This window comes from Phyllostomus hastatus, unplaced genomic scaffold (genome assembly GCF_019186645.2).
Source record: "Phyllostomus hastatus isolate PE091 unplaced genomic scaffold, TTU_PhHast_1.1 phas_contig_150, whole genome shotgun sequence".
Lineage (NCBI taxonomy): Eukaryota > Metazoa > Chordata > Mammalia > Chiroptera > Phyllostomidae > Phyllostomus > Phyllostomus hastatus.
The window spans coordinates 32,553,743-32,697,921 of NW_025333611.1; the positions used below are offsets into that span (position 1 = coordinate 32,553,743).

Sequence of the window (144,179 nt, forward strand, 5' to 3'; positions counted from 1 at the left end):
ACAATTAAGAGAAATGGTAGAGCAAAAGATGCTTTCAGACATGGGAGATCATAAATAACTTGCCCCTCATGCCCCCTTTCTCAGAAAACTCTCCACCCAAACAAGAGAACAATGCAACAGCAAAGAAGACACGCCCAGGAGAAGGCAGAAGGGTGCCTGGATGACAACAGGGAGGGAGACATGGGGTGGAGAGTCCCCTCTGAGCCAGAGAACAGAGAACTTTAGGACAGAGATGGGCCAGGTGGGTTAACTGATGGGGCAGCTAGGTGGGAAATTATGTAAGGTGGCTATTAGAGAGTTGTGGGAATTAAAAAGTTTATCAAGAACTGGGAGGCAATTATTACCTAGAGCAAACCTATGGCATGTGAACTATAGAATACAATAAACACAATAACCAAAAGTTTTCATAACAATAATATGTAAAAACAGGTCATTGATTTAACCAAAGACTAAGAAATAGGTTGGGGAGCTGGCAAAAAGGGAAGGAGAATGCAGGTGGTGGTGCTACAGAAGCAAACCCTCATCTCCCGTAACTGCAAGAAAATGAGTAACACCTAAAACTGACAAATCAACAAATTAGCAGTATAAGCATATTATTTAAAAATATGGGGGGAATAGCTGGAGGAGTTTAACTGGGTACCTCTGGGGATCAGACGGGGTGGGGTGGTATTGGGTGGGATAGGGGCTGCTGTTTTTCACCGTATGCCTTTTAGTACAATTTGACTTTTAAATTTTTGTATGTGTATACATTATTTTCATTAAAATAAAAAATATTTTTTTTAAAATATTTTATTTATTTATTTTTAGAGAGGGAAGGGAGGGAGATAGAGAGAGAGAGACATCAATGTGCAGTTGCTGGGGGTTATGGCCTGCAACCCAGGCATGTGCCCTGACTGGGAATCAAACCTGCGACACTTTGGTTCGCAGCCCGAGCTCAATCCACTGAGCTACGCCAGCCAGGGCAATAAAAAATATTTTTAAAAAATTAATAGAAAATAAATTGACAAAAATAAAAATTTTTTAAGTGTTAGACATTCATTAATTATAGCTCTGAATTGTTTCTGTCCTGTTGATTTTCCTTTCCATTTATTCATTCACTTATTCATTCATTCATTTATTTTCTAAGTCTTTTTTTTTTAATTGAATTTATTGGGGTGACATTGGTTAACAAAATTATATAGGTTTCACATGTATAACTCTACACCACATCATCAGTACATTGCATTGTGCATTCACCACCCCAGGTGAACCCTCCTTCCATCACCATTTGTCCCTCCAATACTCTCTTCTACCTACACCTACCCTTCTTTCCCTTTGGTAATCCCTTTGCTGTTGACTGTGTGGATGAGTTTTTGTTTGTTTGCTTAATCCCTCCACCTTTTTGACCCAGCCCCACAATGCCCCTCCCCTCTAACAGTTGTCAGTCTGTTCTCTGTCTCTATTTTGCTTATTAGCTTATTTTGTTCACTAGACTCCACATATGAGTAAAATCATATGGTACTTGTCTTTCTCTGGCTGGCTTATTTCACTTAGAATAATTTCTCCAGTTCCATCCATGCTGTCTCAGAGGATAAGATTTCCTTCTTTGTTTATAACCAATACTATTCCATTGTGTAAGTGTACCACGGCTTTTTTATCCACTCATCTGCTGATGGACACTTGGACTGTGTACAAATCTTGGTTATTGTAAATAATGCTGCGATGAACATAGGGGTGCATATATTCTTTTGAATTAGCATTTCAGGTTTCTTTGGATATATTCCCAGATCAAAGTATTAATGTAGATTGGGAAACATGGTAGGGTTGCCAGAGAAAATACGTGTATTTGGGATATACATAAACCAAACAATTATTTGTTGTTTATCTAAAATTCAAATTTAACCTATTTCATTTGCTAAATCTGGCACCTTAAAATATGGACTTTCCTTTCACTAGCCCCACAGGCTCAGCCTGTGGTTAAAGAGATAATGGAACCAGAAAGGTCTTCTGCAATTAATTTTCACAGTGTGGGAGAGGCTGACAAAACTTCTCGGTCAAAGCTGAGAGCATAGATTTGGTATCCAGTCGACACGTACGGTGCAGTACCAACCAGGTCCTTGCCAGTCTCTGTGAGCCCAAAAGGCTGTTCTTGCCCTGTGACTGGAAGCAGGGTCTACCCAAAGGCCCAAGGCCCAGGGCCTCTTCCCTCCATCTGCCCCTCTGGGCTCAGGAGCTGTGCCCAAGGCTCCTGCAGGATGTCATGGTTCCTGGGCTTCTATTTCTCTACTGAGAGAGGTCCAGGCAGGATGACAGGGAGCCTCAGTTTAGGTAAATTCAGGAGTGGGACCACACCCATGTCACTGCCCCTTGCTTTTTATTGAAAAACTATCTCTTTAAGCACATTTACATAGGATCCTAATCTTGCCTACAATGTGCATTCTCAGAGTTTCACTCTCCAAGGAGGATTTCATTTTGAACTGTGTGCGGAGGTCCTCAGCCACCACTGACTGATAGTAGGGATGTTGTCCATGTTTCCCTTTTGTGCTGGGAAAACTCTTCTTCGGGGTTAACAGAATTAAAACTAAGGATGTGTGAGTCCTCCTGAAAGCTAAATTCACCTCTGGAATATATAAGTATATAATTTGGCAATACACATACATAAATGTATAAAGAGAAACAACTAAAATCTGGATATTTAAAAATGAGGATGAATATAAAGCATTTTTGTTGCTTTGCTATTAGTTATTCCTTATGTAAACAGATGTCAGCAGTAGCCAGGCAGGCAACAGGTTTCAGAAATCCAGCTGGGACTAGGTCATCTTATTCTACAAAACTGGTGGTCAGAATACAAGGGCTTGCTTTGCTTAAACATTTTCAAGGCTTTCTAAAAAACAAAGAGATGTGCCCATAGGTATATTTTAATTGTAAAATATTTAGTTATGTATCTAGTTCAATCATGAATTTATTATAGGTACGAGATGACTGGGGGCTGAGTTGAACCCAAGGGACGGTTTGTGTTTTTCAGAGAGCTCTAATTGTTTCAAGTTCTACTTAAAGATAAAATCTGACTTTCAGTAGCTCTTACTTTTCGGCCTTAGGCCTGTCTTGAAAAATAAAAAACGAGCCACCTTCTACCAAACAGCCCCTAAAAGATCTGAAGACAGTCACAGGGCCTCTCCAGCTGTGTCTTGGGCTTCCACATCACCTGGTCTCCGCTTCCCTTCACCCTGTGAGCACTTTAGTTCCTGATTGTGCTGAAAGTAAGGCGCTTTGACTGAACTTCTCAGATATGGCCCAAGGCGAAGAAAGCAGCAAAGAACTACAACTCTCTATGATCTTGCACGCCAAGCATCCATTCAGTTAGGTAAATGCAGCCCCTTGACTGCTGTGAGAAGAACGTCAGTTTTAAGGTTTCTGGCAGAGAGAGGCCTTGTCTAATTCAATTGAAAATAAAAAACTGAAGCTTACATTTACAACAGGTTAAAGCATTCACGCATTTTGATACAGAAATACCGTCTTCTATAAATATAAATAATGGATTAAGAGACAAACTGGCAAAGCGGTTGCTAACCTGATTTTAATCGTTACTACCTTTGCAGTAGGGAACTGGGTGCATCCTGCAGCAGGAAGCCTTTGGGGGAATGTACTTTCCATTGTCTTGTGGTGTTAATTTTAGGCAATTATCATAAGTAGACGGAAAAAGTTTTGAATACTATTTGTCCTTTGGATAGCCCTGTGCCGTTGGTGAGTCAGGACACAGGAGAAGCGTTGGGAGAGGAATATTCAGAACAGAGACACTACCTTAACAGGCGTGGACCCCAATGTTTCAAACCTTTTCATGTTTTCCAACCTTCGGATGGGAAAATCTTCCTCTGCAGATGCTGGGAAGCCAGCTCCAAGAGTTCCAAGAGATCTCTTCACTTGATATTTTTTTGTGCACCTGCATTTTCAGCTTTTTCGAGGCAAGGATGGATAAGAATAAAACCACTTCTCCAGTCCACTTGGCTATTTTAGAACAGTTTTGTCACGCATGGAAGGAAAACATGTATTTCTTCCCCCGACACCTGCAGCACCCATTTGAATTTCAGTTCCTCCCTGAGCTTGGCTGCGGTGGGAGGACAAAGGAAACCCTGGGGGCTGTGGCTCAGTGTTCTCACCTGACTGCCGACCAGGAGGCCTCCTAAAGCCATTTCCAGGGGCATTTTCCCCTGCCGGATTGGCCCCCCTTTTCAAGACCAGGATCAGAATAGAAGATCTGAAAATGCTGGAGAAGAGGTAAGGACTAGCTGTTTTTCCAGCCCCATGTGTCTGTTCCAGGGCCTGAGCCACGGGCTTCTGCAGAGTGTCAGCACAAGCAGTGGAGAGTGGGGTGGGTGGGGAGTGCTGACAAAGAGAAGGAAGGTTTTGCTCAAGAGAGTCAGGGAATTCAGAAACATGAGAGCGGTCAGTACAGTCTCACGCTGCTCGCCAGCTTTTAAAAAGGAAGCCTGCGGCTGGGAGCAATAGAAACGTAGGCCCAAAATTCCTAGAGAGTACTTGGGCAAAACATAGTAAAAGCTTTAAAAGTGTGCGGCTCTTTGAACCAGGAATTCCACTTCTAGGAGTTCATCAGAAGGAAAATAAAACCCAGATATCCATAAAAGTTTACTTGAAAGAATAAGTCATAGTGGCATCGATTACAATTTTTTATTGTAATTAAAATATAGGAAGATATTTTGTTTCAGAAGGAACACAGCAGTAGTTTATTTCTGAATTGACTTGCACTTAACAAGGAGAAATCAGGAGAAATCATGCAACTTCCAAAGTTTTGATAAAAGCTGCCAAAGGTAAGAAAGAACAGGAAACCTGGTGAAAAACCTTGAGTGAGGAGAGGTTTTAGACTCTCAAGAGAGTTCAGAAAACTCTTATTATTGTTATTCCTTTCCAGAAAAAGAAGACCATACTCTGAAAGGGAACTACGAAAACAAGGCCTAAACTGTACAAAGAAAGATTGCCAAGGGCAATAAAAGGCCCTAGAAAAAGAAAAAAACTTCTAAAAGTGGGCACCTTCTCTGAGAAACAAAGGCTGTAAAGAAATCTGGGAAAGAGAGACTGGCAGCAAAGTTCTCTTCAACAGAGCTCTGAAATCCAGAGAAGAGGGGACTTCTCATGGAGACCTATGTGAACTCTGTCACTGTGGCAACAGAGACAGTCCCGTGCCCCCCCCCCCCCCGCCCGCCACCCCACCTCTGCCCGCCTCCACCTCTTGTTCAGGGTGATGAGCAACACCAGCAGGACACTGAAAGGGAGAAACGTACAGGCCAAAAATTCTATCCAGCCAAACTGATCTTTAAATATAGAGCCTATAGACAAACAATTTAAAACCTGTAAGAAATCAGGAAACACTATTATGGAGAGCCTTTTCTGAGGAACCCACTAGAACCATGGAACAACAGTCTCAGCACCAGTGAGCAAGCCTAAGGCAATCCAGGCAAAAGGCCCTTCCTTGAATACATTGAGTGTATTTTACTGTAGAAATAAGTAAAACAAACACAGATGCTAGGGTGATATATCATAATGCAGATATTACATTCCTTAACATGGTAGAAATTTCTCATCACTAACAAAAAACTGAAGGGGAGAGAGAGAGAGAGAGGATGGGAATAAGAATGAGCTCACTGATCACCTCAAATTAATTGATTCAAAAGATAGGATTTAAAATTTCCAAATCAAGTAGAAGCTTGAGCATATTTAACATAAACACTAAGACTGAAAATTCTATTGATTGTATGATGGAGGAGGGGTAAGGGGGAAAGGATGAGATTGCAAGGCAAGTTTATTATTGTACATAGGAGGTAATCAAGAGATACAGTTCCCAAAGGGAGTGGATCAACAGTATTTTACAAAGGTAACTTCTAGAACAAAAATACAAACCTTTCTAAATATCAAAACCACATTAAGAAAAAGGGCAAAAAGCCCTGACTGCTGTCGCTCAGTGGATTGAGTGCTGGCCTGTGAACCGAAGGGTGTCACCAGTTCGATTCCCAGTCAGGGCACATGGCTGGGTTGAAGGCCAGGTCCCCAGCTGGGGTCATGTGAGAGGCAACTGATCAACATATCTCTTGCACATCGATGTTTCTTTCCCTCTCTTCCTCCCTTCCCCTCTTTCTAAAACTAAGTAAATAAAATCTTTTTTTTTTTAAGGAGGGCAAATACCTAATGAAGACACAACATTAAAAAAAATAACAGAATTGAGACCAAATCTGTCATCTTAATAAATATAAATGGCTTTAACTCATCTATTTTTTAAAGATTTTTATTTATTTTTAGAGAGAGGGGAAAGGAAGAAGAAAGAGGGGGAGAGAAACATAGATGAGCTGCCTCTTGCAGGCCCCCAACTGGGGACGTGGCCCCAGACCCAGGCATGTGCCCTGACTGGGGATCAAACTTGCAACCTTCTGGTTTGTAGGCCAGTGCTCAACCCATTGAGCCATACTAGTCAGGGTTAACTCATCTATTTTAAAAATCATTTTCAAAATAGACTGCAAAGCCCAATCCAACTATAGGCTGTATACATATGAGATAAAATAATATAGAAAGGTTAATAATGAAAGGATGGGCAGAGAAAGGCATACAAAAAAAACACAAACTTCAAAAAATATCTGACAACATAAAATTCAATACAAAAAGCTTTAAACAAGGTAAAGAGAAGTAGTTTTTCATGCTAAATGCTACAATTCACCATGAAAACCTAAGTTATGAGAATATATGCACCAAATAACAGCAGGAATTTTCATATAATAGCAACTATAGAAATGCAAGCAGATTTAGAGAAAGACACACTAATAACAGAAGAATTTGATTCACCTTGCCCAATCCTACATAGATCAAGTGATCAAAATTAAGTGAGAATTTAGAAGTCCAAACAACATAATCAAGAAAATAGATGTTATTGAAATGCATCAAACATTGTGCCTTAAGAATAGAGAATATACTTTCTTTCAAGTGGTCTAGAATATTTATACACACAAAAGATTATATGTTAGGCCACAAACCAAATCTCACTAAATCCCCACAATAAAAATGATATAGATAGCGTTCCATAATAACAATATAACAAACACTGACATTTATAACATATTCAGAAAACAAAGAGTGCCCTTCTATTCAGATGTGTGTGGGGGTCTATATTAAATAACTCTATAATCAAAGGGAAAATACAAATTCAAACTGCAAAATTTCTAAAATACAATAATAATGAACATATATAGGAGGATATAGGAGTACAATTAAAGTAGTACCCAAAGGAAAATTCATAGCCTTAAAGGGTATTTAAAAAAAAATTTAAAGCCTTTCTTTTTCCCTTTTAGGGAGAGAGGGCTTAGAGAGAGGGGAAGGGAGGGAGAGAAACATTGGTGTGAGAGAGAAACAGTGATTGGTTGCCTTTTATATGCACCCTGACTGGGAACTGAACCTATAACCTATGCATGTGCCCTGATAAGGAATCAAACTTATGACCCTTCAGATACAGAGTTTGTAGAACAATACCCAACCAAATGAGCCTCACTGACCAGGGCACCCTAAATAAGGATATCAACATAAATACAAGAAAAATAAATGAATTGAACAACTGGCTTAAGAAATAAGAAAAGGAATTTCAAAATAAAACAAAGGAAAGCAAAAGGAAAAATTAATAAATACAGAAATTAATCAGTTAATATAACAAAATACAGTAGAACTTACAAATGAGTAAGCTTGTTCTTAGAAAATTTCAAAAAATTAGGTAAGCCACAAGTAAGTTACTTAAAATAAAAAGAAAACGGGAGACTTCTGGCCAAGATGGAGGTGCAGGTAGGTATGCTGTGCTTCCTTGCACAACCAAAAGAGGGACAACAACAGATTTCAAAACAAAAAACAACCAGAACTGCCAGAATATTGAACTGTATAGAAGTCTAACAACCAAGGAGTTAAAGAAAAAACATTCATCCAGACCGGGTAGGAGGGGCAGAGATGGGCAGATGGGGCAGAGAGGACCTGCGGCAAGGCAGTGGCTAGAGGACCAGGGTGGGAGAGACATTCCCACATTCAAGTGCGGATAAGCCAGGAGGAGCAACTGGGGAGCAAGACAAACCATGCAACCCAGAGTTCCAGTTCAGGGAAATAAAGCCTTAAAACCTCTGGCTATAACAATCTGTGGGCATTGTGGCGGCAGTAGAAACTCCCCAGCCTTGTGGGAGAGTTCATTGGAGAGACACATGGGGTCCCAGAACATATACAAATGCACCCACCTGGGAATCATCACCAGAAGGGCCAGTTTTCTTGTGGGTAGCTGGGGAAGTGACTGAAAGCAGGATGAGAGCCAAGTAAGTGGCATTGTTTCCTCTCTGACCCCTCCCCCACATACAGTTCCACAACACAGTGAAGTGGGTTGCCCCCCTCTAATACCCAAGGTTCCGCCTTTACAATGTAACATGGGGGCTTAGAGAAAAAAAATATGGCCCAAATGAAAGAACAGGTCAAAACTCCAGAAAAAAAACTAAGCAATGAGGGGATAGCCAACCTATCAGATACAGAGTTTAAAACACTGGTAATCAAGATGCTCACAGAAATTATTGTGTATAGCTGCAAAATAGAGGAAGAAGTGAAGGCCATACAAAGTGAAATAAAGCAAGATATACAGGGAACCAACAGTGAAGAGAAGGAAACTGGGACTCAAATCAACGATATGGAACAGAAGGAATAAATAAATATTCAACCAGAACAAGAATTGAAAAAAATGAAGAAAGGCTTAGGAACCCCTGGGAAAACTTTAAACCTTCCAACATCCCAATCATAGGAGTGCCAGAAGGAGACGAACAAGAGCAAGAAATAGAAAACAATAATGAAAAAGAACTTCCCCAATTTGGCAAAGGAAATAGACTTTCAGGAAGTCCAGGAAGCTCAGAGAGTCCCAAAGAAATTGGACCCAAGGAGGAACACACCAAAATATATCATAATTACGTTACCCAAGATTAAAGATAAGGAGAGAATCCTAGAAGAAGCAAGAGAAAAGGAGACAGTTACCTACAAAGGAATTCCCATAAGACTGTCAGCTGATTTCTCAAAAGCAACTTTACAGGCAATAAAAGGCTGGAAAGAAGTATTTGAAGTCATGAAAAGCAAGGACCTACATCTAAGATTGCTCTATCCAGCAAAGCTATCATTTAGAATGGAAGGGCAGATAAAGTGCTTCCCAGATAAGGTCTAGTTAAAGGAATTCATCATCACCAAACCCTTATTATATGAAATGTTAAAAGAACTTATCTGAGGAATAGAAGATGATCAAAACTATGAACAGTAAAATGACAACAAATTCACAACTATCAACAACTGAACCTGAAAAAACAAAAACAGTAATAAACTAAGCAAACAACTAGAACAGGAACAGAAACACAGAAATGGAAATCACATGGGGGGGTTATCAGCAGGGAAGAGGAGGGGGAGAGCAGGGAAAAGGTACAGGGAATAAGAAGCATAAATGGTAGGTACAAAATAGACAAGTGGAGGTTAAGAATAGTATAGGAAATGGAGAATCCATGGGTCATGCATGACCCATGAACATGAACTAAGGGAGGGGAATGCTGGTGGTGGGGGGTGTGCAGGGTGGAGGGGGATAAAGGGAAGGAAAAAAATGAGACAACTTTAATAGCACAATCAATAAAATATACTTAAAAGAAAGAAAATGTACTAAAACCCCAAATAAGAAATTACAAATGGGAAATAGTAACACAAAGATTAGAAAGAAACAAAACAAAGCAAAAATAGAGAGAAAATACCTTACAAAATTTTATGCAGAGAAATTTGAAAGCCTATATGAAATGTACAATTTCATCAGAAAAGTTATAAAACCAAAATAGATCCATATGCATAGATTTCAAATATAATTTGAATAAAATAATATCATACATAAATACAACATATAGATATATAAGTTATATATATGACTCTACTAGCCTTTAAAGAACAGATGATTCCAGTGATTTCTAAAATGCTCCATAGCCTACAAAAAGGACAAAAAATTATTTTCAAAAGAAAATATAACTACATAGATACCAAAATATCACAATTGTAAGGATAAACAAAAAATAGGCCAATCTCATTAAAAATATCAATGCAAAAATTCTAAACAAAGTTTTAGTGAACAGAATTCAGAGCCCTGAAAGAAGACTATACTGTGACCAAGTGGAGTTTATTCTAGGAATGGAATAAGGTACAATATTAGAAAATTTGCTAATATAAAGCATCATATTAATAACTCAAATTAGAAAATCACATGTATCTTTATAAATACTGAAAATGCATTTGATACAATTAAATACTTACTCTTGATTTAAAACATTTAGTATAATGGGAATTAATGGATACTTCCTCAAAATGAAAAAATATGTTTTTTTCTTCTAAGCAGAAAAGCAAAGCTTTGCTTACAGGGAAATACTAGAGACGCTAATATATAGGATATGTTAGACTTCATAACCAGTGCAATGTGGACGTGAGAAATAAATTAGTGGTAAAAGAATTGAATATATTACTTCTGGCCAAGAAGGAGGCATAGGTAGACACACTGTGCCTCCTTGCATAACCAAGATAGGGACAACAATAATTTAGAAACAGAATAACAACCAGAACTGACAGAAAATTGAACTATATGGAAGTCGGACAACCAAGAAGTTAAAATAGACATGTTCATCCAGACCGGTAAGAGGAGTGGAGTCGGGCAGCCAGTGAGGAAAGCAGAGCATGGGGACTGGTTGCATAAGGCATCTGGGGTGCGCAAGACCACAGTGGGTGGACCCTGAGTGCCCAAGCAGCAGCTGGCAGACCCTGGCCGAGGGGTGGCAACCTGCAGACCCAGTGAGGTGACAATTATGAAGCAAGGCACTGCGTGCAACCCAGGGTCACAGCACTGGAAAATAGAGCCTTGGGGCACTGATTGAAAACACCTATGGGGGGTTGAGGTGCAGGGAAAGACTCCCAGCCTCACAGGAGAGTTCATTGCAAAGTCACATGGGGTGCACAAGCCCACCCACACGGGAATTGGCACCAGAGAGGCCCAGTTTGCTCTGGGGAAGCAGTGGAAGGGACTGAGGTCCGAGGGAGAGTAGAGCAAGTGCTATTGTTCCCTCTTGGACCCCGCCCCCACATACATCACAACCCAGTCACTGGGGTGCCCCACCCTGGTGAACACCTAAGCTCCGCCCCTCATATGTAACAGGCATGACCAGACCAAAGGTAAAAAAAAAAAACAGAATTGAAAGCTCCAAAACCAATACTTTTAAGCAACTGAGAGATAGCCAACCTATTAGATGCACAATTCAAAGCACTGGTGATCAGGATGCTCACAGAACTGGTTGATTTTGGTCACAAATTAGATGAACAAATGAAGGCTACAATAAGTGAAATGAAGAAAAATGCACAGGGAAACAATAGTGATGGAGTGAAAGCTGGGTCTCACATCAATGGAGTGCACCAGAAGGAAGAAAAAAACATACAATCAGAAAAGAATGAAGAAATAAGAATTCCAAAAAATGAGGAGAGGCTTAGGAACCACCAGGACATCTTGAAATGTTCCAACATCTGAATCATAGGGGTACCAGACGGAGAAGAGGAAGAACAAGTGGAAAACTTATTTGAACAAATAATAAAGGAGAACTTCCCCAATCTGGCAAAGGAAATAGATTTCCAGGAAGTCCAGGAAGCTCAGAGAGTCCCAAAGAAGTTGGACCCAAGGAGGAACACACCAAGGCACATCATAATTACATTACCCAAGGTAAAAATGAAGGAGAGAATCCTAGAAGCAGCAGGAGACATGGAGACAGTAACCTACAAAGGAGTTCCCATCAGACTGTCAGCTGATTTCTCAAAAGAGACCTTACAGGCAAGAAGGGGCTGGAAAGAAGTATTCCAAGTCATGAAAGGCAAGGACCTACATCCAAGATTGCTCTATCCAGCCAAGCTTTCATTTAGAATGGAAGGGCAGAGAAAGTGCTTCTCAGATAAGGTCAAGTTCAAGGAGTTCATCATCACCAAGCCCTTATTTTATGAAATGTTAAAGGGACTTATCTAAGAAAAAGAAGATAAAAAAACCACATACAGTAAAATGACAGGAAACTCATAATTATTAACAACCACACCTAAAACAAAAACAAAAACTAAGCAAACAACTAGAACAGGAACAGAACCACAGAAATGGAGATCACATGGAGGGTTATCAACAGGGGAGTAGGAGGAGGAGAGAGGGGGAAAAGATACAGAGAATAAATAGCATAGATGGTAGGTAGAAAATAGACAGGGGGAGGACAAGAATAGTGTGGGAAATGTAGAAGCTAAAGAACTTATGACACATGGACATGGGCTAAAGGGGGGGAATGTGGGTGGGAGAGGGTATGCAGGGTGGAGGGGAATGAGGCGGGTAATGGGACAACTATAATAGCATAATCAATAAAATATATTTTAAAAAAGAAAAGAAAATTCAAACATTAAAAAAAGAATTGAATATATTCTAGATTATTTTCTAACATATCCTCTAGAATTCTCTTAAAGTTTCCAGGCCCAAAAGAATTAGTGAGGAATGTTCTAGAAGACAGTTTTAAGAGGTAAAGGAAAGAAGAGGAGCAAAAATAGGAGGAAGAGGAAGGAGAAGTATGAAGAAGAAAAATTAAGAGAAAAGAAAAAAAGGAAGGTGTGGTTCTTTGAAATACATAGGACATTCCATCCAAACATAGAGCCTAATTCTCTTGCCCCTGAATGTGTACTGGACTTAGTGACTGGCTTCTAATGAATAGATTAAGTTAGATGTTATGGTGTATCACTTAGGAGTCCAAGTCACGAAAGATATTGTGGCCTCTGCCTTGCTCTTTCTTGGTTCACTTATTCTGAAGGAAGAGCCGTGCCCTGTCCGGACACTCAAACAGTCGTGTGGAGAGGCCCACACAGGGAGAAACTGAGACCTTCAGCGGCCAGCGCTGTGAGCCAGCCACCTCGGAGGTGGCTCCTCTGGCCGTAAATAAGCCTTGCCATACAGAAGCACCAGCCAATACATGATCTGAAACGTCATCAGAGATGCTGAGCCAGAAGTACCCAGTTAAACTGCTCCTGCATTCCTAGTTCACAGAAACTGTGAGATGATGTTTATTGTTCTAAGTTCCTAAGTTTTGAAGTAATTTGTTATGCAGACGATTGAACTAATACAGAAGGCAAAACAAAGCCCTTTCAGATTGACAAACAAATGAGCACCCCACGGCAGACCTGTATGAAGGAAATGCAAACAGCTTTTTCAGGCAAAAGGAAAATGAAACCAGATGGGAAGTAAGAGATAGAGGAGGAATGAAAAACAAATAAAGTGGTAAACATGTGTATAAACCTAATGTTTCATCAGATTTTAAAATACACCATGGGAATTTCTAGTCAAAATGGCAGCAGGTCAACATGGCTCACCTCCTTACACAAACACATCAAAATTACAATTAAAATATACAACAATCATCATTCAGAACCATCAGATACTGAGTTGAATGGAAGTCTGACAACTAAAGAAACCACATCCATCTAAGCTGGTAGGAGGGCTAGAGATTCGGAACTGGCTGGTCCTACATCCAAATGTGGTAGATAAAAATTTGGGAGGAATATCTCAGGAACAAAGAGTCCCAGTCCCACACCAGGCCCAGGTCCAGGGCTCCAGGGCCAGGAAGGTAAATCCCCATAATTTCTGGTGGCAAAACCCAGCAGGGATTGAGTCAGTAGAAGAAACTTCTAGAGTCAAGCAGTTCCTCTGAAAGAACACACACAGACTTACTCAGACTCACTCCCTCTGAGCCCTAGCACTGGGGAAGCAGCTTGAAAAGCACCAGTGGCATACAGGGAGGAACTGAAGTGTCTGGCCTTAAGGTGGGAGCTGGGGAACAGCCTTCTCCCATACAGAATGGTGGGCAGAGGCCACTGTCCCTTTTCTGAGCTCTCCCCCCACACAGCCACAGAGCCAGCAGGCAGGGTGCTGTATCTGAGACTCCATCAACCTGGCTAACACTGTTTTCCCCACCCTGGAGATCCCCTGAGACTCTGTCCAACCCAAGCTGTTAACTGTGACTTTCCATATGAATGTATGGTCTTGATTCATGCTTCACAACTTCCTAAATCCTATCAAACAAGCTACAGCTGGCCTCAGTGAGTCCCCAGTCCCCATAACTCTTGCTATGTGGCCCCAGGCCTGACACTAGCAGCAACCAGCCTAGACTCACAGTTTGGCTTCACCTGGGAATTTCCAAGCCCATCACAAGTAGCAGCCATTTCAGATTGTTATACAGCTCATGCGGGATGTTGCTGGGCAGAACGCAGGACAGGGCTGACCTTAGCCCATACCACCAGGAAAACCCCAGGGCCTGCTCACCCAGTGAACAGCTACAGACCACACTGGAGCATCACCAACCTGCCCCTGCACAGTTGATCCTCCATGGAGGGTGGAGGTTGGTGGTCAGTGATCACAGCCAGTCCTTGCAGCTGACTGGCCTGGGAACACCCTTCCTACTGACCTGCCAACAGCAATCAAATCTCAACTATGAGAGGAGAGAGTACTCAGCCTGTATGAAGAGTAAACCTTGAGTACCCACCTTGGGTGATCGAGGAGGATGTGCCACTGGACCCAACAGGATATCTGCTACCTTAGGCCACACTACCAAGACACACAGTCATGGCAACTCTACTAAGACAAAGAAACAAACACAGAAAGGCTGCCAAAATTAGGAGACAAAGAAATATGGCCCAAGTGAAAGAACAGATCAAAGCTCCAGAAAAAGAACTAAACAAAATGGAGATAAGCAATCTATCAAAGAAGCATTCAAAACATTGGTTATAGCCCTGGCTGGTGTGGCTCAGTGGATTGGGTGCTGGCCTGTGAATCAAAAGGTTGCTGGTTTGATTCCCAGTTAGGGCACATGCCTGGGTTGCAGGCCAGGTCCCCAGTGCGGGGCACACATGAGAGGCAACTATGCATTCATGTTTCCCTCCCTCTCTTTCTCCTTCCTTTCTCCTCGCTCTAAAAATAAATAAATAAAATCTTTAAAACAAAAAATTGGTTATAAGGATGCTCAAGGAACTTAGTGAGGACCTCAGCAGCAAAAAAAGATCCAGTCAAAAATGAAGGATTCATTAATTGACGTAAAGAACAATTTATAGGGAAACAACAGTAAAGTAGATGAAGCCAAGAATCAAATCAATGATGTGGAACATAATAAATGAAAAACAACCAACCAGAATAACAAGAAGAAAAAATAATCCAAAGAAATGAGGATAGTGCTTTAAGCAGCCTCTGAGACAACTTTATGGGTCCAACATTCACATCATAGGGATGCCAGAAGGAGAGAAAGAGGAAGAAATTGGAAATCTATTTGAAAAAATAATGAAAGAAAACTTCCCTAATTTGGTGAAGGAAATAGACATACACATCCAGGAGGCACAGAGAATCCCAATCAACATGGATGCAAAAAGGACCACTCCAAGACACAGCATAATTAAAATGCCAAAGGTTAAAGATAAAGACAGAATCTTAAAAGCAGCAAGAGAAAAACAGTTAACTACAAGGAGTTCCCATAAGATTGTCAGCTGATTTCTTAAAAGACACTTTGCAGGCTACAAGGGACTGGCAAGAAATATTCAAAGTCATGAAAAGCAGGGACCTATAGCCAAGATTGCCCTACCTAGCAAAGCTGTCATTTAGAATTGAAGGTCAGATAAAGAGCTTCCAAGACAAGAAAAAATTAAAGGAGTTCATCATCATCAAGCCATTATTATATGAAATGTTAAAGGGAATTATTTAAGAAAAAGATCAGAACTGTGAGCAATAAAATGGTGATAAATACAGATCTATGAACAATTGAATCTAAAAAACACACTAAGCAAACAAGAAGAACAGAGACAGACTCATGAATATGGAGAGTGTTTTGATGGTTGCCAGATGGGCGGGGTTATGGGGGAATGGGTGAAGAGGTAAGGGGATTAAGAAATATAAATGGGGCCCTGGCTGTCGTAGCTCAGTGGATTGAGCACAGGCTGCGAACCAAAGTGTCGGAGGTTCGATTCCCAGCCAGGGTACATGCCTGGGTTGCAGGCTACAACCCCCAGCAACCGCACATTGATGTTTCTCTCTCTCTATCTCCCTCCCTTCCCTCTTTAAAAATAAATAAATAAAATCTTAAAAAAAAAAAGAAATATAAATGGGAATTTACAGAATAGCCACGGGGTTGTATGGTACAGTATAGGAAATGGGGTATGGCCCATGGACATGAACAACGAGCTGGGGACTACCTGAGGGAGTGGGGAGTGCTGGGTGGAGCGGGGGCAAGAAGGGAAAAATTTGGATGACTGTAATAGTATAATCAATAAAATATAATTAAAATAAAATATACCATAACAATAAGATTTAAATATGTGGAGAGATATACCATGGTTATGAATTGGAAGTTTTGATATTGTTAAGTGTTAATTCTTCTAAGTCGATATTAGATTCAATATGATCCCAATTAAAATCCCAGTAGCCCACTTTCTAGAAATTGATAAACTAATGCTAAAATGTGCCTCAAAAAGTAATAGACTAAAAAGCCAAAACAATTTGTAAAAGAATACAGTTGGAGAGCTCAAACAATCTGATCTTAGGACTTACTATAAAGCTACAGCAGGGGTGGCAAACTATGGCCTGTTTTTGTAAGTCATAATAGCTAAAACCTTTTTTTAGATTTAAAAATGGTTGAAAAAAGAAACAAAGAAGCCCTGGCTGAGTAGCTCAGTTGGCTGGGGCGCCATCCCGATAGGCTAAGGTCATGGGTTTGATCCCTGGTCAAGGCACATGCAAGAGTCAACCAAAGAATACATAAATGGGTAGAGCCATGAGTCAATGTTTCTTTCTCTCTCTCAAAAATAAATAAATAAATAAATAAATATGTTTAAAAAAAAGAAGCAAAAAATGCTATAAGAATTAATTATATGTAGCTGACCTTTTACAGAAAAAGTTTGCTAACTCCTGAGCTATATAGTATTCAAGACAGTATAGTATTGGTAAAAAGATAGACATATACATCAATGGAATAGAATAGAGTCCAGAAATAGACTTACACATTATATATGGTCAATTGATTTTCGACGAAAGTATCAAGGTAAGTAAGTGGAAAAGAATAGTCTTTTTGACAAATTGCACTAGGTCAATTAGACAACCATATGCAAAAGAAGAAGGAAGGGAGGAAGGAAGGGAGGGAGGGAGGGGAGAAGGGAGGGGAGGGGAGGGGAGGGGAGGGGAGGGGAGAAAGGAGGAGTCTTAACCTATTTTGGGAGACAATTCTCCATGGATCTCCCATGTATCTTCATATCTTAAGAGTTAGACACTAACTCCCCTTTGGCTCCAGACTGTCTCTTCAAGGATGTTTGTCCATGAAACAGTCTGGAGATAGTGTCCACCTCCAGAGCAAAGGGCAAGTTTGTTTACTGTCCAGATAAAAAAGATAATGTATTGTTCTGGGGCAAAAATCGGGCAGGTTTGCTTGCAGTCCTTCATAAAAAATTGATGTTCCCTGAATGTGGAGTTGCTGAGCTGCGATACAAACCCTCTGTGTGTACCTGTTTGTACTTCATCCACCTGGGTCTTTCGGCATAGCCCCTGAGACTTGGGGGCCAAGGGGAACCAGTGCAAACATGAAGCTTACACAGCTTGCTGTTCTGTAATAGTTCTTTGTTGCTGCCTTAGAAGCCTTATGTCTCTTGCAAGCATCCATTGACACTGCAGCAGAGCAACTTGTTAACTTACTTGGCAAGTAGAGTAAAATCTTATACCCTTCATTGCTCTTGACAACTCATACCTTGCATCATATACAAAAACTTACTTGAAATGAATCATAGACCTAAATGGAAAACCTAAAACTATACAACTTTCAGAACAAAACAGGAAATCTTTATGTCATTGGTTTAGACGAAGATTTTTTAGATAGGACCAAAAAGCGTGAGTCATAAAAGAAAAAAATAAATTGGATTTCACCAAAATAAAAACTTTTGATTTTCAAAAGACACTTAGTATTGTCAGGGCAGTAAAACTATTCTGTATGTTACCATAATGGTAGACACATGTCCTTACACATTTGTCAAAACCCATAGAATGTACGACACCAAGAACGAACCCTCATGTAGTGTAAACTACGGACTTGGATGGTCACGATGCATCAGGGTAACAAACACACCCCTCTGGTGCAGGAAGCTGATCGTGGGGGAGGCTGTGTGTATGTGGGGTCGGGGGAGGGTAACATATGGAAACTCTCTGTACTTTCCACTCAATTTGGCCGTAAATCTAAACTGCTCTAAAAAAATAAAGTCTATATTTTTAAAATAGGGCAAGAGATCTGAATAAACATTTCTCCAAAGAAGATTTACAAATGGCCAATAAGCATATGAAAGCTGCTCAACATAATTAGTCCTTAGGAAAATACAGAACCAAACCACAATGAATTACTACTTTGTACCCACTAAGATGGCTATAATCAAAAAAGGGAAAACAATGTGTTCACAAGAATGTGAGGAAGCTGGAGCCTTCGTGTGCTGCTGGTGGGAACGCCAAATGCATAGACCCCGCAGAAAATAGTGTGTAAGTTCCTCGGAAAGTTAAAATATACCCAGCAATCCACTATGTATCCAAGAAAATTGAAAATATATTTCCAAACGATAATGTGTATGTGATTGTTCATAGCAGCATTATTTAAATAGCCAAAATGTAAAAGTAACCCAAAAATCCAGCAAATGATGAATAAACAAAACGAAGTACATCCATGGACTGGAACATTATTCAACCATAAAAAGGAATGAAATACTGACACAAACTACAACATGGACAGAGCTGGAAAACATGATATAAGTGGAAGACCCAGTCATAAAAGACCATATAGTGTGTGATCCCTTCCATGTGAAATGTACACAGTAGGAAATCCATAGGCACAAAAAGTAGATTAGGTGCTGCCAGGGGCTGGAGCGAAAAGGGAGCAATTGCTGATGGGTGTGGGGTTTCTTCTGGGGGGGGTGATGAAATGTTCTATATTTAATTTGGGTTGATGGTTGAACAAATCTGTGAATGCACTAAGATGACTGAATTAAAAACTTTAAATGGGTGACTTTTATGGTGGGTGAATTGTATTTAAATGAAGATGGCTTTTAAACCAATAAGACAGGAAAAATGGTTCTCATCTATGGGGGTAGGGACTCTAAGAAAATATGAATCATAGAAATGTGGCAGAAACAATAAGTTGGTCAGTGACCAGACTTGCCACAAGGTCCAGTAAAAATGACAGCATTTTAAAACTGCTTCACATTTAAAATTTTTTTCTGCTTCACATTTTGAAAGTGTAAGTTCAACAATTTCATATTAAAAAAAAGGACATCTGTTTGTGCACTTTTGAGTTTTTATAACCTACATGCAAGTCTACGTATGTATAGGTACACATATGCATTTATCCTGTCATTGTCAAAGCTGATGCTAAATAAGCTAGTTACTGGGTGACCCCTTAGCTTTTTCACTCACCAGTGGCTGAGTTAGCTGTGTCGCTGCAGCTGCTGGGCCCAGCGCCCAGGTTCCTATTTCTGGACCAGCCTACGTACCTTAAAATTAGTTGACAAAGAATTTGGTTCAGCAAACCCTTATCAACATTAAGTGTTTTTCAAAGTTTGGTCAGTCACAGGTGGAATCAATTACCTGGAGCCTTGACTCTGGGAATCTGGTAATGGACCAGGGAACCTGCTGTTTTAACAAGCTCCTGCACTGGGTGTGGGAGGCCCAGCTCTGGGCACCCCTGTCTGCTTGCTGTGGGAAGATTGAGTCTGTCTTTGGCTTCACAGCCCTGTTCACCCTCTCCCTGCCCTCCAGGGTGAGTGCAGCATGCCTCCCTATTGTTAACCACAATGAGATGTCACTGAGCCTAGTGTTTGGTCTGCAGGCACAGTCTAGTCATAAGACTGCCTGGCATTTGGGGCGGGGCTACTGTGCCGCCAGGAGCTGCAGAAGCAGCAGACAGCACATACTTAGCTCTGGTCCTGGGCCTTACTCACAACATAGGACCTTTACTGGAGCCCTGGATCCTGCATCCTAGGGTCAGCTCTGTACCCCACTCCACACTCCACATCTAATGGGGGATGATGGAAAAGCTTATTAGGGCAATAATCTCTCAAGGCTGATGTTGGCTCAAGTGAGTTCCTTGTTTACTCTATATGAAAGCTTCCAGCGATGGGAAATTCACCACTTGCAACGAAGCTCTTCTGTCTCTCAGGTGTTCTGCTACGTGACCCTAGGACAGACAGCAGAGTCATGCCAGCTTGCCTGCTCATCTCCACTGCACACATCCGTCCTGGATCCTTCCAGCATCTTTTGGAAACACAGATGTCCCTGTTCTGGTTAAAATCCGTCAGTGGCTCCCTATTCCTCTTAGGATCTAGACCACAGTCTCTACCACGGCCTACCGTCCTTGTTGATCTCTTGGCCTCACCTCCTCTGCTGTCCCCCACTCTGGGACTCTGTCACACAGCTCCTGCTGTTCTCTGACCAGGCATGCTCTCTCTTGCCATGGCCTGCTCCTCTTTATGTAGTTGATTCCTGCTCATCTCTCAGGCATCATTTCATTGACCCCCCAGGCCTAGATCAGGTCCCTTGCTTATTTATGCTCCTAGCACTCTGGGCCTCTTCCTTATTAAAATATGTCAACGTTAAAAATTTTCACTTGACCAATTACGTATTTCACTAACGTCTGCCTTCCTCAGGAGATGGTAAAGTTCATTGAAGCAGGGCTCTAAGTTTCCTCTCATTGCAACCCCAGCACCCGGCAAAGGGCCTGGCAGGTATTTAGTTGCAAGGATGACGCCCTCAAGGAAGGGTGGGCCACACACAACCTGGGTGGGGTGTAGAGGCTTCTGGGAATCACAGAAGAAAATACACGTAAAAGTCCTCGGAACTGAGGAAATTCGCCTGTGGGCCGGGTGCCCAGGAAACCCTCAGGGCAAGGACACAGCACAGCTGTGACTGGCATCCAGCTGCTGAGGGGCACCGGATCTCTGTGCTTGGAACGGGGCGGCGGGGGAAGGGAGTCTCTGTTTCCCTACCGGTTCCTCACGGGGTCCACCGAGAACCGCCCCTGCGCCCGGGAGCTGTGGGCTGCGGAGGTCTTAAGGATCGAACCGTCAGGCCTCCGCGCCCGGCGAGGGCGCTCCGGCCCGGTCCTCCGGAGCAGTCGTGTACCGCCCCTCTAGCCGGCGAGAGGTGGCGCGGTGCATGTCGGGAAGGCGGCGGGCGCGTCTGGCCCTCGGCGGTGGAGGGCGTCATGGTCGGTGGCGAGGCGGCCGCAGCTGTGGAGGAGTTGATTTCGGGGGTACGGCAGGCGACCGACTTTGCCGAGCAGTTCCGCTCCTACTCCGAGAGCGAGAAGCAGTGGAAGGCCCGCATGGAATTCATTCTGCGCCACCTGCCCGACTACCGCGACCCGCCCGACGGCGGCGGCCGCCTGGACCAGCTGCTGTCCCTCTCCATGGTCTGGGCCAACCACCTCTTCCTGGGTTGCAGGTGCGGACCCCAGCTTTCCGACCCGCAGCCCTTACCCCGGGCTGATCCCGCCCCCAACTTCCAACCGCGCTAGCCTGGCCTACGTCTGATTCCCACCCTTAGGCAGCCGCCTGGAAAGATGTTTATGACCTCTCTGAACCTCAGTTTCCTCGTTTGGAAAATGAGTTGTGATGATTACAGTATTAAAGGGTGAAAAACACTTAGCACAGGCTACTATCTAGCAATAGCTCAGTACATGGCTGGACTCTAAAATGTCCATTTTTATTTGCATTGCTACTATTAGCTCAAACCATCACCTTTGCAGAGTGCACTTCAAGTCCATTAGCTCCTTTCATCCACTTGGACAATGCACAGGAAGAAAGCGAGATCCCCAATTTACATATGAAGAAGCTGAGAAAGGGGAGGTGACGTGCCTAGGCCCTTGCAGCTTCTGGTAGGATGTAATCTGTGGGCCTTGGCTCTTCCCACTCCCCAGTCTGTCGGACCCTGAGTAGAGCCAGCCTTGGCCTCACTGTCTTTACTGTTACGAAAGTAACAGATGCCTTGCATCACCCCCCTCCACCCAACCATGAAGAAGGTGGCAAGTCATCCTTTTATTTTAGCGTTTCCTGAAATTATGTTGGAATGAAATGACGCAGTTTAGTCCTGCGTTTTGTGCTCCCTTTGGCTGTCTGACTCTGGTCACATAGTCCCTCTAGCCCTAAGCCACTTGATTTTGCTTTCAGATGTTGTGGATTATTAGAACAAAATTTGGGGAAGCAGCACCAGTCACACCCCTCCCTTTTTTCTGCCTTCCAGGTACCCCTGAGACATCCTGGTTAACAGGATCCAAGATTTGGCAAATGTCAGAAAATTGGATAGATGAATAAATAATGTTATTTTCATTAGACCATCATTCCATGTGTTCAAAAACTAAAGTTTGGGGCCCTCATACCATATCCACAAATATATGCTGCCGGATGTATGCACAGTGCTTCTGTTTTGTAAATCTGTTTGTGTGTTTTGTAAATTTGAAATACCTGCCCTATTGGCATTCCAAGAGCCACTTCTGTATCCCCAGGTGGGAAGAACTGGTAACTAACTTGCTGCTGAACACGTATTGATTTCCCCCGTGGTATCAAGTCAGTCCTCTGAGAGTTGAGTCTGCAGTGCCTTTACCTGCAGTTTCTTGTTAGCCCCATACTGACAAGTCAGTCTCCCAAGGTTTTTAACCTTACTACTTTTTATTGTGCAGTTACAACAAAGACCTTTTAGATAAGGTGATGGAAATGGCTGATGGGATTGAAGTGGAAGACCTACCGCAGTTTACTACCAGAAGTGAACTAATGAAAAAGGTAAACAGGATTTCCAAGTGTGTTTGAAATGGTGTAGAGTTAACAGCTCCTGTGTTCGTGGTGATGTATTAGAGTATGTAGTTCTCTTTTTTTAAGATTTTACTTATTGATTTTTAGAGAGAGGGGGAGGGAGGGAGAAAGAGAAACATCAATGTGTGGTTGTCTCTCACATGGCCCCACTGGGGACCTGGCCCACAACCCAGGCATGTGCCCTGACTGGGAATCGAACCGATGACCCTTTGGTTCACAGCCCGTGCTCAATCACCTGAGCTACACCACCCTGGGCTGTACTGTTTACTGAATGCTCCTTTACTATCCCAGAGATCTAAGCCCTTTCATTTTTATTTCTCTGAAATTGGTATAAACCTTCGCATATCTAGGTAACAACAGAATGATAAATTATGCATTGTTGGTGTAGTAACACAAACTTAGCCTTTTCAGTTCCTCTAGGAACATTGTTTTGAGCTTTTTGTGTGATTTTTAAAGAAAACATTGGCTAGAAGAGTGCTATAGTTTCTCACTAAAAAAAATCTTGTTGGTAACATTAACTCATCCTTAACCCAACAGGTGAGGGCCTGACCAGCCTTATTTGGCTTCTCCGTCTTACTGAGAGGAATGTAGATGGAGTCATGCCCACACATCGTAGTGGTCCGTACTCTGCAGGGCTTAGTCTGGCATGATGCCATGCAATTTCCACACAGTGATCTGTTGCCTCCAGAGCCGTGTTTCTGGATCCTTGGGCTGGGGCCATGGAGACTAGAGCAGAAAGCAGCTCAGGTGATGAGAACCCAGCTTCTCAGACTCTCCCAAGACGTGCTTTTCTCATTTGCCTGGGTCTCCCCAAGTTTCTTTGCTTTTTTTTTTTTTTGGCACTTTACCCAGGCCTCTTAAGAATAGATTGTAAGCTTCTTGAGGTGGTATCTAAAGGTTTAGTCTTTCTAACTCCAAAATGTAGTAGTCATACCTCAGAGAAGGTGCTCAGAAAATGCTTACAGAATTGACCAAAGCGATAGAGTAAAAGACTGCTGGCCCTTTTTTTTAGTTTTACTCTCAGAATTATAGGTAAGCCCTTGTCTCTCCCTAGTTAGGGTCTTGCAGGACATATAAAGATGCCCCCTTCTGTGTGGGTAACTAGGAACTAAGTCAGATCCTTAGCTGCCCAGAAAGTACTTTAGCCCCAGACAGCACATCCCAATTTGATTTCAGGTAGTTTTCCCATAAAAGTATTTTAAAATCTGAACCTAGCATCAAAAGCTTCAGGTTGGTGTTCAAGGGCTATTTTGTTTTTAAGATCAGCTATTAACAGGGGGCTACTGTTTTTAGCCAGGGAACTGTATGAATTGGGAATTTCTGTTTGGATCCTCTCCTGTAGTACTTTTAAAAATCTTGGCAGTAAATCTCAGTGTCTCAGAGTGATGAGTTGCTGGCAGGGGCAGGCAGGAAATAGAGTGAACCTTTACTTTTTCCTAATTTTTAAAAGTTACTGATTTTAAGCCCTGGCTGGCGTAGCTCAGTGGATTGAGTGCGGGCTGCGAACCAAAGTGTCGCAGGTTCGATTCCCAGTCAGGGCACGTGCCTGGGTTGCAGGACATGACCCCCAGCAACCGCACATTGATGTTTCTCTCTCTCTGTCTCCCTCCCTTCCCTCTCTAAAAATAAATAAATAAAATCTTTTTTAAAAAGTTACTGATTTTAGAGAGAAAGGAGAGAGAGATCAATTTGTTGTTCTGCTTGTTTACACATTCATTGGTTCATTCTTGATTCTTGTGTCTTGATTGGGAATTGAACCTGCAGCCTTGGCTCATCAGGATGCTCTTAACCAGCTGAGCTACCTGGTCAGGGCTGATCCTTTTCTTACTGCTTGTAAGATTCTTGTGGCAGATTCTTTCCTTGCTCTTAAGAGGTATTCTGCCCTTTCTAAGATCTTCCACATCAACTTTCTGGTTTATAGTACACTTCTCCCTCTCATCTGTAGCTGTGCTTTCCAGTCACGCCAGGCTGTTGGAGATCAGATCACTCCGTGGAATTTGGGCTGCAGCCTCCAGGACAGACCAAGGTGGTTTTGTAATTGACCTGCATGTCCCTAACATTACCCGTGGACCGGTGTGAAGGTCATGTGTGTTTGTTGGGGAAGGGTCTTTCTAAACTGTTATACACTGTTAAATGGGTGTTGAACCTCAAGTTTCCCTGCCCTGGGATGTCCATTTTTGACCCTGTCATCGCACAATGTCAGTAGCCTTTAGAGAATAGTCCTCAAGCAGGAAACTGGCTTTGCCATCAGACTAATCATTAGCACCTGGCTACCTGGAAGAAGCCTGTATTTTTTTTTAAGACTTTATTTATTCAATTTTAGAGAAGTAGAGAAATACCAATGTGGTTGCCTCTCATGTGCCCCATGCTGGGGACCTGGCCCGCAACCCAGGCATGTGCCCTGATGGGGAATCAAATTGGTGACCCTTTGGTTTGCAGCCCGTGCTCAATCCACTGAGCTACACCAGCTAGGAGAAGCCTATACTTCTGTAGTACTTTTCGATTACGTATATTTCAACTTCCTTTGAATATAAATTATGTTTTCTTAGTAACCAAGTTTAATTTTATTTAAAAATTAAAAAAAGATTTTATGTTTTAGAGGGGAAAGGAAGGAGAAAGAGAGGGAGAGAAACAACAATGTTAACACATTGATCAGTTGCCTCTTACACGTGCCCTAACTGGGGACCTGGCCGGCAGCCCAGGCCTGTGCCCTGGCTGGGAATTGAGCCCCCTACCTTTTGGTTTGCGGGCAGCGATCAACCCACTGAGCCACACCAGCCAGGGCCCAAGTTTAATTTTAGACCCTGATGCCACTGAAAATGGAACTCAGTTGATCCTGAAAAGCGAGGTACTCAGAGGGTATGTAGTAGAGCAGCCAGTTAAGTAAGACTCTTCTAGAACAGTCCACCCTGGGAACAAGTCATCTGATCTGTGTGCCAGGACAGACTTGTGTTGTGGTGTGGAAGGCTGTCCCCTCTCCACGTAAGGCTGCCTTGAGAGCCCACTGGAAAGAGCTGTGGGGACTTTGCAGCAGTTCTTTTGTCTCTTGCCTGAGGTTTCTGCATGTAGTAGAGGTTGGCAAACCTTAAGCAACATTGCCAGCCCAGAGACAACAAAACAAAACAAAACAAAAACACTGAGCCATGCACCTGAAAATGTCTGTTGTAGTTTTGCCCAGAATTGACCCTCATCTCTAAAATGAGAGTTTAGTTGGGTTTTAAAGCTATTGAGCAAGTGGAAATGAATCAACTGGCATTGTTACTATCTTAGGACTGGACAGTGGTGATGACTTAGGGACATGAGCTCTTTAAAGTAGGATTTTAAAAATACTTCATGGCTATTCTGCAGTTTTGAGGCAAGTACATCTCTGCAGTCTGTCCAGCTTTTTTTTGTTTTTTTGTTTTTGTTTTGTTTTTTTGTCTGATGAAAGAAATGAGCATTGGTCTCTGGTGATATTTGTCAAGCAGTTGCATTGTATGATTTTTCTTTTGAAAGAGGGAGATTCAAAGAAATACATTGATCGAACAATCTCAGATATCTAACAGCCATCCCTAAGCACCTACCAGCAGCCTTTGTGGTTGACCAGCTTTACCCATTAATGAACAGTGATTAACAAATGAGCAACAGCATACTTAGGAAGGCTGTCATCACTATGGCTGTCAGTTAACATTTCCAAGGCATTGTCTTAAGGAGAAAGAGGAGTGATTGACTAGGAAGCTGTCATTATTGGCTCACAGAAAGAATTTGTCAACTTAATTAGTTGTCCATTTTCCCTGAAAACATTTTTATCCACGAAGAAAAATGGCAGAATGGAAAAGTGAAAGAGAAATTAGAAAAATAAATGTCTGCATTTCAAGAGGCTTTTTTTTTTAAAGATTTTATTTATTTTTAGACAGAGGGGAAGGCTAGGAGAAAGGGGGGAAAACAACAAAGTATGGTTCTTTCTCACATGCCCCCTACTGGGGACCTGGCCTGCAACCTAGGCACGTGCCCTGGACTGGGAATCGTGCCCTGGACTGGGAATCGTACTGGCAACCCTTTGATTCACAGGCCAGTCCTCAATCCACTGAACCACACCAGCCAGGGCTCAAGAGGTTCTTTTTTTGTGTATTATGTACAGTTTTGGCAAGCTTTAATGTAATGGAGGTTTTTAAAAAATTTTTAGTTATTGATTTGAGAGAAACATTGATTTATTGTCCCACTTATCTATGCATTCATTGGTTATTTCTTGTTGGGGATTGAACCTGCAACCTTGGCATATCAGGACAACACTCTAACCAACTGAGCTACATAGCCAGGGAAGATGTGATTCTAAGGTGGCAAGTATTTGTTTTTTAATAGCCTGTCAGATTAGTTAAATCAGGTTTTGCCTTGCATTACCAAGTTTAAGTGCTCAGTAAAGCTACTTTTCCCCCTTTATGCACTAGAAGCCAGAAAAGGTCTGTCCGACCCCATGGGCCAGTCTGTTGCCAGGTGCCCAGGATGAGTCACTCACCTGCCAGCCAACACCGTGTGTCAAAGAACGTACTTGCCGCAGCCAAAGCCAGTGGCAACTCTTGTGCTACTGTGGTCTTGGTCTGTCTTATCAGAACTCGGACACGGCTTAGGGAATCTCCTTCCCTTTGGACTAAAGATGGTTTCTTCAGGTGATATTACATTCTTCTAAAAGGAGAAAGGCCCTGGATTGTATGGCTTAGCTGGTTGGAGCATTGCCCTGTACACCAAAGGGTTGTGGGTTTGATTCCCAGTCAGGGCACATACCTAAATTGCAGGTTCGATCCCCAGTCTGAGTGCTTATCAATGAACCAATCAATGTTTCTCTCTCTCATTAATGTTTCTCTCTCTCCCCCTTCATCTCTCTCTAAAAAGCAATGGGAAAAAAATGTCCTTGAATAAGGATTAAAAAACTCTTTTATTTTTGCTGAGGAATTTTGCCTTTTCATTTTTCATAAAGACTGGAGTAATAGGCTTAGCAGGAAATAGGTCATACCTTGAAAACTCTGATACTAAGAATGCTCTCTGATTCATTCATATTGCTAAATGTTAAGGAAATCCATTCAAATACAAGGTGACAGCAAAAATGATTTCTTTACACCATGCTTAAAAGTTGTCTAAAGCCAAGTTTAAATTTACCAAAGGTGCTGGTGAGTACCCAGAGTATATTTGCTTCATTTTGCCACTATTTGAAGTTTACAGTTTCTAATAGTGTAAAATCCAGAAATACATAACCTTCACATTTCCTGAATGTCCTGACTGAATGTGAACTGTTGTGAATTACTACCTGGATCCAGCTGATTTTTATTTAGAACAATAAGTGTTTGTGGATTCTGCTTTTAGAGCCTTTCATTGCAAAGCAGGCCAAGAAAAAAAGTTATATTTGAAGTACTTCCATTATCACATTAAATTGTGAGCATTTATAGATCACAGATGACAAAAAAATTAGGTTCTGGCTTCCAAATGGATGGTATGGTCAGAGTTCTGCTGAATTTTCTGAATGTAGTAAAATATTAATTTCTAAGTCTACTTACTATCTGGGTAGGACATAAATATTGCATCCCTGCTGTATTTTAATTTATGAATCTGATTCACTGGATTACATGGCTATATAACCTTTTCTTTTTTTTCCTCCCCAGCATCAAAGCTAAGGCAGAAGATTCATCACATTTTCATTATCAGCTACAGGCTAGAGAGGAAGATGGGACAAATGTGACTTTGACCACAGGTCTCTTAAAACTCTTGGCGTTACCAACACAAAGGAAAGAGGCAGTTGGAATGAAAGGGATATTTTAAAAGGTCTCATTCCTTCAGTACCTATCATTCTAAAAGTATTTGTGGATATTTATGTATTTATAAATCACGCCCTTTTTTAGTTTTTGAATATCAAGACTTTTTGTTAAAAATGCTTATTTTTTTTATGTTGATGTAATAATGGCAGGTAATGGACTTTACACTTTGGATTTCTCAACAGTGTACCTTTTAAGTGCAATTCTGGTCTTATTGTCTTTTTCTCCACTGAGGCAAACCAGATCCCTTATTTCCTATTCTGTCTGGAGTTTGCGCTGCCCATACACTCCACTGCCCTGCACACACTCATCTTTTTTAAAGGTTTTTATTTAGAGAGAGGGGGAGAGAGAAAAAGAGGGAGGAAAACATCAGTGTGCGAGAGATACATTGATTGGTTGTCTCCTGTTCATCCCTAACTGGGAACCTGGCCTGCAATATGTGTTCCGACTGGGAATTGAACTGTCAACCTTTGGGATCACAGACTAGCACTCAGTCCACTGAGCCACACCAGCCAGGCCACACTCCTCTTTTTTTAAAGAGAGGAGTAAGAAAGCATAGGCCTCAGGTACCCATCAGCTCATGCAAAGCAGCAGCCTACAAAAATGTATCTGACCTTATTTTAAAATTGACTAGAGATTCCAGTTTGGTCTAGGCAGCCAGTTGGTCTGTAGATTCTCCAGGTCTCCCTGCTGCTGAGTAAAGCCCACACTTTTTTCTGGAGGGAGCCTGAGGCTTTACCTTCTATTAGACTTGAGGAATTGCCGAGCACAAGAAATTCTTTATTGCAGTGCTGCTCTGCTCTGAAATGCTGGCACTCCTTTCTCCCTTTTAGTTAATGCATCTGTTCTCTACCCCCTCCCTGTTCCTCTTTCTTATTTAGTATCCACCCTAAGTACTTATCTCCAGACATAAATACTGAGGAGAGGGACTTCAAGTAGGGGGCAGCAATGTAAGAGTCACTCAGCAGGGTTCAGTCATCCTGGTGCTTGGTCCTGGGGACGCTAGTGAATGACAGTGGAGTCCTGCCCTAGCTTAACCTACTGGTAAACCCAGCACTAAAAGAAAGCTAGCAGGGTATCTGGGGTGGGGAAGTGGGATGAGTTGCCCATGGCTCAAGGCTATGGCCAAGCTGTATACCTTGGATCAGCCTCCTCTCTGGGCAGCTTTTAGCCCTAGTCTATAGTGACCATTAGAGTGGACCAAGGGAAGAAACAGGATCTCTAATCTATACCCTTGGACAAGCCACTTTTCTCCCCCACTCTTACCTGAAAAGAGTTCACAGAAGTATCTACCACCAAGAGATGTGGCCAGGGTCAAGGTGTTAGAGGGCCAAGCACATGCTTAATGAACCTGACCCTCTTCTCAGTGTAGCCTAGCCTCTTTCCTTGCTACTTATCTACACAAATTTGTGAGGCTTAAAAAACCCCAAATGATAAGGTGGAAAAGTCAGAGTGTGGTTATTCACTTTTAAAAATGCATTTTCTGTAAGTTTCTCATGGTTGATTCTATTTTCTCTATAATGTCCCAATAAATCAATACCCTGTCAGGAATGTATCTTTGTGTTCAGCAAACTTACATTGTAAACTGATTACCACCCATCTTCTTCAGTTTATTTTTGAAGACTTCTCTAGTTAACCAAAATCAAATTTTCTGATGGGTTTAATTATTTCCTGTTTAAGTAGCTTTTTCTTCTCATCTTTACAGTTTCTATGGTTGTCTAACCCATAAAAGTAGCCAGTATTTCATAATTTCATCCTGTGTTTTTTCGGAATAGAAATCTAATTTTTTGCGTAGCGGCACTCCTTGTGGTGTAGGTAAAATGGTCCACTCCGAGCTCTAATGGGAGCTCACACCAGCTTTAAGTAAGCTACAAGGCACAGGCTGCTCCTTTATACAGTCCTGCCCAAGAGGGGGTATGGGTCAAGTGATATCTTAGGAGGAGACATGAAGTATTACCTTCCAGTGTGACTAGGAATGACTTAATACCTTGTCAAAAACAAGTGTCAGTACTAACAGAATAGTTTAGGGTGTTTAGTTAATAGTGATACCCTTTTGTTATCCAGAAAATTGTTCTTTGAAACATTCCTTAGCCTTTATGCCCCACCGGATTAATCTTCTACCTTCGCAGGGGAGAAGATTCCCTCTGAACTTTTCCAGGATCCATCTGGACCTGTGGTTTACCATTCCACCGGCACTGGGAGAAATGGCAGTCACTGCCTGTGATACTTTGCTTTCTAGTAAATGGCCATGCAAATACAGTGTTGCATCTGAAATGAGATTTCTATTACCCTGTATGTCAGGTAAATTAGTGTTTCCCGGGGGATGCTTATGTCTGGAAGGAGACTGTCAACTTCTGGGTCTGTCTGTCATCTAGTCATGGGACCAGTTTAGGGACACGTTTTGGTTCTGTAGGAATGAGTAAACAAATCTTAAGAGGCTAGAGTTTTTTAACTTACACAAATACACATTCTTCAGGGGAGAAACAGAATCTTGCATGGCTTGCTTTTCATTAAAATCAACAGTAGCAAGTGACAATACCTATTTATTTAGGTGAAAAGCAAAAGGTTACTCTGTCCCTTCCAAGTTATGACTCACAAGGCTAGGGGTGGCAGTGTTGGCTGTCATTTTGGTTTGGGTTTTCTCATGCCACCAGTAGGGGCAGAGTCCTTTGCATGTGTTCCCATCACACGTGGAGGGGGGGCGCTTGAAGCCTTGTCTATTGGCAAGAGGACTGGCTGAGGAGGTAGGGTAACAACATCTGAACAGAGAGATGCCCTTGGAAATCAAATAGTAAAAATTGAGACTGTTAAGCTCCCATTAGATAGAGCTAATTCTCATCTGTCCCCAACCATATGAACCAGAGCCTTTTTCCCTGACAGTGCTGTCAGAGAAGCACACCTCTTCAAAATACAACCCTGGCAGTTGCAGCCCAAGTCCCACCTTTCCCTGCCTAGGAAAAGTAGGTTAATGAACCAAAAATATCTGACAATGGCTCGCCAACCTATTTGCTTGACGGACAAAGAAACTGTTGGGGCCTGAGGCAAATCTTGGTACTCCCATTTTAGTGAAAGGGAGTAAGGAAGTCAACCTTGAACTGTGTGGGCCTAAAGTGCACACTTTGATGTGAATGCTAGCACCAAAATCTCCTCTCAGGGCTGCATTTCCCTTTCCCTTTGACATTTTCTTCTGTTACGAATGTTTGACAGAACCTGGTAAATGTGAATTGGTAGCTGTTTCTTCCTGAGACCTTTACCTCAGGGTAGGGGTCTGCAAGGTGGGGATGATCCTATTTACATCTCTACTGGAGGATTTAATGGAAAAACTGTCTAAGTAACTGGTAGCTGGTAAACTCGCAGCTTCATTCCTGCCCCACTTTCCCTGAGGCCAAACTGGGAAGGTATGAAATGTTTCAACTTAAACTTACATGAAAGAAAAATGAGCACCCACAATCACCCCACCAGACCAGGCTCCATCCCCAGGGCTACCAAAGTGTGTGCCTTTTCAAGCTGTGAAGCAGGGTCTACCATATGACTTGTCACCCATTATGTACTACTGGTATGTTCACAGTGAACAGCAGCAGGCACTGAGCAATGCGGCACCAAAGTCAAGCTGTTCTGGGCAGGGGAGGGGGGCGGGGGCAGAAGCACAACCTCCGGAACGGAGAGGCCTGCCTTGCTCAGAGCTCGTGTGCCCACTGCACTCCTCCCTCCACACTGGGTGCCGCAGTACTCCTATACCACGTGGATCCAGGGGCCTGGGGCTTGCAAAGCCTGTAGGTGTGCTCCTTTCTGTGAACATGGTCTGTGCCATAGCACTGACTGACTGGCTGAAGGCTTGCCCTGGAGTCTAACCCTGCAAACTGCCTAGATTCCTTACCAGTGTGATTTGTAGGCCTCGGATGCGGAACAGTTGGGCTTGGATCACGTGAAACCTGTGGTCCCCCTTGGCCTTAAACCAGCTTTTTTTTTTTTTTTTTAAATCATCACCTAAGGATATGTCCATTGATTTTAGAGAGGGAGAAACACTGATATGCGCCCTGCCTGGGGACTGAACTGCAACTTGAAGCATGTGCCCGAGCAGGGACAGAACCTGTAACATGTGCACACATGTTCAGGACACTACTCCAATGAACCCAGCCACCTGGCAGGGACTAAACCAGTTGTTTCCAACTCCTCAGGTGGTGAGACAATGATTCGTGCTTCCTTCTACCTTTCTGCTTACTAAATTACTTACTATGTGCTCCTTTTATTACGAGAAAAACCAAATTTCTAATCAAAGTGTCCCCAGAGGATTTGGAGCACGGACCCTGGAGGTCCTGTGCCCTACTGGCCTCTTGCCTAGGTCTGTCCATGTATTGCCTGCCAGAGGCTGTCTGAAAAGCAGTTCCCACTTTTTGGCTTTAAGTTCCAATCTTTGGTAGTTATAATGTTGCTCCTACAGCCTGATCTCTCAGACTTGGTTTTTAGGGGGTACCATAGTGACTGTGGTTTGAAGCTGCTCTGGTGTAGAATACCTAACCCCTGTCAATGAACTGACACGTTAAAGACTAACAAAAGCCAGGGAACTTTCCGGAACAGATGGGTTCATCAACCTCACCACCACCAGGTCCCATTGATCCTTCACTGCTTGTAAAAGGCCGCTGTACCCTGCTGTGCCCCCAGGATCACCTCTCCCCCCACCTGCTGATGTTATTGGGGTGTCCACCTGAAACCACAGCCTTGTGCGCCCATGCCTATAACCTGAAGCCCACTAAAACACAGCAAGGTTACTAATCTAGCTTTTCTAGACTTGAGCTAAAGCCAATGAAGTAGGCAGGCTTCAATTCTTTCCTGTTCTCTGCCTAGGGTGGTTATCAGGCCGAGAACATTCCAGTTTCTTGTTGTCTTTGTACCAGCACCAACGCAAAAACACTGAAATCTCCCAAATCACTTTTGTAGAAAGATGTCATACAGAGGTCAGCCGAAGAGCAGCAAGCCAGGTGACACTATCCTACTCAGGAGTGCTGCTAGTCCAATTAGGCTGATGGGCTGTGGTCTTCTGGGCAGAAGGCCTTGTTTGGAAAGGGGGAAAGGAACAGGACAGCTGTATCCTTTGGGCTTCAGGCAGGAAGCACTATTTCGTCTGCCTTAAGTGGTCCTAGCTGCATTGTAGTAGCTTTCAAGACACCACAGAACCCCTCCTGCATCCCAGGAAGAATGACAACTAAATGGTTCAAGATGATGGATCCTGAGGATCTTTTCAAATAGGCTCTGGTCCCCTCTACACAAGTTCCCAACCCAGTGCCACTTTAAGAATCCCAGTCTTCCTGGTAAGACTTGATACCAGCTAACCTCCCTCAAAGAATACAGAAGCTTCATACTTGTAACCAAGACCATCATCACCATATAAAGACCTCCATACCAGGTAAAAGGTTATTTACTTTCACTCAGGAGAGTACACGCCCTATATACTAGAGTCCTCGCAAACTTATTCCTCCAGAAGTCACTGATAAACAAGAGCATCACATGGCCAAGCCTTAGCACTCAATGACAGACTTCCCGAAGTGCATGCAGGGTTCTCACCCAAGTCTGAATCCTCCATATGCCAAAGAGGAAGCCTGGAGCCCTTCCTTTCAGGGTTCTTGAATTCAGCCAGCAAGGAGCTAAAGTTGCTGAGTCAATCACATACCTAACAAGGTTTGTAAAGGGCTCATTTATCTTTTTGGCCCAACTAAAAAAAGCCATAGTTTATGCTATGAACAGGAAAGCTTAAAAACTTAAGACATTGCTAATAAAATTGTTTTAAAAAGCTGTAGTAATGGTGGGCAGAAATTACTGAAAGAATAGCACATAATCCTGTATTATTTTTGAAAGGATAGGGGAAAAAGTCAATTGTTTCAACAAGATTTTGTTTATGATATCTTTGCTCTCTCAAATACTAGAATAACTGAAGATAACAAATCTTTCCCTTTATCTGATAGCAGCTCAGGTTTTTCCTAACTAAATGGGAACTTGAATAAGAGGGCACATCTTGGCATAAAGCCTGTACTATGCACAATTTCACTGACCTTTAATAGCTTTCCAACCGTTGACTTTTCTATTAACACAATCCTCACACGACGTATTCCTTTGGGACTGCATTGCTGAATGTGACAGAAAAGAACTGTAAAATAAGCACCACCAACACCTAAAAATTTGGTCTCTTAAAACTTGGGGTAAATGAGAGATCAAAATACCTTAGATGTAACTCTAATTGTGCTGTGAACCCTGGAGTTCTCTAAGCATACTTAAGTGAGTAAACTAAGCAGACAGGTACCTTATTTACTGAGTGCAAGAGACTTACTAAATAGCACCCCTATACTTCCACCTATGAGACTAAAACTTTTTAGATCAGCTCTAGAAGTTTATCATATTCAAGGAACTTATTTTTGGGAGGTGGGGTGTGCAGACTCAAGAATATTTCTAGGAAGGGGAAAAATTTTGGTCTAGTGATTAAGTCAGAGATATTTATAGTCAAGACCTGAAAGTGTTCCTATACATCCACACTGCACACTGGAAGAGGTGGATAATGGTGGTCAAGAGAACCCTTTCATCGCATAGAAACTAGTCTGCACACAACTCTCATTCAACTAAAGTATTTTCATAACTTGGGATGAATATATAACCAGTAGAAGTTCTAAAACTAAACAATCCCTTAATATTATGGGATAGTACTGTTACTGACTGCCTCAAATCCCAGCTCTATCACTTACTAGCTAGCTGACCTTGAGCTAGTCACTTAATCTCTTTGTACCTAGTTTGCTCATCTATGATACCTACACCTCATAGGATTACTCTAAGTTTGAAAAGCAATAGGTGCTTAGAATAGTGCCTTGCACAGAGCACTTGTATGTTAGAAGTATTGTTACAGAGGAATTGTGTCACAAATGCATTTAAACCAAATCCACATTCATATCTAAATAAGTAACTTAGTTCTAGCCTCTTGCCGTACAATTTATAAAATTTGTAGAGTTTAAAAGTAAATACTTTTCATATGACATAACCTTGTAAATTGAAGGTTTACATCTGGTAGTCAACCAAACAGGAATTTCTTCCAAAGCTGAAGGAAAAAAACTGAGGAGTAATTCAGAGGATGTTCCAAAGATTCCTCTCCAATGGGAATGTGACTAGGTCTGAGTTTTATGTATGTGTTGAACTTAGGAGTTAAGTGTTGACACCCTGCAAAAAAAGATGTTATTTCCCCTTATAATTTTCTATCAATACTTGAAATATTTCCATTTTAAATATAAAAGAAAAACAGATTAAGGATAAAAATAGGTTTTGGATAAAAATAGGTTTTGAAACAATATTCAAATAGACCATATACACCTACCCTCCAAATTGCCAATTAATAGCTTAAAGGGAACCATCAGCACTAATTCTTCCAGTGTTAAATTTTGCTTAACAGAAGCTGTAGATATTGCCATCTTACAGTCTTCCAATAGAGAAGCTCTTAGCTTACTCAGCTAGTGTGAATATGACAAGACATTCTTGGGATTACTGAAACAGCTGTTTTAACTACTAGAAAGATTACACAAGTGACTTAACAGAATTTATACTTGTATTATTTTCCATTTTCTACACTACTTAAAGGCATAGGATAGCTTTGTATTAGCTTTCTACAATACTGTGTTTTAAATTTATCCAGTAAACTAAGATGCAGTACAACTTTTATACAACTTAGGAGATAAAAAAAAAATCTCCACAAGAGAAAGCAACTTAGTAGGCCCTGGTATTAAAACATTTTTTCTAGAACAAACAGATAAGCAATCACATTAAAAGGCAGTTTTCGAATTATGTAAATTATACCAAGATTCCTTCCAAATATATGCCTTGTTCAGCCAATGCAACTAATTCTTATTCATTGCTAATAGTGGGGGTATGGATTTTTGGTAAATGTTATGGTTTTACTTTCTTCATTATCAAAAATCTTTTAAAGTGTTATCAAGCAGCAAAGTAAGTTGCATCAGCTCTCTGCTCATGGTAAAGGTGCTAACGCCTCAAGGTAGAGGTGCGAATTGTGAAATCACAGAGGGTACAGTTCAACACTGAGCAGAACATGAAGAAACAGTAACAAGTGGCTTAAGTACAGAGCTGAACAGAAAGAACCAAACCACTTATGTCTAATAAAACTGCTCGACTGAAACTAATATAGATATGTTCAAAATAAAGTTTGAGATTATTGTTTAGAATCAAATTTGAAGAATTTCTTGATAAAATATAAATCTGTTCTTTTGAAACTGGAAATGAACTAGCAATTGATAAACAGCTAGAGACTTATTAACCCATCCTACACAGATAAGGAAATAAGTGACAAAGTCTCTTGCACTGAAGTTATGTATTTTAACAGCTTTACATGTAATATATATAAAAAACTGTAAGTGCTTTTCTCCAATTTAAAAATCTAAAGAATTCAAAAATAAGGCATTCAATATTTGAAAAAAGTACAGATTTACAAAATGTGTATATTCTGTCATGAAAACTCCACACCAACATTATACACTTGGAAAAAAATACAAACAGGATATATTACAAATTTATGTAAGCAATAACTTAGTTCACACCATGCAATAAAAAGTACATTAATCAAGATACACAAGCTTTTGTAGGTTCTAAACTGAAGGACTTTTGTTTTCTTTCTGCAGAATCCTTAAAACCTGTGGCACTTAAAATTTGTTAGCCTTTCTACTGAGAGGTAAATTATACACAACGATGATGAAAAAGATTAACAGACCAGTTGTCTATTATGAATCATTCCAGCTTTGTTCAACAATGGCTGAAACTCTTTTCTCATATTCTCGTTTGTTTTCCTGATAAAGCTGTGCTGCCTGACTATTGGCTGGACTGTTTGGATTGGGCTCATCCAGCAGAGACTAGAAGGAAAGAAGAAAAAAACAGATTCGCAGTTATTCTTTATATTAACATGGTCAGATAACAAGCATAGAACTTACACAAAATGGCAGAAATTAGTATGTCTTAAATGTTTTTAGGTCTAAAAGACCGAAAGCCACTTTTCAGAAATGGTTTGATAACTACAGTTAAGATTTCTGCTGCCAGAGAACTTAAGCTTCTAAAATAAACCACTCTCAAATGACTTAAGAACTCTGATTTCAAATAGACTAGGAAAAAAAGAACAATCTTCAGTATACTAACACATTAAACTAGGAAATAAGCAGTTTGATTTGGTTAATACACAACAATCTGAAAAGTTAATCTTGTTTCCTTTAATCGATAAAACATATACATCTAGTGGCAAAGCAATAGGAAGGTTATAAAGAATATTTATAAGCCCTGGCTGACGTAGCTCAGTGGATTGAGCGCGGGCTGCGAACCAAAGTGTCGCAGGTTCGATTCCCAGTCAGGGCACATGCCTGGGTTGCAGGCCATGGTCCCCAGCAACTGCACATTGATGTCTGTCTGTCTGTCTCTTCCCTCTCTAAAAATAAATAAATTAAATCTTAAAAAAAAAAAAAAAAAGAATATTTATAAGATGACCCTAATTAAAGCAGGTGTGATAAAAAAGCTTTAAAAAGATCACAAACCAAAATGTAACTTCTGCTCCCCTCAAATCCATGTAACTAAAACACAACTATGGACCATTCTGCCAGAGTGACACAGAATTTCTTGGATGAGGCAGCATACTCAACGCTTCTCTGCACTTGATGGTTTCCTGAGGTCCCTATGGTTTTCTAAGCAATCATCTTCATCTGTCCCCAAGATTTTTCATTCTCCTCCACAATCTCTGGCTATACCTTCATGGTATGAATAACACTTGAGCTCTTGCAACATTTACTTACACATGAGCAAGAAAATAATGGTGGATTTGATATAAGTTGGTCACTAAGGAAAAAGCAGACCAGCCATCTGAGAATCATGGGTTTTTGTTTGAGCTCTGCCACTGGTGACCTGGGTGGGTGCTGGGAAGGTCTGTTTGCTCACTTGGTCTTTAGATTATACCTAAAGGAGCCAAATGGATCACACATGGCCTTGAAAAATTATGATGCGTCTTAACACACTTACCTGAATTGACGTTAAAATAGAAGACACATCGTATGTTGGACTCCATCGATTCTGAAGGATATCTAAACATATGCTACCGTCAGCATACACTGCAAAGACAACACTAAAACTGGTTACACATTAACTCTAAAAGGTACACATCTAAAAGGTAAGACTCTTTACTATAAACAGAATGCTTGGCAAAGACAAGTTTTGAACATTAGGCAAGAGCTAAACTCCCTTTTGTCTCGTAGGAAAACCAGTCATAAACTAAGGTCTCTTACTTTGTACCTTTTCATAAGGAGGCTGAGTGAGACTAAACTTTTCCAACACACCATATAGCAAATCTGTTTAAATTCCGTATTTCTATAAGACTGTCAGCTGATTTCTCAAAAGAAACTTGCAGGCTAGAAGGGATTGGTAAGAAATATTCAAAGTCATGAAAAGCAGGGACCTACAGCCAAGATTGCTCTACCCAGCAAAGATATCATTTAGAATCGAAGGGCAGATAAAGAGCTTCCCAGACAAGGAAAAACTAAAGGAGTTCATCATCACCATACCATTATTATATGAAATGTTAAAGGGATTTATTTAAGATCAAAACTATGAGCAATAAAATGGCAACAAATACATATCTATCAATAACTGAATCTAGAAAACTAAGCAAACAAGAACAGAGACAGAATCGTGGATAGAGTGTTTTGATGGTTGCCAGTTGGGAGAGGGATATGGGGGAATGGGTGAAGTGGTGACGGGATGAAGAAGTACAAATAGGTAGTTACAGACTAGCCATGGAGATGTAAAGTATAGTATAGGAAATGGAGTAGCCAAAGAACTTCTACACATGACCCATGAACAATGGTGTGTGGTCTGCTTGAGGCAGTGGGGGTTGCTGGGTAAAAAGGGTGGCAGAGGGGGAAAAATTGGGACAACCGTAATAACAGAATCAATAAAATATAATTTTTTTGAAAAGAAATGAATGAAAACTTCTGTATTGCTAAACATTCTTAAATAAAATTCTGGAAAGTTTCTTCTATAAAAAAACGAAAAAAGTTTCTTCTTTAACAGCAATTCTACTCTCAGATATTACTTTAAAAGAAATAATAATGGACATGCAAAGTTTTATTTACATGTGTTCACTACAATACTATTTATAAAAGCTAAAAATTGGAAACTACCTTGTGGTCTGTAAAGAGGGCACTGGCTAAATAGTACATTAATATAACCCCAATTCCCTTAACAGCCACCAGAAATAATATCCATCTACCCTATACCAACTAATGTAGAAAGACATTCATAATGTATTACATCAATTTTCCACTTATTTATATAGGATAATTCCATTTATGTAAAGAATTACATATAAATATTTTCATTTGAGATACATGCAGTTACACACATACTTGTAAGACTAAATGACAAAATATAAGTAGTAGATATGTGTAGATAGTAGGATTATAAAGGATCTTATTTTCTTTTTCTTGTATTTTGTGATTTGTTTTTACACTGAGTATGCATTCCTTATAAAATTTGAAAAAATAAAAATCAAGTAATATGTCTTAGAAGTCTAATACTTGGGAGGCACTTCCCTCATCTCTTGAACTCATTATGTGGAAATACAATGAACATAATAAATGTTTATCCATTTACAAGACTATACATCTGTATGATAAATTTCCAGAAGTAGAACTGCTGATGTGTTGAGGGAGGGTAAATGAATATAAATGTTATAGATACTGCCAGCTTGTAGAAAGCTTCATGGAGCAAGCCAGATCACTCTACATAAAAATAGCAATGCAGTTTTGGGGGGAACAGGAGGCAAAAATTACACTTGAGTACTGTCATTCCACAGGACTCTGTGCTCAGTCCTCCTATTCCTTCTTCCCTTTACATACCCTCTGGGCAATGCTATTCACTCCCGTGGCCTCAATCACTATCATGTGCTAGGTACTTCCACTGTTAGCTTTAGACCAGATTCTAACTCTCACCTTAAAAGGAGCATAGTCAACCGCTACTGTGATCCACAGGAATATCAAATTTAGGAAGCCCAAAGCAAAAACCATCACCTCTATAAATCTCATAAAAGTGTAAGATGATTTTAAAGTTTTCAACTAGTAACTATTTATGAGAAATAATCACAAAGTAAACAAGAAACAAAATATGCTACATCCATACAATGGATTATCATTCAGGAATAAAAGGAACTGAAGTACAGATATGTGTTACAATGTAGATGAACCCTGAAAGCTATGCTTGCTAGCTTAAGTTAGTCACAAAGAACCACATCTATTATATGATTCCATTTACAGGAAAACTCCAGAAGAGGCAAATCTATAGAAACAGAAAATAAATCAGTGGTTGCTTAGGGCTGGAGGGGTTGGGAGAAATGGGGAGTGACTGCTGACAAGCACAAGTGTGGTGCACACAAGAAGCAACCACATACTGATGTTTCCCTCCCTCTCTTTCTCCTTCCCTTCCCCCTCTCTAAAAATAAATAAAATCTAGCCCTGGCTGGCATAGCTCAGTAGATTGAGTGTGGGCTGCGAACCAAAGTGTCGCAGGTTTGATTCCCAGTCAGGGTACATGCCTGGGTTGCAGGCCATGACCCCCAGCAACTGCACATTGATGTTTTTCTCTCTCTCTTTCTCCCTCCCTTCCCTCTCTAAAAATAAATAAAAATGTTTAAAAAAATAAAAATAAATAAAATCTTTTTTAAAAAGAAAAATGCTCATGTATATAAAAAATCACTTGACATAAAACATACCAATTTTGTGCAGTTATTTATATTTTAAAAAGCTAAATTTTCAGTGACAAATTATTTTCTGCATCTTTCAAATTTCTACAAATAAATTACTTTAAAATCAGAAATCATTAAAACAAAACAACTTTATCTCAAATTTGGTACCTGGGTAAGGTTCCAGATTACAAAAACTGTGGCTAACACTGACATGGAAGCAACATCTAGAAGTGGGCTCTGAGAGTTGAGAAGTATGGAGTAAGATTGAAGAGGAAGGAAACAACTCCCCCCACCCCCACCATCATTTGCAAAGTCTAATAAGTTGCTACTTACCATTTGGATGAAACATTTTGGATAAAAACCTAACAGTTGGCGGTTTATTTGGATATTCTTCAGAAAATTCTATTACTAGTTTAAAAGTACCTAGATAGAAAACAAACCAAAATAATTATAGTAAAGACAACCATAATTTTAAACCTCTTCATCAATGATTTCTCAGCCCATACTGGTTTTTGCACCACATAAAAATTAACGTGAATTCTGGGTCAGTACATAAAACATAATAATATACTTGTATTTATGTCAAACTGGTAACACCCAACACTGATGAGCACTCAGGGAACTAATCTGTCAGTTTTAAAAGGCAATTTGGTCCTAGCTACCAGAACTTAAAATGTACATCAGGAGAAATACAGGTAGTTAAATAACGAGGCTGTAGTTACAGTCTAGAAGGGGCGAGCCCAGAGGATTCTCAGAGCAGGAGGCTATCACATGACAGAGCTTAGATTGAAGTCATGGTGCTAACGTGAAAGGTCCATTCTGTCCCGTGACAATCCCTTCACTTCGGGATGTCAGGAATCAGTAAGCATCAGGGTAACTGCTGACTTTTGTTGGTTATAAATCAACATGATACATTTTGGTCAGTCTGTATCAGTAGCTTCTGGTCAAGAGAAACCTATGCATTTTTCAAAAATCACTCATTTGCAGCAAAGTAAGTCTGTTCATAGTGAACAAATAACTCTCAACTCCAATCCAAATCCACTCCACAGAAATAACACTATTACTGGTTTTGGGTTTGTCTTTCTAGATGACTTTTTTGTTTAGTTCCTATTTAGAGTCCTTTTATTTTGAGGAAATTCACCTCAAAGGTGAGTTGGTTGGAGAGGTCCTCCCTCTAATTCCAACTCCTTGGACATGCTTATTCCTAATGAAGTCAGTAAAAATCTTTTTAAAAATCTAAAAACAAACAAACAAACAAACAAACAAACCCCCCAAACAACAAAAACCCTTAAATAACCTAAATTCTAAGCTTAAATATTTCATATTTATATTCTTCATTTCATTAGGCATATATTTGGTATACAAACTCTACCTCTGTGTTTTTTGTTGTTTGGAAATTTGGGATTAGGTAGGCCAAAGATGTAAGTAAACTCAAAGGCGGTATCTACTTCACATTTTGGTATATTAACAGAGGTACTATAAAATATATAGTTAAATTAGCAAAGACAGCCTTACACCTAATTATGTCTTTTTAAAGCTTACATTTTAATTTTTTTCATTACAAAAATGTACCATGTAAAAATTTCAAGCAAACACAAATGTAAAAGTTATTTTTAAACTTTTATGCATGTAATAGCATATTGTTTTATGATATCACCACCAAAAATAAAAGTAATTTCATTTTTAAATGCTGGCTCTCTAATAACCAGTTTGCAACAAATCCCTACAAGCTGCCTCCAGCTCACCACTGGCCATAACTATTAATATGCATTGTATTAGAAATTGTAACCAGAAAATCATAAAATATATATCATTAGTAACTACAGACTCATTACACATTTGCCTAAGTAACACTTAATGAAAAAATAACTATCTTTCCCCAAAGCTAGTGAGAAGTGAAGCACTGTTTTACATTTTTGCAAATTTCTTTAATGGCTGCCTTAACAGAAGACAGCTGGATTCTCTTAGCCGCTTCTGCACTCAATCTGTTGCAATATGCTGTTTTGGTTGAAGAACATGAAGAAAATCAGACATCACACAATTACATAAATGAAAAAGTAAGTACCATATTTTGCCGTGTATAATGTGCACATTTTTACCCAAATTTTTGAGGAATAAGAGTGTGCATTATACATGGGTAGTACCTGAACTACTTTATATCTGTTCTTTTGTTTTGTAATTATTTATTACATAAAATTTCTTATATGTTCTAAAATAAATGCTAAAATTCCTTTATAATACAAAAACAAGTATCTAAATATAAATAATCAAATTAAAAAATTAAGATTGTTTTCCTGAAAGTTTGGGCCAAAAATGTGGGTATCCAACATACATGGGGGTGCATTATACATGGCAAAATACGGTATTTTCATAGCCTTTCCAGATAATTGCAGATTTTTTTTGATATTACACCAAAGAAATGGTAGGTTTTTTAAAGGTTAGTCGCAATGTAAAATCTGAAACCATATATATAATTAAACCTTTTGTGTCATTTATATTTGGAAAACATTGTTTCATTGTTATACAACTTTTCCAAATGTCACCATATTCCATTATACACCATCCGCCCAAAAATCACAATAGGCAATACTACCTATTAAGATTTCTCATCAGAGAAATCTTAAAAGTATTGGGAAGCTGTCATTTTATCAGCAGCAACAAGTACTGTCAGCTGCCTTCCATGACCTAACAGCTCACTTAGGTAATTTTTGAGAACATGTCTGCCAAGTACTCAAACCTAAAGAATCAGTCTGTCTGTCAGTCATTCTTTCAAGTAAAAACGTTCCATGAGAAAAGCAAAAGTTCAAGTTGCAACCCTAACAACTGCAGAAGTGCTTTTCCTCAAGACAATCACCATACTCTGGTACACAAGAAGTGCTGTATGCATACTTCCCACTTCATCACAGAGTATTATGGAAAAGATCTATCTATACTCAAGGGTCAGAATTTATAGTATTAGTAACTTACACTTTTCATCAAGATTTTTTAAAGTGAATACTGGTGTCTTTAAAAATTCGGAAAGTATGAAGACTATTAGTACCGTCTGGTCCACTGTCTTGATTTGTGCCAAGACACTAAACTGCTTGGGTCCAGTTTTAGTCACTAATATGCTTTTGTACCATCAGTGTAAATGCCAATACAGTGAGGCAAACGATGTTTTTGTATTGCTATGAAGACAGTTTTGATCACGTGAAATCCCTGAAAGGGTCTCAGGGACCTTAAGGAATTTATGGACCACCCCTGAGAAGACCAGGTATAGAGTAAAAAGCTTAAATCCTTTAAGTGCCTCTCTTTAATTCCTAACCTCAACCTAGAGATAACCACTTATAACAGTGTGGTACATAACCCTTTAATATACACACACACTTGCATGTATGTACTTAGTAAAAGCATGATACTGCAACATACATTATTCTGTAATGTTGTCTTGTTCAGTCTACCTTATTCCTGAAGAAGTTTATAATACTGCCCTAATCAGTGTGGCTCAGTTAGTTGGGTATCATCCCACAAAGTGAAAGGTCATCAAGGTCGCCAATTTGATTCACGGTCAGGGCACACACCTGGAGTACAGATTCAGTCCCCAGATGGGATGTGTATGTAGGACAGTGTTTCTCTCCCTCTCCTCCTCCCTCCTTTCCCCTCTCCAAAAATAAATAAATAAAATCCTAAAAAAAGGGGGGGGGGCTGCAAAATATGCCTTTTTAAACAAAAAGTATTATATAACATGAGAGAGTCTAGCTGTATCATAATTTGCTGTTTCCTCTATTGGGCATTCAGGTCATCTCCTTAAAAAATGGTGCTGCAATCAATCGTACAAATATCCTTGATGCATTAATGCTGAAGCCATTCTGATAATTAAAACAAAATTTAAAAAAAATTTTTTAAATAAAAAATGCTAGAATTAGGGAAAATATGGTTAAAATCAATTTGAGAAACCCCATTATAAATATATATTAAAATGAGTTTTCCATTTCCCTGGCTCTTGATGGAAATACTGAATTTAGGATGTCAAAGATTATGCAGAATATTATTTACAGGTATTGAATACCAGCTGAATGTGAATCTACTGGCAGATTTATTTATTTATTTATTTATTTATTTAAAGATTTTATTCATTTTTAGGGAGAGGAGAAGGGAGAGACACAGGGAGAGAAACATCAATGTGTGGTTGCCTCCTGTGTACCCCCTGCTGGGTACCTGGCCTGAAACCCAGGCATGTGACCTAGACTGGGAATTGAACCTGTGACCCTTTGGTTTGCAGGCTGGCATTCAATCCACTGAGCCACAACAGCTAGGGCAGCTATGTATATTTAATGACAATTTCAGCTCAACATCCCTACCAATATAGGTAACAAAGAAAGAAGAAAAAAAGCATGATTACCCTCCTGCTATTTACCTCAGGAACATGTTAGCATGCTGCAAGGCCCTGAAATTAAAACTATTCTTAACATGGACTCTACCAGCTGGGCTTACAGTTTTATAGCCAAATATCAAAATAACAAGAGTAACTGGCAACCAAAGCTGGTCAAGCTGATGGGGAAAGCAAGTCCTGTAAACTAAAATTCTCAGTAGCAGTATTTAGTTTTAATTTGATCTATTAACAGAAAATTGTTTTAAGTAGATACACTGGTATCACAATTTCCTACTTAAAAAAGCCTCTTAATAGTAAAGAAAACATAAAGAGAACAACTTACCATCTTCAAAGGGTGTCCCTTCTGGTCTGAAAACAAGAAGAATTCTGATTAAAAAAAGGTTTTCCTTCCTTCATTCTGCTTTTTCCTGATTTTCAAGAGTGAAAAAGGATAAACTCAAAACAGAAAGTTGGGGCTCATTCTGATGATTTGTGGAGTTTTTAAGGCACTAGTTTAATATATCTTAACCCTAGATTTTCATAGATTAGGCATGAAAAGTAGCATTTTCTGAATTTTCCTTTTACAAAAAGCCATGATTTTAACACAAAAAATTCAGTTCATAAATACCAACCAGTCATTTTGTAAATGTGTATTCTTACAAGGTCCTATCTTACGTTACATCGGTAAAATGAAAAGCAATACCCTTTAGTTTAAGATAAGTATGACACCAAGACAGAGTATTCTGCTTTTCAACAGAACAATTTCTTGTTCAAACTAGATAAACATAACAGAATTATCAAGAAGGCCAGTTTCTTTTGCTCCAATCTTCTTGCCTCCATATATCAATTTCATCTTTCCTGAGCAGCACCATGAAGCTTGTTACTTGCATATTCAGGATCCCAAAGCAAGTTAGCATGAATTTAATATACATAATCACTTTAGAACAGAAACTATGCTCATTTTTCCACTAGTTTTTAAGGTGGACTCTTTTAACTAATTCAGAGGCAAATCAGAATTGTTCATGAAAGACTTTCCCTTCAAAGTTCTAGTGCAAACCCCTAGTTTAAAAACAGTAAAAGAAAAAAGATCAAGTGTGGAAAAAAACAAAGTTAAGGAAATTTTAAATTAGAAAACATTTATGCTATATATAATACGTAAAATATAAGACCGTTACTCAAAGACTCCTTTCAGCTACAGGCATTTGTTTGTATCCAGATTTGCTTCAGATATGATTTGTGCTTCACAGATAACCTTTTTAAATGAATTGAATGTAAGGCTCTCCACCAGCCTCCCCTCCTCAAAAAAAAAAAAAAAAGATTTTCTTCATTGTGGTGGTCTGGAACCAAACCTGCACTATCTCTGAGGTCTGCCTGTGTGTTTCACATTGGCTGTGAAACAATTTTCATTTAAATTCTCGCCACAGTTAATATCTTGGTATTTTTTGGTTCCTAGACTTTTGTAGAAACACTTTCTTGGTACAGTTGGTACAAAATTAAAACCCAAAGTCATTTTCTTCATTCCACCTCAACCTCTTTTCCTAGCTGCACATTTTTTCTTAAAGAATCACCACATCTATTAGTTGTTTTATCTCTAAACTCACCCAAATATAACTGCATTCCACTGCATGATGTTGTTTTCAGATGGTGCGCCACTGACACCCACAGGTGGGTCCTCTTGCAATCTAAAAATCCATCGTAGTAATTTTAAAATTTGAACATTCGAGTTACTAAAAAGTCCAAACATAACACCTATAGACTCTATACTATCTACTCTGAGACATAAACTGAATTTATTTCCTTGTTCTTGTGCTGAACTGGAATAAACAATCTGACAAAAAGAAAAAGAAAATTGACCAGGTATAAACTTATCAGATACAGCTCCAAATTATCACATTTTCCAAAGGGCTTGGGAGTATCCCTCTTCAAAAATCAGCAAGGTGAAGATATCTTCCAAGAATGGAGGTGTACAGGCTGCCCACAACCAAAAATAAATACCTCAAGTGCCAAAAACATGTTTACAGAACCATCAATTTTACTATTGTAATGCAGAGACTGAGAGCCCTAACCAAGGCATTTTGTGCAAAAAGGCCACCAACGCCCCCCCAACACAAAAAAAATTCCTCAGTGTAACCACTACTTATATCCAATTTGGATAGGAAACTAGTTTTAGGCACTAAAGTTACTTTGTCCCATTTGCTTCAACTAGCAATGGCTTTAAAATAATCAAAGGTTCAATTAGGTTTTCTGTCCCTTCCCATTTTAGAGGCTCTGCACTGACACTAAATCTACCTCTCAGATCAGGAGACTCAATACAAAGCTCCCTTCCAACATTTGTCACAAATTCTTGTAACCTGAAGACCCTTGGAGAACTACCAAAGGTACCGTGTGTCCGACTTGGAATAAAGCAGAGAGAAAGATGTAATAATACACATACACACACACACACACACACACACACACACACACACACACACACTGAAACAGAATAAAGCACAGAATAGCAGTTAAGATCTGGTAGTTTTATTATTGGAATTTCACTCATCCGAATTTCAGCTAATTTGTAAATCTACCGATTTCAAGCTTTAGAAGATGATTTTACACGAAATACGACTTCCCCTTTTAAAGACTCAGCAAAGTAAACGCTACATTTTCTCTCTCTCTACATACACATATGCCATGATTGTCCGGCGGTACGACACTGAAATTAATCCACATAAAAACGGGGTTTGTTATTTTTTAGTCAACCTCAAGATTGAGCCGCCCTGAACAGAAGCCTTCCAAGAAGTATGCTGCCCGACGCACACCGAGGGGAACCAGCTAAGAGAAATTCAATGATATATTGGCCAAAGCCCAAAACAATGGCTTCCGAAGGCCTCACCGACGGCCTCTCCACCCCGAGGTTGAGAAGGATTCCTGAGTGGCTAATCGAACTTTTCAGACCAGATACTTATCTCCATCAGGGCGGGTCCTCTCAGAAAAACCTTAGAAAAACGTGCAGAGGATCGCTGCGCTAAGTTTTTTCCCTTTGCCCCGCACCTCCAAGGAAAAGGTAAACAACTGAAAAAGTCACTTCCTCCTCGCCGGCCCCCACACCTCCTCGCCAGCGCCCGCGACACCTCCCCACCAAATCCCGCGTCGCAAAGGGAGACCTGGAGGCGCGGGTCAGCGCCCGGCCGGGGGAAGGCGCTCCCCCAGACTTCGGGGCTGCACACAGGGCTCCGCGCACCCGGCCCCGGGCGCGCTCCCAGCGGGCCCTGGCAGGCGGCGGCGCGGCTCGCGCCCAGGTCCCTAAGCCAGTTCTCAAGGTCCTCTCGGGCGGGCCAGGGGAGGGGAGGGGAGGAGGGAGTCGAGTTTCGGGGGCTGGGTTAACCACCTCCCGGCCTCGCGAGGCAGACCCCACCCTCACTGCGGAGGGGGGCGCCGTGCGCCCCGACGCTCCCCCTCCGAGCAGACCGCAGGGCCCAAGAACAAAGCTGATTGGCGCAGTGAGCCGGGAAAGCGCTGCTGCAAGGGGCCGCCTTGCGGGCTTAGGGAGGGGCACCGTACGGTGAGGATCAGGGGCTGGGGGTGGGGGGAAGGTTTGACCCTCGGGCAGCCGGCCCAACCAGGCAGCGGGGACTCCTGGGAGCCCATAGCCATCTTTTCACTTCTGGGGTGGACGCACAGCGAGAATTTCTTACGTCAGAGGAGCGAGCAAAAAGGATGAGGGAGTGCGAACGGGCGTTAGAACTGGCCTCCGGCCGCTCCCCCGGAGCCCACAGCCGGCCCGGAGGATCACGAAGGGAAGGTGTCCGGGATCCCCGCCCTGTAGGCCCGTAGTTCTAGGGAGCAACCGTCACCCCAGGCGAAGGGGAAGGGCCTTACCGCTTGAAATCCCGCATAAGCCTCCTCCGGGCGGGGGTCGACATGCTCCACAACTGCCCCGCAGTCCGTCTGAAAGAAAAGAGTCCCGCGCAGCCCCCCCACCCCCCGGCGCGGCGGCCGAATCACTGCGGGTCACCGCTACCGAGGCTGCACAAACAATCCTGCAATGACGTCTCCCTCCGCCGCCTCCAGATCCCTCCGCCCTCCGCCAGTACCACAGAGTGTGTGGGGGTTAGAAACATGGGGAAGAACGTATGAGACCTCCTGTGGGGGATTTTCTGCAAGGGGTTATCTATTTTGACTTCCTCAAATAATTGGAAAATTAGTATTCTCTGTGTTCAGACTAGGCATTGTGGATTAAGAGACACCGAAACCAAAACATCATCCTGTCTCTCCCCCTTTCATTGACTTAGGTCCGACCGAGTGGGGAAAAGAAGGACGCAAGCGGGGCCAGAGATTTCAGGGAAAGGCAGTGGGATGACGTAAGGCCACGTGACCGCTGGCGGCGTTGTCAACAATCCACCCTTGAGGGGGAGGTGGCGAAGTATCTAGAACCACGTGCCTCTATGACGCGATTAGAACTGGTCGCGTGAGAGCGTCCGCTGGATCTGAGTTTCAACCAGGTAGATGAAACTGGTAGTTAGGTAGACTGGACTGAGGACGGGCCAACATCCTTACTAGTTTCCCAAGCATTTGGTGCCTTGAACAGGAAGAGCAGTAGAAGTGGAAGAAGTCATGGAAAGCAAAGCTTGTTTTGCTTAAGTCTTTAAAACAAAGCTGAAAATAATTTGGATTTAAACTCCCCTCTGGTTGGTTCAGGGGCCTATCAAATCTGGTCATAGGGAAGAAAAAGTGAAGAGACTCCACTTTTTCAAGTGAGTGAGGTGTTTAATGCTGAGGCCCATACGAAGTAAAAACCCCTGATGTGCTTCCTTAGGGGAACCAAATAGCCTGTGTGGGCATTGCAGTAGGGTTTCCAGGGTTGGAAATTCTGGACAAATATCAAAGAATGGTGTAGATTGTCCAAGCGTTGTTCACGCTCCCTAGGAATGACAAAGTTTGTTTTTCCCGTTTGAAGGTTTTTGTCAGAATCCAGGGACTAGGCTATGATGGGGTGCTGTTGTTTTTGTCAAGAAATGTGGGGATGAGATCCCCAGAGAGCAGGATGTTGATGGGGGCTGGCTGTCAAAGGAACCTAGAAGTATGTTTCAAATCTGGGAGACATCATAAAGACATGAGTGAGGATTCTATGACTTGGATAACTCATTTCAGGTCTTCTACACGAGCAATTTAGGTGTAATTGCATCAGAATACACCCCCCCCCCCCTCCGCCACACACACACAGTAGTGGAGGGGTAGATCAGAGGTATTGACCCTTGTAGAGGACTCTGAACAATTTCATATCTATTAGGGTAATTCTTCAGCTCAAAGCAGAATGGGAGGGTAGAATGAGCCTTTGCATTGCCCGAAGCTGCCTATGGTGTTAAATGAAACCAGAGAGGGTTAAGTTTCCCCCTTTCCTGGTATCTTCTGTGGATAAAAAATGAGCCACATACTAAACCTCACAAGCACCGGAGGCCTGCATGGTGGGCCTTACAATTTCAGAGACCTAAAGTAGCCTCCTAGGATGGTCTGAAATGAAAACCTCCTAACTAAAAGTGAGTCAAGGAAGGTAGTCAGGTCCTTCCTACCCAGGCTTGACTACTGTCTTTTTGCATCTGTGATAACATTAGGAACGTCAGAGTAACCCCTTTTTCCAGACCCCTGGGGCAGTCTCCCCCTAGAACACGAGAATACTGAATCCCTCATTGTTTTCTTGTTCTCCGCATACCATCTTTATAAACTGTAAACGTTAACTATCCTATACTCACCAATGTAAAAGAAATATTTGAGTCTCCCTTTTACTTTTTATCCAGTCTGAGAGGTTTCCCTACGTGCCTTCTTCCACCTCCCTAATCAACAGTGAATTTCATGTTACCCCTTACATATTTGCTTTTGATTCTAATGTACAGAATGGTAAGGCTGCCATTTTTTGATTAAGAAAAGCTTACTTAGCATTTTCTTAATCCTTGAGATTTTGCTTCCTGGCACTGTCACTTTGGCTCAAGTAAACTAAAAAATTCTGTACATTTTTGGATGTTTCTTACATCAACACTCCCTTCAAACTCAGAATTCTATGTCTTGTTTTTGATAACTGCCTTTGTGATCGTTAGCCAGGCCTAACTCTTTTCCTTTAAAAAAAAAAAGAATTTATTTTTAGAGAGAGGGGAAGGGAAGGAGAAAGAGAGGGAGAGAAATATCAATGTGTGGTTGCACCTCCCACACCTCCTCTTGGGGACCTGGCCCACAACCTAGGTATGTGTCTTGACTAGGAATTGAACTGGGAACCCTTTGGTTTGCAGCCCGCGCTCACTCCGCTGAAATATACCAGCCAGGGTGGCAGGCTTAACTCTTGATAGGTCCTGCTGTTCATCCACAAATGTGATGCTTGAAATCATAAGCTGAATATTGTTTTTAACTCTTTTGCCTTCCTGCTATAGCAATCCTAACCTAACAACTAAGGATGAAGACGCACTGGTAGGATTATATACAGTGAAATGGTAAAGATAAACTTTAAAAAATCCATTATGTAATTTATCTAGCAATTTATAATTGTTTTGGAAACCTAGTTAATTTTCTAACATGAAATAACATTCTGACAAAATCAGTGAAGGTGTTTCATTAAAGCCTTAGAACACCAGTGTATAAGCAAGAATCTTTGGCTGTTGTGGTTACCAGGCCTGCCATAACCTATTTGTAGTGTTAAAAAAACAAAATTCAATAGAGTAAATTTGAAGATCTGATTGGCTCCAATTAAGCCATTCATGAATTGGGCAGCATCTCATTTAGCAACTATAAAGCCACTCTTAAGTTTTACAAAATGAAAGGTTTTGTAGGAAGAAGGGGAGACAAGGGAGCTATTAACAGAAGAACAGAAAGGATTATTTTTGGGCAGGGACAACTGTCTTGGGGTGGGAGAAGACAAAAAGGTTTTTATCATGCAAATTGTCTATTCTTTAATTAGAGGGGTGGGCAGGACCCATGTGATAGATTACTTCATTGGTGTTGACCAGGATATTCCAGGTAACCAGTCTGGAATTTTCTGGTCTAGGTTGTTTTTGGGAGAGGTTGAAAAAGCAATTAGATTCGGTATTAAGTGTACGTTTGGTATCATGGGTTTTTAGCACAAGTGATGCCATTTTGGGCCTATGGCTCAGTAAATAGTTTTAAAGGTGTAATTTTATAGTGAAGTTCTGTAGCTCTAGATTGTGAGGTCATGGAGGGCAGGGACTCTGATTCATGCTTTGCTCCTTGCAAATATTTTAAGTCCACAAATTTAATAGACTTTAGCAGCATAGAAACACTTGGTAAGTTTTTAAAATACCTATAATTTAAATTAGGCTCTCTGAGAGTAGGGCCTTTTAAAAAACTCACCTGATGTAATTTTAATGTGCATGGTAGAGTGGGACCAACTGGACTAGAATTTATTGGATAGTAATGATGTTTTCTCATTTAGGGAAAGTGAGAGTTGGCCTTTTAACATTTAACACTTTTTACAAAAAAATAAATAACTAAAGCCCCAAGAAAGTGGGTATTCCCTGGGAACTTGCTCAAGTGATATCCTTGTTATTCATTGGAGGCTGGAATGCCAGCAGAACGCCGAGTGTAGTTCTTAAGCAATTAGTTAACAGCCTTCCCCCCCCCCCCGCCCCCCCCCCCGGCCCCGTGCCCTTATATGTCCATCTAAGTGTAGTAGAAGCCACTGAATTAGTTGCTTTTCCAAAGAGGGAGTTTTACAGTTTTGACACATAACAAGGAGTTTTTTTTTAAAAGGATTACTATGAGCTTGAAAAAAAATTAAAAGCATATTGCAGGTGTTTAAGAAAGGTTCTTGATTTAAGAGCATCTTCTCCCCAGCATAAGGGTGAAAGTGCAAATTGAGCTCAAACTCAGGCCTATGGAATATGAATGTAACTAGGTAACTCAGAAAACTACAACTACACTAGGCTTGCTTGGAAGTCTTCTTTTACAAGTCCGTAGTACCTACTTAATGACACCAACCATCCTTTTAGGGCTCAGCACAAGCGGCAGGTGTTCTCTGGTGTGGGAAAAGAGGCAAAACGGCTGGACAAACCTGCGCCGCTGTTCCCCTTCCCTGCAGTATGTGCAGTCCTTCACACTGCAGTCAAGACGCCGCTTTGTGACGCCTCCCCTACCTCCGCTATAAACCAACTTTGTGAGAAGGTCCCAATTGGGCGTTTTGCAACCACTAATCCCTACCCGCAACACCAAGCGAACTTGCACTTCACGCACCCCAAGGGCTGGTCTACGCTTCTCATTTTCCCTTCCGGGTCAGGAAGCCGGGTCTATGTTCCGGTCTTGCGCAGTCGGCCGCAAGCGCGAGGCCGGCGGCATCGTTGCCATGGTAATGGGTGGCTCGGGGCTAGTGGGGCCAGCCGCCTAAGTAGGGCTGGGACTCCTCTGTCCCGACCCACCGGACTACACAATGGGCTGAGGCGGTGGCGGCTGCCCAGACGAGGTCGTCTGCCGCCGGCGAGGCTCGCGACACTGGTCTGGGACCATAAGACATCTGGTTTGAGGAGCGGGCGGTACCGAGGTTTTCTTGGGTCTCGGGACAGACCTGTGGGCGACTGCAGTATTGCGGGAACCTCCTATTTGACACGAGCATGACAGGAAGTGGGAAGAACAACCCTCGCCCCCATGACGGATGTTGACAGGTAGTGAAGGAATCTTAAAACTTAGTGTTGATGATAATAACCGAGACAACGGAGGCTCCCGAAGTTCTGGTGAGGGCCCAGGCCCCACAAAGACACCTTACTGCCGAGCTGGCAGTTTCCAAAGATAAACGATGTCTGTGGAAACGATTCTTATTTTTCCTATGTTTCTATATTTTAAAGTATGGGTTTATTGTGGAAATGCATTGTCCAGCTTGAATAAATAAAATAAAAATGTTTAACATTTCCTTTCTTTGTTTCTATGAAGAAGAAGTCGAGCTTAAGAATGGAGATGTATGAAACCCTTGGAAAAGTGGGAGAGGGAAGTTATGGAACAGTTATGAAGTGTAAACATAAGGATACCGGGCAGATAGTGGCCATTAAGATATTTTATGAGAAACCAGAAAAATCTGTCAACAAAATTGCAATGAGAGAAATAAAGTTTCTAAAGGTTTGCTTCTTTTGCCTAAGTTGCTCTATGTAAGTGAAAAATAGTTAATGAAAAAAATTATATAAGGGATATTTCAGTTAACACGTGTATTAAGACAGGTAATAGAAAAACAAGTGTGACACTTTACCTAATTGTCTACGTTTTGTAATTTTATAGTGACACAAGATATATGTGCTTATGTAACAAAAGGTATGCCAAATATTGTGAAATAATTATTCAGAAGTGTCCAGGTATAATGTTTAATAAAAATGTCTGGTTTGTGCAAGGCATTGTGCCAGATGCTGAGACTAAAATGAGGTAAAAGACAGTAACTGCTCTCGGGACTTTCATTGTTTAATCAGAAAGACAGTAGGGCATATAAAATAATACTGAATAAAAAGTTGTTCATAATAAATGCCAAGTGATTAAGACAAGGCTGTGTTGGATAGGGAAGGTTTCTTGGAAGAATTGGGACATGAATTTGGCTTTAAACGATATGTAGAATTTACATAAGAGAGAGAAACTTGTATTACAGGTTAACCGAACCGCATAGGCTCAGAGAGGCTAAAGCAGGACAAAGGACAAAAAGCAGAGACATTTGCCTGTAATACTTCCTGTACCGAAATAGAAAGAGGTGGGATTAGAGAAGTAAATTGGAGGTAGGTTTTGCAGTCTTGTCTCTGGGCTAAAGAATTAAAATCTGAGTTTCTATGAGGATGAACTTTTTAAACTCAGAGTAAAGAGATTCTATAAATGTAAATCTGGCACTATTTTTTAGAATAGATTGGAGAACTCAGTAAAAATAGGGAGGCCTGTTATATGAGTTTGATTCAGGGATACAGTTTAATTCAGGATATGTAAATGTGAGGGCCCCAGCTAGAATGCAGCAATTTGAATGGAAAGTAAAATGTAATATATTGCAAAAGTAGACACTAAAGAGTGTAGAAGGAAGTGGAACAGAGGAAGTCAAAGGTATCTTTGAGATTTGGTGAGTGCTGTCATTGGTGGAAATTTGAAAGACCTCAAAGAGACCTAGTTTGGGAACTAGTTCAGTTTTAGAAATGTTGAATTTGAGGTGACAGGAGTACATTTAAGTAGAGATGACCCGTGGGCTCTTAGAGATGGGGAACCGTATCAGGAGAGATCAGGGAAAAAGATAAGATTTTGTGTAGGTCTGACAGGTCAACCCTGGGGAAAGAACTCAGTCAGGAGTATGAAGAAAGGAGCATTAACATCCCTTGGGGATTGGGTTCAAAACTAGTGATTTAAAAATATTTAAATATATATATGTATTTTATATTTTGGAATTCATCTAGATGATTCAAGATTTATAACTTTGACATGTATTCTAGATGTTTTATGTAATGAAGAAAACAGATACTCTTCTTGCCCATTTTTATCTGATGCAAAAGTAATATTCTCTTTGTAAGTGTATATTAGATATGATGGATCAATTTGCTTTCTAAATAGAAGAAATATATCAGGCATCTGTGGATTGTAGGAACTGCTCTATTTCTAGGCAATGAAAAGGAAAGTAAAAATCAGTAAAGATGTTATATTTTTGTGAAAGGTACCAGTCCTTATCCAGATGACCTAAAACGTAATAATACGGTAAGGCAAACTGTTATGCACCGTAAATGAAAAATCAGATTAGAAGGAGAACTTTTCCCAGCCAATATCTTTCCCTTTCTTCAACTCTGTTGCATGTAAACTGATTATTTTTTTATTTAATCATTTTTTAAATTTTTATTTATTTTTAGACAGAAGGGAAGAGGGGGGAAAAATATCTATGTGGGAGAGAAACGTCGATGGGTTGCCTCTCACACAGGACCCAAATAGGGACCCACCTGCAACCCAGGCATGTGCCCGGACCAGGAATCAAACCAGCAACCCTTCGCTTGTCAGAACAACACTCAACCAACTGAGCCACACTGGTCAGGGCTATTTAATCATTTTAAAAAGCCAATTATGTAGCAAAAACACGGAGATAAATTTGAAAATGTACTTATCTGTTATAATTATTATACAGACTATTTTGAGGTACCTTAACTATTTGTATTGGTTTATTTCTTATAGAATTTTTAGTTTAATTCCACAAGAGAGATGTCTTGGATTAGTTAACATTCTTAGTCTAAAAGGATTGTCATAATGACTTAATTTGAACTAAATTTTTATCTTCTGGAGTTTCACTAAAGAAATGGCAGTGATTAGTGAGAATATCTGTATAAAAGTTATCTAGTAATGAAGGGGGAAAAGAGCAAACCACTTGAAAAGGGGTAATGGAGCATTTCTAGGAGTGTCTTGGTTTATTTGAGAGTGTGCCTGATTCCTTACCCTCGGTGGATCTTCCCTAATGCTTATTAATAACTCCCATTAACTCTTTACTGCTTTTGCCTTTAGAATAAATACTGGGTAGGAGACGGGTAATTTTCCTTAGTTAAAAGGTTAATATTGTAGTGTCCAAAAGCAGTCATTTCTCTTTGCTACTGCCAGCATGTTGTCACTGCAGCACTCTGGCATCTGGCCCCCTAGGGAAATCGGGAACCAAAATAGGAAAGGCATCTGGCATTGCATTTTGACATGTGTTTCTATTAGTCATGTTTTAAGGACTGGTTTTTGTATTAATACAGTTAAGTAGAAAAATTGATATTGTCCCATGGGAATAAAGGCAAATAATTTTCTTAAAACTATAGTTTTTTAATGAATCCTACATTGAAAGTATACCATTTAATTTTTAGCCAAATGAATAGATATTTTTGGTGATTTTTAAAAATCAAGAATTTGAGAGATGATTATAATTAAATCAGTGTATTATAAAGTAGAATAAGCAGCATAAAATATTAAAATGTTGTTTCCTAAGGTGATACATATCATTTTTTATATTTTGAAATTATTTTAACGGTGATTAATTCCAGTCTGAAAAGATGTCATGTTGTTCAATAGAATAATGGACTATTATTTTATTCTAATAGAATAGAATAATGCTTAATAGAACAAAAATGTACCCACAAATAAGTGTATATTTATGAAAAGTCCTTATGGCTATAAGTTGATATTTCATATATCTGAAAAGTTTCTAGGTATTTTGATACTCTATTGTTACAGTGTGATATCTTTTGTTACATTTGGAACTTAGATCTTACCCTCAAGAGTTTAGGACCAAACTTAGAGAATGATTAATTCATGTAAATTCAGATTACATATTCAGTAGTATTGAAATCCCTGCTCATTTGAAAACATAAGGACCTTTTAAATTTCAGATGTTAAATTTAACCACAAATCATTCTGGCGAGGTGGCTCAGTTGCTTGGAGCTTTGTCCTGTTGTCCTGTGCACCAAAGGGTTGGGAGTTTTATTCCAGTTCAGGGCACATACCTCGGTTGTGGGTTAGATCCCCAGTCAGGGGTATGTAAGGGAGGCAATTGATCATGTTTCTCTCTCTCTGTCTTTCTCTCTCTCTCCCTCCCTTCACCCTCTCCCTCTCATCCCTTCTCTCTAAAATCAATAAACATAGCCTTGGTTGAGGATTAAAAATTTTTTTTAGTTTAGCCACAAATCAAACTAAAAAGTAGGAAGACATCTCTTAGCAGCATACCAACTTGCATTATAGTACATTAACTCTAAATTATTTTAATAAGCAATTAAATGCTAACAAAGGTAAAACATTTCCCTTTGTCCTGTAAATATTAATTATGAAATTGTTAACATTTTCTTAAAAAAGGAATGTAAGCAAATCAGTTGAGAAATCTCTGTTGAAATGCATGGAGGAAACGAAGCTGAGAATATTTCTACTTCTTTTTAATATGTTATAGGTGTTATATGTACAAATTATTGTGCATGAAATAATTTATTAAAATTCTGTTTCTTTTGTCAATAGCAATTCCATCATGAAAATTTGGTCAATCTGATTGAAGTGTTCAGACAGAAAAAGAAAATTCATTTGGTGTTTGAATTTATTGACCACACAATATTAGATGAATTACAACATTATTGTCATGGACTAGAGAGTAAACGACTTAAAAAATACCTCTTCCAGATCATTCGAGCAATTGAATATCTTCACAATAATAATGTAAGTGCTACAGAATAAGCCAAACTATAGAGTGTATGTGAATGATAAGTACCCTTTAAACATTCTTCTGTTTATATTAAGGTTGCTAAAATTATTTTTCTGTACAATATTGACATCCTGAAAATAGGATCACTACCTTACATACAATTTAGTTGCAGAACCAAAATACATACTGAGCACCCAGTATTTATAGTTATAGGGCAGACAGTTATAGGGATGCTAAAGGAGGTATTAATAAGTTTGGTACAGAGTCAACTGGGGCATCTTTTATTAGAGACAGTACATTTAAAACATTGAAAGCTCTGCTGGCTCAAATGAAGGGAGGGTTAAGGAGGAACTAGAAAAGGCAAGGGGAATGGCAAGTGAACGTGGATGCCTTTAGCGGAAGAAAAGAGAAATATAGTAGCCAAGAGATACAAAGCCTTGTTTAACTTATGGAAAGTCAGGAAGGGAAAGAAAAGCAACTCGTCTGATTTTTGGTGTTGCCTTTAGCGTTGCTCAGTATGTATTTAGCTTAGTGGATTTTTATGGAGATGCTTTGTTCTCACCATGAGCTCTACTTTCTGGAATGTTAGATGTTATTCAGAAAATGACAGGAAAAGCCTCAAAAGTAGTTTTATTAGTAAGTGATACAATTATAACATCTATATATATCTCAGACTTTTTCAGACATCCTAATTTCTAATTTTCTCTCTTGCTAATAGTGCCTCACATTTTGCTGCTTTGAAAAAATACGGTTGTGATAGCAACTGGAATTCAGATTGTAATTTCCTTGCCAGATAGATCAGTGAGAGGCAGTATAACTTGAGAGTTAAGAGCACCCAGTCTTGGGTTTTCACCCACTGACTTATCTGTGGATAAACACACAACTTGTGCACTTCACAACCTGCACAATGAAAGGTGGCAGCCCCATTACTCTATGGCCCCAAGAAAGTTGTCTAACCTCTCTGAGCTTCATTTCCTTTACCTGTGAAGGGATACTGTTGTACTCCACAATTCTTTGTAAAGATCAAGTTAGGTAGTAGGCCTAAAGTGTTTAGCAGATTGTCAGGCACATTTTAAGTGCCCAGTAATAGTGTTGGTAGGGAGTCCAGACTAGTGATGTTATCTGTATTTCTGCACTGCCTTGTCTATCATAGACTTTAAAAATGTGTCTTGAATAAAGGGAGGTACCAGTATGGGCTAGACTGAGAGTAGAAAGCTTTGAAGAAGAGCTAAAACTAAAGTAAGTACAATTTTGAACTGTAACTATGATTTCACTAGAAGAAGAAACACATTCAGATAGGGCACCACTGTGAGAATAGAGGTCGGCCTGGGCAGAGGACTTCAGAGAGTGGTGATACGTACACTTACAGAGACCAGGTAAGGGGAGATAAGATTGCACAGGTGCCCTGGGGAGAGGTTTTCAGGGCTTTGAAATCATCCTGAAGAGTTTGAACTTTTTCCTGAGGATACTGGGAAACCATAGAAAGTTTTCAGTATTGCTTTGCTAGGATTAAAAACAAAACATTATTTCAGCAAGAGGGGAGAATAAGCATGGAGAGGGACAGGGAGATGGGGGAGAGGCTGCTGTGACAGCCCAGAAATGAAGTTGTGAGGGCTCCGGCTAGCCTCGTGGCGGTGGGAAGGGGAGGAAGAATGGCAGTGGGAGGGACGGAAAGACTGTGACAGAGAAATGTCAGGATTTGGGAATGACTTAGATATGAGAGGGATGCAAACGGGGAGAAATTGAAGATAATTCCAATATTTTTAATTTGAGAGCAGGAGAATTGCAGTGCTGTTGGCAGTAACTGGTTTTAGAAAGGGGAATTGCTTTCAGATGTATTGATATATTTCAAGGGACAATGAGAATGTTTAAGTAAAAATAGTGCTTAACCAATTGTATAACATGGCCTTAGGAAGTTGTCAGAATTGGGTATACAGATTTGGGAATCTTCCTCTTGGAGACTCTGGTTGAGGAGGTAAGGGTGGACTATTCTCGAAGGGACAGAGAGAAGTGAAAGGTGGCCCTCGGCCCCAAGTACGAAGGAACGTCTGTGAGCATGTGTGGGGGCAGCAGGGAAAGAGGCCTGGACAGGAGCCCCCACATTTTCATGTTTTCTTAGTCTCATCCAGGACCTGGAGTAAAATTATCTCTGCCCCTCACCTCACAGAATGAGAACAAGAATTAAGGCAGTGGCTCTTTAGAATAAATATTATACTTTTTATCTGGATATCTGGATTCTGGCCTTGATGGTTGAAGGCTATCTTCATGTTGACAAAAATCAAGAAAGGAAACCGTTATTTTCCTAATATCTCCAAATTCGAGGTGATTGAGTTTTTATATAACTGAAATGTCTGAGACATTCTCTGCCATGATACCCTGGGTCCCCCTCAATAAGAATCCATGAAGTCAGATACAGTTCAGTAACAGCAAAAGCTTTTTTTGTCTGGAAGTATTTATTTACCTTCTTTTATTTAATAATGAAAAGATTTTTTATATTGGTTTCTAGGCAGCTCTGACAGAAATTTAATGTTCAGTTGCAGTAACTAACTATAAGAACCTAGTTCATCTTTTTCATTTGGGTGGTTTTGTAATTTAAAGTTTTTATCTGATTATTAATATAAGCCTCTTCAAAACCATTTAGAAGTAGTCAGAGTGTAAATGAGAATAGTTGGCCGCTTATAGGGAGGAGGTGGTGATTCCCTCATTTATTAATTCAACAAGTATTTACTGAACATTTTCTAGTAACAGATGTTGATTGTACTAGGTGCTGAGGACGCAGTCTCGAGTAAGAGACTTGGTTCCCACCTTTATGGAGCTTATTAAATTTTATCCAATTTTGACTGAGCACGGGCTGGGAACCAAAGTGTCCCAGGTTTGATTCCCAGCCAGGGTACATTCCTGGGTTGCAGGCCATAACCCCCAGCAACCACATATTGATGTTTCTCTCTCTCTCTCTCTCTCTCTCTATCTCTATCTCTCTATATCTCCCTCCCTTCTCTCCCTAAAAATAAATAAATAAAATCTTAAAAAAATTTTATCCAATTTTCAGTAAACTTTATTAATTATAAGGAATTTTGATTAATGACTAAAAACTATTAATCTTCCCTCACTCCAACCCCACTTGCTACTTCACAAAGCTCTGCTTCCCTAAATTTAGGTCATTTTTGCATATTTTCTTAACTCTTCTTTTGGATTTTAAACTCATAGTCTTTCAAACAAGGAATTATTCTTTGAATAATATTGTTAACATTTCAATATTACTTAATATATTTTAATGTGTAGTTAATATTTAGGTATATGTGCTTCCTCTATTTTGTTTTTTGAAGTATTTTAAGTTATAGGCAACCTGACATTTTATCCCCAAATACTTCACTATATATCTCTTTAAAAGAGCATATTTTTATATAAATTCACAGTCATTACACCACATCTGCACAACTAACAATAATTCCCTAAGTCATTTAATATCAAATTTGTATTAAAATTTAGCCAATTGTTCCTAAAATGTTTTTTACAGATTTTACATTTATTAAAATCAGGATCCAATCAAGGATTCCACTTGCCATTTTTAGGGCAAATAGGGAATTCCCACTCTTGCAGTCTGCTTCAAACATCCTTATTCATCCTCCTTCTGGAAGCTGTTGGCTTATTTTTTTCACATAGACATTAGCATTTAATTGTGTAACATTCAATTGGAAAGTTTATTAAATTGAAGCTCTAAGTGATTTAGAACCAGGCTCTCTGAGGCCATTAAAGGATATGGAAGTTCAAACTTTATTCTGAAATGGCTGTTTAAATTCAAGCGCATAGGGCTGTATAGAGCAGAGGTATTGTAAATCAGATCATTAAGTGGAGTTTTATGTAGTTCTGGAGCATTTCACTAATAAGTAAAGGAGGATCAAACTCATTGTTAAAATCCAAACAATGATAGTTAACACAGTATACAAAATTAACTCAAAACGGATCAAAGATCTAATGTAAGAGCTAAAACTATAAAACTCTTAGAAGAAAACATAGGTAAAAATCTGTATGACTATGTATTAGGCAATAGTTCTTTAGAGATAACACCAAAAGCAATCAAGGACAAAATAGAGAAATTCTTCGTTAAAATTAAAAATTTCTATGGACCAAAGGACCTCAAGGAAATAAAAAGACAGTTTAAAGAATGGAAGAAAATATTTACAAATCATACTATAACTGATGAACATCTAGTATTCAAGATATACAAAATACAACTCAAAATAAAAGATAACTCAATTTAAAAGTGGGCAAAGGACTTGAATAGAATTTCTCCAAAGAAGATACACAAATGGCTGCTAGCACATGAAATGTTGCTCAATATCATTAGTCATTATGGAAATGCAAATTAAAATCAAAATGAGACACTGTTCATATGCATGAAGCTGGATGTAATTTAGAAAACACAACAAACGTTGGCAAGGAAGTGGAGAGATTGGAACCTCATGTACAGTTGGTGGGAATGTAAAGTGATGCAGCTGCTATGGAAAACCGTTTGGCAGCTCCTCAAAAAGTTAAATGTATAATTACCATATGACCCACAAATTCCACTCCTAGGTATCTGCCCAAGAGAACTGAAGATACATATTCACTAAGACCCTGCACAGGAATGTTCACAGCAGCATTTTCATAATAGCCAAAATGCAGAGACAACTAAAGTGTATAGCATCTGATGAATAAGGTAGCTCCATGCCATGGAATTTATTCAGCCACGAGAAGAAATTAAGTACTGACACGTGCTACTGCATGAATGAACCTTGAAAACTTAATGTTAAATAAAAGCAGTCAGATGCAAAAGACTACAGTGTAAATGCCATTTACATGAAATCTCCAGAACAGGCAAGTTCATATTTGCATATCTTCTTTGAAGAAATGTTTCTTTAAGTCCTTTGCCTATTTTTAAATTGGGCTATTTTTATTGTTGAGCTGTATTTTATACAATATGGTTTGGATACTAGGTGATTATCAGGTAGATATATGACTTGCAAATATTTTTCTCTCATTCTGTGGGTTGTCTTTTTGCTTTTTTAAAAAAACCCTTACCCAAGGATATGTTTCCTGTTTTGAGAGAGAGAGGAAGGGAGAGAAAAAGAGAGAAACATTGAAATGAGCAAAAAACATCAGTTGCTTCCCGTACACGCCCAGACTGGGGATTGAACCTGCAACCTTTTGGTGCAGGGTTCACCAACACTCCAACAAAATGAGCCACCCAGGGAGGGGCTTTTTAATAATTTCTTTTTCTTGATTGATATTCTTGATTTGGTGAGACATTGTGTTCATACTTTTCTTTCATTCTTTGGACATGGTTTCCTTTAGCTTTGAACATATTTAAAATAGCTGATTAGAGTCTTTGTCTGGCAAGTTCAATGTCTGGGTTTCCTCAGGAAAAGTTTCTTATTGACAGTTTTTCTTTCCTGTGTATGGGCCATACTTGTTTCTTAGAATAACTTTAATGTGGTATTCACTCTGAAAATCAGTTTCCTGTCTCTCAGGGTTTGTTGTTGCTGTTTGTTGGGGTGGCTATTTGTTTAGTTACTTTCCTGAACTAATTCTGTGAAGTCTGTTTTCATCATGTGAAATCTCTGCTCAGCTACCTTAGTGGTTAGCTAATGACTGGACATAGGTTTACTGAAGCACCGGAAACCAGCAAGTCTCTCAGCCTTATTTACTGAGGGGCTCTTTCTGTGTATTGGGACATGCCTTCAATGTTCAGACAAACAATTTAGAGCTCTGCCTCAGCCTTACCTTTCTGCTTGTGCAGAGCCTTAAAGTCAGCCAGAGGCAAGACTTTAGGACCATCTTGGGTCTTTCCAGCATATGCACAGCTCTGCACATGGCCTTGATTCTCAGCACTGTGTTAGAGCTTTGCCAACCCTTTATGAACATCTCACTTCCAGCCTCTCTAAACATTGATGAGAGAAGTGAAGGAAGACCTAAACAAATAGAAAAATTCTGTTTATGAAGGTCTCACTGTGATTGTGGAAGACCAAGGAGGATGTTGTCAGAACATACAATTTTAAGAGTTGGGATTCAGAGAATGTGTGGTTCTCACGGGTAATACAACTCTGCATGCGGTCGTGCTGTTAGCTGTTGGAAAGAGTGAAAATGTTAGGGTGGCAGCTGGGTGGCTCCTTCTGCTGTCCATCCAGAGCACGGAGGAGAAGGGTGGTGGATGTGTGGTGGTCATTGTGTGTGGTGGTATCCTAATGTGCTTGTTCAGGTCTACTTTTGTTCACATTACATCCTTGGATTTTGGAATAGTCACTGGCATGTAGTAATCACTCAGTAAAAATTTTGGAAGTAAAAATAGATCCATGTAGTTGTACAGGTGGCACCTGTAATATGGCTCATTACCCTAAGTTAAATTTTGGTCATTTATGGAGGAACACTGAGGCAGAACAAGAGTCAATCCCAAAGATATAGCAGTAAGTTTTATAAACAAGGAGAGAGCTCAGATTTCTGTCACTGAAATATTTTCACTTGTGCTGTGATACCTTTCTAGTGATGACAACATACTTCATTAATTTGATAAAGTTTTAAAATGCTTTCTTTGTGTTAGGCACTGTACTGGACAGTGGGAATATAGCTTAAACAAGACATACCATATTTTGCTGCATATGATGCGTTCCTGTGTACAATGTGTAACCATGCATTAGCACCAGTTCCCATGTATAACACACATTCTATTTTTCCCTAAAAAAATTGGGCAAAAAGTGCACATTATACACAGCAAAATATGCTACATCTCACCCTCATGCAGCTTACAGTCTGGTGGGAGTCACAAACAAGTAAACAGGCAATTAATAATACAGCACAACGCATACTGTGATAGGGGAAGTACAGGATGTTATGAAAACAAATGGAAGGAACATCTAAGCTGAGACCTGAGGAAACAGTTGTCCAGGCAGTTGAAGCAGCATCAACAAACGCACAGATGAGACAAATGCTAGAAAGTTGAGAAACTAATATTCTAAGGAAAGAGGTGGAGAAGGCTGAGAAAGCAAACTGGGTTCAAATCCTACAAGGCTTTAGAAGCCATTTTAAAGAGTTTCAAATTTGTCGTGTAAGGCAGGGAATCCTTGAAGGATGTTAAACAGAGAAGCAACATGATCACATGTGGTTTTAAAATAGTACTGTGACTTCATTATGGATGGTGGATTGGTGGGCATCAGAGTGAATGCATGAAGACCAGTTAGCAGTGTTGTAATTTTCAGTGAGAGAGCTGTGGGGCTGGCGGGGGCGGGGGGGGGGGGTTGAACTTGAGTGAGAAGGAGATAGGTTAAGAGTATATGGGAGATGAGGGAGAAAAATACCTGGGTTTCTGGGTTGAGACATGGGTCATTATGGTTCCATTCACTGAGCGAAAGGACTACCAAGCACAAGTAAGTTTGGGGGAGATGATGTGTTTAGTTTTGGATCTGCTAAGTGGGATTTCTTATGGAATCCACTCTTTGCAGAAACCAAGAGTGATGTCTAGAAATAGAAATTAGACATAGAAATTTGGAAAGCATCAGTATATGGATAGTTACTAAAGTTATAAAAGTAGATGAGATTGAGATGGAGTAGCCAATAGGTGAAAAGAAGCCCAAGAGAGTATGGAGTCCCCATAACCAAAGGAAGAAAGTGGTCCAAAAAAAAAAAAAAAAAAAAAAGCAGATGAGATTGTTCAGGAAGCATGATGTATGAGAAGAGAAAGCCTAAGATCAGAACCCTGTATTTAAGGGACTGATAGAGAAGAATTGCTGCAGAGCTAGAAAGAGCCTGGGAGAGTTTTAGGTCCTAGAAATCAGTTACGGGGGAGTGGTTGGCAATGATTTTACACTAAGATATTAAGTAAGGTATGTATTGAGGGATGTCTCTTTGGATGTAGCAACAATTAAGTTGTTGACATTAGCTCAGGCCAGTTAACGGAACATGCAAGCAGAAAACAGATTACTTTGAGAAGGGAATGAGTGGACATAAAGTGAAGGATGAGTAATGGTGATGACTTCGAGAGGCTTAGCTGTGAAGGAAATGAGAGAAAGGGCAGTACCTGGGCTGTGACATGGGGCTAAAGGAAAAGTTCAACTTTTTTTGTTAAGTTCTTTTGTTTACTTTTCCTTTTAGGAATGTGACTTACCTTTTTAGTATTATACTTGTTTTCTTTTGAAATTTTTCATTTTTTTGAGAGAGAGAAGGGGATTTGTTGTTCCTCTTATTTATGCATTTATTCATTGATTATTTTATGTGCCCTGACAGGGAATCAAACCCACAACCTTGGCATATCAGGATGATGCTCTAACCAACTGAGCTGCCCGGCCAGGGTCTATACTTGTTTTTTTTATTTTCTTTCATTACGAGCTGATGTATGGGGCAAGAATTGAAAATGTACAACTTTAGCTTTTGCATTGTGTGACTAATTCTTTGCATGTGGTAAGAAATAGCTTTACTATCTTAATTAGCTAAATTTTCTATGTATAACTTTTGTGAGATTCTCTGGGTAATGAAACCTCATTTTAATGTATTGCATCTTCTGTTTGTTTTCTAGATCATTCATCGGGATATAAAACCTGAGAATGTTTTAGTATCCCAGTCAGGAATTACTAAACTCTGTGATTTTGGATTTGCACGAACGCTAGCAGCCCCTGGGGACATTTATACAGACTATGTGGCCACGCGCTGGTATAGAGCTCCAGAATTAGTATTAAAAGATACCTGTTACGGAAAGTATGTATATTTTGGGATGTCTCTGGCCTTTCCTGTCAATCTCTATTTTTCCTTTGGTGAATCTGTCACCCCTACTACGGACACCCTCTGCCTTCTGCATCTGAATTGGGGATAAGAAAGAGACACCTCCACGTAGAACAGAGGCCTCATAGGCACCTGCCCTGCTGGCTGTAGATGTTGACGTGCTTGCTTTTTGGGGCTGAATGGCCCCAACTCCAGGAGACCCATGGAGACACCCCTCAGACTATATCCATGCTTGCTTTAGTGCCCCATCCTTGGCAGAGTTGCCTTCTCTGCTTATCTTGAGCCTCTACATTCTGCAAAGATTTTAAAAATAATTTACCTCACTCTGTCCTGGCTGGTGTGGCTCAGTGGTTTGAGCACTGGACTGCAACCAAAGGGTTGCCGGTTTGATTCCCACTCAGGGCACATGCCTGGGTTGCAGGCCAGTTCCCCAGTACAGGCATGTAAGAGGCAACCACACATTGATGTATCTCTCCCTCTCTTTCTCCTTTCCTTCCCCTCTCTAAAAATAAATAAAATTTAAAATAAAATTTACCCTACTATAAGAACTGCCAAGTTTCCCATTTTCTGGAATATGGCATTCTCTTTGCAAAGACTGGCAAGTAATAATTTTTAAATTATACTGTTCCAGATGCCTCAAAAAGTAGCATGGTCTCAGTTTATTGTGCAACAATAGATACAGTGTATGAAATAGCAACCTAATATGCAAATAATGAATCTGAGAGAACATAAAGGAACCACGTTGTACAACTAATACAAGAAATGGAGGGGGGCGCCCTGACCAGCTTAGCTTAGTGGACTGGGCATCGTCCTGCAAAGTGAAAGGTCACCAGTTGTATTCCTGGTCAGGGCACATGCCTGGGTGCTGTGCCAGGTCCCTAGGTGGGGGCATGCAAGAGGCAACCGATCAGTGTTTATCTCCCACATCAATGTTTCTCTTCCTCTTTTTATCTCTCCCTCCCCCTCTCTCTAAAAATAAATAAATAGTATTTGTTTTAAATTTTAAAAAGTAGGGGGATAATTTTTGTGTGCTTTTTCTAGAACTCATTGTTCTCTTTTTATATATATTATCTAATATTAAAGAGTACTTTGTGTCAGAAATTGTTCTAAATGCTTTACATGCATTAAATCATTTAACTTTCACAATAACCCTATGATGAAAGTGGTGCTATTGTTATCCTCACTTTAAATAAGAGGACAGTGAGGCACAGAAAGGTAAGCCAATTTGCTGGAAGTCACTCCATAGTACCTTTTCTACTGTACTTACCACTAATGCCCTACCAGACCGTCTCCCTGCTGTGAGTACCAGAAGGAGAGGAGAGAAAGGAGAAGAAAAAATATTAGAAGGCATAGTGAATGAAAAGGGACCAGATTTATTGAAAAACGATAACCAAGAAGCTCAACAAACTCCAAGTACGATCAAGTCAAAGAAAGCCACAAACAGACATAGCAATAAGATGCCAAAAGTTAAAAACAAGAAGAAAATCTAAAAACAGCAAGAGAAAAGTAATTCATCACTTACAGTGGCACTTCCATAGGAATAACAGCTAATTTCTCAGTAGAAACAATGTAGGCCAGAAAGTAGTGGTACAGCATATTCAAAATACGTAAAGAAAAAAATTACTAACCAAAACTCCTATATCCAGCAAACTTATCTTACAAGAATAAAGGTGAAATAAAGACTTTCCCAAATAAACAGAAATGGAGAATTTGTTGCTAGCACCCCTGCCTAACAGGAATTACTAGAGGAAGTGCTTCAGGCTGAAAACATGTGACCCCAGAGAGTAATTTAAATCCACAAGAAAAGCAATGAGCACAGTAAAGGTACTTATGTTACTATAAAAGATACTGTATTTTGCCATGTATAATGTGTACTTTTTTTGCCCAAATTTTTTAGGGAAAAGTAAGGATGCACATTATACATGGGTGGTACTAATTCTGTATCTTTATACATGTTTTTAATTCTTTTATTTATGTTTATGCATTAAAAGTATAACTCTGGAAAACAATAATGATATCCATATGCAAAATAATACCTTGGAATATGATCATTGGTTTTGTTACTAAATATAAATAAATTAAAAAATTAAAATGAAAGATTTTTTTCCTGAAAGTTTGGGCCAAAAACAAGGGTGTGCATTATACACTGAAGCGCATTGTACATGCCAAAATATGGTAGCATACATTCATATCTTTATCCCTTATTCTCTTGTATGATTTTAAAGGCAATTGTATGAAATAGTATGCACATAATATATTGTTGGGCCTATAAACATATAAATATATAAATGTATATTTTATATGTATATTTGCCAATAACAACAAAAAGAATGTAGGGCGGAGCCGAATTATATTTGGCTCAGGAAATGTAAGTATCATATCATAGATTGTGAAGTAATAATTAAAACAATGTATTGTTTGGTTTATAACATAAATAGATGTAATATGTACAGCAAAAATACCACAAAAAAAGGGAAACAGACTAGAGTTATATAGGAATAACTTGTCTTTATATGTATCACTGGAATTAAGCTAGTATTTGTTTCCCCAGCTGTCCAGAAGTAGGGCATCCCCATACCCTATTGCTTATCCCTAAATCATATCTCCATCTAAACTTTGCACATTATAAGTTCTGTGCCAGTTAATATTCAATGTGGCCTAGCTGTACTCTAGCTACTGTTTTTTAAATATTTCTAGCTGAAAGATAAGTTCCTTGAGGAGCAGTAGAATCTCTTGTACTCCACAGAGCCAAAGTCGGTGCCCTGTACATGGCAAGTTTGGATTCTATGAGGCCTCACATTGTGTTTAAAATAGATTTGCTTGTGAGTGTTGTTTTTTTTTTAAATTGATTCTAGAGAGGAAAGAAGGAGTGTGAGAGAGAGAGAGACAGAGGAACATCAATTTGTTATTCCATGTATTTATGCATGCATTCATGCCTGATTCTTGTATGTGCCCTGACCGGGGACTGGAACCACAACCTTGGAGTATGGAGGCGATGTTCTAACCAACTGAGCTACATGGCCAGGGCTGTGAGTGTTGTTTTTTTTAAAAAAAACCTTTCATTGTAAAACAAAATACAGGTACCAGAAAAGCCTACACAATAAATGTATACCTTACCATCAGATCAAAAAATAGAATTTTGCCCTTGTTGGTGTGGCTCAGTTGGTTGGAATGTCATCCTGTGAACCAAAAGGTTGGGTGTTTCATTCCTAGTCAGGGCACATGCCTAGGTTGTGGGTTCAGTCCCCAATTGGGGTGCATATGGGAGGCAACCAATCAATGTTTCTCTCTCACATGGATGTTTCTCTCTTTCTCTCTTTCCTCCTTCCTCTCTCTAAAATCAATAAACTAATTTTTTTTAAAAATACAATTTTTTGGTCACCCCAGAAGACCTTCCATGGGCCCTATTCTAATTATAACACTTTCTCTTCCCCCAAAAATAACCATGTCATTGACTTCAGTTACTTTGTATTTCTTTATACTTTTACACCCAAAGTACATCTACTTAGTTTAATCTAGCCTTGTTTTATGCCAGCTTCTTTGAGATATGATTCGAATACCTATACACAATTCACCCATTTAAAGTGCACAATTCAGTGGGTTTTAGTATATTCACGGAGTTGTGCAACTGTCACCACAATCAATTTTAAGGCATTTTCATCACCTCACAATGAAACCTTGTGCCCACTAGCAGTTACTCTCAGAGATCGCTTTACACTAGCACACATAGACAGACCTATGTCATGATTAGGTTGTTTCCAATGCTCTTCTACCACAGTGTTGCTGTGAAATGTTTATATTTGTGCACATGTGCAAGTAGATTTTTGGATCAATTTCTAGGAATAAAGTACTTGGTCAAAAGTAACTTTTCCAATTTTTCCTCCAAGAAGTTATGTAAGTTTACACTCCCAGAACAGTACCTATGTGTATTTGCTTTCCACAGCCTCACCAGCAGTAACCGATCTCATTGTGGTGTTTATTTGTATTTCTTCTGAAGGTGATGTTGGGGATCATTTTTAATCTATTTAAAAGCCCCAGTGATATAAACTAGCTTTTAAAAAACTAATTGCATAGGAAAAAAGTTTGAATTATGGGTGACTCACAATGTGTTAAGATAAATAAATAAAATGTAAGTGATTAATGTTTGAGATTTTTAATATATACTTTTTAAGTACAAGGTGATTTTAGTATTCAATTGTTTTAATTCATAAACTATTTATCATAATGTTCTTATGTAAGTATCTGAAACAGTTTTAGAATTATAGTTACTTTTTATCTCAATTGCTGCATGTGATAATATTTAATATATATGTATATCCTAAAGTTGGCATATGATACTACAGTGAAAATTTATAAATAATACTACCTAACCATTCTTTTTTCTTTGTCCTTTATTTTAAAAGTTCTTTTAGACAATATGTTTAATGTATCTCTCCATGAAAAAGTGGTTTATTCTTACCTGTTTCAGGCCTGTGGATATCTGGGCTTTGGGCTGTATGATCATTGAGATGGCCACTGGAAATCCCTTTCTTCCTAGCAGCTCTGATTTGGACTTACTTCATAAAATTGTTTTAAAAGTAGGTAGGTATTACTGAAATACAGTGTGAAGTGCCTAAAACAAATGTTTCCAGATCAATTTTGCTTGACTTTCAAATTTAGTTTTCTCATTATAAGAACAGGGAAGCATCTTGTTTGGATAGATGACAGCAGATGGAAGCCTTGAGCTGATAAAGAAAGCAGAAAATTCTCTTCTGTTTTTACAAATAATATTTTGTTTGCCAGGATGCAAATAGCTAAGCCATATGTTGATGGCTGATAATTAGAAAAAATGGTACAGTAGGAATCCTCTTCAATTGGTCTAAAAGTTGTTTTAAAATTTTGGCTTCTACAAATATTTGCATACTCAAAGAAGACTTTTAAATTATATATTTAATTTATGTTTTTTTGTATTTTATTTAATCTTTATTGTATTTTTTCCATTACCCTTTAGTCCCCTTATACTCCCATGCCCCCAGCAATCACCACACTGTTGTCCATGTCCATGAGCCCTTTTTCCTTTTTGCTCAATCCTTCCACCTCCTAACTTCCTCCCCACTAGCTGTCATCTGCTCTCCATCTGAGTCTGTCTCTGTCTTGTTAGTTGAGTTTGTTCATTAGATTCCACATATGAGTGACATCATATGGTACTGGTCTTTCTCTGCTAAGCGGCTTATTTCACTTAGCATAATGTTCTCTGGGTCCATCTATACTGTAATAAAGGGTAAAATTTTCCTTTTTTTATGGCCAAGTAGGATTCTGTTGTATAAATGTCCCATAGTTGTTTTATCCACTCATCTATTGATGGACACTTGGGCTGCTTCCATATCTTGGTGACTGTAAATAATGCTGCAATGAACACAGGGGCACTTATGTTGTTTTGAATTAGTGTTTTGGGTTCCTTCAGATATATTCCCAGAAGTGAGATTTCTGGGTCAAAGCCAAATCCATTTTTAATTTTTTGAGGTATCTCCATACTGCTTTCCACAGTGGCTGCACTAGTTTGCATTCCCACCAATAGTGCAAATGGGTTCCCCTTTCTCCACATCCTCACTAGCACTTGTTGCTTGCTGATTTATTGACATTAACCATACTGACAGGTGTGAGATGGTATCTCACTGTGGTTTTAATTTGCATTTCTCTGATGATTAGTGACATTGAGCATCTTCTCATAATGGCTATTGGCCATCTGTATGTCCTCCTTGGAGTAGTGTCTATTCAGGTCCTTTGTCTATTTTTTAATTGCAGTGTGTGTTTGTTTGGTGTTGAGTTTTATAAGTGCTTTATACATTTTGGATATTAACCCCTTATCAGATGTATTGGTGAATATGCTCTCCCATTCTTCGGGTTGTGTTTTTATGTTGTTGATGATCTCCTTTGTTGTGCAAAAACTTTTTAGTTTGATGTAGTCCCATTTGTTTATTTTTTCTTTTGTTTACCTTGTTTGGGGAGATATGTCTGATAAAAATTTGCTGTGAGTAATATCTGAGATTTTGCTGCCTATGTTTCCTTCTAGGATTTTTATGGTTTCAGGTCTAACATTTAAGTCTTTGGCCAATTTTGAATTTATTCTTGTGTGTGGTATAAGAAGATGGTCTAGTTTTCATTTTCCTGCATGTATCTGTCCAATTTTCCCAACACCATTTATTGGCTAAACTATCTTTAACCCACTGTATGTGCTTGCTTCCTTTGTTGAATATTAGTTGACTATAAATGTATGGGTTTATTTCTGGGTTCTCTATTCTGTGCCATTGATCTATGGGTCTGTTATTATACCAGTACCATGCTTTTTAAAAGCATGTGGACATAGAAAGTCAATTATTTGCTGCAAAAAACTTTTTTATCATGGTAGATAACCAAATAGCTAAATAACCTATTCAAAAATATATTTGATGAAAACTGAAATTGATTATCTGCTTTGACTGCTGAAGCATTTTGATGGATAGCCTTGCTCATGGGGTTTGTGTGTGTGTATACACACACATAGTATATACACACACACATATTATATACATACACACATAGCTTAAATACAATGTGTACCTATATATATGAATGAGGAGCTGGAGGAGCCCTTTCTGAGGTGGGGAAGCTACACATGAACACGTATTTACAGGATCATGAGGAAAGTACTGTGAACAACTATAAAAACCATGTAATCTGGATAAATATTTCTTTTAAAGGGTTTATTTATTTAGAGAGAGGGGAAGGGAAGAAGAGAGGGAAAGAAACATCAATGTTTGGTTGCCTCTCACACTACCCCTACTGGGGACCTGGCCTGCAACCCAGGCATGTGCCCTGACTGGAAATCTAACTGGTGACTCTTTGGTTTGCAGTCCAGTACTTAATCCACTGAGCCACACCAGACAGGGCTGAAATCTGGATAAATATTGATTAAGGATACAGTCAGAGCCTTAAAGCATCACATTTTTGTGTCATCTTTAAAGTTTTGGTTATAAGATTAATGTTAGAAGAAAACCTAGAGATAGTGGGATCATTCTTTTTTCATTTTAAAAATGAAGAAACCATGGCACAGAAAGGGAGGCAGTTTTCCCAAGGTCACAGAACCAGTTGTGTAGCAAAACTAGTACTAGAACTTAGCTCCCTTCACTTCTATTTATAATTTCTTTCCATTCTACTACTATTATTTAGCTTTGTTTTTTCTCTGCAATATTTCTATTTCTAAATAATTGTAATATGTTAGCTATTCTGAGTAAGGCTTTTTTGATGAATGCTTGCTAGTTAGGCCATTTAGATAATCATATGGAAATATGTAAAGGTTCATATTTTATTTTCCTGATAGCACCATATATTATGTGTTATATTGTGGGAGAAGAAAATAAGCCTGGTTGTTTTACATTCTCTAGTGCCTGTGTGCTACCAACAGATTACTGGGGAAACTTCAGTTTTTTATGCTATATTAAGATAGTTTCTTGTTCAATTTTAAAAAATTAAAAGGTGTAAATGTTACTTTCTTTTTAGTAACTTAATACACAACACATAGCAATTTGATTATCATTTTGAAGATATTATTTATTTATTTTCAGAGAGAGGAGAAGGGAAGGAAAAGAGGGAGAGAAACATCGATGTGAGAGAGAAACATTGATTGGTTGCCTCCCATACGTGGCCCTACTGGGGATGCGCCTGCAACCCAGGCATGTTCCCCAATCAGGAATCAAACTGGTGGCTTTTTGCCTTGAGGAACAATACCCAACCAACTGAGCCATACCGGTTAGGGCTGATTATTTTTATTGTAGACTAATTTCTCTCTTCTTATATATTTTTCTCTTTTCAGGCAATTTGACACCTCATTTGCAGAATATCTTTTCCAAGAGTCCAGTTTTTGCTGGAGTGATCCTTCCTCAAGTTCAACACCCCAAAAATGCAAGAAAAAAGTACCCAAAGCTAAATGGATTGTTGGCAGATGTTGTTCATGTACGTTAAGAGATTAAGGACTTATTTCTGAGGAATTTGCATAAATTATAATATAGTTTTAGAGTATTACTTCAATGAAATTATAAAAGGATTTGTAGAGTAATGGTATCTGTTAAAAGTACTATAGTCTTGTCTTTGTGGTTAGCTCAGAGAAAGTAAAATTCACAGATTATTAGAACTGAAAGCCCACTAGGGTAATCTTGTTTATTATTTTTAGTTTGCCTCAACTTTAATAATAATTAGGGATAAACTGGGAAAATTCTAAGGACTTATTTGTTTATTATCACCTTTTACTAACCACTCTCCCTAAGTTAGGGAGCTGTCCCACCACGTACAGTGGCATCCTCAGGTATCTACAGGTATTGGCACCTGCAGTTGTAACACTGCTTGAAGACATGCCAATGCCAAAATACACGTGCACCTTGAATTGGAGGGGAAAAAAACACCTTTTGTAGTAATTTTAAATTATTTTAAAATTTAATTTTTATTTTAAACTAGGTAATAAATATACCAATACACTTGGTACAAAATTCAAAAGGTAAGAGACTTTACTCTGAAAAGTAGGTGTTCCTGTTCACTCTGTCCAGCCAATTTCCTTTCCCAGTGTCAACTAAGCTGTCTTATTTCTAATATATAGCACTTAAAAAAGTGGTTACCTAAATTTCAAAGCAAATGTACTGCAGTGTTTGTAAGAAGGGACTCCGGAATCACAAAGACTACATTTAAAACCTAGCTCTCTCCTTGTAGCTCTGTAACCTTGGGCAAGTCACTTAATCTCAATGCCTCAGTCCACTGGGCTATACAACAATATTTTTTACATTGTTTTTTTTATAAAGATTATTTATTTATTTATTTATTTTTAAAGAGAGGGAAAGAAAGGGAGAAAAACATCAATCAGTTGCACATGTCCCCAGCTGAGGACCAGCCTGAAACTCAGGGATGTGCCTTGACCAGGAATCAAACTGGTGACCTTTCACTTTGCAGGTCGAGACTCAACCAACTGAGACACATGGGTCAGGGCTAAAACAACATTTAACAATATTTATTTTCTGGGGCTGGAGGATTAAATGAGGCAATGTTCAGAGCATAGGGCCTTGAATAAACTGGTCATGTTCATTGTCTTTGCTGTTGTTTAGATAAATTTGAACATACGATATGTAATATCTAAAGACTATTTTTGAAGGAAAAAATTATTTTATTGGTACCTGGAGAGAACTAGAGTTTATTAAGGATCAGATTTGTTTACTACATTTTCAGTTTAATTCCTTTTCTTTATTTCATAGTTTTCATTATATAAACAATATACAATGATTATAGAAAAAGTAGAAAATATGTGATAAACAAAAAAGATAAGATTTTCCTAACTCCCATAATCCAGAAAAAGTTACTTTTAACATTTTGGTTTATACTTGTATACTCATAGACCTTTCCTAACCAAATATATACATAGAAATTTATGTTTCCGACTTCTGGTCAAGATGGCAACATAGGCAAAAACGGCTTGCCTCCTCACACAACCACATCAAAATTATAAATAAATTATAGAACAACCATCACTCAGAACCAGCAGAAATTGAGTTGAATGGAAGTCTGACAACTACGGAATTACAAAAACCACATCCATCCAGACTGGTAGGAAGTGGAGATTCAGAATGGGCTGGTCCCACATACATGTGTGGCTGATAAAAATTCAGGAGGAATATCTTGAGAGTGAGGAGTCCCAGCCCCACACCAGACCCCCCAATGCAGGGTACGAGTGCCAGAAAGATAAGTCCCCATAACTTCTGGCTGTAAAACCCAGCAGGGATGAGTCAGTGGAAGAAACTTCTGGAGTCCCACGCAGTTCCTCTTAAAGAACACACACGCAAACTTACTCAGACTTACTCCCTCTGAGCTCTAACACTGGGGTAGTAGCTTGAAAGGCACCAGTACCATACAGGGAGGAACTAAAGTGGCTGGCACCAATATGAGAGCTGGGAGACAGCTTTCTCCCAGACAGAAAGGCAGGCTGAGCCACAGAGCTGGCAGGTGGATCCCATATCTGAGACTCTATTGAACTGGCTAACACTATTTGACCCTGCCCTGCAGATCCCCTGGACTCCAGCCCACCCAACTTACAGCTGTTAACAGCAGCCATCTCAGATTGCTTTATAACTCAGGCAGGGTGCCACAGGCAAAACACAGGTTGAAGTTGACCTTGGACTGTGCCACTTGGGAAGCCGCAGGACCTGTGCACCTAGTGGACAGCTACTGACCATGTCAGAACACTGCCACTCTGGCCCTACACAGCTGATCCTCCACAGAGGGTGGAGGTTAGTGGTCAGTGGTAATAGCCAATCCTTGCAACTGACTGTCCTGGGTAAATCTCTCCCTTTGACCTGCCAACAGAAACTAAGGCTCACCTATAAGAGGAGGGTGTACTCAGCCCTCATGAAGGGCACACACACATCAAGTACCCAGCTTGGGTGATAGGGGAGGCTGTGCCACAGGACCCTACAGGACACCTACAACATTAGTTCACGATATCAAGACAGAGAGACATAGCAGCTCTACCTAATACCTAGAAACAAACACAGGGAGGCTGCTAAAATGAGGGGACAAGGAAACATGGACCAAATGAATGAACAGAACAAAGCTCCAGAAAAAGAATGAAACAAAATGGAGATAAGCAATCTATCAGGTGCAGAGTTCAAAACATTGGTTATAAGAATGCTCAAGGAATTTGGTGAGGACCTCAGTAGCATAAAAACGATCCAGTCAGAAACAAAGGATACACTGAATAAAGCTGAGAATCAAATCAATGATTTGGAACATAAGGAAGCAAAAAACAACCAATCAGAACAACAAAAATAAAAAAGAATAAAAAAAGTGAGCATAGTATAAACAGCTTCTGGGATAACTTCAAGCAAACCAACATTCACATCATAGGGGTGCCAGAAGGAGAAGAGAAAGGGCAAGAAATTGGAACTCTATTTGAAAAAATAATGAAAGAAAACTTCCCTAATTTGGTGAAGGAAATAGACATGCAAGTCCAGGAAGTACCAAGAGTCCCAAACAAGATGGATGCAAAGAGGCCCCCTCCAAGACACATCATAATTAAAATGCCAAAGGTTAAAGATAAAGAGAGAATCTTAAAAGCAGCAAGAGAAAAGCAGATAATTACCTACAGAGTAGTTGCCCTAAGACTGTTGGCTGATTTCTGAGAAGAAACTTTGCAGTCATGAAAGGACTGGCAAGAAACATTCAAAGTCATGAAAAGCAAGGAACTACAGCCAAGGTTGCTAATTACCCAGCAAAGATATCATTCAGAATTGAAGGGTAGATAAAGAACTTCCCAGACAAGGAAAAACTAAAGGAGTTCATCTACACCAGACCATTATTATATGAAATGTTAAAGGGACTTATTTAAGAAAAGATCAAAACTATGAGCAATGAAATGGCAATAAATACATATCTATCAACAATTGAATCTAAAAAACATACTAAGCAAACAAGAAGAACAGAGACAGACTCATGGATACAGAGAGTTTTGATGGTTGCCAAATGGGAGAGGGGTGTGGTAGAAGGGGTGAAGAGGTGAGTTGATTAAGAAGTACATACAGGTACAGAATAGCCATGGGGATGTAAAGTGCAGTATAGGAAATGGAGTAGTCAAAGAACTCATACACATGACCCATGGACATGAACAATGGTGGGGGGATTGTCTGAGGGGGGGTGTTGGGTGGTGGGGGGCAAAGGGGAAAAATTGGGACAACTGTAGTAGCATAATTAATAAAATATACTTAAAAATAGAAGTGTATTTTTATAACTATAGTTAATTGTATATGAATTTTGTGCGACTTACTATCCAAAACCCTTACTTCCATTTCAGTTTTTGTTTTATGGGGTTTTTAATTTATTTTTCTACTCACTTGAAGTACTCTCCAGGTAGGGAAATGAAAGAGTGTTCAAATAATGGATTATTGGAAAATTTGGTTCTTGTATGTTTATGAAATTTGATTATGCCGTAGCAAGAGCCCTGGATTAGGAATTGCACAACGTGAGTTAAAATTCTATTTTGGGAAATATGTAATCATGCTTCTAGCTCTGTAAAATAGAAATGATAATCCATGAACTTTCCACCTCCCAGGCTGATAAAAAGGTGAAAAGGAGTTAATTAATTTCTGCTAATTCCAGCAGAAACAGACTCACTTCTGATCTGGCTAGAATCATAGGACATTTAACCTGTGACAATGTTTTATGAGTACAAATTTCTTAGGGAAATAAATGGTCAGAACACACAATCAGAAATTCCTGAGGTCTAATTCCATCTTTTCAAGAACGCTATTAGCTCTGGGTAGTTAATTACTTTTATACTTATCAAATAAATTGAATTTTTGCCTCATAGAGCCCTATTAATAGCTTATTTAACCATAAAATCTTTTTTTCATATTCTAGGCTTGTTTACAAATTGATCCTGCTGAGAGAATATCATCTACTGACCTTTTGCATCATGAGTATTTTACCAGAGATGGATTTATTGAAAAGTAAGCCTTTTGAGTGAGTTTGGACTCCTTGGTATTCTGTATTAGGAAGTTTTACTAGCATGAGAATTGCTGGATAGGGTAATGACACACAACAGGAAAATTCAATCTAACGAAAACGTTCCTATGAGTTCCTGAGTTACTGAGTTCCTATGTTGACTAGGTATATGGTAGACTTAGAGGTATCACAGTGAAAATTCTAATAATAAAAATAATCTCAGTTAATATTCATTACAGTTACTATGTCCTAGGATGTGTGCTAAGCTCTTTACACACATCTTCAATGGTCATCATTGGCCAGAGATAACATTAAATAAATAATTGGTCATTTCTAGCTTTATTCCCATTCAGACCTCTGACTTAGAATAGTCTGGTATTTCCTCTTTTGATAGCATCTCTGAGCTATATATTAAAATTAAGATTTGTCTCCCAAAATGATTTTTTTCTCTGCTTCACTTATTCTCTGTTGCAGTGGCTATTGTTTTTTCTCTCCACCAAACTGGAAGTGCCCTAAAAACATGGACCAAGCTTCTCACAGCTATGCTGTTTCCCACATTTACACACACACACACACACACACACACACACACATTTATAAAAATTAAAATGTAAATCAGCCAAATTTCTTTAAAAAACACCATTTTCTTCTTAATTTTAATTTATTTTTAGAGAGAAGGGAATGGAGGGAGAAAGAGAGGGAGATACAACATCAGTGTGTGGTTGCCTCTTGTGCCCCCCCCACTGGGGACCTGGCCTGCAACCCAGGCATGTGCTCTGAGCAGGAATTGAACTGGAAACTCTTTGGTTCACAGGCTGGCACTCAATCCACTGAGCCACACCAGCCAGGGCACCATTTTCTACTTGGACTTTGAAAGAAATAGAAAAAGTTTCTCATTGATTGCAGAAGCATTCAGTTGGCCTTTGGATGTGAGGTCAGAATGATGGACATCAATGAAAAATGTGATGGAGTTAAGATCAGGCATGGAAAAGTCCAGGAACTGCCATTGAGGAGAGACTAAAATAAAAAAGGCAATGAAAAGGGAATCATTGAAAGTAGCTATGATAGAACTTCAGACATTTAAGGAATTTTAATCTAAAACAAAAGAATGAGGAGATGTATTAAAGCGCCATTTATGAAAAGTGACAGTTGAATAAAAAAAGTTGTTTTATGTCAGTTCTACACAGACTAAGTTGATATCCCCTGCACATTTAAATAATAATATTTTACTATTATGGGTGAAAGTTCTTGAGTCCAATTATTGAACCCTCAGAAAGTGTTTGAGGAAGACCTTTCCCTTTGGTTAGAGGACTCTTCCTTTCGTGAACCTTGTGCGATGCAAGAGTTTTGACAAAAGTGTGACAGAAGTGTGACATTTCCTCTTTCAGCCAAAGTAATCATACTTGTAATTTTCTTTGTCTTCTCATACTACCCTTCACTAGACGTGTCCCTCACAGCACTGGCAAGACAGGGCTGAACTAGGGAAGAATTCATTCACGACTGATATTTTAAAACTTCCCCAAACTGACGGCAATAGCTGCTCCAAGGAGGGGACTGTGCAACTTGGGGACAGGCATGGAAAGGCTTTCCAACACGGCCTTTTGAATTTTGAGCCATATGAATAGATTTTATTGTATATTCAAAAATAAATAACTTAAAGAAAGTCAAACTAAAACCAAAACAATCTCACTTCAATGTTGATATTCTGTTACATTTTGTACTAAAAATATTTTTTAGAGTAAGTAGGTAGTTCATCTTTTAAATACTGTTACTTTAAAGAACCACAAAAAGGACAAAGTGGCCTGAGTCTTCCTTGAAAAAAATAGTGTATTTATCAAAATTTAAAAGAAGTGCTTTTATGCCCTGGCTGGCGTAGCTCCGTGGATTGAGTGCGGGCTGCGAACCAAAGTGTCGCAGGTTCAATTCCCAGTCAGGGTACATGCCTGGGTTGCAGGCCACAGCCCCCAGCAACCACACATTGATGTTTCTTTCTCTCTCTCACTCTCTCTATCTCCCTCCCTTCCCTCTCTAAAAATAAATAAATAAAATCTTTTAAAAAAAAGTGCTTTTACTAAGTAAAGTTTGCATCATAAAAGGAATCTAATTCCTATGTTTATTTTGTAAAAGTTTTACATAGCATATTCCCATGGCAAAATTGAAACATGTATCTTTACTAGGAAGCAATTTGTATTAGGTAAATATAGGGCCATTTCTTGACATGCATTATTGACTGCTTATTTATGCTGTGGCTGAAATGTAAATTAATTGATTAAATGGTCCATTAAAGATAAAACATTCTATCTATATAAATAAAAAGATTATTGGTTGATATTGCTTGTTTTATCAGATTCATACCGGAACTAAGAGCTAAATTACTACAAGAAGCAAAAGTCAATTCACTCATAAAGCCAAAAGAGAATTCTAAAGAAAACGAATTTATGAAAGATGAAAGAAAAACAATTTATACTAATACACTGCTAAATACTTCACTTTTGGGAAAGGTAAAAACTGGTTTTCTTTTTCTCCAGTAACTGTATTATAGTTAGCACTCTGATGATAAAAATTACCCTTCTTCTGACTCAGATTTTGGATGTGTCTATTCCAGGAAATGGAAAAAGAGAAAAAGCCCAAGGAAATGAGAGTCAGAGTTACCAAAGTCAAAGGAGGAAATACCTTAGAACCAAAAAAGACAGAGTATGAAAGTGGACATGGTCAACAAGATGCAACTAAAAATGCTCATGCTGTAGCTCAAGATACAAAACTTGTAATCAGTGAGCCACCAGACCCTGCCATGCCCAGCACTAACTCTAATGGCATGAAAGACAGTCTACATGCCGGAGGTAGTATGATGATGCCACCTATTAACCTAACTGGCAATAATTTGTTGGCTTCCAATCACAACGCAAATCTCTCCCACTCCAGTTCAAGGTGAGTTCTAACAGAAAAGATGCAGAAGGAAATGGACCTAAGGAATACAATGTTCCTATATCATGGTATTTCAAAGAATCAAGTTTATAGTGCCTGTACATAAACAGAATTTGAAGATATATTGAAATTATAATCATATAATGGGCTATTACTGAGTCCTTATGATTGCTGTAGAAGAAATTAACTTTTCTTGGCTATATAAACATTAAATTTTTCACTAATGACTTTTGGGAAAACCTCAATTAAAAAAAAACTCTTAGGAAAGATTTTTTTTTTTAATTTGGAGAGAAAAAGGTAATATGACCTAGTTCTGGTATTGATGTGCCTTGGTATAACGAAGTAAGCATTATGTCTGTATCATAGCAAGTTCTCCAAGTGGAAAGATGATAATTGAAAATAATCTTTAATAGTCAAATGGTCTTTCAAGGTCAAAAGTTTTGGGAGGAAAACAACAGATTGGGCTAGTTTTAGCTTTACCTACTGATCAGATTGAGAGAGTGGTGCAGGAGTCTGATAATCAAGGGTGGTGTGGTGGATGGCAAGGGTCTGTCTGGCAAGGCATCGAGGCCAGTTCTAAATTTCGGGAAACTACTATGTGTCTAGATGAGGAAGGAGACTAGGTTCAATACCCCGAGCCTATCCTAGCAGGCTGGTTTGGGCTCTAAGTTGTGAAACTTAGTGCTCTGCAGAGGTGGCAAGTGCACCTGTCTGTGCCAGTCGAAAGGTACAGCAGGTTACAGAGTTACAGACAGCAAGAGCTCAATTGCTCTTTCTTTTAAAATTTTTTAAAAAATTTATTTTTAGAGAGGGGGAGGGAGGAAGAAAGAGAAACATCAATGTGTGGTTGCCTCTTGTGTGCCCCCTACTGGGGACCTGGCCTGCAACCCAGGCAAAGTACCCTGATTGGGAATTGAACCGGTGACCTTTTGGTTCTCTCTGGCGCTCTATCCACTGAGCCACACCAGACAGGGCCTTCCTTTTCTTTCTTTCTTTTTTTTTGGAATAAGTAATGGTTTCTTTTTAAAAAAAATTTTTTATTGTTCTTAATTGTTCTTGAGATGACCCCAAAACCATGGTTGCAATACCATGGTTGTAAATCAGCTTTGGACAGCAAGCTGAGAAATTCAGAAACTACTAATTAAGAGATCCAGGTTCAGATCAGATAGAAGGGACTAAGTTGGCTAGCTGGAGTAACCCTATAACACGGTCGTTACCACTGATGTTAGCTATGAGGGAGTTGTTCCCTGCTTTGCTTTCACCTCTCTACTTAGAGCAGCCAGCACTAAAGGACTGACAGCTGCATTTTGGCACTCAGTGTTCAAACAGTAGACTCCCGTGGTGTAACTTACACATTATTAAAGCTAAAACAGAAGCAGTTCTGGGGGGTTATAACTTCTCATTTGTTTTTAAATAATAGGTTAACTGAAAGAGCAAAAAAGAGACGTACTTCACAGTCTATTGGACAAGTTATGGCTAATAGGCAAGAGGATACGGGTCCCACTCAAGTAAGACAAGAAGCTAGTCATTGAAATGTATCTCTTTCAGCATTATCCTCCTGCCTGGCCCCCTGTCCTTTTCTCCGTCTCTAGAGTGCTAACATTTTTTAAAATGTGCTTTTAGTTTCCTTTTTTCCCCTCTGAGATGAAAATAGGCCATCACGTCCTTATTGCCTTCATCATTTTAGTTCATTTCCTTTAACTTGATTTGTGTATTCAGTGTGTTATTTGCGGGTGGTGGGGGGTGGATAAGTTAAGATTTTCACCTTTAAAAGTCACAAGACTTTTTGGTTTTTCATCTTCAAAAAAATGTTTTTAATATATTCCTATATAGATTAAAGCAACTACCAAATAGATACATTTTACTTTTCACTAGAAAAAAAATCAGTGTAGTCCATTACCTCATATGTTTTCATATAGGAAAGTAGCTTATTCAAAATTGAACCACAGTGTTATTTAACAATAATAAAAAGTCAGCCCTGGCTCATGTGGTTCAGCGGATTGAGTGCCAGCTTGGGAACCAAAAGATTGCCGGTTTGATTCCCAGTCAGGGCACATGCAACCTGAGTTGTGGAGTAGGTCCCTGGTTAGAGATGTGTAAGAAGCAGCTGATCAATAGTATAATAATAAAAAATTGAAGAGACAAATTCATCTAAGAGTAAGTAACTGGTTAAGTACATTAGAGTATATCTACACAGTGGGGTACACATATTACTTTGTGGAAGATTGTTCATTAACTTAAGAAAGTTTTTTTTCCTTTTTATTTTTAAACTAAAGTTGAACACAACATTATATTAGTTTCAGGTGTCCTTTTTTATTCTGTTGAAGTTCTCACTAAGTTCCTCGAGCATCCTTATAACCATAGTTTTGAACTGTGTATCTGGTAGTTTGCTTGCCTCCATTTTATTTAGTTCTTTTTCAGGAGATTTCTCCTGTTCTTTCATTTGGGACCTGTTTCTTAGTCTCCTCATTTTGGCTGCTTCCCCTGTGTTTGATTCTATGTATTAGGTAGAGCTGCTATGTCTCCTGGACTTGGTAGAGAGGCCTTATGTAGTAGGTGTCCTGCAGGCCCAGTGGTGCAGCCTCCCCAGTCACCCAAGGTGGGTACTCCAGTGCAACCCCTGTATGGGCCATGTGCACTGTCCTGTTGTAGTTGAGTCTGGATTGCTGTTGGCACGTCACTGGGAGGGACTGACACCCCCCAGGTCAATCAGCTGTGAGGACCAGCTGCTACTAAAGCAAGGACTTGCTTCAGTGGGGCTTTGGTGCTCATCAGGTCTGCTCCTTGAATGTGTTGCTCGTGGAGGTGGTTGAGTTGTAATCCTGCATGGTCTGAAGCTATCCACTGGGTTCACTGGCTGCTTTGGGGCCTCCTGGGATGTGCAAGGTCATCCGCCGCTTGTGCACTGCCTGGAGCCACCTGGCATGAGCTACAGAACAGTGTGCAGATGGCTGCTGCTTGTGTTGGTCTTGGAGGGGCCTGGGAGGGGCCAAGCTGTGAACCACATCTGGCTGCTGCTAGTGCCATGCCTGGGGCAACTTAGTCAGAGGTATGGGGTGTGCAGAGACAAGATACTGCTTCTTTGAGAGATTTTATGAAAGTCCAAAGCCCGAGCCAAAAGAGGTCATTTATAAGAAAAGGCCACTAGAAATGGCTTGAGTGGCTCTGCAAGTTAGGTGGGGTGGGGTCTCAAGGAATCACTAGGGCCCTGGCAACAGTGTTGGCCAGACTAGTGGAGACTCAGATATGGATCCAGCCTGCTGGCTCTGTGGGGAAAGGGCTCAGCAAAGAAACAGTGGCCTCTGCCTGCACTTCTGTTGGAGAGAAAGCTGCCTCTCCAGCCCTTACCCTGAAGCCAGGCAGTTCAGTTAACATAGGAAAGCTTATACCATTTGTTGTCAAATGAAGAAAAACAGGTAACATAAAAAGTTTTCCAACCCTGGCTGCTGTGGCTCAGTTGGATTGAATGTCAGCCTGTGAACCAAAAGGTCACTGGTTTGATTCCCAGTTAGGGTACATGCCTGGGTTGCGGGCCAGGTCCACAGTATGGGGCGTTCAAGAGGCAACCACACATTGATGTTTCTCTCCCTCTTTCTCCTTCCCTTTTCCTCTATAAAAATAAATAAAATCTTTTTTTAAAAAAAGTTTTCCAGAATGCTGGGTTCACAAGTAATTTTTTCTTTTGGGTTTTCTTAGTGTCCAGAGCACTTCATTTTGTAAATAGAAAAATAAATTATCAATAAAATGCTCTGAAGAAATTTGTCCAAAATCAGAGTGCCATGAATAGGATTAAAAATTAAGAGTTAAGATTATGGTTCTCATGATCAAGATTTTATTCTTAGAATTTAATATGCTAAAAAAAATGAAGGTTGTTGCTATGGTCAGGTGGCTAAGTTGGTTGGAGTGCTGTCCTGTGCACCAAAATGTTGCCGGTTCAATTCCTGGTCAGGGCACATATCTAGGTTGCGAATCCAATTCCTAGCTGGGGTGTGTATAGAAGGCAACCGATCCATGTTTCTTTCTCACATTGATGTTTCTCTCTCTCTTCCTCTCTAAATTCAATAAGAACATATCCTCAGGAGAGGATTTTTTAAAAAGACTTTATTTATTTTTAGAGAGATGGGAAGGGAGGGAGAAAGGGGGAGAGAAACATCAGTGTGTGGTTGCCTCTCATGTGCACCACTGGGGACCTGGCCTGCAACCCAGGCATGTGCCCTGACTGAGAATTGAACCAGCAACCCTTTGCTTCTCAGACCAGCATTCAATCCACTGAGCCACACCAGCCAGGGCAGCATTAAAAAATAATTAATTAAAAAGTTTGCTTTATGAAACTCTAATTGAACTTTAATCTGGTTTACATGTTTATTGGTATTCTATTCTACTAGGCATTGTTATGCCTATCTTACACCATCCAAATGGCTAATAATTCTAAACTTGTCATTCAGTAGTTGCACTTCTTTCTTTGAATTAATTCTTGTTTATTTGTTTGTTTAGAGCCAAATGGAGATAGCTACATTTAATGAGCACACAGGTCAAAGTGACCAAATGGCAAATGGAAACAAAAGGAAGCTGAATTTTCCCAGACCTGACAGGAAAGAATTCCACTTCCCAGAACTGCCCTTCATAATACAGTCAAAAGAGACGAAAAGAATGGAAGGTACACATTTGTTGCACGGCAGCACAGGTCTCCAGATGTCATCTTTCATAAAACTGCTTTTTTTAATGTAACTTATTTTATAATGTGATTTAGGTGGGAAATAGTAAATTACTGCAAATATTTTCAGCAGATGAGAATTTTTTCCCATACTTAAATAAAGGGTAGGACTTAAAGGAGAAAATTTTAAAGAAAGATTAAGAAGACTTTAAAGTGTAAATTTGTCACTAGCTCAGTATTGTTGAAATGTTTAGAACAGTATTTGAAGAAAGTGGTTTTGACTTATTATATGATCTGGAGCAACTCAATTTCCTATGCTTCTCCATGATTATTTGTCCATATAATGGCAGGAATTATATATGGGCTTCAGGAACCCAAGGATTTAGTAGATTATAATTTATAACATGTATTGGTTTCTTCTAATGAAACTCATTTACTCTTTGAAGAACAGTGACACCTTGTGAAAAGTTAATGTAATAGCAAGACTATGGTACTTGCATAGCTCAAGAGGAGTTATCCGATCCACTTTTTATTCTTTAAAATAATCAGATTCATTAATTTTTCTTCAATAAATCAATTAAGATTTTAAAGCCCCAATTTTACACATGTTCATAAAGTTCGTATAATGAACCTAGAACATTTATTATAGTATTAAAAAACCAAGTAAGTGTGATTATTGAGCTCACGGTGACAAACCTTACGTTAGGACCCCAAAATGGTGAATATATAAATATAATCTTAATGCAATTGTTCTTAATCATTTAATTCATTTATGTGAAACGACACTTTTTAAAAGAATTATATTCAATACTATTTGCCAGCTGCTGTTAATGTGCACCTGTTAGCAGAGGTTGGGTGGACCTTGAACTTTTTATGAGCACAGTTTACTCCCCTCACCCACACTGCTGACGTGTAAGACGCCATTGCACCAAGAAAAGCCTAATGAAATATTACTTGATAATGCTTTCCCCCAAATCTATACTATCAGTTACATTTGGCATATAATATCCTTTTAATTTTCAGGGGCCCAAGTCACAGAATTAAAAAATAAATGTCACCCTGGTCAGGTAGGTCAGCTGGTTAAAGTGTTGTCCTGATACTCCAAGGTTGCAGGTTTGATCCCTGGTCAGGGACCATAAAAAAACCAACCAATGAATCCATAAATAAGTGGAACAACAAATGGATGTTTCTGTCTTTCTCTCAAATCAATCAATCAAAATAAATACATAAAATTAAATGTATTCTACATTTTTATGCAGTCATAAAACAAATAATTTATGATTGGTACATTTTACAATTACAACTCATGATTTGTTCAGTTCCTTTATAATAAAGTGGGAAACTGACTTAAGTGGATATCAAAATTTCCATTAGAAATTCTTAAAAAGGAAAGTAAAATTTCAATGGAAGAATAACAAGTTGTCATTGTTGTATATATTTTTGCAAAAGTTAAACAGATAAAAGTGCTGAAGAGGGAATCAAAGAAAACAGATTCATCTAAAATACCAACTTTACTTAATATGGATCAAAATCAAGAAAAACAAGAGGTAAAACTTTTTGTTTATAGCTTTTACTGAGGAACACTGTTTATAATCCTTCACTTGGTGTGTAAATGTAGTTATTATTGGAAAGTAATATAAAACTTCGAAATTCTGTAATCTTTGAATTCTAGAAACAGATCTCTATTTTCCTAGAATAACCATTTACTAAAGGTTCTTAAGGCGTTTCCGGGGGTGGGGGAGGCAGTCAGCACCAGCCTCACGTGAATGTTGGGGTGGCGGTCGGGGAAGAGTGTGTGTGTCATGCGTGTCACCTAATGCTGGCCAAATAAACTGTGCCTGAGGAAATGAATAATAGTATAAACATATGGTTGTACTGGCTGCAGGAACAGACAGATGTATTTGTCTTGAGCTTCTTCCTTCCTATTTTTTCTCGTTTGTTCCTGCATCTCTGCTGTGCACCTGCCATCCTATTTTCACAGATTTTTGCTCTTAGCTAGTTGTCAGATAATCTTGTGGAAATGTCCCAGCCCCTACCCACCAGAGAATCTTGAATTTTATTTAGAAGTCTTGAAGCCCCAAACATGCAAATGAATACTCCTCTCACAGGGGTGTCCAACCTGCAGCCCACAGGCTATATGAAGCCCAGGATAGCTATGAATGCAGCCCAACACAAAGTTGTAAATTTACAACTTCCCCTTCCCCTTCTCTTAAAACCTTTTTTGCTCATCAGTTTTTGTTAGCATTTGTGTATTTAATGTGTGGTCCAAGATAACTCTCCTTCCCGTGTGGCCCAGAAATGCCAAAAGGTTGGACACCCCTGCAAGGTATTCTTTTTAGAGAAGGGGATTGTGGTGAGTACTCACTGGATAAGATCACATAGCTGGCTTTCTATTTCTGTGAGGTCATCAACTTTGTTATCTCAGTTTCTTATTTTTTTGAATAAAATTGATTATATTTTTATTTGTGATAAAATTAGCACATACCGCTCAAGGAAAATGAAAGAAATTAGAAAAATCAAGAAACTTTGATCTGAAACTACTTAAAAAGGCATTTATCTAAGTCTATTCAATCTCTACAACATTCAAATAAAATAGTTATCAGACATTGTCACATATATTTTCACAGTGACATTTATACTTTATTCTTGGCCTAGAACTTGTTAAGAATGCGTAAGTCCACTTTGCAGAGAAAAGGCATTTTCTAGATAAAACAAGAAAACCATCAATGCTCATCTTTTAGTTCATTATAAAAAGTAAAAAGGTGGCTTTAAACTTGGGTGATTTACTGATGTCACAGCATGTTGAACAGCACACCATTTGCACGTTTTTTGAGTGATTGGTGAGTTGGGGCTCCTGAGCTGGGCAGGCTGGTGCTGTGCTACGTGGGCTTATCCCACCTTCCTGTGAGTCACCCCTCAACCCCAAGCCACAATTACATTCCAACACAAGAAGAAAGGAACTCTTAAGATAGTTCTATCATTTTTTAAATACAAAAATAAATAGCAAGGGAAAGCCCCTTGCTCATGTGGTATAGAACTCTTGAAAAGATGACATTTTTAAGAGTGACTTTGAAACAGTTGTTATCAGAATAACAAGAAGTCGTATGATGCCGGTTGTAGTTTATTTGTACTGTCCATTCAAATGCAGTTTTGACAAGTGACTGAAATTGCATCTAAGGCTAGTCCAAACGCTTTTAATAAATTAATGTCAGAATTAAGAAAATTCCCTAAATTTTGAGTTGGTAATTTGTTTTGTTTTGAATTTGGTAATTTGTTGTTTTAGAGCACCAGAGAATATCACATGTTTTTAAAAATATAAGAGGTAATAGCAACTTACTTGTTTTATTCTTGGTTCTGTCATTGACTTGTTTTCGAATTACCTGATCAGATCCAGGCACTTCCCAGGTGTACATTAAACTCATTTAGGCATTTTAAATGAATACTGAAAGAGTACATATATGCATTGAATAGACTCTATGACAGAGAGAGAAACCCTAAATTACTGCTACTGAGCTAAGTAAGAGAAAAGCCCACAAATAAACTACCTCAGTTCTGTTTCGTGATGATGATAGGAATGCTTTGCTAAATAGTCTCCCTGTGCCGCATAAAACAACCTCCAGGTGCAAAGTACAAGTGCTTATCTGTGGCTTAGCCAAAGACTCACCATTTCCTCAATTAAGGTCCTGTTTCTATTTACTTTTTTAGAATACAGGAAATGCACAAACTGAAAGGAAGAAGAACCCGCCCGATGTAGAGTAGAAAATGCAGCAGCTGAAAATTCAGGGAATCCCAGAATCACTGTATGGTTTTTTAAAACAATCCTTTTTTAAATATTACATGCACAAAAATGTTGACTAATAATTCTACAGATATATTATAAAATCTGTGAAGTTATGTGTGTATTCACCTAATTTGTTTTTAAATGTATTAACTTTAAATTATTCATGTTTTCTTAATTTGAACATTAATTTATGAAAACTGCTTGACTGGTACATTCTAATATAACTACAGCTTACGTTTAGTTATATAATTTTATCTGATGGTATCTCAGTTCATGTTTCATTGGCAGTCCTTCTTGGCTTTAGTCCTGAGCACACCAGACACTTCTGAGCAAACACATACACTTGATAAGCAGGCAACACGGGTTTGATTGCGCACTGAACACTTGGAAACGGCGTTTAAACATATTGTGGCGGCTGTGTTTAATAAGGGTGGAAGTTGAGCAAAGCACTGAAGCGACTCTTTTGGCTTGACCAGCATGTTTATCACCTAGTAGTTTGATAGACTATGTTGTTACATATAATTTAACATTAATAGGCAGAGTTTTGGCAGCATATATTTACATTCTTATCTCTGGTTCTTACTTGGTTTCCGATTTTAGGGTGGAGATGGCCATTGTGAAGGGCGGAGTTTGAAGAGGAACGTATTTTTTTTGTGGTAGTGTCTTTGAAATCTTAAACTACAAATTGGCATGTCTTCCCTTTTTGTTTCACATGCGATAGGAATGTAACGGGCTGTTAAGATGGCCATTCATCCGCACTAGCATCATCCACCTTCATTTTGTTAGCAGACAGGTCACTGTTTTCTCCTTTCCTCTAAGGACTCTGTCGATGTAACGCTCTGATTGGGAATTAAAGTCATCTCCTGTCTGCCTGCCTCTTTCCTTGCCATGATTCATGAGTAGGTAACATCCTGTCACAGGGCACACACGGTACTTCGCTGATCTCTGCCCTCTGCTGGTCAAGTACCCTTAACTGTCAGTCGTTTCCTAGGAGGCTTAGGCTTTCCAAAGTGAGTTCTTAATGAAATATCTGACCCATTGTTTTAAAAGCTATTCAATACAATAAATTAAATAAAACAAAAGCTGTTTATTGCCATTACATGATTAAACCTATGTTCTGTTAGTCAGCTATGAAAGTATTTATTACATTTATAAAGGATCTGTAAATTATATGGTATTCAAATGTTAATTATTTTGTTATGCTTTTAAATGACTATTAGTGGTCTTCCTTTTCTGTTTAATAAAATAAACTATATACAACCCTGAAGAAGTATATACCAAAATTCTCAATTGTCCTATAGTTCAAAAACAATAAAATGAGATTATCTGATGTTTTACCGGAAGTCTACCTGATTTTATATTTACTAAAAGTAAACATGAAGAATAAAGGAAAGCATAACTTCTTTAATATATTATAATCTCTTTGAGTCTCATCAAAAGTGGAATGGAATTCACATCCGTGATGATTACACATGCTGCACCTAACAGACCCCCGTTAGTAGCTCTAGCTCCTCCAGGGAAACTGAGTTGTCCCCTGTGGTAGGTTTAACAGTTATCAGTCCATTCTTTTTCTGCTGAATTTTATATTTGTGGATTCTTAGATCAATATCAAAGGATTATTTTTTTCAATTTCTACCAAAAAAATGCCTTCTGGGATTTTTATTGGGACTGTGTTGGATCTATCCACCAACTTGAGGAGAATGAATATCCTAATCACATCATCTTCCAACCATGAGTATGGTACAAACTCTCCATTTATCTACACCTTTAACTTTTTTGTAATAGTATGTAGCAGTCTTGCACATTATTTATTCAATTTATTCCTATGTGTTTTGTTTTTTGATGCTGTTATAAAAGGTATTTTTTAAAAGATTTTTTAAATTTATTTTTTAGAGAGAGGAAGGGAAAGAGAAAGAGAGGGAGAGGAACATCAATGTGTGGTTGCCTCTCCCATGCCAACTGAGGACCTGGCCCACAACCCAGGCATGTGCCCCAGACTGGGGAATTGAACCGGCAACCCTTTGATTTGCAGGCTGGCATTCAACCATTGAGCCACACCAGCCAGGGTATGGTATTGGTTTTTAATATCATCTTCTGGTTTGTTGTTGCAGTACAGAGGTATAGTTTGTTTTTCCATATTAATCTAGTGTTCTGAGACCTTGCTAAATTCACTTATTAGTTCTAGTAGGTTTCCTTCCTTTGTTCATTCATGCCTTCCTTTTTTTTCTTTGCCTTCTCCTGGACCTCTTCCTCCTTCTTTTTTTTCTTCTCTTCCTTCTCCTCCTCCTTCTGCCTTTGTCTTCACCTTCTTTTTTTGTATATATCCTTAGGATCTTCTATATAGGCAGTCATCTTTCTTTGCAATGTCTATGCCTTTTACTACTTTCTCTTGCCTTATTGTACCAACTAGGATGTGTGATAGTGTTGAACAGAGTAGTAAGAGTGGACGTCCTTGCCTGTTTTCCTAAACCAGAGGGAAAACATTTAGCCTTTTCTCATGGAAGTTAGCTTCCTTACGATGTCAGCTGTAGGTTTTATGTAGATGACCTTTATTAGATAGAGAAAGATTCCTTCTATATTTGTTTGCTGAGTGTCCTTACCATGAATAGGTGTGAAATTTTGTTAAATGCTTTTCCTGTATCTATTGAGATGCTCTTATGATTTTCTTCCTTTACTGTTATCTTTTTTAGTATCTTTTGTTATAATAAGCCCCTTTCTGTGATAGCAGAGTTTATGCTAATGGGTCGACTCCTAGAGAATGGGGGCTGGTTACCAGCGGTACCAACCACATGATTACAGGGTTGGAACTTTCTCCCTGACACTCTGACCTCTGGGGAGAGGGGAAGGGCTAGAGACTGAGTTCATTAACAATGGCCAAAAATTTACTCAATCATATTTGTATAATAGGACCTCCAATAAAAACTCTAAACTGACCCTGGCTGGTGTGGCTCAGTGGATTGAGTGCCAGCCTGCGAACCAAAGTGTTTCCCATTTGATTCTAAGTCTAGGGCACATGCCTGGGTTTCCGGCCAGGTCCCCAGTAGGAGGTATGCAAGAGGTAACTGCATGTTGTTGTTTCTCTCCCTCTCTTTCTTCCTCCCTTCCCTTCTACAAATAAAGTCTTAAAAAAATTTTAAACTAAGGTGTTTGGACCACTCCAAAGTCATTGAACAAATCAAGGTCCTGTGAGGGTGGTGCACCAGAGAAGAAGGCACGGAAGCTCTGCACCCCTTCCCACGTACCTTGCCCTATGCATCTCTTCCACTTGGCTGTTCCTGAGTTGTTACCTTTATAATAAATTGATAGTAAGCAAAGCACTTTCTTGAGTTCTATGAACTGTTCTAGCAGTTTATCAAACCTGAGGAGAAGGTTGCAGGAATTCCCGATTTAAAGCCAGTTGGTCCAGTACAGGAGGCCCAGTGTGGCAGTTGGAGTGTGAAGGGAGGGGCAGTCTTGTGGGACGGAGCCCTTAACCTGTGGGGTCTGCACTAACTCCAGGTAGTGTCAGAAGTGTTATGAGTAGAGGAAAGAGTTTTTCCATTTATTCTTCTTTTTTTAGCTTCTGAGGAAAATGAGGTCATTGACTTGAGACTTTTCTTCTTTTCTAATATAAGCATTTAAAGTTTTAAAGTTTCCTCTTAGTTGCATCTTACAAATTCAAGTGATTTGATATCCATCAGTAAAAATATTTTCCAATTTCCCTTTGGGTTTCTTCTTTGGTCCATTTATTTTCAACTAGTTAGGGTTATTCCAAGTTTATTACTGTTCTTGGTTTTTAACAATTTTTTAAAAGATTTTATTTATTTATTTTTTAGAGAGGGAAGGGAGGGGGAGAGAGAGAGAGAGAGAGAGAGAGAGAGAGAGAGACATCAATGTGCAGTTGCTGGGGGTTCTGGCCTGCAACCCAGGAACGTACCCTGGCTCGGAATTGAACCTGGGACACTTTGGTTCCCAGCCCGCACTCAATCCACTGAGCTACGCCAGCCAGGGCAATGTTCTTGGTTTTTAATTCAATTCCATTGCTGCCACAGAATGTACTCTGTATTATCTCAGTTCTGATAATTCCATTGAGACTTGTTTTGTGTCCCGGCATATGGTCTGTTTTAGTGAAAGTTGCATTTACAACTGACAAGAATATGTATTATACTGAAGTTGAGTGTAGTGTTCTATTAATGGCAAGTAGGTCAAGTTGACTGATAGAGTGTATTAGGGTTCATATCTTTACTGATTTTCTATCAGCAGTCTATCGATTGCTGAGGGAAGAATACTGAAATCTTCTACTATAATTATAGATGTGTCTGTTTCTCCTTTGAGTTCTCTTAGTAGTTTCTTTATGCATTTTCAAGCTTTGTTATTAGGTACATATATATTTCAAACTATTATGTTTCTGATGAAATTGAAATATTTCATCAGAAATATTCAGACCCCACAGGTTAAGGGCTCCATCCCACAAGACTGCCCCTCCCTTCACACTCCAATCTCAAGTCTGGGCCTCCTGTACTTCTGACCAACTGACTGTAAATCAGGAATTCCCATAATCCTCTCCTTGCTTGGGTTTGATAATTTGCTATCTGCTGTCTAGTATCTGAAAACAGTGTTTTATATGTTTTTTTCCAGTTTTATCATTCCCTTTTATCAAGGTAAGACCAGTTACTCCATCATGGCTGGAACTAGAAGGTCATTTAAAGAGTTCTGGAGTGGAGTGGAGATCTAGTCACTGTGAATAAGGGAGATCTGTTGAATAATATCCTGACATTTATCTTAAGCACTTTAAAGAACCTTTAGAGCCATCACAAAAAGCTATAGCTCTATCTTACATCAAATGTCCCTGATTGATTGACCACTGTTTTAGTTTAAGACCATTACTAAGGGTGTGGATATGGAGATAGGAACTTGTCCCTTATTACATAAGTAGTGGCTTGCCCATACTTTTTGTTGATTTTGTTGTCATTCTTACTCTGGTTATTGTAATGATTATTTATTTTGTGAACTCTGCCAATAGTGTGAAAGCTTGAAGTATGAAACTATGAAGTTTGCCAGTGAAAGTTCAGCACTAGACATAGTTGGTAGGATGTATAGTTTACTGGCTGATAATACTTGTCAGAAGGTATTATTCAGGTAAGTGTGTTTTCATTTTCCTCATGTGATTGTCTTGTAAATATTTGTTACAAAGCTCTTTTAAAAGAGCTTATTTGTTTTTAGAGACAGGGGAAGGGAGGGAGAAAGGGAGTAAGAGAAACAATGTATGGTTGTCTCTTGTGTACCCCCTACTGGGTACCTGGCCTGCAACCCAGGCATGTGCCCTGACTGGGAATCAAACCAGCAACCCTTTGGTTCACAGACTGGCGTGGGTGTTTTTAATAAAATTTAAATTAGATTATGTTACTTCTCTGCTCCAAGCCCTAGTGCTTTTCACTTCACTCAGCAAAAGCCAGAGACATTACAGTACCCGACATGGCCCTACACAGTACGCCTCTGTCCACTCTTTGCCCAGGTTTGCTACTGAGACTATTTATTGCTCAGTCTGGTCCAGGCCCACTGGCCTCTTTGCTGTTCCTAACTATGCTCCTGCCTTAAAACCTCAGTTTTTGCTGTTTCCTCTGCTTAGAAATCTTTCCCCAGGTAACTGCATGATTGATTCCCTCCTTATTCTCCTTCCTGTTGTTTGGGACAACCTCTTTACTGGTTTTTACTCATAAATGAAGTCTTCTCTACCATTTTACTTAAAGTTACAGCTCTCCCCATTTTTATTCCCCTTTCCTGTTTCACTTTTTATATAGCATTTCCCTGTCTGATAAGCTATATATTTTACTTATTTTGTTTATTAAATGGTCTCCATCCACTAAAATAGCAACTACCTGAGCATAGGGATTTAGAGTTTCATTTGCTGCTGTATTCCCTATGCCTAATACCTAGCATATACTGGAACTCAATAACATTTGCTTTCTGAATGAATCAATTTATTAAGTACTTTACATAGTAATCACTTGAAAAAACAATGAAGAATGAAATACGGGATAATTTTATAGGTGGGGTAGAATATGTTCTCTATGACAGGATAGTATTCACTGTTCAAGTGGCCACCTGAACAATTGTCCAATTGTTCAAGGAATAAGTAGCAGTGACTCGGCATGGAACTTAAAGTTGAAGGACATCAGCTGAACTTACTGTTCGTTAGTATTTTAATGAAGGAATTGAAATTTAATTGCAGGATAACAGAGGGATGCTCATTAAGAACAGAATTCTGTGGATTCTGTTGGAGATTCGAGGTGTCGGATAAATTAGAAATTTGTTTCCCAAAAATTAGAAAGAGGAAGGAGACAAGGAAATTCAGATAAGGCAAGTGAAAGGGAAAATAGAAATAATGCTCTGCAAAGTGAGTCGCAGTATATGGGTCAGATTTCCACATTCCCCACCTAATGTCACCGCAGTTTTGTTTTTCAGCCACTGTGTGTCAGGAGACCGGGAAAGTCCTGAAGTATACACTTAGAACTTGCTGTAGAGTGGGAGAGTGTGTAAGTCCTCTCAGTGTTATGCAGATCTCTCAATTAGCTCTCTTGGCTTAGAATAAGTGAAATGATTTCTTCGCTTAATTGGGTGGATATGTGCAGTATTGAAAGAATAGACAGTCCCATGAAATGAAGTTTGCCTGAGATTGACTTCCAAACTGGCTTTGTGTTAAGGTTCTTGTTCTTCCAAATTAGGTTTCATTTAATGGATAGCAGGATACAGGTTGCAGGTATCCAGTGGCTATTACATAGCCCATATACCCCTCTTGGCAAAGAGTCAAGATGAATCTGAGGTTTTCTTCTAAGTCATATAGTCCCAATGTCCTCCAGGGGGAGCTCAGGATCCAGCATTTTCAGGACCTGGAGACAGTCTGCCCTGGCGACAGAGGACTAAGCCCCTGAGTCCTGCTGAACTGAACTAGTATATGAAGAGGGGGTACTAATATGGCAATGTTGTTTGCTCTATATCAGTGCTTTTTGCTCCCCTAGATGAGAGATGCAGTGAAAATGCACGCTAGGAATTTGGTTTCCTCAGATGAATGACTCTCAAGTTTTAGGACTTTCAAACAGAACCCTAGATTATTTATATACATTTCAGACAGCATCTCTAATGAGTCCCTAAGTAATTTCTTTGTGACTAGTATCATATTGAACTATATTATTACAGTGTTGAAAGAATCTGATGTCTCATGAAAAACTTTAAAAACAAGATTTATTGTGGAATAATTCTGCTGTCAGTAGTGTTGTTTGATAAATTTGAGTTTGGAAAGTTGCTTTCTTTCATTTCTATCCACCCAATAGAATATCTACTAGTAGCAGACTATTCATTAAAACCATACCTATAAAACACCTGGGGTTTTTAAAAATTTATTTATTTTAAAATTTAAAAATAGGGTGTTGAGAGGGTGACTTACTGGTTAGTATGGTGTTTATTTATTTCGGAAAAGAGAAAGGAGAGAGAAAGTGAGGGAGAGAAACTTTCATAAGGGAGAGAAACATCTATCAGTTGCCTCTCTCATGCACCCAGTCAGGGAACAGAACCTGCAACCCAGGCACATGCCCTCACCGGGAATGGAACCAGCAACCTTTCATTTTGTGGGATGTTGCCCAACCAACTAAGCCACACTGCCTAGGGCTTGGCCTTCTTTCTTTTTAAAAAATATTAATTGAATGAGTGTTTGATTTTTATTAAAAGCCATATAGTAGCCCTGGCGGGCGTAGCTCAGTGGATTGAGCGCGGGCTGCGAACCAAAGTGTCGCAGGTTCGATTCCCAGCCAGGGTACATGCCTGGGTTGCAGGCCATGACCCCCAGCAACCGCACATTGATGTTTCTCTCTCTCTTTCTTTCTCCCTCCCTTCCCTCTCTAAAAAAATAAGTAAATAAAATCTTTTTTTAAAAAAAGCCATATAGTAGAGATTAGTAATAGTGTCCAGATTAGTATCAGATTGCCTGAGTTAGAATCATGTCCTTTACCACTTTACCAGGGCGTATGTGTGTGGTGCTCTATGGCTTCAATTTTCCAGCTGGAAAATGGGGACAAAAATATCTTATCTCTTAGAGATATTATGAGGACTTACTGAGATAAGGTTTAACACACAGGGCATAGTGGATTTATGTTAATGAAATTTAGTTATTCACAGGGCCTTTGGAGTCTCCCTCAAAGATGCAGGATAAAGGTCTTTCATTTTAGTTCTGCTATCTGCTTTTATCCTGACTTCATTCCCTTTGGTAGTAAATTAGGTCTAGAGGTGCCCTCTACTGCTGTTGCATCTACCTGCGAAATTCTGAGGGTATTTGTGCCTTGGTCTCTGTTTGTCTAGATATGAAGTTGGAATGGGTGACGCATCAAATATATACTCCGCATGTAAAAAATGTTGCATTTAACACAAGAACAAACCTGACATTTAGAGTTTTAAAAGAGAACTGTATGACATGTCTCCTTTTGTAGTTGCAAGAAAATGTTGGCAGACTCAGTAGCACTTTTCAGAGTTGTGCCACATCAGAGGGGAGATGCTAGCGTTGTAGTTCTGTTCCACCCTGGGGAAACCAAGTCCAGACCAGCAGTTCCAGCTTTTACCTTCTGAGGCTACACTGGATTTTCTAAGTCCTCGTGCACTAGAGGAGCAGGTGAGGTGAGGTAACAGACTCGACTGTGTTAGGGTGTTGAGAGGATGACTTACTGGTTAGTATGGTATTGTGGAGCCTGAAGCTTTTAAATCTGAGGGCCTTTTTTGAGAAAAAGAATAAAAAATTGCACCCTGGCTGGTGTGGTGCAGCGGATTGTGTGCCACCTTGTGGACTGAAAGGTCACTTGTTTGCTTCCCAGTCAGGGCACATGCCTGGGTTGCAGGCCAGGTCCCTAGTTGGGGATGTTTGAGAGGTAACCAATCAATGTTTCTCTCCCTCTCTTTCTCCTTTCTTTGCCTTCTCTCTAAAAATAAATGAATAAAATCTTTTTAAAAAATATAAAATTACAATTAAAAAATTGCTAAATCTGTTCTCATGGCCTTAGAAGAAGCCTATACAGAGGAAGAGCCTACACTGGCTTCTTGGCAAATTTGTCTCTGCCAGTGGGATTTCCATTACTTGGTTCTTTGTGGCCATGAAAAGTCATGCAGGGAGTGGACTATGGCAGAGGCAGTGGCAGCTGAATTGACAATCAACCAGGTCAAGTTCTGAAATCTTTTGGGTAGACAGTCATGTGATAATTGAGACTGCCTGCTTTAGTCCTTTGACTAAGCGGAATTGTACGTGGAAGAGGGTCACAACTGGCAGCTCAGTGGTTGCTGCTTTGTGCCACTTATTTCCTTTCATTTGCAGGAAGGAACACAGACTGTAGTCACAGTGGTAGGAAGCATCCTGATGCATTTAACGCCTTGCACAATAAAATCAAAATTTGACCCATTAAGTCTGACTTCTGTTTTTGCCACAGTAATAAAATCTTACTTTTGACATCATGAATCATCTCTTCCTCCCTGAAAAAAAAAGCACTTATCTTGTCACATCATTGTTTTCTTCCTTGAGAGACATGTGCTGCTCTTATAGCTTGACTGCCACCTTTGAGGATATTGGTGGGTATTATTTCAAGATCTATATTTCTGACACTGATATTTTTCTGAAGCCCCAGTCTCCATATATTTGCTAATATTTCCACTTTTCATTTTTATGTTTCTTCAAACTTATCTAAACTGGATTAATTTCTCCCCAAACCATATATCCCTTTTCTCCTAGATTTTCTTGTTTTTAAAAGTAGTACATGGTTTTCCCTTGCTTGAAACTTGACATCAACTTGATTTTTTTCAGTTTTCATATTCTTGATAGCCACTCAGACATCATGTCTACTCATTTATTCTTCCTAACACATTTTGATGCTTCCACGTTGTATTAATTGTTTATGGTTAACTTATGTAGCCTTCCTTGTATGACTGGACTCTTCCCATGCAAGATTCATTTTTTCTCTACATTCCCATTTTTTAAATTTTTTATACTATATATTATACATATAATTATATGCTTCACATCCTATTTTGTGATGCTAGTTATCTCTTAATTTATACCTTTGTACCTTAACACCCCACCCCCAGTGCCTTTATATAGTCATGTACCTTACTATGTATGGAACAAATAGTTAAATTCAAAATGACCTTGGTAGTGTGGAGACTGGCTGAAGAAGAATCAATGGATAATGTTGAAAATGATAAATAATAATCTGAGGCCTGGGTGCCACTGAGCAAAGCTTGTCAGGAGAAATCTTGGGGTGGGAGCTAGTGGTGTCCTGCTGCAGTTTCTTTTTTAAAACTTCAGAGCACACACATTCTGCTTGTCTTTAGGAAGGCATAGTTGAAGCTTTTCTGAAGTTTCAGCCTCTTTAGATCAAAAGCAAATCTAGTTTTTCATGTCCGGTAATATGTATATGAGGTATCTTGACAACATCCTGAAAAATTCCAATGATAAAACCTCTCACGGTGGGTAGAGTGTTGGTTTTAGTAGACCACTCAGGTGAAAGGAGTTAACTTCTAGGCTCTAAGCAAGGTAAAAATTTGTATGGGAAAGTGTGCATAAAGTGGAGTCCTTAGAAACAGATACCCTTAGCAAGGAGAGAATTAGACAAAATCTATTCCTCAAAGAGAGGCTGCAGAGAAATTTGTCCTATCCTGCGTTCTGGATGGGGACCTTTTCCCTGAGAAGTCACAACCATCTTTCACTCAGGTTTTCTGTCAGAATTCACACTACCTGTGATTAAAAAAACAAAGATCAGAATGTAGTTAAAGTGCTGATGAGTAAGTGATGAAACTAGGTGCCTGGCAGAAGCAAACCCAAACCCTCTCCAGAGGAATGCACTTTAAGTGAGGGCCTTAAATCATTTCCACAGATAAATTTCCTGTGAACACAAACTCACTATTAAAAATCACAAACAAGCCCTGGCTGGTGTGGCTCAGTGGACTGAGTGACGGTCTGTGAACCTAAAGGCTTCCTGTTCAATTCCCATTCAGGGCACACGCCTGAATAGGACAGCCAGTGGAGAGGGGTCTCGGCACAAAGAGAGGTGGGACGGGGCACATAAGGCATCCCGGGTGCACAAGACCACAGTGGGCGGGCCCTCAGTGCACAGGTGGTGGCTGGCAGACCCTGGGTGCAGGGTGGCAACCGGTAGACCCAACAAGGCAGCAATTGTGAAGCAAGGCACTGCACGCAACCCAGGATCCCAGCGCCGGGAAATAGAGCCTTGGGGCACTGATTGAAAACACCTGTCGGGGTTGAGGCACTGGGAGAAACTCCCAGCCTCACAGGAGAGTTCATTGGAGAGACCCACGGGGTCCTAAAACATGCACAAACCCACCCACGTGGGAATTAGGACCGGAAAAGCCCAGTTCACTTGGAGGAAGCAGCGGAAGGGACTGAAGTCTAACAGAGAGCAGAGCAGGCGCCATTGTTACCTCTCAGACCCCTCCCCCATAGACAGCATCACAACCCAACAACTGGGTTGACCTGCCCTGGTGAACACCTAAGGCTCCACCCCTCACTACGTGTAACGGGCACCTGAAGACAAAACAAAACAAACACACAAAAAATGGCCCAAAGAACAGATCAAAGCATCAGAAAAAATACAACTAAGCTACCAAAAGATAGCCAACCTATCAGATGCATAGTTTAAAACACTGGTGATCAGGATGCTCACAGGATTGGTTGAATTTGGGCGCATATTAGGTGAAAAATGAAGGCTACACTAAGTGAAATGAAGGAAAATGCACAGGGAAACAATAGTGATGGGAAGGAAACTGGGACTCGAATCAATGGAGTAGACCAGAAGGAAGAAAGAAACAACCAACCAGAAAAGAATGAAGAAACAAGAATTCAAAAAAAAATGAGGAGAGGCTTAGGAACCTCCAGGACATCTTGAAATGTTCCAACATCCGAAACAGGGGTACCAGAAGGGGAAGAGGAAGAACAACAAGTGGAAAACTTATTTGAACAAATAATAAAGGAGAACTTCCCCAATCTGGCAAAGGAAATAGATTTCCAGGAAGTCCAGGAAGCTGAGAGAGTCCCAAAGAAGTTGGACCCAAGGAGGAACACACCAAGGCACATCATAATTACATTAGCCAAGGTAAAAATGAAGGAGAGAGTCCTAGAAGCCCCAAGAGATAAGGAGACAGCTACCTATAAAGAAGTTCCCATCAGACTGTCAGCTGATTTCTCAAACAAGACCTTGCAGAAAAGAAGGGGCTGGAAAGAAGTATTCCAAGTCATGAAAGGCAAGGACCTACATCCAAGATTTGCTCTATCCAGCCAAGCTTTCATTTAGAATGGAAGGGCAGAGAAAGTGCTCAGATAAGGTCAATTTAAAGGAGTTCATCATCACCAAGCCCTTATTGTATGAAATGTTAAAGGGGTTATCTAAGAAAAAAGATAAAAAAACATGTATAGTAAAATGACAGCAAACTCACAATCATTAACAACCACATCTAAAACAAAAACAAAAGCAGACTAAGCAAACAACTAGAACAGGAACAGAATCACAGAAATGGCTGACACCTGGAGGGTTATCAACGGGAGTGGGAGGGGGAAGGAGGAAAAGGTACAGAGAATAAGCATAAATGGTAGGTAGAAAATAGAAGGGGGAGGGCAAGAATAGTATGGGAAATGTAGAAGCTAAAGAAATTATGCCACATGGACGTGAACTAAAGTGGGGGAATGAGGGTGGGAGAGGAGGGTGTGCAGGGTGGAGGGGAATGAAGGGGGTAATGAGACAACTGTAATAGCATAATCAATAAAATATATTTAAAAAATTAAAGGCAGAGAATAAAACTGGTCATTATAAATGAATGATGACAGGTAGAATGACAGCTGACTTCTCAACAACACAATGGACATCAGAAGATAATTGGAATAATATCTTCCAAGGACCAAGAGAAAATAGCTGTAACCCTGGAATACTGAGGCAGATTAATACTTGTCTCTCAATATCTGTCCTCTGCTTTTCCTTTTGGAATAAAAATCCCTGATTTTTAATGGAGCACATAAATGCCTGGAATAAAAACTACTTTTCCTAGCCTTCCTTACAGTCAACATTATCAGAGAAGTAATGAAAGTAGTAATTTGTATTGAACTCCAACAAGTCAAAGTTTCAATTTAATGCAGTCAATTTTTAAGATAATGGGAAAAATATATGCAATACCTGTCTTAAACCCTGGGCATCAGCCAGCCCAGGAGTATGATCTCTAATAGAAGGAACATGATTAAAGTGATCATTAAGATCACACAGTCTTTCTACAATTTCTAGGTCACAGCACAGAGACGTGATGATCCAAGAAGAACCTGGCAGTTTGGCTGAGTTGATGAGGTAGGGATATAGGCTTGAGGAGGCCAATGTGGCTGGAATTTGCAAGGAAGAGCACTAGGGAAGAGGAAGATGTGCAGAGGAGCTTAGAAATTTGCATGGGTGCCCCTCCAATGTTTGGTTGAATACTAATCTGTGCATGTGTGGCAGCTACACAAATGCACCTCTGAGAGCTCCAACTGCAGGGAGTGTAATTAACCCTACACAAAAAGAACTGCAAGAATTAGCTAGCTTACCAACAGGAGCCAAGGAAATAACCCTAGATTGAGGTTTTTAGGGTGTTCGATCAAAGGAACTGGAATATAAGCCTAGATAAGTAAGAATTCATTAATTTGGGGGCACCTTTCAGGACATAACTTTATTTTATTTTATTTTATTTTATTTTATTTTATTTTATTTTATTTTATTTTATTTTATTTTATTTTATTTTATTTTTCCAGAGTGGAAATAGTTCTCTGGTCTTCTTTTTTATTTTTATTTTTTGTCCTTTCAACTATTTTATATTTATCACACACACACCACCAACAACCATCATTTTCACTTTATAAATGAGAAGTTCAAGTCAGGTAGCAGACCAAGGCCTCTAAGCGCTGGTCCTAACTCTTGCATACTTTCTCAGGGGAGGTGGCAGAGGAGCCCAGGCCCTCATAGCTTTAACTCCTAGAACCTGCAGGTTTCTGACACACAGGTAGAGGTGCCAAGAACCTACACCCAGACCAGAAGACAAAAGCACTTGTGAACATTTAATGATTTCCTGTCCATGTGGCTTCAAGCTACCAGTACACAAGCCCCACCAACACTCTTAATCATCTCCTTAGCTCTTCTGCTGAAGAATTTGGCCTTCACAATGACAGGCTGCTTTGGGAGCTTTCCCTTCCCCAGAACTTTGTAGTAGCCCGATCGCACCACATCAATGACGGGAGCGGCTCTGGTCTTGTTTTTGGCAGCATTGACCCGCGTCTGCTCACTGACCAAGGTCCACAGTTTATCCAGGTTGAAGTGGGGCAGAAGCTCTGGTTCCTCTTAAAGTGGTAGTGCCTCATACCAACTTTCCCAAAGTAACCTGGGTGATATTTGTCGAAGTTGATCCTGTGATGATGCAAGCCACCAGCATTACTTCGGCCTCCCAGGTGCTTCCTGTGCTTGCTGATGCAGCCGTGGCCATGGCTCACGTGGCCCTGAAGTTTCTCAGTCTTCCTCAGTCTGGATGGCATGTTGGTGGCCGAGACGCAAAAGGCTGGTCTTTTTTAAAGTATTTTTTATTGATTATGCTATTACAGTTTTCCCAATTTTTTCCCCTTTATCCCCTCCCACCCTCTCCCTGAAACCCTCCAGCATTCCTCCTCCTTAGTTCATGCCCATGGGTTGTACATATAAGTTCTTTGCATCTTCTGTTTCCTGTGCCATTTTTCATCTATTCTTGTCTGTTTTATGCCTACTAATTATGCTTCTTCTTCCCTCTACATTTCCCCCTCTATTCCTCCCCTCTCCCTCCCCACTGAAATCCCTCCGTGTGATGTCCATTTCTCTGATTCTCTTCCTGTTCTGGTTGTTTACTTAGTTTTGGTTTTCATTGCTTTTTTTTTTAGGTTCATTTGTTGATAGTTGTGAGTTTGTTGTCATTTTACTGTTCATAGTTTTAATCTTTTTTCTTAGATAAATCCCTTTAACATTTCATATAATAAGGGCTTGGTGATGATGAACTCCTTTAACTTGACCTTATCTGAGAAGTACTTTCTCTGCCCTTCCATTCTAAATGAAAGCTTTGCTGGATAGAGCAATCTTAGATGTAGGTCCTTGCCTTTCATGACTTCAAATACTTCTTTCCAGCCCCTTCTTATCTGCAAGGTCTCTTTTGAGAAATCAGCTGACAGTCTGATGGGCACTCCTTTGTAGGTAACTCTCCTTTCCTCTTGTTTCTTTTAGGATTCTCCCCTTATCTTTAATCTTGGGTAACTTAATTGATGTGCCTTGGTGTGTTCCTCCTTGTGTTCAACTTCTTTGGGACTCTGAGCTTTCTGGACTTCCTGGAAGTCTATTTCCTTTGCCAGATTAGGGAATTTTTCCTTCATAATTTGTTCAAATAAGTTTTCAATTTCTTGTTATTGTTGTTCTCCTTCTGGCACCCCTATAATTCAGATATTGGAACATTTCAGGTTGTCCCAGAGGTTTGTAAGACTCTCTTCACTTTTTTGAATTCTTGTTTCTTCATTTTGTTATGGTTGGCTGTTTATTTTTTCCTTTTGTTCCAAATTGTTGCTTTGACTCCTCATTTCCTTCCTGTCACTGTTGGTTACCTGAATATTTTGCTTTATTTCACTTTGGGTATCCTTCATTTGTTTTTTTTATTTTTTGACCAAGTTCAATCAGATCTGTGAGCATTTTGATTACCAGGGCTTTAAATTCTCCACCAGATAGGCTGGCGATATCCTCTCTCTTTGTTCTCTTTCTGATGTTTTGCTGTGTTCTTTCTTTTGGGCCATATTTCTTTGTCTTAGCACACCAGATAAGTTGTAAGGGGGTGGGGCCTAGGTATTCACCAGGGCAGGGCAATCCTCTTTGTTGCGCTATGGCAATGCCTGGGGGGGAGGGGCCAGAGAGGGAACAGTGCAGCTCTCCTGCTCCTCTGTAGCACACTTTTCCTATTTTTATTTTTTAAAGAAAGGGGTGAGGTGCCCTGAGTGGTGTGGCTCAGTGGATTGAGCTCTGGGCTGTAAAGCAAGGGGTCACCGGTTTGATTCCCAGCTAGGGCACATGCCTGGGTTGTGGGCCAGGTCCCTGGTGGGGAGTGTGCAAGAGGCAACCATACATTGATGTTTCTTTCTCTCTCTTTGTCTCTCCCTTCCTTTCTCTCTAAAAATAAATAAAATCTAAAAAAAAAAAAAGGAAGGGGTGGGAAAGAATGGGTGATAGGAGGTTGCAATTTATTTTTTTAATTTTTAAAAATATTTATTTATTTTTAGAGAGATGGGGAGGGAGGAAGAGGGAGAGAAACGATGTGTGAGAGAAACAAAACATCAATAGGTTGCCTTTGCATGCTCCCAACTGGGGATGTGACCAGAAACCCAGACATGTGCCCTGACTGAGAATCAAACTGGCAACCTTTTGGTCCTCAGGCTGGTGCTCAGTCCACTGAGCCACATCAGCCAGGCCAGGGCAGGACATAAGTTTTAATACCCTAATGAGGACCTAGGAGAATGCAGCAAAATCACTGCTGGGGAGGTTCTTTGAAGCCTAAAAAATTCTATGGCCAACACTCAGGGAAATCGAAATGCCTAAGTTGCACTTACAGATGGCAGAGGAAGGAACAAAGAGGCCGAGTAAAGGGGCTTGCTAGAATAAATGTATACTGTAGGGCCAGAGGACCAACCAGAGGATAGTGTTCCATGGGGGGGCCCAGGGGACATATCAGTTCTCCAAGGCCATTACGAATGCCATGGTGAAAGGAGGTATAGGACTTATACACTGAAAACTACAGCAACAGAGACTAATGCGCTCCCCCCCACCCCCACCCCCGCCCAACATGGCATTAGTCCTTGGGGAGACCAAGCAGCTGCCTGATAGCAATCAAGTGTATCAGGCTCTTTCCATCCCTTAAGGGCTATGGTTTCATTCTCACAGAGATAGATGCCTGATCCGAAAACGGCTATGCTGTCTCTCCCTTCCTCCCTCTCTGTAAAATCAATTTAAAAATAAAATAAAAAAGCCAAAAAACTAATACTCTAAAAAAAAAGGAATTGGATTTTTGCCTCATACCAACACAAAAAGCAAAAGAAAACAGCAAATTATGAACAAATTAACTATATTAAAAATTCAGGACTACTCTTCATCACAACAAAAGCAAGAAGGCAAGTCACAGCCGGGAACTTATATAATTTACATTATTATATCTATAGTATATAGTAAATTCCTTAAATAATAAGAAAAAAGACAACGTATCTCTCCCAAGTGAGCAAAATACAGAATCAGACATTTCACAAAAGAAGAAAGATGAATGGCCAATAAAATATCAAGAGCTCAGTTCATTCATAAGCAGGGAAATAGACATTAAAGCCTCAGATTTCAGTTCTCACTCTCACCCAGCTGGCAAAAACAAACTGTCAACAAACAGCAAGTGTTGGTGAGGATGTGGACCCATGACATCTCTTATACATTGCTGGTGGCAGTGTGTGTTGGGACAACTGCTGTGGAAAACCTGGCATCGTCTAGCAAAGTTGTAGATGGGTACACCTATGCCCGACTGTTCCTCTCCTGGGTGTTTTCTCGGGAGGAAGTCTTGCACATGGACCTCAGGCGGTAAGTATAAGGATGTTTCCAGCAGTGTTGTTTGTTACAGTAAAAACTGGAAAAAATCCAAAAGTGCATCAGCAATAGACTGGATAAATAAATAGCAAAAATTAGTGAACTGCAACTACATACATCAACATTGATAAATCTCAGAAATGTATTTCACCAAAAAGAAAAGCAAATCATAGTATGATTGCACATGACTAAGTTAAAAACATCTAAAACTGTATTTTAAAACACATAATATATGAGGTCTATCTGGAAAAAGCCCAGCCATTGCTAATATAATGAGAATGGTTTGCACAACATCGATGTAACCTGGCAGCCAAGGAGAGTGGACTGGAATGCACATGTATGAATAATGACGACTAGTCAGCGGGGACAGTGAATGCCATTGAGTGAGCCTGTGTACTGTGTGGCTGTCACGTTCCAAATGACTGAGTACAGCAATGAATCTGCATCAGATTTTGCGTTAAACTTGAACATTCTTCTTCAGAAACTGTCTGAGTGATTCAGAAGGCCACAGCTATGGGCAACTGGTGATTGGCAGTTTCATCACATCAACACGCCTGCTCATGCTTCATGTCGCATGTAGAGTTTTTTGGAAAACATCAAATCACCCAAGTGACCGTGCCCTACTATAGCCCAGATTTTGCACTCTAACTTTTCCCAAAACTAAAATTACCTATGAAAGGGAAGAGATTTCAGGCCATGAATACGATTCAGGAAAATACAATGGGGCAGCTGAAGGTGATTGGGAGAACTGTGTGAGGTCCCAAGCTGTCTCCTTTGAAGGGGACTGAGGCATCATTGTCCTGTGTACACATTTCTTGTATTTTGTATCTTCTTCAGTAAATGTCTCTATTTTTCATATTATATGACTGGATACCTTCTGGACAGACCTCATATGATTAGATTATAAAGAAAGGCCAGGAGTAACACGCACAAAATTCAGGACAGCAGCTCTGTCTGCTGGGGATGCTCGGGGAGAGTGTACTTCACGCTTCAGTGGCATTGGTAATGTTAGGGTTCTCTAGTCACTTGAGTTCAAGAGCTTTTGTTTTATTGTTACTATTTAAACATGCTAGCTATATTTTTTAGTATTTTTCATAATAAAAGCATTTTAACATAAACAATTCTCACCAGCTGAGGGGGGGATAGAAATGAGTATTGTCCTCGGGGGTCAATCCAAGAAGAGCAGGACTCTTCTGGAACCTCCCCACAGATGAGTGTCCACCTTTTGTCTTCTCACCTTCTTAAATTTTAATTTGCATGTGTATTTTTATTGTGAAAGAGTTCAGAAATACAAAAGTGTATAGAGAATAATATAATAATCACCACTGTGTCCACAACCTTATGTAAGACTTTACAAAAATAGATGTGAAGCCCCTTCTGTGACCCTCCCCACTCATTCCTCTTCCTGCTCTCCCAGTAACCACGGTTCTGAAACTTGTATCTGCCGTTCCCATGCTTGTCTTCCTGGTTTTACGTGTGTTCCCTGAATGGTGTGTATTGTATTGTTTGCCATCTTGGCATTTTATATAAATGGTATATTTTGGTCCGTAGCATTCTGCAACATTTTGTTCCCCAACCTTTTTTTTAAGTTTGTCCATGTTGATATGGCAGGATTCTTTGTATCCAGTCTTAATTTGTTTCCAGTGCTTCAAGAAAATTATGGGAAACGTCAGATACACACAGGAGTAGACAGAGGCACATACTGATCCCCCACATGCTCCTCACCCCGTCTTCTCTCCCATTCCCCCTGGTTTCTCCCCTATGTAGTATTTTGGAGCAAATCCCAGACAGCATATAATTCTTCCCTAAATATTTCAATATGTATTTCTAAAAGCTAAAGCTTCTTTTTATAAAAACATAGTTATGTGCCTTTATAACAGTTATTTAATAGTTTCTTAACATTATCAATTATCTAATCAGTGGTCAAATATCCATATTTCTCATATTTCTACATTCTCTTTGAATGAAGTTTTTGTTTTAGGGTTTTTTAAAAGATTTTATTTATTTATTTTTAGAAAGGGAAGGAAGGGAGAAAGAGAGAGAGAGAAACATCAATGTGCAGTTGCTGGGGGCCATGGCCTGCAACCCAAGCATGTGCCCTAACTGGGAATTGAACCTGCGACACTTTGGTTCTCAGCCCGCGCTCAATCCACTGAGCTACTCCAGCCAGGTTGTTTTAGGGTTTTTTTTTTTTAATTGCTGATGGGCTACTCTGGGCAAGGCACTGAGTGAAGTTCTATTGAACACGTGTGGGGATCTCACTCAGCGAAGGCAGCTGGCTCACTCCGTTCAGGGGCTGAGAATCTAGATCTGGTCAGGTGGCTCATGGAAAACAATAGCCATGTCCACAGACGCCTGCTGTGTACGCCCCTGGTTATCATTTAACTGTGGGATCGTGTTGGGTTTTGTCCCTTTTACAGACCTTGTATAAAAAAGTCCTGTAAGAAATCCTTCTTCTTAGCACCCCATGAGATGGTTATGCAGTTGCTCAATGTGTTTTATATTGAGTAAGATATAGATAATACTTCTTTGTTCACTAACAATTCATGCTAAGCAAATACTGATTTCTGTCACCTAACCATCCTCGTTCTTCCCCGAAACTGAGGAAGGGTGCAGGATGAGATGCAAAAGTGCAGTGATAACCAAATGAGATGATGTGCGTGGAAGTAGGCCGTGACCCAGCAGGTGCGACACAAAGGCAGTTTAAACAGAACAGGCAGCCCTGGCAGCGCACTGGGATTTCACACTCGCAGCCCCCACACCTTCCCCTGGTCCAGCTGTCTCACGTCCTGGCTCTCATCCCGAGTTTGGGTTCTGCCGTCCAACGCCCTCCACTGTGTCCACGGCACCACCTTTAAAGTGTTGCTCCCATTGTTGGCAAAGTGGCGCTTATGTGACAGTTTGTATATTTTACTCTTTTTTTTGTAAAAATAAGAATGATTTGTGGTGGAAAAATGAGGCTGCTGATACTAGTGACTAGAAGTGTGGCTCTCACGGCTACGCTGTTGTTAAGACAAAATGAGCCTCAGGGGAGCGAAGAGCAGCAAGCCTGTAGCCTCATCTGGACTCTCAGTCACACGCTAGATGACGCGCTCCATTATGAAGAAAAGAAAAAATAAGAAAACGTCTTGAAGATGGAGGCGTAGGTAGGCACACTGTGCCTCCTCGCACAACCAAAATGGGGACAACAACAATTTAAAAACAAGAAGCAACCAGAACTGACAGAAAATCGAATTGTATGTAAGTCCCACAACCAAGGAGTTAAAGAAGAAATATCCATTCAGACAGGTAGGAGGGTCAGAGATGGGCAGCCGGGCAGAGAGGGCTCGGGCAAAGCAACGGCTGGCAGACCCAGTGAGGTGGTGAATTGTGGAGGGGCGCAGCACACAAGGCTGGCAGGCCCAGTGACCCCACCTTCGTGCGCAAATAAATCAGGGGAAACTGGGGAGTGAGACAGGCCGTGCAGCCCAGAGTCCCAGCTCGGGGAAACAAAGCCTCAAACACCAATTGAAAACACCTGTGGGGGTTGAGGTGCCTGGAGAGACTCCCAGCCTCACAGGAGAGTTCCTTGGAGAGACCCACAGGGTCCTAGAACATGCACAAACCCACCCACCTGGGAATCAGCACCAGAAGGGCCCAGTTTGCTTGGGGGAGGCGGGGGAAGGGACTGAAATCAGAAACAGAGTGGAGCAAGTACCACTGTTCCCTCTCAGACCCCTCCCCCACATAAAGCGTCAAAACCCAGCCACTGGGTTGGCCCGCCCTGGTGAACACCTAAGGCTCCACCCCTCATACATAACAGGCACGACAAGACAAAAAAAATGGCCCAAACAAAAGAACAAAGCTTCAGAAAAAATACAAGTAAGCGACTAAGAGATAGCCAACCTATCAGATGCACAGTTCAAAGCACTGGTGATCAGGAGGCTCACAGAATTGGTTGAATTTGGGCACATATTAGGTGAAAAATGAAGGCTACACTAAGTGAAATGAAGGAAAATGCACAGGGAACCAATAGTGATGAGAAGGAAACTGGGACTCAAATCAACAGTGTGGACCAGAAGGAAGAAAGAAACATCCAACCAGAAAAGAATGAAGAAACAAGAATCCAGAAAAATGAGGAGAGGCTTAGGAACCTCCAGGACATCTTGAAATGTTCCAACATCTGAATCATAGGGGGTACCTGAAGGAGAAGAGGAAGAACAACAAGTGGAAAAGTTATTTGAACAAATAATAGAGGAGAACTTCCCCAACCTGGCAAAGGACTTCCAGGAAGTCCAGGAAGCTGAGAGAGTCCCAAAGAAGTTGGACCCAAGGAGGAACACACCAAGGCACATCATAATTACATTACCCAAGATTAAAATGCAGGAGAGAATCCTAGAAGCAGCAAGAGAAAAGGAGACAGTTACCCACAAAGGAGTGCCCATAAGACTGTCAGCTGATTTTTCAAAAGAGACCTTGCAGGCAAGAAGGGGCTGGAAGGAAGTATTCCAAGTCATGGAAGGCAAGGACCTACATCCAAGATTGCTCTATCCAGCCAAGCTTTCATTTAGAATGGAAGGGCAGAGAAAGTGCTTCTCAGATAAGGTCAAGTTCAAGGAGTTCATCATCACCAAGCCCTTATTGTATGAAATGTTAAAGGGACTTATCTAAGAAAAAGAAGATAAAAAATATGTATAGTAAAATGACAGCAAACTCACAATCATTAACAACCACACCTAAAACAAAAACAAAAGCAAACTAAGCAAACAACTAGAACAGGAAAAGAACCACAGAAATAGTTAACACCTGGAGGGTTATCAACAGGGGAGTGAGAGGGGGAAAGAGGGGGAAAAGGTACAGAGAATAAGTAGCATAGATGGTAGGTAGAAAATAGAAAGGGGGAGGGTAAGAATAGTATGGGAAATGTAGAAGCCAAAGAACTTATAAATATGACACACGGACACGAACTAAAGAGGGGAATGTGGGTGGGAGGGGGTGTGCAGGGTGGAGGGGAGTGAAGGGGAGAAAATGGGAAAACTGTAATAGCATAATCAATAAAATATATTTAAACAAAGAAAATGTCTCCAAAATGCTGGGAATACATTGTTTCCAGCTACTGTGATTAAAATGTGAGATGTGACTAGGGATTTTATGTTTTTGGTTTTCTGGGAATGAACCATCCTTAGAATATTCCAGCCTGTTGTTGGACCATACATTTGACTCTTGAATCTGTTTCAGAAACACAAAACTGCCACAGCTGAGTAAAGCTTTCCCTTCCGCAGTCACCCACATAGCTAGGACTCTGAGGACAGGGTGAGGGGCCCAGCCCCATCCTGCCCCAGGGCCCCAGTCCTCTGCCAGGCGGGAGGGGAGGGCAGCAGGAGAAAGCGGGCAAGCGGCTCTGCCCAGGAGAACAAGCCAGTCCTGTTTCTGTGGCAGTCCAGAGCAATTACTTCACGAGAAGCCATCTTCATGACGTGTACCCGGTTCACATGGTGGGAATATGCTGTCTGGCTGCATTGTTTCCCTGCTGCGGTAGGTGTTCTCTTCTGGTATTCGGGAGGGGCAGGGTCCTGAGCAGTCTCACTTAGTCCTGTGGACCCTGACAACGTGGCACTGACTTCCGGTGTCATTCAGTACAAGACAGAGTTAGGACCTCCAGCTTTCTGAAGCTGAAACCCAGGGGTCGTCACCATCACTGGCCGCGTGGTCTTGACCCTCTGTGTGCGGGGTGAGAGGAGGCAGCATGGACGGGCAGCCTTTCCCCTGGTTCAGCCCTTGAATTGCAAATACACCAAAAACACACGTCACAGCAAGGAGGCTAGAAGTGCTTTAGCCTTGAGCCGTAGTTTAGGTCCAGCCTCGGGTATTTCTGTTGGCAAAAGCTTTGGGAGCAGAGGAAGTCATAGTTTGACCGTATCTCTTAAATCTGATAACATCATTGATACTACTTTTCCCTTAATGGTCCCCTAAACCCACTTGTGTTCAACGGTGTCGTATTTGTCTCTCAAGAGGTACATTCTGTTTAGTAGTAGGAAAAAGGGTCCCTGGGTTCAAGTCTATCTTATACTTGGAGATTCTTCCGTAAAAGAGACCCTCAGGGAAACAACGTCATAACAATGGTAATGATTGAGCCGCACAGCTTTATTCAACAAACATCCCTGAATTGTTTCTGAGTTGCCAATGTCTCTTGGCTAACAAGACAGTGAGCACTGGTACAGCAAAGAACCAGGCTTCTTTCATCATTTCTGCCCCATGGCACTGAGTACATGGCAGGGATTCGGTAAAGTGGAGCAGAGATGCATGTCTGAATATTAATAGTAATCCAAGGGAGAAAGCAGTCAGTGCTGAGAAAGGGGTATTAATGATCCGTGGGATCCTGAGAAGAGAAATAAGACTTTCAGCTGGGGACACTAAAAAGGCTTCAGGGGTGGTGGCTCTTGACAGATAGAAGTACCTCAATGGGTTGAAATAAGAGCTCTCTAATACTGGGTGTTTATTATATGCCAGGCACTGTGCTAAGCATTTGACATGCTTAATGCAAGCGAATCCTCACACTTGTGGCCAAGGCAGATTAAGTAATTTTTATCAAAGTCACACAGCTGGCAGCTGACAGCTAGGATTCAATCCAGTTTGACATGAAGGGTATGCTATACTATCTCTTATTCTAGAAAGTGAAATCAGTGGTTCAGTGTTTGGAAAAAACATGGACCATGTTCTAGAAATATTTACCAGTTGTCCTGGCTGGGTCCCTCAGTCGGTGAGAGCGTCGGCCCGACACGCCAAGGTTGCGGTTCATCCCCTGTCAGGGCACACACAAGAACCAGCCGATGAAAGCATAAATAAGTGGAGAAATGAACTGATGTTCCTTTCTCTCTCATCGATAAATTGAAAATTAAAAAATAAATAATAAATAAAAACGTTTACTAGTTGGTGGCTGGAGTATGTGTGGCTAGTGGAGAGCAGCAGGAAACTCGGTGGTTTCCGGAAGACGGGCAGAGCTCAGAGAACGTGGAGTGAGGCGGTAAAGAATCGGAGGCTTTTGGACCGTGATAGAAGCGTTAACTGCCTGTGAGTGCACTTACTTTATGCCTTAGGAAGACCACTCGGTGGGAAGTGGGAAGGGACGAGAGAAGAGGCATAAACATCGTAGGCGGTTACTGCAGAAGCGGGGAGGGATTGAAAAGATGGTCACAGCCCCAAGAGTGTAGTTTCCTCCTGGGAGCCTAATTGGAATCGTTTCATTTTAAGAAAAAAAAAAGGAACAAAAATATGTTAAAATTGAGACTCACAAAGCACATAAATTAGGGAATAATTATTAGCTTTACAAAGTGTGCACTATTGAAAAGTTTTAAAAATAGGATTAGGTTTACAGAATTTTTTGCACATAATTCTTTGGGAATGGCATAAACCAACCTATGTTTGTGTAATCCTCAAGGAACATTTGTCAATCAACCATTATAAAGGAATACATAGAATATGTATACATCTCTTAGAATGAACCCCCCCTTTTTTACAGGACTCTACTTTCTCTTCTAACCCTTATGAATGCCACTAGCTGTTATTAAGTGTCTGGTAAATTCCTAAGATATTTCCAAATAAACAGAAACCATAAGAACTGGCATTGGAAAACTCTCACAGACTGTCGCCTCTGCATGGTGCTTTGGTCTGTAATTCCCTCGCCCACGCTGCTCGTTCACATTCCCGCACCATGTGCAGCTCCGAGGCAGCGTGTGACACGACCTCATGACACTGGCTAATTACGTGCAATCTCCACTTGTCCAAAGGGAATCAGTCATAGGGAGGCAGGCTCTTTCATTTTCATTTTGGGGAGATTTCACCCCATGATTTTCCATCCTGAAGCACAGAACAAACAAATAATAAACATTAGGTTTTCCCCAGGTGGTATGGCTCAGTGGATTGAGTGCCAGGTTGTGAGCTTAAGGGTTGCCAGTTTGACTCCTGGTCAGGCGCATGCCTGGGTTGCGGGCCAGGTCCCCAGCATGGGGAGTATAAGAAGCAACCACACATTGATGTTTCTCTTGGTCTCTTTCTCCTTCCCTTCCCCTCTTTCTAAAAATAAATAAAATCTTTAAAAAAAGAAAAGCAAAGAAAGAATGTGGTCTCAGGGTAGAGAGGAGGAAGAAAGGAGGAAAATGGGGATGAGAATGGCAACAATGTTCCCCAGTGACCCAGTGGTTGTTTCGAACTTCATTCCTAAGTTGTAGAGTCTGCGGACCTGTCCCAGGTGGGTCTGCGTCTTATTGCTGTGGCTGCAATGCTGCTCTAATTCTTCTGAGCAGGTGAAATGGAGGCCAGAATCTTCGGTAGCAACTGCTGCCCCTTCTCTTTTCACATAGAGTTCTAGAGAGTGTAATTGCTGAGAAAGGTCACAGCATCATTTGAAAGGTCATCCAAAGGCCCCGAATGCAGCAGGGCTCGTCCTGGAACCCAGATCTCAGTACAGCAGGCCAACCCCCACTCCACCCAAGTCCTATATAGATGTAGCTGGGAGGTTTGTTTTGAAAAATGTCTTCTGATACGAATTAAGGGATAGGTTGAGTGACTCACTGAAGAACTCTAATCTCTGATTTGGGCTTTCAAAAGGAAGTTAGGGGAGGGTGGCTTACCTCTTAAACAGCCTGCTAAGGTGACTCAGTGAACTGCTATGGGGAAGTGGTGACGTCAGCGCTTTCTGGACTCACACTGAAACTGGCACTACGCCCTTGTTTAGGAAATAAAGGAGGAAGTGCAGCAGGTTCACCAGTGCCGAAGGAGCTGGTATGCGGAGCTGGGATTCACCAGCAGTTGGCTGAGGCAGCACAGGGAAACTCATTCATGCGTGGCTGGGCCCCAGCTGGGAAGGGCTGAGAGTTGCTGGGTGTCAGGCCAGGGCTCTGCCAGGCTCTCGGGGAACAGCCACCATCGCTGTCAGCGCTGGCACCGGTCAATACCTTCAGGAAGTCTTCTTCAGGAGAAACCTCTCATAGCAGTTCTGCATGGGTAATTGGCAAATATGACTTTGGCACTACAGGCAAGACATAATGATTATTTGAAAGTTTCTTCCACTCGATGGACTTTACCATTTAATACTCCCTTCCTTGCCCCTCCCCCCCCAAAAAAGTGGTTAAGAAAATGAACCATGTCCATGAGGGCTTGGAGGGGTGAGGTAGTAGGGAATTTGAGCTCTTGGAATCCAGACAGGCTCTCAGCCCTCCTTTTCCCGTTAGGAATAGGTTCTTGTTAAGTTGTTAAGAATAGTGAAAAATTCAGCTTGCTACAGCACCTGGCTGCTCTTCTGAAGTGTGAGCAGATCTAAAAGGAACCCCAGCCCTTCCCTGTTTGCAGGTAGACAGGCAGGCAGGCCAGCAGGCCTCGAGTCTGGACTATGCCAGGTGTCCTGCTCTGTCTGTCCTTTAAGGGCTCTGGGAGGAGATGAGTTCCCATCCTCTTGCCCATGGCCTAGTCCAGCCTGCATTTCCTCTTTGGTCAAGTGCTTTATCAGGCGTCAACTGAAGTCTCCCTCGCCTTAATCTGGGCCCGTTTCTTCTTAATTAGTCATCTGGCGACACAATAACTTTTTGATCATTATGAATTATTTTGTGAGCTTTGAGCCTCTCAGAAGAACAGTCCTTTTAAATCCAATGAACACATATATAAATAACAAACATGGCATACCTTAGACTTGGAATCAAGTAGGAGGGAGGGGAGGAAGGGTGGTCTTAGAATCCAAATCCAGTCTGAGACTTTGCAATGAGCTACAGGAGCCAATCCTGGTCTCCATCCTTCCCACACACCCCACCCCTGCCTGCCCCTTCCCAGCTTTACTGAGACAAATTAATATACAACATTGTATAGGTTTAAGGTGTACAGTGTGTTGATTTGATACATTTATATATTGCAAACTGATTGCTAGCTGGGTTGTATCACATAACTATCATTTCTTTCTCTTGGTCTCCACCATTCTTAATGATAAAAGAACAGGGGCCTGGACTGATAAGGCCGAGAGTGATGTTAACTCTGGATTCACTCAAAGTAGAAGCCACCCCAGATCTCTTTAAAGGGAACATCAGCAAGCCAATGACGTGAATTCGTGACTTTTAGGATGGAGGAATGGAGATCTAGCAGAGACACTGGGCGAAGAGGCACTGCCGGGTGATGTGTTTCGGTTTGAGGGATGGAAGCGGGGGAAGCTGTGCTGCATTCGCCTGAGGAGGAAAAGTCAGGCCCCACTGGATGGTGGTGGTTTGTCCTGCATGAAGCAGCCAGGCCATTTGGGAACCTCTGGATCTTTCCTGTCAGGAGACAGCCATCTCCAGGTTTTGACTTTCTGAATGCCAATCTTACATTATGTATTTTATTTCACAGGTTCACTCAGTGGTCACTATTTTCCCAATGCTGATGTTTATTAATTGTACACGGCTGATTCATACTTTCATTCCTCAATGTTGTTCCAAAGCCCATCTCTCTGCTTGCTTACAATTATAGTAGTTAGTGGCCATGGTGTCAGTGTGGCTCACATCTCTCCATGGTTGACTTCTCCAGGCCTACTCTAAGTACCGCAGTTCTAAATGCACAAGTTCAATTCAGTAATACAGTAATAGTTTGATTTCCGGGGTCTGTCTTTCTCCCAGAAATCTGAAAGTTCCATTGATTCTTTTCTGAAAAATCAGGAATTAAGCCTTGTGTCCCTTTGTAGAAGTTTGTGTTGTCACTACCCTCATTGGACAACTGAGGAAACGTCAGCATGAGAGTAAGAGCTTTCCTTGTCACTTAGGTGTTTGAGTTAGCTCCACACACACTTATCCAAAGATGCTTTAGATGCATCGAATGATCACTAAGACTTTCTGGTGGACTTTAAACCTGACCTGCTTGAAAGAGCTGTCCCGGATTATTGACTGAGTTTGTTTGGCCAAACTTGAGTGAGGACTGTTACTTCTTTTTTTAAATATATCCTACTGATTATGCTGTTACAGTTGTCCCATTTTCCCTCCTTCACTCTCCTCTACCCGGCACACCCCCTCCCACTCATATTCCCCCCGCCTTTAGTTCATGTCTGTGGGTTGTACATATAAGTTCTTTGGCTTCTACATTTCCTATACTATTCTTGCCCTCCCCCTTTCTATTTTCTACCTACCATCTATGCTACTTATTCTCTGTACCTTTTTCCCCTCTCCCCCTCTCACTCCCCTGTTGATAACCAACCCTCCAGGTGTCAACCATTTCTTTGATTCTTTTCCTGTTCTAGTTGTTTGCTTAGTTTGCTTTTGTTTTTGTTTTAGGTGTGGTTGTTAATGATTGTGAGTTTGCTGTCATTTTACTATACATATTTTTTATCTTCTTTTTCTTAGATAAGTCCCTTTAACATTTCATACAATAAGGGCTTGGTGATGATGAACTCCTTGAACTTGACCTTATCTGAGAAGCACTTTCTCTGCCCTTCCATTCTAAATGAAAGCTTGGCTGGATAGAGCAATCTTGGATGTAGGTCCTTGCCTTCCATGACTTGGAATACTTCCTTCCAGCCCCTTCTTGCCTGCAAGGTCTCTTTTGAAAAATCAGCTGACAGTCTTATGGGCACTCCTTTGTGGGTAACTGTCTCCTTTTCTCTTGCTGCTTCTAGGATTCTCTCCTGCATTTTAATCTTGGGTAATGTAATTATGATGTGCCTTGGTGTGTTCCTCCTTGGGTCCAACTTCTTTGGGACTCTCTCAGCTTCCTGGACTTCCTGGAAGTCCTTTGCCAGGTTGGGGAAGTTCTCCTCTATTATTTGTTCAAATAACTTTTCCACTTGTTGTTCTTCCTCTTCTCCTTCAGGTACCCCTATGATTCAGATGTTGGAACATTTCAAGATGTCCTGGAGGTTCCTAAGCCTCTCCTCATTTTTCTGGATTCTTGTTTCTTCATTCTTTTCTGGTTGGATGTTTCTTTCTTCCTTCTGGTCCACACTGTTGATTTGAGTCCCAGTTTCCTTCTCATCACTATTGGTTCCCTGTGCATTTTCCTTCATTTCACTTAGTGTAGCCTTCATTTTTCACCTAATATGTGCCCAAATTCAACCAATTCTGTGAGCCTCCTGATCACCAGTGCTTTGAACTGTGCATCTGATAGGTTGGCTATCTCTTAGTCGCTTAGTTGTATTTTTTCTGGTGCTTTGATCTGTTCTTTTGTTTGGGTCATTTTTTTTTTTTGTCTTCATGTGCCTGTTATGAGTAGTGAGGGGTGGAGTCTTAGGTGTTCACCCTGGAGGGGTAATCCATGTTGCTGTGTTGTGAGGACTGTCACTTATTTGTGTCTGTCACAGGATGCTCACCAAGGGGCAGAGGCAGGATGGCTTGGGGCTAGATGTCCACCATCTGTGGCCAAGCCACTCAGAAATGCTGCCCTGTGGAGGTGAGGCCGGCCACTTCCCCCATGTCCTGAGATAGCAGCATTAAGGGAAAAGATGTTTCTCTCCCTCCTCCCAGACAAAGGGAGGGAGCAAGCGCCTGGGCCCCTTTTCTTGGCCTCTGCTCTACCCGAGGGTGCTGTGGCCGTGACTAACTCCCCAGTTCCCGTGGACCTCGTCACCAAGCCATGGTGCTCATGCCAACTGCGTCAGCCCAAGTATAAAGTGCTCAATCAACAAGGCTGCACTTGGCCACATTAAATATACACAGATCCTGTGACAAGATTTCTGTGCGAACTGACACCCCTTCCTGTACCAACCAGAAGGGAGGTGGGTGGAAGAAATAGGGGAATGTTGGTTAGCGGGCCCACTTCCTGCAACTGTGCAGGTTGTCCCCTGAGCAAGGCTTCACCTGAGCAGGTAAGTGGGGGCTGGAACGCAGCCTGTGCTGCACCTGGTCAAGCCTGCACTTTCCTGGGAGCTGCACCCTCTGGGAGGAGGAGCCACCTTGTCGAATGTTTGTAAAACACCCCACGGGTGGGGGGCTGTCTGAAGAGATCGATACACACGTCCAAAATGGGTCACACGTGAGGCTGCTCATGGCGGCATCATTTTGGACAGTGGGAGGTTAGAGGCACGGGGAGCGCGGGTTCCTGGGAGCGGAGAGGCCACACGTGGTGGGGCCTCTGCAGCCGTCAGGGGTGTTGGACCGGATGTGCGCAGAGCAATGTGCACAGGTCTTAAATAGTGCGGACTGGAAAAGGTAAGCCACGGTGAGATGTACAGCGCGATGCTGTTGATGAAAATCCATGCAGATGAGACTCCAGCACACTCTGCACGGTAAGACATACAAGCCGAACACCGGAATCATGTATACTAGGACAGTTGCGGCGGGGGGGGGGCACGGGTGGGGGACATGAGTGAGAAGCGGGACTGGGAGGAAACACACGCTTGTGTACAGAAACAAAAGAGCTGCCTGGTGTGGAATGATGGTAGTACAAGGTGCCGTGAACTGAAATGTGGGATTGAGTTAACACTCTATAGCTTTGATCACATAAGCTAAAAAAAAAAAATAAATAATAAGTGCCTTGGGCCTTGCCATTTGAGGCTTTCCTCAGCCCAACTGTTGGCCACCCGTGCGCCCGATCAGCTTTTTAATAACCTCGTTTACCGCAGCAACTGGACGCGTGTGAGCTGCCTTGTCACGTGCCTGCTGTGATCAGACTCCGGGATGCCTGATGCCATCCCGGCCCCTAAAATCCTCGGGAATTATCTTGCCTATCGATATTATTTTATTTTCCCGATGGCCACAAACATAAGGAAATGAAAGCATTTACTTCCCTGGGGCTTTGGTCAAACCATGGAAGCAATGCTATGGAAGAACAGGGACCACAAAGAAGAAATGACAACAGTTCTGTTTGGCCTGATTTCCCACGGATCCTTCATCCACTTTTTGCATCCAGCACGGCTGGCAGCAGATGGCTCAGACTGGGCCCTTGGTCACCGGAACACAACCTCTTGGCTTCCTCAGAGATAGGTTTAGAACATTCTAGACCAAGGCAATCAAAAAGTACCTAGTGATAAAAACTTGCACCAGTTAAAAAATATATTTAAGGTGCTCCAGCTGGTGTGGCTCAGTGGATTGAGAGCTGGCCTGTGAACCAAAGTGTCCCCGGTTCAATTCCCAGTCAGGGCACATGCCTGGGTTGTGGGCCAGGTCCCTGGTAGGGGCACTCGGGATGCAACCACACATTGATGTCTCTCTCCTTCTCTTCCTCCCCCTCAGTCTAAAAATAAATAAATAAAATCTTAACATAAATAAAATATACACACACATATATTTAAGGAAACCTAACACCATTTTTGAGATAGTTCTTGGCCAACAGTGTGTGCAGCCTAAACAAACAAATAAAAAGATACAATATTCTCTGAAGTAGGTTGTGTTTAATAGGTGCCCAGTTAGTGGAGTGTGATTGAACGACCTTTTGTTATCTGTTCAGTGACACCTCTTCCTCGTACGGTGTGTCAGGTGTATTACAATAGGTGCCTCTTGCACTGGCCAGGTGGCTAAGTTGGCTGGACTGTTGTTCAGTACATCAAAAGGTTGTGGGTTCAATTACTGGCCAAGGTGCACGCCCAGGTTGTGGGTTCGATCCCCAGCCAGGGTGTGTACAGGAGGCAGCCGACAAATGTTTCTCATATCTATATTTCTCTCTCTCCCTGCCTCTCTCTAAAAAAAAAAAAAAAAAAAAAAAAAATCAATTAAAAAACATATCCTCAGGTAAGGATTAAATAGGAAAGGTGCCTCTTCTTCCTGGCAATGCAGCCCTGTAGCCAGGCACAGGGATGGCAGGTAGAGCTGGGTTTCAGCCCCATTTCCCTTTGGCTGTTTGGGGCACAGTTTATGTGCTGTAGGTTGTAGCCCTGCAAACAGACAAATTCCCCATTGCCCTCTCCCGGGTTTCCATGTTTGTAGTATCTTTCCTGGTTGGCATAGGAGAGGCAGACAATTCTCCACTTGCTAAGTGGAGCAATACTATCCCCCATCCCACATGCTCTTCTGGAACTTTGCCTCTGCCCCTGTGAAGGTGGAGTCCGATTCCATTCTCCTTGAGTCTCAGCGAGCTCATGACTTGCTTGCAACTGACTGAACAGGGCAAAAATGACACTGTAATTTCTTTCTTTCTTAAAAAAAAAAGACTTTATTTATTTACTTTAGAGAGAGTGGAAGGCAGGCAGACAGAAAGAGGAACATCGATGTGAGGGAGAAATATCAAGCGGTTGCATCTCATATGTGTCCTGACTGGGGACCAAACCCAAAACCTAGACCTGACCAGGAATTGACCTTTTGGTTTGCAGGACAATGCCCAACCAACTGAGCCACAGTGGTCAGAGCTTGACACTGTAATTTCTGAGGTTAGGTCATAAAAAGTGACACAACATCCATGTGTTGTTGGCTCGAACACTTGCACTTGGAGCCCGAAGCTGCTACATAAGAAGTCTGACTATCCTGAGCCCGCCATGCTTTGAGGAAGCAGTGCCATATGGAGAGGCCACGGGTAGGTGCTCCGGTCACCAGTCCTAATTTTTCAGGGTCCTAGGCTTAGACACACCAGACACGTGAACAAACAAGCTTTCGATGCTTCTAGCTCCCAGATGTGAAGTCACCACCAGACATGGAAACCTTCGCAGCTGAAGCCCCAGACAGCTCAGAGCAGAGAGAAGCCATCCCCGCTGAGCCTGCCCTGAATTCCTGACACAGAACGCAGAAGCACCAGTTGGTGGAGGATTTATGTCATTAAGTTACATAGAAATAGTAACTAAAAGACCTCTTATCTTCAACAACACCAAAAAGGAGAGCAATAACAAAGGGCAGAGGGTTGTTATAAATTAAAAAGTTTAAAGTTATAAACTAAAAAAGACAAAAGAGATAAATCAACACATATAAATGATATAGCTTGGCTATTAATCTATTACAGAAAGAGACTTACGAAAATCAGCTCCTGTGATTTCTGGCTGGGTACTAGATGCTATTAAGGAATTGTTCATTTTAAAGATGTGATATAGTGGTTATTGAGAAAAGAGTCTTCATCTCATAGATACACACAGAAGTATTTATATGTGGAAATATTTGTGACTTGCCTTAAGCTGGTTTTGAAGTAGACATGAGGGAGGGATGGGGTATGGATGGAACACGACTGCCCTGTGTTGAAGGTTGCTGACCTGTCCTCTGCTCCAGTCTTCCACGCTGTGGTTACCTGTTAACAGGTGCCAGTGGTTTAAATAGACTGCCCCTCTTGTGAACATAACTTCTGTGTACTCCTGGAGGCTTCTTGAGACCTGGGACCCTCGGGCAGTGTGGGAATTTCAGGCAGAGAAACAGAGGAGCAGAGGGAAGCATGTTCTTTTTCTTTCTTTCCTTTTTTTTTTAAATCCTTACTTGAGGATATGTTTATTGATTTTAGAGAAAGAGAGGGAGAAGGAGAGGTGTATTCCAAGAGGCTAGAATTCCCCTTGAAGACAGAATTCTCCTCCCTGACAATCCCTAGTCTAGCACCAGGTACACAGGGAGGCATCCAGAAATTCCTGGGGAATCGACTTGAATTTAGAAACCTCACTGTTCAGAATTAATCCTGCAGCTTACTCTGAAGGCTAGATAGTTCAGTTTTGAACCTTGAAATATATCTGTCACCAGAAAGACAGGCGAATAGGCTGCATGTTGCTATGCAGACATGTTTTGGAAAGTCGTCCTGTTTGCCTGTGGGTTCTCGCCCTTGAAGAAAAACTATTAACTCATATTGCAGCCTGCTGCTCTCTGCTTGAGTTTGGCTATGTCACTGAGCCCAAAATAGAAAGTTCTTTTACTGCAGAGCAGGGAAGGAGGTTTAAATTTATCAATTCAAATAACAAAGGGCAGCATTATACTGGCTTTTCTCGGGTAGGGGTTGGGGGAGAGATAGAGCCTGCCTCATCGAGGAGTGATCTGACACAGGCAGGGGCCGGGACCAGGAGACAAGCTGCCACTGTGCTGAGCTGGGCTTGTTTCCCATCCCAGCCCTTCTCACTCCCTCCTTCCAACCAGTCACCTCTTTTAGGACATGGGAAAGCAACAGAGCCACTGGGGAAATGTCACAGAAGTCATCAGACTGGGCACAATTCTCTGAGCCCAATATCTTCTCCCTCAGTTTTTAAAAGAGTCCATACCTTGCCAGTAAGTTAAACAGTAGAGAGATGTCACGTTTTCCTATCAAAGGGTCAAACATTTTCAATGACCCCTAGGGCTGCAAATGGCTTGGGGTAATCACCCTTTCCTCAAACTGTGCTGCAGGAAGACAGACTAATGCAGCCATGGGAGAGCCACCTGACAGTGGGGGTCTGTGGTGCGCCAGTGGGTGTGGGCTCAGGGGGTCCCACCTGAGCTGCTGGGCGGGAACTGGTTTCCTAGACGAACTCTTGTACAATGGGACATTTACAGGAATGTTCAGAGCAGCAGTGTGAACAGGAGCTAAATCCCAGAAATGGTACACCTGCCCGTCAGGGGAGGGTGGATGATAAACCGTGGTATACCTACTACACATTGCGGGATTTTACATCCGTCAGAATGAACCACAATGAGCCCTGGCTGGGTGGCCAAGTTGGTTGGAGTGTTATCTCCTAGGCCAAAAGGTTGTGGGTTCTATTAGGGCACACACCTAGGCTTTGGGTTCGATCCTCCATTGGGGCATGTATGGGATGCAACCGATTGATATTTCTCTCTCAAAAAAAATAATCAAAGAACATATCCTCAGATGAGGATTAAAAAGAAAAATGAAGTACAGTGAAATGTAATGATACAGATAAATTTTAGCAAAGTAATATTAAGTGAAAAAAGTCCTGAACTATTACATGTAGCATGATATCCTTTTTTTAAAGCTAAGGACAATTCTTAAAATTGCTCTTTAGAAATATATAAAATAGAGCAAAAACTTATATGAAAAGAACAGCATAGAAATTAAGATACAGCCCTGACCAGTGTGGCTCAGTTGGTTGGAGCATCATCCTATAAACTGAAAGGCTGAGGATTTCATCCTTAGTTAGGGCACATGCTTGGGTTGCGGGTTCAGTTCCTGGTCAGGCATGTATGGGAGGCAACTGATCAATGTTTCTCTCACACATTGATGTTCTCTCCCTCTCTCTTTCTCCCTCCTTTCCCCTCTCTCTAAAAATCAAGTTTAAAAAGTTTTTTTCAATGACTGTTTAAAAAAAAAGAAATGATGATACAATTCAGTGTGGTTCCCTTGGTTGGGGAGCATGGGAGACAGGGTGGAAGGCCTCGTGGTTAAATACTGCTTATTGTTGAGGTCCTACCTTGTGTTTTGGGTTGTGGATTTACATGTACTGACTACATTATTAAAATTAATGAACTTACCACCTAAATTAAAAAATCAGGCCATCAAGTACCAATTATAAAAGGATGTGATGAACGAAGGATTATGGTTAATTCAATTAAGAAAGCAGAAACAAAAGGTGTATAGCCTTTGATAGTGTCATGCTACCCAAAAGCACTTCTCTTAAGGACTAAACAGAGATGCACACAAAAATCCATGAAAAAGGACAGTTTTCATGGTGTTTATAAATAGGAAAATAGGAAACAATCTAAGTACCAAACTAAGGAATTAGTTACATAAATTGGGTTACATCAATATGCTTGAAAAAACATACTTGGAAACTAGGTAGTCTTCTTAAAATGGTGTTTTCTTTTGCTTGCTTTTTTAAAGATTTTATTTATTTTTTATAGAGAGGGGAAGGAAGTGAGAAAGACAGGGAGAGAAACATTGATCAGCTGCCTCTTGCGTGCCCCCAACTAGGGACCTGGCCCGCAACCCAGGCTCGTGCCCTGTTGAACCGGGATGCTCAACCCACTGAGCGAGCCACACCAGCCAGAGCTAAAAATACTATTTTCTAACAGCATTTAAGTTCATGGTAAAAAAAAAAAACGTACTTATATTAGTTGAATACAACAAGTTACAGGAGAGACGTATATAATATGAACCCATTTTTTAATTTCCCATAAGTATAAATAGGCACACACACACACAAAGCTGGAAAGACTATATATATGTCAAAACACTCATCCCTGGTTGTTATGATTGCTTCTTCCTTAAACTTGTCAGTAGTCCACAAATTTTCTACAGTGATTATTAATTCTTTTTACAATCAGAAATAATTTTATTATAAAAGTGATGTTAATAAGAATAGCTAATGTAGATGGAGGACTTGTTATGTGCTGGACCTTTGCATAGGTTACTTTATTTAAAGCTGAAAATAGCCCTGTGTGGATGTGTTATGATCTCCATCTTCCAGATGAAGGTGCTGAGGTTGATGGCATTAAACAACTTGCAGGAAGACATGGAAGTCGTAGATGTGGTATGGTAGATGGGACTTCTGGGGGCCTCTTCAAAAGGTGGGCCCAAGAGGAGGGTCTTGGTCTGCCTGATGCAGTGATGACTCCACCGAGGAGAACAGTGCCTCTGAGAACAGTACTGGGAATGGAATAACCTGATATGGAAGCTGCAATCCACAGAGAAAGGGAAAGGGGGATCTGAACCAGAGTCCATTTAAGGCAGCCAATTGTCTACTATGGGGAAGGCAGACATGGGGGAGACTGCAGGGAGCCCCTGAGGGTTTCTGATGAGCCCTTGTGGGAAAGGAGGCCCCAGTGACTGGAGAACTAATTGGTGAGCAGGGATGTTTTACTCGTGGCTCCGGCTGCTCTGACTCCCACCAACCACTGTGGCATTGATGTCAAGAGAAGGAGGGTGCTCCTGGGCGCACCTAGGGATGGGACAGAGCCAGGAACTTAGCTGCGGTCTCCTCTCATCACTCATGCCTTAAATATAAGCTCTGATGAGATCAATGCCCCAGAGATAAAACGCCTTTCTCCAGCTAGGCAGTCGGGATCCGGTATCCAAACTGGACAAGACAGTGGAAAATAGACTCAGGGGGAAAAAATCCCTTGGCCTCAACAGTAGCACATAGGAGTTGAAGAATTTGACACCTTAACATTGTAGAATGAACAAATGTGGGCACAGTTTCCTATGCTTTCTCCAAAACATCTAGAATAGATATGATTTAAGAGGGAATTATTCTAACATTTCTTCTCTTCTTACCTAAGGAATTCTGGATTAGCTTTCAAGATGTAGCCTAAGCATCATCTTCTGTGAAAATACATCCCAAGCTGCCTCAAGCAACAAAGCCATTCCTCTTCTGTATAGGTTTTGAGAAGTGATTTGTTTACCACCTGTTGGATTATCTGCTTTCCCTTGCTGGGGATGTAAGCTCAGTGGACTGTGTTTTATGAACCTTTGGGTTTTTCCTGCTTTCCCTGCACCTCTTCCCATCACCTCTCCCCTACATGCATCCCTATGTCTGCCATGTAGTAAGTGCTAATTAAATGTGGTTGTCGGAAGAGAAAGCTGTCAAGATTTGGGTGTGGTCTTATAGAATTCCCAGAGCTGAGAATTCAGCCTCCTTTTGCATCTCTGATACTGGAGAGAACCTGATGAAAGCTAAGAGCCTTGCCCTAGAAAAAGTACATGCAAAATAAATATCCAATTTTATAGCAGTAAATACACATACACACCCTGAACACACACATGAGTGCAGGTGAAACTGGGAAAATCTCATCTACACTCAGACAAAAGTACGAGGATTGTCACTATCAATACCCCAGTTGTAACACCAAGCTACAGTAGTGCAAGATATTGCCCCTGGGAATCTGGAAACTCTTTGAATTATTTCTTACACTGCATGTGAATCTAAGATTATCTCAATAAAAAAGCCCTGGCTGGCGTAGCTCAGTGGATTGAGCGTGGGCTGCGAACCAAGGCATCGCAATTTCGATTCCCAGTCGGGGCACATGCATGAGTTGCAGGCCATGGTCCCCCAGCAACCGCACATTCACGTTTCTCTCCCTCTCTCTCTCTTTCTCCCTCCCTTCCCTCTCTCTAAAAAAAAATAATAAAATAAAAGAAAAATTAAAAATATAAAAAATTCTTTAAAAATATCAATAAAAAAAGGAAATTCCTATACATTGTCATTTGGGAGTTGATGTATTTCCCCGAATCCACCCATTAATCCTGATTTGAGAACTCACCAATACAGTCCAGCCTGTACATTGGTGGAGAGGAAAACTGATGGGAAAAGACACGCTCAAGGTCATACAGGTTGTTGGTGGCAGAAGTTGGGATGACCCAACTCTTTCCCTTACACTACAACTGGTTCCCGGAAGACAGTGTGGTTCGCATGTTGGTGTTTAGTGGACTTAAAGGCAAGGCAAACAATCAGGGGAACTGATGTTCTCGGGCACAGGGTGAGCAGGGCAACTTATCTGAAATATGTTATCTTATATGAATAGTTTGGGTCTTTGATTCTTCTCTTTGCTTCCTAAGCTGCCTGTGCTCAGCCTATGGATTGGGAAGGACCTCATTCCCAGAGAAGGTGGCTTGGAAAGGGGGAGCCCTGGGACCAACAGCCTTCCTGATTCTGATGCCAAAAGATGAGAGGAGCTATGCCTGTGGGTCATCCCAGGAGGCTGGACAAATGGAGACGTAGGAGAACAAGAAAGAGGTCTTCCAGAAAAGAGAGCAGAAGAGCATGGAACAGGCAGAAGACGGTGGAAGAGGGTATGGCAGAGGTGTACCTAGGGAGTAGCATTGATGGGGTGGTCTGGACCACAGACCACTTACTAAGCTGCAGACTTTAAGGATCCTGGTTATTGCTGTATCCTTGAAGATTGCTAGGCATTGAAAGTGTCAGATGCTCCAATGGTCAGGGTCTTCCTTTCATGAAAATCACTTGTGATCTGATGTTAAATGCTTTCTCGTAGTTAAGAGTTTGGTCACTGAAGCCAGACTGTGTAAGTTTGAACCCCAGCAACTCTATTTACCAGTTATTTTACCTTTGTACAAGTGACTTAATCTCTTTATGCCTCAGTTTCATCATCTGTTAAAATGAGGATAATAGTACCTAATATTATTACTACTAATAATAGTAAATTGTGAGGAACAAATCATATAATACATGTAAGGCACTTGAAAAGTACTTGACTCATAGTAAGTGATTAATAAATGCTGGCCTTTTAATTGTGACTACTTGACAGAGGCTTATTTCCTCTTGCTTGTTCCTCCAAAGATGGAGGCCACTGATTATCATCCTTCCTCTAAGAGCCAATTATCACCCGTTGACACTAAATTACCTATCAGCTATGTCTTTCCTGTTCCTTTTTTTGTTTGTGACCCCAATTCCCAGACTACCTACCATGTTAAGAATTTAAGGATGAGCACATAAGCACCTGGTAATTGAGGGGCCTCCCTGCCCGTGCCCCTCTAACAGCTTAGGGAACGAACACTCCTGGGAGGGGAAAGTTTGTTTCTTTCCGTCAGACTGGAGAGCAGGATGGCCCTATCTTTGTATCTTTGCAAATACATTTCAAAGCACTGCTCAGATGCCGCTATGCTTGCAAATCCACCTGCTTCAGGAATCTGATTTCTAAATCTTGCCTGGAGTCAAGCTAGACATAAGTACTGGTAAACTGGATAATCTGGAAGATAGAGAACAAAGTGTAAACAGATTTTTCCCTCTGGCTCTCTGCAAAATGCCCCCTTCCTCCACAGTGTTTCTGGGAGTTTTCAGGGAACACCTCACATGGGTTCACCAACAAATCCTCCATTCACACCCCTCAGCTCATGCAAGTGCCAGGTCTCTGTTCTGTTCCCAGGCTCTAGGAACTCCCATTCCGGGCAGACCTGGAGTCAGGAAAGAAGACTCTTCAAAGGGTGTGGGGCTTGAACTGGTCTGGACTGACAAGCAGGGTTCATAGAGCTACGGGGGCAATCTAGACAGTGGGGACAGGCTGAGCAAAGAGGTGAAAGAAGGAACAAGATGGACAAGTACAACATTAACCTGGCAGAGGAAGGAGTCAGTTTAGTGAGAGGAAAGGCAGAAAAGAAGGTCATATTGAAATGCTTTGTGAGGAACCATATGAGAAGGCCACAGGGGAGGTGAGACTTCTTTTCACAAGAAAGTGGGGGCCCTTGAGTAATATTCCAGGGCATAGTGGACTATTTAATAGAACTATTGCTACATGTTCTTTGGGTTTGTAATTCCCCTGAAAGGTACCTTGTCATGTTGACTCAGATATTCTGAAGATTTTCTTTGCACAATTATAAAACCAACATGTTTTCATTACAGATGAATCAAATAAATAAAAAGAAAATAAAAAACAATCCCACTCATCAGAAGCAACTGATGTTAATACCTCACTGTGTACCTTTCTAAAGTCTCCTATACACATGGATTTATAATATATATTTAATAAAATTAGGGTTATATCACACATGCTGTTTTATAAGGGACTTTTTCACTTAATAACATATTATAAATAATGTTCTATGTCAATAAACATAATCTGATAAGATTTTTTTATAGGTGAAAGTTGGTGACAGTATTCTTAAGGTTTACCCAGTCTTCCGGAGTGATAAACTTTGCCTTCCATTTTAGAGACATTTTTCTCTCTCTATAACAGAGAAAAATATTTCCTATGTAGCTGAGAATGGTATCTGGACCTCAGAGACATTGTCATTTCTCTCTCTCTGTTTTCTTTAGCCAAGCTGTAGTAGTGGGGACGCGTGGGGGACCATATTGTAATCTATGGCAAAGTTCCTGGCCACAAAATTTTGGCTGCATTTATAAAATTCTAATTTCAGGTGAAGAGACAAAAAAGGTTAATGTCTTTGAAAACCACAAAGGAGAGGAACAGGGCTAGATACCAATGAGTTGCATCATCACATCCCGAGTCCAGAAATCTTCTGGTTGTCGGGTGGTTCTAGTTGGCAGGTTTCTCATGGGCAGAGCCACCAAGATGTTGACAGCTTATTTTAGATGTTGACTGTCTTTATTTGGGGGCTTGTAGGGCATAGAAAGACTCAGGGTGCAGAGTGCTTATTATCAGAGATGGCACCCTTTCCAGATATGAGTCTGAGCCAACGGGAGCATGAAACTGACCAGCTTTTTGGATTGATTCCTAAGCAACTTTCCACACAAGCTTTCTGAATGTTTGCTTGATGGCAAGGAAATCCAGTGATGTTCTTTCTGTTTCATCTCTTTCCTTTCCTTGAATTTCCTCCCTCATCCGCACTTCATCCAATGGCTTTGTGTCTATACAATGTTTTTGTCACTGTTACTTTGTTTCTAAAGACCAGTATGTATTTCATGGCAGACAGCTGAAGGGCTCCAACAGGCATTAGAGGATATTTAGAATCAGAGACGACTTAGAAATAATATCTAATATTTACTGGATATTTATTATATACTGTTTAGTGTTTTATATTTAGAATTTCCTTTAATTCTTGGAAGAATCCTGTTAATTGGCTATTCCAATGATCCCCACTTTACAGGAGAGAAAACTGAGACTCAGAAAAGTTAGGTAACTTGCCAAACTTCAAGCTGCAGAACCAGAATTCAAACCAGGTCTATCTGATTCCAGAGCCACTTCTTACCTCCACAACTCTACCTTCTGTCTCAGTAAATCTCAAAGTCAGGGAACTGGAAGGAACAACTAAATAAACCTAAGGCCAAAGCAATGGCTCTCAAGATACATCTCATTCTTTCTCCATGCTTAATGTCAATTTTTATAACTTGGCTAATATTATGAAGCTATTTGTTCAAGGTTACCTTCCTCTTACCCCATCCCCATCATCAGATGATTTTTATTTATAGCTATGTTTAAACGTCATAGGCACACTTATACTTGCTGTGTATGGAACTTGTCACCTGAGCAAAGATTCTTTCTCAAAGTATATTTGCTTTATTCACTCTCTGGTTTTTGCCAAGAAATTACAAAAAAAAATTTGGTTTGCTTTTAACTTTCTTTTCAACTATTCCTCAGCTCTAGAATTGAGGTCAGGCCAGTTAGTCAAGACCAGATTAATAACACTGAATTTTCAGATCCATTACCTATTTTGAGTTCTACAGAACAAGCAAAGATTCTAGATTTCTTCTAAAGACATTCTGGTTTAGTTATATATTGTTTATAATCATCGCTTTACTTCACTGCTTGAATGCTAATAAGAGCTTCCTAGAATTCATTGCTTAAGAAGTCGTGGCATCTAATTACTTCACAGGATGTTTTAAGAATATATAATTATATCTTCCCTCCATTTTATGATGGTAGTGAACCAAGTAATCTGCATCAAGAGAAAATAAATAATACCTACACTAATTGCTAGGTAGCAACAAGAAGCTCACAGCACCTTAGAAAAACCCACTCATTATCATCTTAGCACACAGAATGTGTTCAATACTTTTTAATCTACTAAACTAGCATCGCCCCTACCTTTCTGGATAAGAACTCAGGCAAAGGGAAATTATATTGACCTTGTTCCATATTTTAGTCCTTGGAGGTCAGTTGTGTGAGTGAGACTAGGACCTTGTAGTTCAGAGCATGAAATTTTTTAAAAGATTTTATTTATTTATTTTTAGAGAGGGAAGGGAGGGAGAAAGAGAGAGAGAAACATCAATGTGCCATTGCTGGGGGTCATGGCCTGCAACCCAGGCATGTACCCTGACTGGGAATCGAACCTGCGACACTTTGGTTCACAGCCCACGCTCAGGAGCATAAAATTTTAAATCCTGATCACTACCTTCAGCAAGTCCCTTCTCTTTTCTGAGTGCCTGTCTTCTTCTTGCTCTACGAAAAAGGCACAGGGCAACCGGAAGAATAAGACAGCACACTGGACATGTCTTTATAATCTTGGGCACCAAGTGATGATTTTTTCCCCCTCATTCATTCTAAATGGCCTTAACTCTTACTCCTCCATTATTTGGGGATGCTACTTGCAAAACATTGTCAGACACTGAGCTCAAAGAGCTTTTCCCCAGACTAGTAATTACGTATAAGTCTTTGGGGGAGTAGATCTAAGGTACTTTCTTTTGGGCACACTATTGAGAGGTAGGAAGGGAGCAGAATTGTAATTTCTAGCCCTGTAAGACTAAGTCAGTCGGCCTGGCCAAGCAGGTTGTCTTGGATGAAGGGGAATTTTCAGTTTCACCATTGGCTGACCTGGGTCTCCAGAATCTTCTTCAGCTTTTTGGCCTGGATGATAGACTCAGAGCTGCAGTGAGCACTCCCCTCTGGAAGTACAGTGTCTAGAAGATGAGGAACAGTTTCAGCTCCTGCCCTGTGTTTTAAGATGAAATGTCCTTTGGAAAGCTGGTCTCAGGTCCTGCGGACATCATATCTCTCTTTGCCTATCCCCCGACCATTTTAAGAGCACTGTTGGGAGAATGAATACACTTTCTACCAGGGCGCTTTGTGTATGTGGATGATCCCTCTCTTCCAAGCATGGGATCTAGCATATAGCTGGAACCAAAATATTTTTGTGAACGTAGGGACAATGGAATGTGAAAACACATCACAAACTCCAAAGAGATTCATAGCCAGACCGAGATCTGATCCTAAGGTATCCGAGCTTTAAGCCCGTATGGTAGCTGTTTCTACCACCACCCAGTCAGGGCCAGTGCGCCTATCTCTTCCAGCCCTGCCCTCTAGAAAGTAGCACAAGGCGGGCGGGCGCGCGCACGTGTGTGTGTGTGTGTGTGTGTGTGGCGGGCGGGCGTGTGTGCGTGTGTGTGTGTCGCGGTGTTTCTCATACCCAGGGTCAAAGAAAGGCGCACACATGCGGGTAAAAAGCAAAAATGGGCGAGACTGCGAGGAGTGTATGGAAGCTAGGCGAGGTCGGAGGTCCAGAGAAAAGCCCAGGCCTTGGCTCAGCCATGGTGCCCGAGACACCCAAGCCCGGAGACATGTGTGCCAGGGGAAGTGAGATACACTGCGCGACACTGTGCCGGCAGGTACACCCTCATCCACCTACGTGTGACCTAATTACAAAGTGCGAACCAGCAGCGGAGGTGGCCTCCAACCAGACAACCCCTGAGCGCCCGTTCCTGCCACAATGATGCGGGAATCCCAAGCAATTCCAGCGCTGTCGCACCAAGGAGGCGTAGGGGCCGTTTCCGATCTGGTTAAAGCCGCGGAGTAAAAAGCCAAGGAGACCACCTTTTGGAAAATGTTTCTGGCAGCTAGAAGGATCTTCCCGCGAGGACTGCGCCTGCGCTAGACCCGCACCCCAGTAGGACGTAGTGCTCGAGGGTTAGTCCTGTTCCCCCCCCCCCCACCCCGCCGCGCTGCGATCACCTCGTTCGCTGGTACTCGGTCCGCCCTTTCCCCCGGACCCCACCCTTCTGAGGGACCGCACCCTAAAACCGAAGGTGCCTCAGTCACCAGCCGGCTACCTGGCGCCTGCGCCTTAGCTTCTGGTTCCCGCCCTCTACTTCAGTCCGGCGGCCAGCCAGGTTGGCTCTGCAGTTGCGCAGCTCCCGTCGCGGCCCTTCTACCCCTCCGCACCCTGCCGCCTCCTGACGCCGGGCGTGACGTAACCACGCCGGTGGCCGCCATTACAGAGAGCCGAGCTCTGGGGGTAGAGCGAGAGGAGGAGGGCAGCGGCCTGTGGCCGAGCATTGAGGGGAGAGCCAGCGGGCCAGCGATAGCGCCGAGCAACCGCCAGTGACCACAGAAGTACTTCGGAAACCGGCGGCGGCCTGTGCTTGTGGCCCGTGTGCGGGCGGCGGCGCGGGAGTAGCGCGGAGCGGCAGCCGGTTCGGGCGGGTGTCATCATGGACGAGAAGGTGTTCACCAAGGAACTGGACCAGTGGATCGAGCAGCTGAATGAGTGCAAGCAGCTCTCCGAGCCCCAGGTCAAGAGCCTTTGCGAGAAGGTGAGCTACTCTCTCCGGCTGCGGGAGCCGCCGTGGGCTGAGCCCGCCGAGGAGGCGGTCGTGGGGAAGGTGCAACATGGCGGAGGCCGCGGGCTCCGGTCTCCCGAGCCTCTCAGACGGGTGTCCGGCGCGGTGAGGCCCGCCGGTGATTCCCGGGCGACCCGGCGCCCCCTGCCTCTCGCCCGGAGATTGGTTGTCCCTGCTACTGCCGCCTAAAATGGCGCCTTTCCCCCAACTCCAAGGCTTCGGAGGCTCCCGGCCTTAGCGTCGGGCGGGGTGCTGTGGGAGCAGAGACCCTAGGTTGGGGACGGTTTTGAGATCCGGGTAAGAGGACTTGAGTTTTGTGTCATGGGAATGGAGCCTGGGACTCTACTGTGAGATGGGGAAGAGGCTTTTTACTTGGACTCAGCACCAAGTCCTAGCCCCCCAGCTCTCCAGAGGATCCCCCAAAAGGCAAGCTTGCATGCCAGACCACAGGACCCAGCTAAAGGTCACACAGCTTTCGTGCTCTCTGGGTGGTTTGTGCTAAACTCACCGAGCAGTCTTTTCCAGAGACTTTTTAAAGTCGAGTTTTCTTAAGAATTTAAAAACCTAAGCTAATTTTTACGAAGGTCGTGGTGGTAGTTGTAGGGAGGAGTATGCCTTATTTTTCATAGTTGCAAGAAATGGAGAATTCGGTGAGTCATACTATATAAGGAGTTTTGGGATTGGAAATCAAGTGTCAGTTGAATTTATGATTTATATGCTGACTCAAGTTGGGGAGTGTTGAAACCCTTATCCAAGCCAAACGTACCAGGCATTTTGCCATTTATTTTTTAAATGAGCAACATAAACTAAAAAAGCAAGTTTTTTATGCTGGCTCTTTGTTGGAAAAGTTCATTGTTTGTGTTTTTGTGGCTTTAAGTAGTAGTAGTAGTAGTAATAATAGCTGTCGATTGAGGCCTTACTGTATTCCAGACATTATGTTTAGCGTTTACCTCACAGATGCTGAAAATAGAATCTTGTAGTCCACTTAAGGTCCATTTTAATTTTCCTTTTCAAAATTAACTTTGCAGCATTTTGTTTTAATACAGAATTGTGGACTATGTTAGCATTTTGTATTAGTGAAGAGAGTTATTAGAGAGCAATTATGCTGATTCGTTTGTGGTTTGATGTGAAAATTAGGTTCATGAGTTTGGTGTATATGCTCCTAAAACAGGATTTTTGAGAAACTATGCTGTAAATTGCGATTTAAGGGAGTCAAATTCAGACTTATTTATCCCAAGCCAGAACAGAACTCTCCCAGTTGATGAGGTGGCACATCATCTATTAGAGCTGCCTTTTAATGCTGACTTTTTGACCCTTAATTCTCTTGCATCAAATGAGGGTGGTATTTGTTTTAAAGATTTAGAAGCAATTTTTTAAAACATTATTTAATGTACCTTATCAGGTCTTAATTTCTGGTACCATAAATGGTTATTTTAATGACTTTTAGAGTTCAGTACTTTACATAAAGATTTTGAGTCAGCCATTGGCTAGGTGACTAGTCATTTGTATAGAAAATATATAACTAGAGCCCTGGCTGGTGTGGCTCAGTGGATTGAGGGCTGACCTGCAAACCAAAGTTCCAGCCTGAGAGCCAGAGGGTCTGGGGTTAGATTCCCAGTCAGGGCACATGCCTGGATTGCAGACCAGGTCCCCAGTAGGGGGCACACAAGAGGCAACCACACATTGATGTTTCTCTCCCTCTTTGTCTCCCTCCCTTACCCGTTCTCTAAAAATAAATAGAATCTTTATATATAAAACTAGAGTTCAAACAGATGTTCCAGGGTCTCTTCTAATCTAAGATTATACAATTTCATTAAAATTAATGCTTTGTGTTTACATATTGAAAACCTACTGGATATCCAAGATTACTTTCTCTTAATGTGAGGAATGGGATCAGTGCAGAATAATCATATTCTCAAGGAGCCGGAATCTAGTTGGACATCATTAGTAAGTGGACCATGAAGTAGAGGGCTGGAGACTATAGAACAAATACTGGATGCGATGGTGGAGTGGCTGAAGTTTGGTGCATCTAGTTTTTGTAAAACTAAGACATAGTGATTAATCAATTTATGCTTAGATCTCCATTGCTCATCCATTGTGTCCAGATTTTAGTTCTTAACAGTCCAAAAGATGGAAGTAATATTTGGAGTTAGGTTTCCAAGAAATTGGTCTTTTGAGGGGATATCATCATACAACCTTCCTACTGTGTTTTAGCTTGTATTTCAACTTTTTTGGTATTATATTAATTTTCCAAATTAAATTAACTTGGCTGCTTTTCGGGTATGTGGGAGGAGTTGGGTACATGACTTGAAATGATCTTTTGTATGTACAAGTCTTTCTAGTAAAACAAAGTTTCATTGTTAATATTTGTATGACCAGTAACACATCTGGTGAAAGCTACATTTTGAAAACCTTGAGAGAAATTTTGCATTTGTACAATGGTTTTCTTTTTTTGTTTAAGGAAAGATATTTGTTGGAAATACCTTGGTATTAGCTTAAGGAGATATTTGTTGGTAATAGTTGACGATTTCTTTGATTATGAGGAGGAGTGCTAATTTTTAAGCCTTCTATACACCTGAAAATGCCTGATCTGAATGAAATACTTAAAGCTAAATACAATAGAGATTACTGTAATTAAGAAATGCAGAGGTTATTATCATGGTATCCATCAACAGTGAACAGTGTTAAGTGTTCAAAATGCAGAGGGTCCAAGTGTGTATGTGTTTATAAACAAGGGTGAACATGGTTTTTATATTAACTAGTCAGACTCACCCCCTCCCCCAATACCCGCCAAGATGTGATCAAGGTTTACAGCAAAGCTAAGGTGTGTGTGTGTGTGTGTGTGTGTGTGTGTGTGTGTGCAGTATACCTTGTCATTTGGTGGATTCTAATTTGTTGATTGTTTAAAAATTTGTGGTGAGTACAGTTTTGTCTCAGGCACAGTTCTAGAGTCAGCAGCATTACTACATCGTGTAACGGGGCTGGTATGTTTCCCTCTACAGACTGGAAGAAAATATTAGTGTCAACTTGCTTTTGCATTAACTACAGTAAACAATCTTTTGTTATATGACTTCAGCAGTGGTTTAATTTAGGTATGACTTTTGGCTTTGTGCTTTCAGGTCTTACCAAACTTGTGGAGAATGTTGTTTGATAGCCAGATTTTTTTCAAAGTACTTCTTTAGGTATGCTGTTTTCCATTGCTCTACCAGCACTATAAATAAGATGCAGTCATTAAGGCTTCACTTAGTTGTAACATTTCTTAAGTGAGTATGAGTAAAACAAACCCTTTCTTTCTAATTGGATGGGCTGCAAATATTTGACCAAGGATAAATTCTTTTATGAAGTGGGTAGTAAGCTTTTGCTAGTCTGTGTATTTTTTATTTAAAACATTGTTTGGTTCATTTACATAAAACAATTTGAATATTGAGAACAAACAGTTGGCCGGGAAGCATGATAGGTAATAATATTATGTTCACTATACTTTCACATGCACAGTTGTCTGACAAGTTTATGAGACAGTTATTGTCCTCAGTTACAAATAGAAACCAGGGGCTCGGAAAGGTAAAGTTATTACGGTAGGGGCTAGATTGAGATTGCCTTGGCTTATGGATTCTAAGACCAATGTTAGCATTGCTTCACAGCTCCCCTTTTCCTTTCTAACATAGTGTTAATAATGAAAGATGTGGGTGAATTGGGGCCAAATTGAATTGTAGAATCAAAAACTCCATAAAATAAAGCGTTAATTTTATTTTGATTGCTTGAAAGCTCCTTATTGCTGTCACATACTGTTGCTTCACTTTGTCCCAGAGGAGTAAACAATAGTAATTCTTCAATTTTGGGTGTGGCTAACTGCATTTGCCCTTCAAATAAGATTAATGACATGAAAACCCCAGTTTATTTTCTATGTATTCTCAGGTAGCATAAATTATGATCCATAGACTGAGCTCTGAAATATTCTAATAAAGCATACCTGACATTTATATTGTTCAGTACAGCTTGTGAAATGCCTTTCTTTTTATCCTCATAGCTTCCACAGTCAAAGCTGGTGGTGCCTGTGTGTTTCATGATCTCCCATGCATGGAGCAGTAACAGTTTTGAGTTGACTTAACGAGGAAACACCAGAAAGGTGCACAGTCCTACTGTTTGCATACACAGGCTCCCCCGTTCTCCCTTTGTTTCTCAGAGTGGAGAGTTCTGTGCCTGCAAACACTGGCAGAAGGGCTGAGGTGAAACTGCTGTTGTGGAAAGAGCGATGAGCACTGCCCGCGTGTGTGGGATAATGTTTGCATCACCAGTCTGGTGTTCCCCCTTTTTGTGACAGCAGACGTTTATTTCCCTGTCTCATTGTGTTCTATGTAGAGTGTTTGTCTCATTTAGAGAAGATGAGCTAGGAAAACCAGGTGACTTGGGGTTTGGGTCAAAGTAACAGTGGGCAGGGGTCTTTTTTGAGGGTGCTGAGGAGAGAGAGGAAAAGTTTTGTGTGTCAGGAAAACCCTCCTCCTCCATTTTTACTCTTTCTACTTTGATCTGGTTCTCTTATTTACACTTTTTTTCTTTATTCACTTCTCATTACCGTCCTTGTCTGAAAAAACCTCAACCTGTACTCTCCTATGCAAGCGAGATCAGAATTGGACTAGAGGTAGAAAGGGGAACGCTTTTCTTTTGTTGTTTTAAACAGCTTTTCTTTTAGCTTCAGAAGCAGAAGTAATAGAAGAGGCTGAAGTAGAGAGTTCTGACTTGCCAGTGGGTCTGGCTAGGGTCTGAAAACTGTAAAATAATAATCTGGGGTTAACAGCTTAATTTCTTCACTACACCAAGTTACTGTTGCCTAGTTGTGTGTTGGTGTTGTGATTTGGAATGGAAGAACAGTGCACTGTGACAGAAGTGTGTGTGTGTGTCTAAACTCTACATGACCAGCTAGTTGCCACTACAGATGGGAATTTTTACACTACTGTTCTGAGGGCTGAAAGAAGGTTGAGAAACTTTTTTCTGGAATGCCCCTGGGAAAGGCTGTTCACTAGCTAGAGTCATATAGAGAGTGTAGTTGACAGAGGTTATCCAGTATAATTGATGCTGTAAACTGTGGCACTGTACATTTATTTTTGGAATTCATTCAACCAAAGTTTATTAAGCCCTTATCACATGCATTGCTACTTTTCAGTACATAGCTTTGTCTAAATAGCATTATTGTTCTTAGGGATTTGATAGTTTATTTTGTGTTCGTAATAGCGGGGTTCCAGGTTAGTCAAGAGGTTGAATTTGTAAACTCTAGGTGGGAAAGGTTTAGAACATTTGTGCTGGTGGCAGTTGAGGGAATTTTATTTCTGTCACTCATCATTTGTAAACTAGCAGTAATGCCTACCATCTATTTTGTTGACTCATTCTGACCTTATAAAAAGGCTTAAGAAGTGCTTTAGGATGGAGTAGAAGTTTAGTGTTGGAAGGAACCTTAAAGACCTTCTAGGCCAAGTCATCTTTTATAGAAGTGGGAGGAAACAGGCCCAGAAATATTTAATCTAGTTTGTGATGGATTGCCGTGGTGGGAATTTTAAGCAACTATATATGTAGCAACATTTCTTAGTTTAGTAGGTTACCTTTTTTCCAAACTGTGCTGGAATGATTGGAAATGTCAAATTCATGCACATGTGTGGGTTGGTTGGTAAAGATTGAGGCCAATCTGTTGCCTGAGAGACATACAGCTTTAAAGAAAACAGTCATTCATTTTGGTCAGAGGTAAAGATGATTATTTGAAGCATAATCATAGAGATTTTAATCATAGAAGACCAAAGTGTTCATAAAACATTAGAGTCATCTGTTCTGTATAATTAATGAAAGACAAGTACTGGAAGAAAGGTTTGATAATTGAAGAAAACGCAAATTCATTTGCTTTCAGGGCTAATAATAAGCCCTTCTTTATGTATCACACCAAAATGAAAATCTAACCATAAATGTTCATTTGTCATAAACCATGGTTTTTTGCTGAGTTATGAAAACCAAAGGAACATACTTTTTATCTTTATAAAGGCAGCAAAAAAAAACAAAGTGAAAATTCTCTTAGGATATTGAAAAATGTATTCTTGCTTGCAAATTTAATTATTTTGCTTTAAATTAAAAACTTTAAAAGTTTTAAAACATCTTCAATTATGTTTAAATTGGAAAGTAAAATTCAAAAATTGCTTTTTTGCTTTTTTTTTTTAGCCTCTTTTACATCTTTATGGCTGTATTGGTGAAGGTGTACTCAACTGTGATTACAGTATGAGATACTAAGTTTCCTTGAACTAGAGTTCCAGTGAACATTAGAATTAATAAACAGAATTTTAGTAGAACACCATACTACTGTCTCTGACTACTCAAAGAATATGTGTGGACATTTGTGTAAGAGGAGAGATAACTAGTAAATAAGCATGGAATGCAAGTTTGAACTCTAAATGAGAAGTGCTGGTTAAATCAGGAGCTAACATTTTGTATCTGAAATAGCTGAGAGTGGGTACGTTTTCCCGTTTATTATTACATTACCAGTTGAGCATAATACAGATTCTGTGTGTATGTGTTAGAACCATTTTAATACAGTTATACATATCTGCTAAATACAGGAAAAAGCTTATGTGTATAGTATATAACTTTTTCAGTTAACATCTGTAAGCATAAACAATAATGATCTCAGTTTATAAATTTATCAGGCCCAGAGCAATTGATCAATGTCTCTTTACTGCTAGGTTTACTTGCAGTACATTACAGGCGAATCGGTGTCCTTTTTTCCCCTCTTCTCTCGCTCTCCTTGTCCAGAGACATTTTGACATAAAGTTGCAGTATAGCACCTTCCTTCAGCTAAATGTAATCTTCTAAGATATTCAGTTGTCCTGGATTTTACTTTCAATTATAACCTATTTAATCACAAAACCACCCCTGCAGAGGTGGCGTTCGAGGTTGCACACAATAACAGGAGATCACAGTTTTGACGTCTAGCGAAGGTTTAAAACTATAGGTGTACCATTTATGCAAGACACACCGATTGTCTCAAGCTGTGTATTGATGACTCCTTAAAACATTTGAAAAATAAAGCAGTGCATCTAGGACAGTCAGTTGCACAATTCACAAAAAGCCCTGAAAAGTTTTTCCAGTGCCAACTAAAAATTGGTCATGAAATGTGAGTAAGCTTGAGACAACAAGTATTTTTTAAGATTCAACCAAGGATTGGCTAAACCATTGGAATACCTCTGCTTATGAAGGCTATGTCCTTCCCTTCTTTCCCTTACAATTTAGTTTTGTTAATTTT

General features: G+C 40.6%; 4 protein-coding genes and 2 pseudogenes across 7 annotated transcripts in view; 3 read left to right on the forward strand and 3 right to left on the reverse strand.

The window, feature by feature from the left end:
- Nucleotides 1–21,270: 21,270 nt before the first annotated feature.
- CDKN2AIPNL (CDKN2A interacting protein N-terminal like) lies at nucleotides 21,271–28,912 on the forward strand. The gene is made up of 3 exons (XM_045827000.1): nucleotides 21,271–21,562; nucleotides 22,797–22,896; nucleotides 28,560–28,912. Exons 1-3 carry the CDS (start codon nucleotides 21,324–21,326, stop codon nucleotides 28,569–28,571), a joined length of 351 nt encoding a protein of 116 aa, XP_045682956.1. The 5' UTR covers nucleotides 21,271–21,323; the 3' UTR covers nucleotides 28,572–28,912.
- Nucleotides 28,913–37,050: 8,138 nt separating this feature from the next.
- UBE2B (ubiquitin conjugating enzyme E2 B) lies at nucleotides 37,051–49,850 on the reverse strand. 3 transcript variants are annotated; one of them, XM_045826981.1, is made up of 6 exons: nucleotides 49,679–49,850; nucleotides 47,416–47,496; nucleotides 46,158–46,183; nucleotides 41,797–41,886; nucleotides 38,748–38,809; nucleotides 37,051–37,600 (listed from the first exon to the last, which is right to left on the reverse strand). In XM_045826981.1, exons 1-6 carry the CDS (start codon nucleotides 49,720–49,722, stop codon nucleotides 37,472–37,474), a joined length of 432 nt encoding a protein of 143 aa, XP_045682937.1. In that variant the 5' UTR covers nucleotides 49,723–49,850; the 3' UTR covers nucleotides 37,051–37,471. The 3 variants fall into 3 exon arrangements, with proteins under 3 accessions (XP_045682937.1, XP_045682930.1, XP_045682944.1); XM_045826974.1 differs by having other exon boundaries at nucleotides 38,748–38,836; nucleotides 49,679–49,846; XM_045826988.1 differs by lacking the exon at nucleotides 49,679–49,850 and adding an exon at nucleotides 48,964–49,105 and having other exon boundaries at nucleotides 38,748–38,836.
- A 4,290-nt stretch (nucleotides 49,851–54,140) lies between these two features.
- Nucleotides 54,141–92,854, forward strand: CDKL3 (cyclin dependent kinase like 3). Of its 2 annotated transcripts, none has more exons than XM_045818634.1 (13): nucleotides 54,141–54,456; nucleotides 54,722–54,904; nucleotides 58,760–58,954; nucleotides 67,486–67,664; nucleotides 72,157–72,269; nucleotides 75,520–75,659; nucleotides 80,097–80,185; nucleotides 82,528–82,681; nucleotides 82,786–83,108; nucleotides 84,526–84,613; nucleotides 87,600–87,762; nucleotides 89,209–89,306; nucleotides 91,465–92,854. In XM_045818634.1, the coding sequence occupies exons 2-13, from the start codon at nucleotides 54,740–54,742 to the stop codon at nucleotides 91,516–91,518; spliced, it is 1,761 nt and encodes a 586-aa protein (XP_045674590.1). In that variant the 5' UTR covers nucleotides 54,141–54,456; nucleotides 54,722–54,739; the 3' UTR covers nucleotides 91,519–92,854. The 2 variants fall into 2 exon arrangements, with proteins under 2 accessions (XP_045674590.1, XP_045674581.1); XM_045818625.1 differs by having other exon boundaries at nucleotides 92,141–92,854.
- Nucleotides 92,855–105,651: 12,797 nt separating this feature from the next.
- Nucleotides 105,652–106,106, reverse strand: LOC123811831 (annotated as a pseudogene).
- Nucleotides 106,107–136,477: 30,371 nt separating this feature from the next.
- The window catches only part of PPP2CA (protein phosphatase 2 catalytic subunit alpha), a 21,410-nt gene continuing 13,708 nt past the window's right edge, over nucleotides 136,478–144,179 (forward strand). The window contains exon 1 of the mRNA XM_045825216.1: nucleotides 136,478–136,876. Within this exon, the coding sequence (XP_045681172.1) occupies nucleotides 136,775–136,876 (102 nt within the window). The 5' untranslated portion in view covers nucleotides 136,478–136,774. The remainder of the gene's footprint in view (nucleotides 136,877–144,179) is intronic.
- LOC123807656 overlaps nucleotides 136,882–144,179 on the reverse strand; it is an 8,169-nt pseudogene continuing 871 nt past the window's right edge.

Coding starts and splice junctions, on each gene's coding strand:
- CDKN2AIPNL (XM_045827000.1), top strand. CDS start 21,324: ATGGTCGGTGGCGAGGCGGCCGCAGCTGTGGAGGAGTTGATTTCGGGG. Junction 21,563..22,796: donor CACCTCTTCCTGGGTTGCAG/GTGCGGACCCCA, acceptor TTTATTGTGCAG/TTACAACAAAGACCTTTTAG.
- UBE2B (XM_045826974.1), bottom strand. CDS start 49,722: ATGTCGACCCCCGCCCGGAGGAGGCTTATGCGGGATTTCAAGCG. Junction 38,837..41,796: donor CAAAATGTTTCATCCAAATG/GTAAGTAGCAAC, acceptor TTGTCTTTGCAG/TGTATGCTGACGGTAGCATA. Junction 37,601..38,747: donor CTATTTTAACGTCAATTCAG/GTAAGTGTGTTA, acceptor CTTTCCTTCTAG/TCTCTGCTGGATGAGCCCAA.
- CDKL3 (XM_045818625.1), top strand. CDS start 54,740: ATGGAGATGTATGAAACCCTTGGAAAAGTGGGAGAGGGAAGTTATGGA. Junction 72,270..75,519: donor TAAAATTGTTTTAAAAGTAG/GTAGGTATTACT, acceptor TTCTCTTTTCAG/GCAATTTGACACCTCATTTG. Junction 75,660..80,096: donor TGTTGGCAGATGTTGTTCAT/GTACGTTAAGAG, acceptor TTCATATTCTAG/GCTTGTTTACAAATTGATCC.